Below are 136,960 nucleotides of genomic sequence, written 5' to 3' on the forward strand. Positions count from 1 at the left end.
GTGGTTCCTTCATTCTCTGATCTGTGCCGGTGGGTCTGTCTTCCTCCAACAGTCCAGAGCAGGGTTCTCTCCATTTTTCTAGGTGTGTTATGTTACTCCAGGCACATCTGCTCAGGCCATTCTACCCAGCCACTTTGCCCTCCTTTGAAATCCTCACCACATACACTCCAGCAGCATCTGCAGCTGCGAACATCTGGATGGGGCTTTCCAATGAGCCTGTTCTGAAGTCATGGCATTGCTCTGCTTTCTGAGGAATCCCTGCTGCTTCTGCAGGACCCCTGGGCACAGCTGGCACAGGAGGGGAAAGCTGGATGGGCAGCTCTGATCCTTCCAGAAGAAGACCTGGGGGGGGTCTGGCCTTTACCTTACACCATTTAATACTGGAAGGAATTCCTGGCAGGTGGAGAAGATACCTTGTGCCTGAGGAGCACTTCCTGCTCCCAGGAAAAGCTGAGTTTATATTTTTGGTGTGTTGGGGGGCACAAGGGGTGTGATTTAATGGGCTCAGGCTGAATCCTGGGAAGTTGTACAGAATCAGGATAATGAAATGCCAGCTATTCCTCTGTCTGGCTGCATCCCACCTCTGAATACTTTAAAGGCTTTGACCCAGCTGTTAACTCAGAAGTGGACACTGATCCATGTGGCTCATCCATCCCCTCCTGCCTAGCTGGGTGCCCAGCAGGGTCTGTGCTGAGGGCACTGTGTGGCTGCTGATGGCTGCTTGTGACTGTCCCTGAGCAAGTTTCTGGTGCCATCCATCCCTCTCCAAAGGCTGGTTACCAGCAGAGCTGAAAAGCCTCACCTGAAGCATCACCCCCAGGAGATGCTGAGCTTCAGCCAGGCTACTTCCTGTGGGACAGGAGACAGCAGAGAGCCATACCCCACCCCATGGGATGCTGCTGATTCTCAGCCAACTTTCTGCATCAGACAGTGGCCAAGGCAGAACTGGGGCCATTTCTCCTGCATTAATTTGGGGACTGTGTGATTTGGTTTTTGCCTGATTTCCTCAGGGATGTCCCAAGTGTGGGATGGTCCCAGGATAAAGTGCGTTCTGTGCCATCCTAGGGCTGAACGGGTTAATTTTTGTGCTTCCCTCCCCAGCTCGCTGCGGACTCTGGCTGGGACAGAACATCTGTCTGTTGCTATGGCTGCAGTACACTTGAAGGGGATGACTGGATAATTATTGCAAACATCCATCCTGCCTGGTGTGCTCCCGGACCCTCCCTACACTAGCCAGGGCGGCAGCCGCTGCACTGCCCAACTTCACTGGCAGGGACCCTACGGAGGAATGGTGAGTTGGCATCACCTTTTCATTTGCATAATTAATGTGGCCGAGGCTGCAGGGCTCCTGGGAAATCCGACGCAGAGCAGCAGAGATGAAATGGCACGGAGGGCTCAAGCCTTCTGGAGGCTCGTTAGAGCTCGGCTCGCTGCTGACGCCCCACTTTGGAGCTACCGGGGAGTCGTTCTTCCATCGCCGTTAATTCACCACCCACTTCTACCCGAACAGATTGCTCTGGGCTCATCCTACCGTGCCTCCTGCCTCCTCCAGGCACAGGATCCCACCTGGCTGCTGCTGAGCAGGACTCTGCCAACTCAGCACACACCAGGCTGCAGACCCTTGGGACTGTCACATCATCAGGGGCTCGGGAAGCAGCAAGGTCCTGGGTCACAGTGTGGACCCAAGGCTTCCCCTGAGTAGGCTGCTACTGCCTGTGTTCCCTGCCTGCACACCCTGCCTGTGTTCCCCTGCTTGTGCTCCCTGTCTGGGCTTCCTTCCTGCTCTCCCTGCCTGTGCTGTTGCTGCTTGCAGCTCAGTGATTTGCTGGGTTCAGCTGTGCCCACTGCTCACCCTGAAGCAGTCAGGCACTGTCCTGTGTGCCAGAGCTGGATCCCCACATCCAGCAGAGCCTGCTGCCAGTTGCTGCCTGCTGATCCAGGCAGGTTCCCTGGTCTCTGGTGGAGCCCATTTCCAGCCTGTACCTGGTGATCCACCTGGGATCCCTGGCCTCACCCTGCAGCTGCATGTGCTGGAACATGGTATGGCCTAACCCCACTTCTCCCAGTAGTAACTCCTTGCCCTGCTTCTAGGAGTCAGCCCGTCCCAAAACACCCCTGTCCCCTTTGTTCCAGGGGTTGCTGCTGTTCTTTTGCCTGCTGGCATTTAACCCTGCCCAAGATCTCATCCCGGGAGTGTTCAAAAATCCAGATCTTGTCCTTGTTTCATCAAGTCCCACCTCTGAATTAACAGAGCAAAAGATAATTCAGAAGTTCCCCTTTTGAGCAGACATTGCATTTCTGTTTGACTGGGAATTTCAATGCATCCATTGTATATTTTTTTTCTGTTTATCAACACGTGGTGGGTAGGATGCCCAAGTGGAGCTGGGACCAGGATGAGGGCAGACCTCCACAGCCACTGGTCAGGAAACAGCACCACAGCTGGGACCTTCTGCCATGTCTGCTTTTGCTCTGCAGGGATCCAGGTAGGCTGTGCAGGACAAGGCCATTCCCTGCTTTTCTCATTACCTATAACATTGCCAATAAATAATACTATTTTCACACAGTGTTTTGGATCTGCAGAACAGCTGTCAAGCACTCATTGGTGTAGAGCATTCCCAGAGGCTCCATAGGTAGGGTAGGGAAGAGGGAGCCAGGTCAGAGATAGGTAGGGATGGAATCAGGTCATGAGATGCTCCATCAGGGAATGCTGTCTCTTTAAAGTAGGAAGGAGGATGGCACAGAGATGGAGAGATCTGTGGGCTTCTCCTGGGTCCTGTCTGATCCTTATCATCCCCACATTTTTGTGTATGATTCAACAAAGTCCTTTGCTTGCACAAGTTACTTGATTCTCATCTTTGTGACTCAGGTGCAAATGATCTGCTCACATTTGCAGTGAGAGAGTTGAGCCCTGTGGCTACAAAGCCTCAAAAGCAAAAGAGATCCTCACTTTGATTCAACCTGGAGAACAGAGCAAGGTGCTTCCCTTTTGGAGGCCCTTGCAGAGAGAATGAGGTAAATGAAGGTGGCAGGTGGGTAGGTGCCACATCAGCACTATAATGTGGCTCCCAGGCACAGACAAGGCTGGCATCTGCTTGCCACACATGCAGAAGGTCTGTTAGAGTGTGAAGGGCTCCTGGAGTCCCCCTCTTCCCCTAGGAGCTCATCATATCCTGCCCCCAAGAAAGCGCTGGGATCTGCTGTCTTGAGTTAGGCCTTGGGCAGCCAGGGTAGGCTGGGCTCTCAGAGAGATGTGCTCTGCTCTACAGGGCAGGCTGCAGGAAATTGCAGGCACTCAGCACCTCTGAAAGCCCTGCCATAGGGTGCCCAAATCCCCTGGGAGGTACTCACTGCTGGGTGCCTGTGCTAGGAGGTAACTCGGCTGAGAACACACAGGGTATCCAGAAGCTGCAGGGCTGTGGGAGGATCCAGGCAGGAGGATTGCTGTGACAGACAGAAAGATGGTGCCACTTTCTTGCAGTGGGGTATCTGTGACAGCCTGGAGCAGGTGGGACGCTTCTCCTCCAGCCCCTAGGCTGCAGGGGCTTTAGGGAACAAGCTTCCTGTAGTGCCCACTCCTGTTTGTAAGAGGTAGTAGGGTACCCTGGTCCCGTGGCAGGATGCAGGGCATTATCTCCTGACAACAGCGTCAATCCAGCAGTGACACCTGTGTCTCTGGGCCAGCCCGTAGAGGACAAAGTGCTCTCAGGGACAGCTTTGGTTTCTATGCTCCCCCAGGACTGCAGGCAAAGCCATGGCTGAAATGCAGAGCTGTGCCTGGCAGCGGGGCAGTGGCTGCGGGGGGAGGAGGAGGAGTGGGCACACGGCTCCCCCAAGGACAGCCCTGGCTTGGAGCTGGCATGGGGACTGGTGTGGGGATGGAGGCTTGCCACCTCCCCTACCTCCTGGGCTTGGCCCCATTTCCAACGTGTCTTGGCACCATATGGCGCTTGCTTTATTTGTTCTGCTGCGACTTGGGAAGGAGGGCAGTGTTTCATTGTCTGGCAGAGGAGGTGGGACGCAGGCACAGGAATATGCCCGTGTCCCGTGGGATCACTGCCTGAGCCAGGCGCTCCACATCTCGTCCGAGCTGCAGGTCGGTGTCCTCATCCTTCGCAACAGAGGGGTTTCCCCGGAGAGTCTCTGCCGGAGATTCACCCACCCACGTGGCGTCGGAGCTGAAGCAGCACCTCGTGTGCGGGCGCGTCCCGGTGCGGAGCACGGCCGACCCGCCACGGGACGCTGCCTGTAGGAGGAGAACGTGGCAGCGCTGCTCCTGACTCACTGCACAGGCAGCAATCCTGCGACAGCGATGCCGGGCTTGCCCAGCACCAAAAAGTGACAGCATGCTCCACCCACCCCGGCTGCGGGAGCAGGAGCCTTCTCCGCATGCCCGCGGTCTGGAGGAGCCGCTATCCCGCGCACATCTCCCCGTCCTGCTCCGTGACACACCAAACCTCATCCCACTGCCTCGCCTGCAGCACCCGCGCTCCCCCCGCTCTGCCTTTCCCTTCCCTCCGTTGCCCAGGGCTCAGCTCGCCCCACCGAGCTCTGGGATGGGGAGGAAGGGGAGAAAGGCTGCTCGGAGGCTGAGGCCCAGCCCTCTCAGATTTGCATATTTTTTTACTGGCTCCCAAACAAGATATTTCTCCGGGGAAGTGAATGCATCGCCTGCAGTCCCCGAGGGTGCTGTGTGCTGGGACAGCAGCCGCTCTGCGAGGAGGGGCCGCGGTCCCGGCACCCACCGCGATTCTGCTCCACACGCCCGCACTTCTCTGCTGCAGCAGGAAAAACCTTTTCCTTGGTGGTTTCAAAATTCACGGGCTTTAATGCTGCTGCCCTGGGACTAGGTCCGATCCCTCTTGGCTTGCAGGAGTCCCGGAGGCGGCCGGGCTGCAGCCGCCTGCGCAAATCTGCTCATTTCTATTTTGTCACTAGAATTTCCAGCATGTCCCTCCTCTCGTGTATAATTTAGTCGCATGAAAAGGAACCGCGCGAGGAGGGGAAAAGGATGGGGAAACTTGCAAAGTCAGCCATGAAGAGGGAATCTGTGTCAGGAAGCATCACAAAGGGAGCCGGGGGATTGGCTCCGGTCGCTTCCAGCGGCTGTGTGTGTGCCAGCCCCTCAGGAATCGCCCGGCGGCTCCTTCCCTCCTTGCGTCCCTCTCGCCTTGCCTGCGCTGCGGCCGGGCTGGGACAGCCCATCGCCGTTGCCATGGCTGCGGTGTGCGGAGGGGGGGCTCGGCCGGCTGCCCCCGCCGGAGCATCCCGCGCCTTCCTCCCTCGTCCTCCCCGCCGGCCCCATCGGATACGCTCCGGCCCCGCTGCTGCCAAAGTCGCACCGTGGATTTGGCACCCGTGGGATTAGACAGGGCTGTGCCCGCGGGAGGAGGAGAAGTAGAAGAGAAGGAGGAGGAGGAGGGAGCAGGGCAGCTCCGGGCTGGGCGGCAGCCAGCCGCCCCGGGGAGGGCCGGGAGGGCGGCGGGCAGGTAGGGCGGGCAGTAGGGGGGGGGCCGCTCCCCAAGGGAACGGGGGGGCCCCGGCGGGGCGGCGCGGGGCACAGCTGATGCCGGCCGCAGCTGATCCCCGCCGCCCCCCGCCAGCTGCCGCAGCGTGGGCGCAGCCGCGGTCCCGCGTGTCCCCGGCGGCACCGCGCACCCCGGGCCGGCCGAGCGTGGAGCCCCCGCGGAGGGGAGCGGCCGGTCCCGGTGTCCCTGCGCTGTGCGGGACCGCCGGGGCGGCGGCGGGAGGAACCGCTCGGTCCTGCCCGCGGCCGGGGCCGAGGAGGAGGGAGTGGGGATTGCTCCGTCCCCGCAGCCCGGACCGCTCAGCAGGGAGCGGCTCCTGCCCGAGCAAGGGGGGGCCGCGGGCAGAGGGGAGGAGGGGGGCCCGCGCTGCGGGCAGCTGCCTCCAATCCCGCCAGCTGCGGCCCCGGGAATGGCCCCTGCCCTGCTGTGCCCTGCCCGAGCCCTGCTTGGGGCGGCGGCTGCAGCCCGGACACCGGCTTTGCTGCGTGTGACGCTCGGGGAGCGGCCGTGGGACCCAGGACAGCGGGGACAGCAGCACAGCGGGCCCGGGACCACGGGTGTCGGCTCACCCAGCCCTCCCCGGAGCCATCCCCCCCGGGCAGTGGTGTGCCCCAATGGGGCTGCACCGAACCGCGGTGTGCTCCCTGCGCACGCACTGGGGGATAAGCGAGCAGCGGTTCCGCCGGGGGCGGGGAGCTCCCGTTCACCCGGGGCGCGCTGGGTCGCTGTGCTGTGTGGGGTCGGGGCGCAGCTAGCTCCGGCAGTCCTGCAGTGCAGGAGAGGGTGTCATGGCCTCTGCGGTGCCACCAGGCTCTCGGTGCTCCCCGCTGTGCAGGCGGGATGCAGGCAGGGTGCCTCCGTGCTCCCGATTACCATCTTGTTTGGAGCCGAGGCAGAGGCTGTAATCTGATGCTCTCAAAGTTGGTGTTTACAAGGGACATGGCAGCCATCAGAGGCTCTTCTTGTTCTCCTGGTGAAAGCATATTCCTTTCTCTGCCGCGTGTGGCTGTTCTGTGTGCCAAGCACTGCCCAGGTCGCACTGAGCATCCTGCAGAAACACCTTAGAGGGTCAGAGTCACCAGAGCTTCTGTGCTGTCCGGCCGGTGGGGTCGGGGCCCCTACACTGGGGGCTTTGGAGGGACAGTGGGTTCGGACCCTCTGGTGCAGGCGGCCAGCCTGCTCTGGGGTGCCTGCAATGGCCGTGTGCCGTCAGGAGCCCACCTGCTGGACAGGGAGTGCTGGGAGGAGGGCGAGCTCGCTGCCCGCGGGACTCATCAGCTCCCTGTTGACAAATCCTTTCAGTCTCGAGCAAGCAGAGCGGGACAGAGCTCACCCCGAGGCTTCCCGCTGCCACTCCAGCCCTGCAACTACCGTGGACCTGGGAGTCCACAGGGCACCCATCTCACCCATGGGGGGTGGTCTGGCGAGACGCCCCCCACCTGAGCCCAGCACCCCTCCAAGCTGCCCCCGAGCACCCGCAGCCCCACCTGACACGGCTCATCTCCAGAGCCAGGAAACGCCGCTGGCATCTGTGCCCTCATCTTTTCAGTGGGGCTGCAAATCGCATCGGTCGCGGCACTCAGAGCCCGGTTCCAGTGCGGGTGCTCCAGCAGGGTCCGGGAGCTTTGGCACGGCTCCCACAGCACAGCGGGACACGGGACTGTGCCTGATGAACAGATGGCACCAGTGCAGCCACAGCCAGGTTTGGTGGCAGAGGAGAACCTGCTGCCCTGCCGCGGGAGCGGGGACCTGTGCCCTGGCCCTGGGGAGGGCCCCGGGGATGCTGTTTGCAGAGCGCTGGCTCCAAGGACAGGCTCTGCTCCAGGCGTGTCTGGGGGAGCCGTGCAGGATCAGCAGCAATAAAAGCTCCATGAGCCCTTTGTGCTGCACCGTGTCTGGGCAGCGCTGCCTGTCACAGGGCAGCAGAGTCGCTGTTTGGGGGTTTTGTATCCCTAGTCCATGGGGGTCCTGCTGGGAGGAGAGCATAGGTCAAAGCCAAACCAGCTGCGATGGAGGAAGTGCTGATGGGAGCTTGTGGGTCGGTGTGGGGACTGCGGGTACCTGGGCCAAGGCAGGAGGTTATAAGGCAGGTTGGAAACCAGGGCACGTCATGGCAGGGAACAGCCTTGGGAGGGGATGAGGCTGGAGCTGGAGCTGGAGCATACTGAGCTTGGAGGCCACAGTGAGCGAGCTGTGGTTATTCACGGCGCCATTATTACAGCCACCCATTTCCAACACTCTCGGCGAGGCGGGAGCACAATGTGCTCCAAGGAAATGTGATTGTGGGTCCTGCCCCTTGGCCCGGTGCTCGCTGCACTGTGCAGATGGAGCTGGCAGAGCCGCGGCTCCGCTGCCTGGAGGGAGAGCGAGATGGCGGAGGAGAGGCAGGACTCGTCCTCACGGGCACAGGCAGAGCTCTGCGGGAGGGGGACAGTGCTGGCGCCGCGGGGGACGGAGATAGCGACAGGGAGAGGGGAGGCCAGGCAGCCCCAGCACTCCCTAATGATCCCTGCCTCAGCCACGAGTGCTTACTCCTTCTTCCTGGAGTGGAAGGAGTGATAGGCCAGTCACCTGCATGGGCTGGATGTGTCACTTGCCAGCTGCTATGGTTGACAGTGCTGTGCTTGTATCTCTGTGTCCCACAACTGTCCAAGGCTGGCCTGACTTTCCCCTCCGATCTCCCTGCTCCTGGCTCAGAGATTGGTTTCTAGGCAGAGCCGTAAAAACCACATGCATACAAGTACTAAAAAAAGCATAATTTTATTCAATAACTGCATTGTGTGCTTAGAATTTTCTATATGTGAGATGGAGCAAGTAGGAAAACTGGTGGAAAGGTGAGTGCTCCCCCTCTCCTTTACCTGCTCTGATAGTGCTCTGTCGAACTGCTCCACGCCCGCAGCCCGGGGAGGGGGGCTCTGGCTCCCCCCCAAGCCCCACCCCATGCAGCCGGGCCACTGCCTAAGACCGGGTTTCTCTGCACCCGGGGGGGCTCCAGAGAGTCCAGCGTCCTGCTGCCTCCCTGGAACCTGGCCCTGCTGAGGGCACCTGCAGTGGAATAGGCACCCTCCGGCATCCCCCGGGGTGTGTGTGTGGGGTGGGGGGTGGGCTAACATCGATAAATGCATAAATACAGCTAAATCCTCAGTATTTCAGTTCCTCAGTGGAAGCTGAAAGTCCCAGCCTGCCTGGCTGGGAGCAGGCGCCGTGAGGTGCCCCCCAGAGAGGTGACGGGTCTCCTCGTTATTGTCATGATTATTTTTAATCTGCTCTTATCAAAGCCAGCCCGACTGAAGAACTGCCTGACCCAGCACAGCACAGAGCGTGTGGGGTGGGACGGGAGCTCACTCCAGTACCAGCTGCGGGTGACAGAAAGGAACGGGGACACTTGGGTTCAGTTTTATTGCTTTTGAATAAATCCGGGAGCTCCTGCCCCCAACCCGGAGCTGAGCCAGCTTCGGTGGCTTTGCCGGAGGCGGTGGGAGCCGGTGCTCGGGGCTGGGGCTGCTTCAGGGGGGTTGCGATGTGATGGTCCGGCCGGGCGGTAACGGGGGGTGACGCCGGGTTTGGGGTGGGCGAGGGTAAGTGTGACTCCGGGGCTCCTGGCTGGGAAAGCGCTTGTGGGAACTGCGGGGGAGATGGTGCTGCTGGCGGCAGGAGACGGGGGGGTCGAGGTCGGGGGGCTGCCTGCCGGGTGCGGGGAGGGAGGGTCCATGGGGCCAGGAGGCGGACTGGGGCTGAGGAAGGGATGAGGGAGAGGAATGCGTCGAGGAAAGGGGACGGGGGAGGGAGAGATGGATGCCCGGGGATTGAGGATGCAGGGAGATATCCTGGAGGAGGGCGGGCAGGATGCCCCGGGGAGAGAGGGCGGGGGACGGGAGCGGTGGATGCGGGAGAATGGAGGGCGCGGGGCGGGGTGTCCGAAGGGTGGGACTGGGTGGGTGCGGGGAGCGATGGGGGTGTCCGGAGGGTGGGACTGGGTGGGTGCGGGGAGCGATGGGGGTGTCCGGAGGGTGGGACTGGGTGGGTGAGGGGAGCGATGGGGGTGTCCGGAGGGTGGGACTGGGTGGGTGAGGGGAGCGATGGGGGTGTCCGGAGGGTGGGACTGGGTGGGTGCGGGGAGCGATGGGGGTGTCCGGAGGGTGGGACTGGGTGGGTGAGGGGAGGGGTGGGGTGTCCGGAGGGTGGGACTGGGTGGGTGCGGGGAGCGATGGGGGTGTCCGGAGGGTGGGACTGGGTGGGTGAGGGGAGGGGTGGGGTGTCCGGAGGGTGGGACTGGGTGGGTGCGGGGAGGGGTGGGGTGTCCGGAGGGTGGGACTGGGTGGGTGAGGGGAGCGATGGGGGTGTCCGGAGGGTGGGACTGGGTGGGTGCGGGGAGGGGTGGGGTGTCCGGAGGGTGGGACTGGGTGGGTGCGGAGAGCGGTGGGGGTGTCCGGAGGGTGGGACTGGGTGGGTGCGGGGAGGGGTGGGGTGTCCGGAGGGTGGGACTGGGTGGGTGCGGAGGGCGATGGGGGGAGCGCGGGCCCTGCGCGGTGCTCTGGCTCCCTCTGCTGCCCCGCACGGCGCAGCGCAGCGGGGGCGGGGCGGGGGGGGGGCACCGCCCGGCAGTGCCGTGAGTTTGTCGGGTCTCAGCAGAGGGGATGGAAACAGAGGGACCCTGCCTGGGGATCCCACCCCAATCCCCGCCCCGCAGGGGCTGCTGAGCCGGGCGAGCAGGGCTCCCCGAGTTGGTGGTCCCTGGGGAGCGCTGCCAGCACCCGCCCGTGTCCCAGGCAGCCCTGCGGATGAAAGGCGGTGGGGTGAGGGTGCAGGGACAGTCCCCAGCCCTGCGGGACGGCGGGTCGGGCCACCCGGGTGCTGGCGTGACGCCGAGTCCCAGCAAGGGAAGGGCGCTTGACCTTGCTTGCAGCCTTCACATTTTCTCGCAGGAATGTGAGCAGTGCCGTGTCTCTGTGGGCAGCAATGGCCTCGGCTACCAAGTGCCTCCTGCCTTCACCCTGCTCCTTATCCACACCCCAGCTGTCGACGTGAAACAAAGCTGAGGAATAGAGACAGGATGGGGACATGCACCGTCCTTTCTGCGCTGCTGCCATGGGCACCGGCTGCAAGGTGTAGCCTCAGGGCTCGGTGCTGCTGTCATGGATATGGGGCTGTTCCGAGAGCAGGGATGCTGCTGTGCCGGGGGTGGCATGGGGATGGCACGGGAATCCTCACCTGGTGTTTCACAGCCACTCATCACCACTGGGGCTTGTTAAGAGCTCGTTTCCAAGCAAATCTGTTCCCCAGTGCTGTGGGATGTGTCAGTGGCACAAGGGTTAACCCTGCTTTCCCTCTCTGTCGGTGCCTGGTCTGGGATAACCTCGTTAGCGGTGGCAGCGATGCCCCTGGGACAGAGCAGCCCTATAAACTGGAGCTGAGTGCTGGGAAATGGGCTGAGCTGCCTCAGCGGGGGGCTGCTGGGTGCTCCCCCCACCAAACGCCAGCCCATGGCTGCTCAGGGTGTCATGGAGAGGGGAAGCTGTATGAGGCTCTTGGGGACAGCATGGATTTGTCACTGCAGGGCCTGGCATGCTTTGTGAAGCTGTACCTGCAAGGGAGTAAATGCCATCAGCCCTGGATAGGACACCCCCAAGGCACTGGGTGCTGAGGGAGGCTGTCCAGGCCCTGATCCCACAGCTTGGGGGCTCCTCTCTGTCCCCCAGGAATCAGCTTTTCCTCCTCAGCCACGTGCAGTGTGGGATAACACAGGGACCTTTTCACCATGGCTGTGCCAACCACGCCACCCCAGCCCCACATGGGGCCTGGAGATGCCCAGCCACCCCCTCCCATTGGGCTGTTCCTTGGATGGGCTGGGGATCACCACCCCGCTTTCCAGGGCTGGCACTGGCATGGGTGCCTGGGCATTGTTTCTGCCTGTGCTGTTGTGCCACAGGCTGGTTTCTGGTGGCCACCTCCCCTTGCTGTGGGAGAAGATGGGTTCCGTATGCTGGAGCATTCATTCCCTCTGCTGATCGACAGCCTGCGGTCTGGCTGAGCAACCCCAATTGTTCCCAGTGTGCTTGGACAAAGAACTGCCTAGAGAGATGGCAAGGCTTAGGAGCAGACGACATGCTAGGAATATTTCCACTGCCTTGGACACCACCAGTCTCTTCCCCCACCTCCTACAAGAATGGGAGGCAGCAGCTCGGTTTTGCAGGCAGGGTGGGTTGCCTTCTCCCTGTTTTGAGCAGAGTGGGTGCAGAATCCTGTCCTAAGGCAGGATGAGGGCTTGTCCCTGGGAGTGCGTCCTCAGCTGCAGCATGGTGTTGTGCCAAGTGCCACCCTCGCCTATCTGCCCTGGTGAGGAGACAGCAAGTGCCAAGGGATCCCCAGGGAGCCCCTGTGGCTCCTGTCCCCAAGGATTCATGTGGTGCAGTGTGGTGGTGGTGCTGGCCTGCGGCCCTCCAGTGTGCTCAGGGCTGCTGTTTCCAGGCAGACAGAGCAATGTGGGGAGCTGCAGTTCACAGCTGGTGTTTTTGCTGGGTGCTCCATCACCCCAAAGCCTGGCAGAACTGGGGAGGAGGATGGCAAGGGGTGATGAAGGGCATGATTTTCCTCAGCACTGGGCTGATCTCCACTGTCTTGGAGTCCTCATCTGCCATTTCTGCTCCCTGGCTTGTCTCACCTGCCATGGCTCCCTCCCTGCTATTTGCCAACCCTAAGATTTGTCATTCTATTTTGCAGACAGGAAATTTTGGACAGGGATACAGACCAACCTGAAAGGCCTCGGCATGGAACAGCTCCTGGCAAGGTCTGTGGAAACCTGGATATCTGTCAGTTCCCACACGACCTGCTCAAGGTCAGGCAGAGCCAGCAGTGAAGAGCCCCAATTCCTTCTTTCCCTGGCTGCCCATGTGCTCACAGGCACGAGTGGAGTCCACATCTGTTCTGCTCCCTCTGAGCAGAGGCTTTTGTTCTCAGGGTTTGGAGGATTCCTTCACATATGAAGGGAGCAGCAGCACTGGCATTTCCAGCAGGGAGAAGATGCTTCATTTGAAAACATCCCAGTTCCCTGGGTCATTAGCATCTGACATGGCTGAGAATCACAACAGCATTGAATCCACGCTGGGAACTGACAGACCCCAGAGTGCAGCCCCTGTTTTCTGCTGCGCTGCTGGAACTGGCGGGGGCGAGCAGGAGCACGGGATCCCCGCTGCAGCCCGGCTGCTGGGGCCATTCTGCAATCTCCCCTGCACTCAGGAGACACTGCCTGGCAGCCCGGGGCAGCAGAGTGTCTGCAGTGCTGCGAGAGGAGCTGCACCGAGCAGAGAGAGCATCTGAGCACACAGGGAGGTGACCGCGTGTGGCTTCGGCATGGCCGAGCCGCGCTGCCCCGCTGCAGCCGGAGCGCCCACGTGTCCCCAGCACCAGGGACAGGCATGGGGGGCTGTGGCACGGCTGCCCGGAGGAAATGGGCCGGGAAAGGCCCTGGGGAGGCAAACGGCTGCGGGAGTACGGTTAGCTGCACCCCAGGCTGCTGAGAGGCCCCTGTTTCCCCCTTGCCCGCTGTCCCGCCGAGATTAGCGCTCGGCTGGCTGGGCTTGACGGGCAGGCGGAAGGGGCCGCGCACACGAGCACGGCGGGGCCGCCCGGAAACACGGGCAGAACGGGCACCGGGCTGCCCCAAAACACGGGGCAAAACGGGCACCGGCCTGTCCTGAAACACGGGCAGAATGGGCACCGGGCTGCCCCAAAACATGGGCAGAATGGACACTGGGCTGCCCCAAAACACGGGGCAAAACGAGCACCGGGCCACCCCTTCCCTCCCTGTGGTTGTGCCAGCTGTGCCCACCACCTGTCAGGTCCTGGCGCAGAGCTTTGGCCACTTGGCCATCACCCCTGTGCTGTGCAGGAGGGCCACGGCTGCCACGCTGTCTGCCGGAGCCGCCCTTCCTCCTGGCCAGCCCCATCGGCAGGGTGACCCCATTCCCCCACATTTGGGGTCCCGGACTGGCTCCCCCTGCACCCCTTCCCCACGGCGCTGCCAGCCGTGCCCAAGAGCGGGGGTGGCAGCAGCGGGGTCACATCGCAGCGCAAACGCCGCCGAGCAGAGCTGCCCGTGGGGAGCGTGGAGCAGCACGGAGGTGACCCCTGCACTCGGGGTCAGCGAGCTCGGCGTGAGTCAGCCCCGAGCGGCTTAATCCCAACCGGGCAGGCGGAGGAGAGCGGGGGGACGGCGGATTCCTGACCCACTACGGAGCCTGGCACCTCCTCCGCAGCGCCCTGGGCACCTCCCGGCGTAACCAGATAGGGCCGAGTGGTGCCGCCCTGGCACCGGGAGGGTGACGAGAAATAATGGGAACAGGCGGCAGAACACGGAAAGCAAAAATAAATCGCTTTTGTCTTGAGAAAGCTGCAGCCATTTGGACTGCTTCTTCCTCCCTGAAATAGCTTTTACTGCCACCCAGAAGGAGGCAGAATATTCTGTAGAGCATTATTTCAGAGGTTTTTGGTGTTTTTTTCATTTTTACAGTAAACGTAACAATCGTGACATAGAATATTCTGTTGAACATTATTTCAGAGGTTTTTGGTGTTTTTTTCATTTTTACAGTAATCGTGTGACAAAGCTTGAAATGCTTGCGACTGACCTGATATGTGGGAAAATAAATAAATATGTTCCTGGGTTTGCCAGCAGGATTCCCCAGTTCCCAAATATATGGCTCAGCCTGTGCCCGTTGTCATTCCCAATCCCTCCTTCAGCACCACAGGAAATGCAGTGCAGGGACATTCAGTGCTGGGTTTGCTGCAGCTGGAAATTCATGGTTGAAGCTGAGAGTTGCAGGGAGCTTTGTGATGCTTTTCTCACAGAAATGATCTGTTTGGGACGGGTTTAACTGGAAGCAGCTGCTGCTGCAGGGAGCCACACAGCAGACTGGCAGGATACCATGGGACAGTGAATCCTTCAGGTGGAGGCTGGAAACGGAGTATCTTACTGGAATATTGGCTGGTAATGCTCTATATTCCCTTCAGTGGAACTGCTGAGTGTGCCAGGGACACAGAGATGCCTTGGGACATGTAAGAGGAGCTTCCTTCATCCCTGTGCTGTGGGAGAGGCTTCAGCCAGCTCAGGCTGCTGAACACTCAGCAGTCTGGACATGAGAGGAACCTCAGTGACTGTAACATTGCCCACTGCCCCAGGTGGGCTGGAGCACCCCTCTGCTTCCTGATGAAGAGCTCATCCTTGCCCTCAGACAACTGAAGAGTTGAGCTAATGGCACTTCATGGGGTTTGGACATATGTCCACTGGGAAACGGGCTGGGTCTGACTGTGCCATGTCACGCAGGCTGCAGATTAAAGAGCAGCACATCCAAATGAGATTTATCTCATCACCCCCCGAGATGTCTCCCCTCCGTGCACAGAGGCAGCTGTTTGGTTGTTTAAGATTTAAAATCACCTACCACTGAGATACTGTTCCATAATGAGGCACAATTGGGAAGAAGCTAATCAACATGTTTCTTTATAAAAGAGAAGGGAGAGGCTCAAAGGGAGCACTAAGTGATTCCCCACATTAGATGCTGTCCTTGCTTTTCTTGTCCTCTCTGCTAATTCTTCCATGTTTCAAAATGATTACTTGCTCCTGTTTCTCTTTTTGTCACAAAACCAGATTCTGATACAAATAGAGCAGGACGGGAATGGGTTTATTTCTTTGCTATTTTAGTAAAGGTATCCACATTACTTCTGACCACAGTTTCTCTTAATAGCATAGTAAAAAAAATTTAAAAAAAGATGAGTGGACTTGTATGTGCTTTGAAAAAGCTGAAACTTAGCCCAAGTTTCAGGTTCTAAAGGACTGATGGGTCCTGCTGGGCCATGACACCACTGCTCATCACACAGCTTGTCTTCTATTATCAGGGTGTGAAGAGTCAGCTGGGAAAGAGCAGATCTGCAGACCCATGAGGAGGAATTAAACATCCCGGACAGATGTCGGCTCAGGTCTGTGAGGTTTCAGCTGAAGCTTTCCAGGCTGGTTTTGACCCGTTCCATTTCATGCAGAAAACTGTAGAACTGGGGCAAAGTTAACTCTGCAGAAAAAAAAAAAAAAGAAAAAAAAAAAAAAAAGAGAGGCATCAATTCTTAGATTTCAGGTTACATTTCCAACATTGACAAAGCTGTTCTGGTGCTATCATGGAGCAGCTCATGTTCACCTAAGCTGGGCAGGATTAGCCAACCAGCAGCTGGTTCCTTATGCTAGCCAGGCTGCCAGGGAGGCCAGGCTGGGATCCTCCCCCAGAATGGGATCTCCCAACAGCACCCCATGCTTGGGAATCATTTATTTTCCTTGTCTACTCTGCTGCTCTGACTGCTCTGCACCGCTCTGTGACAGACCTGTGTTTACTGAAGCACAGCTCTGAAGGTGCCCAGAAGTCTGTGTTCCTAAACAGTTTTGGAGTGCCTGTGGTAGGGAAAGACTGGGGCAGGAGCAGCCACAGCGATGGACAGGCTGAGGCAGGAGTAACACAGTGATGCTCTTGCAGTGACCCCACCCTGGTTCTGCCCCCAGACTCCACCAGTAACCCCCCAAACCCCAAACTGCAGCTTTCCCGTGGTTCCCTCTTGTCCAGAACTGTTAACTCACCAACATACACGTTTTCCAATTGGCTCCCTTTCTTAATCACCAGCTTCAGCTTGGGGAGAGGAAAAGCAAAAGTATTTTAGTTCAGAGACCTGTACCTGAGCACTAGGAGAGGACAGCAGAGCAGGAGTCTGCTGTGAATTTGACTGCTGCACAGCACACACATCTTCCACAGGCTTTCCAAGAAGTGTCACTGTAGGAACAGATACCCTGGACACTGGGAAGATCTCTTAAAGTCCTTGATCCCACTCCCCCTCCCTCCCTCCCAAAGATGGTTGACCTTTGCTAAACTGAGCTTTTTGAACAGCTTTTCAGAACAGGCCACGTTCCTGTGACACCTCATGTCTTCAGAGGAGAAACAAACAGCAGTGTGTCTGCTCTCTGCTGGCAGAAGCACTTGGAGATGAAGATGCAGTCCCAGAGCCCATTCCTGTGAGACCCAGCTTCCCTCTCCTTCCCCTCACAGCCAGTGCTTCCCACATGCCTGGCTGGAGCTTGTTCCTCAGCTGCCCTACAAGCTGAACTCTGTGATGTGGGAGATTTACCTGTAAGAAGATACTTCCCACTTTTTCCAGCTCACTGCTCCCAGCAGTCACTGTGAGTGAGAAAGAAGAGAAAGCAGATAATCTGTTAGTTAATGATGAAATAAAACATTATTTAGCCAGGAGCTGCTGCTGGGTTTCCCAACCCCTCCAGTTTATGTTGCAGCTCTATTACCTCCAAACTTCCACTCCATATCTATTAGCTGGTTAATCATCAGTGTCTGTCCCACAGCCAGGCGTGTTAGGGTGGGGGAATTCACCTTCCACTAAAAGAGCAAAAGACACACCAGCAATCAATTCAGAGAGGCCTCTGTTTGTACCTGAAACTTCAACAAGAGTCAGAATGAAGGCAGAGGATGGGAGAAGTAGAGAGTAAAGAGAGAACCAATGTGGTTGGGAGGTCTTTCAGAAGTGTTTGAGTCCTGCTAGGATTTCCATCTGCCCTGTCACTTCTGTAAATGAAACTCACTGGTTTTGTTTTAGCACTGGTTCAGTGTAACAATATCTGTGCAAAAAGCCATGTGTTCATGTAACTGCATGACCTCAGGGCTCAAAGCATGGGAGGCACAAAAACATCACATGAAAGCCACACAGCAGTGCAGGAACTGTGACACTAATGGGGGAGAGGTCCTGGCAAACCAGAGGTATCATCAGACAAACTGCTCCTTATTAGTTCTCTGAGGATCTTCAGTTCAAAATCCCAAGCTGGTTTTGAAGAAAATACCCAAAGTGCCAATGTGTCTCAGGAGCACAGTGGGGTTTTATGAGTTCCCACTCACAGAACTGACATTTTGTTAGCTTAGAAACAAGCAAAAATACATGAATACCTGTTCTGCAAAATAACTGGCTTTCTCTTCACTGAGGCCTGTGGGGGGAAACCATATGAGATTACTATATGTGATAAATATTAATTATCTTTTATTTAGTGGAAATCACGTGACCTACCTAGAGCAATAAAATCTGCTCTGACTTGTTCAGAAGACAAATTCCTCTTCAGGGCACCTGAATAAATACCACAAAGAAGAAAAAAAAAAAAAAAACACTTTTTAATGAGTCAAACCAATTTTTTACTGAGTCAAATAGAAGCAGGGACAGGACCTGACGACGGAAAGCCTCTTGTTTCTGAGGTGCTGTGTTTTGAAGCAAACCACAGCTCCTCGGAGATCGGAAACCCAGTATCTCTGCAGATGCCCGGTGCTTTAAAAGTCCGGGCTCTGGGAGTGCCTGGGAGAGGGCGAGATCCCATTGCAGGTATCCATGGGAACAGAGGCAGCGGTTATGTTTTGAAGCTGCTGCTTTCCCTCCTGTAGCCGCTTTGCTTGTTAAAGGAGAACTGTTAAGGCTGGCGGGCTCCTAATTTGATCTACCTGCTGTGTTTGGGATGATGGGTGTGAACGTGTACATATAACACTTTCCCCTGCTGCGCCTTCCCCCTTTGTTCTGGGGCCCAGGCAGCACACGGACCTCTACAAGGATTCTGCTCTCTGAAGCCAAAAGCAGGAATCTCATAAATTCAAGGAGACTGCCAGCCCCACGTGGCTTTCTGGCTGTGCAGCACAAAGTTATCTGCTGTGATGTGCTCTGATATCACCCGTGGCATCACAAAGCTGAGGAAAAGTTACAACGGGATTGAAGCCAGGGCTCACAGACAGAACGACAAGATGAGGGCACCAAGCCTTGAATCAGGATGGCAAAAAATGCAAATTCCGCATTAAATCCCCATAAGATGGTTGCAGGAAAGAAAATTGTTGTTACTTCTGGATAGGAAAAGTGGCTTGAAGCAGTAGAACAAGTTTAATACAAATTCAGAAAACAGTTGTGCTCAGCATCAGGGCTGTGAAGGAAGGTATAGGGAACTCAGGGCTGAAAGGTAATAGCAAGGGACTATTAATAACAGGAAGGATCAATGGGATGAATGTGCCGTGGAGTGTTTGATGCATTATCGTGTCAAACGGCAGCCACAACATCACAGTAATCCTATAAAGTGCTGGAGTCCAGGGTATTCCAGTGGAATCCCCCCAAACCTCTTCGTCACTGTTTATGAAGGAGAAAGAGCTGGACACGCTGTGTTCCTCTAGAACAGGACTGCAAGGTCAGCTGTCTCCTTCCCTTGGCCCAGAACTGCACCACTCCCCAGCCTCCTCCAAAGGCGTGTGCACTGTCTTATTTATCTCCAACAGCGCTTGTCCTTGCAGGAATTACAGCACTGGGTCACTTGGGTGGAAGCTCCTGCAGAGACTTGGTGCCAACATGAGGCTGCCCTGGTCTGGCAAAAGGGATTTACAGGAACTGCTTAAACCAAGCACTGTCATTTAATGCACAGATATTTAAGGGAGTTTACTTAAGCCCACAAAATGTGCATGCAGGCAGGGTATAAAGAACACAAAGAGTCACCAAACGGGGAACTTTTGATTCTTAAGTGCTAAGCACTGTATTAGCTACCATTAACACTTATTGTGCAAACCAAGCCCTGCAGGAATGGCTGGGACAGTTTGGCCTCAGGGCAGCATATGCAAATACATCACTTACCATTGGGTACCAGAAGAATACTTTTGACAATGTTTTTCAGGGGGCCCAAGCTGATTTTATTCATGGTGGCAAAGTCTGAGAGCTGAGTCAGAAATCTTTCTACCTGCTCAAGAGAAAGAGCAGTGACCAAATCTTTTCTCTGTTTCTGACCAGAGCTGCACTCACAGATCTCTCCAGTTCTGCCTTACCTCCTTGGGCTCTGTCAGAAAGCGGAAAAGCACTTCAGTCAGCGCTGAGAATTGCTGTGAAGAAACAGAGAAGTGTTAGATGCACCAGCATCAGCACCTCCCCACCCCACCAGCACCACGATCAGGTGGTGATGTACCTCCCTGACCCAGCTCCACACGTGTCCAGCACACTGGTCCCAAGGCAAGGACCCTGTCCTTGCCATTATGTGATGCCTGTGGATGGAATTTGCTCAGGATACTTTTTCAGAGCCTCTCAAGGGGTCTGTGCAGCTGGTAGCTGGCACTGCACAGGGTTTTTGTGACTTGAGGCTAATCGGGAGCTGCTGTTCTATCTTGTGCAATCCAAAAATCTGCGAGTGGGAAAAGTTGTGAACATACAGTCTCATGTTTCACAAACCCCATGGGGTAACCAGACTAACTCGGGAAAAGAAGAGAACTGGTTAAGGGTCTAGCTGCTGCTTTCAGCCTTCTGGGTGTGCAGCTGGCAGGCAGAGATGGAGCCTGCCCGAGTGGCAGAGCATGACCAGCACCCTCCTCTGCTGGCATCAGAGCCAGAAGTGCTGGCTGTGACCTTCTGAGTATGGCCAAAAGTGTTATTGGCTGCTTTGTGGCTGCAGATCCTGCCCTGCCCTTGGACTCAGCCATATAACAGAGATGGCACCGGGATGCTACCAGGCTGATTTCCTCAGTCCTGGCAAGCTGGGCTGGAAAAGCCTCAGCGTTTCCACTAACTTCAGCCCAGGCTGCACACCCGGTGTGCCAGTGACCTGAAGGGAGGTGGTACCAATGGTACCAATGACCAGAATCATTTAGGTTGAGGCAGGAAGCACATGGTGGGAATCTGGGGTGGGAATCACAACCTGAATACTGTGTGGTCCCATCACAAACCCCAGTGCTTGACAGGACCCCCACTGCCCCCCAGGCACGACCTGTCCATCAGGAATTCCACCAGTGTCCCTGCCATGGCAGGCAGCTGGGCCTAGACGCTGTTCTAGGTCCCTTCCAGCCGAAACCATTCTGGGATTCCCTGGTTCTACAAACATCCTTCAAACTGCTTCGGGCTGCACCGCCGGGCACGGGGCCACGCTGCCCGCCCTGCCTCGGGCACCGGGCCCTGCAGAGACCCGGGCACGTAGGCCTGCACACCCGGCGGCACCAGCACACCCTGATGCGATGCTCCGGGGCCGCGCTCCCGGTACCAGCCCGCCCCTCCCGGCAGCGCTGTCCCGGTTCCGTGTCCGGGGCTGTCCCCGACCCCGGCCCCAGCCCCGCCCGTGCCCGTGCCCGTGCCGGTCCCGGCGCACCTGGGCGCTGAGCTGGTTGAGGTTGTGCATGTCGGCGCTCACCGCCTCCGGCACCGGCTCGTGGGTGAAGTTGAGCAGCCCCATGGCGGCGGCGGCTCCGCCCGGTCCCAGCCCCGGTTCCAGCCCGGCCCCGCCGCCTCAGCCTGAGCATTGGCAGCCGCACTTTCCGCACCGCCGCGCTGCCGGGCCGCTGAGGGCACCGGGAGCTCCCGTCCTTGGCTCCCGCAGCCCGAGCGGAGCCGGGGACGGTGGAGCCGCGGGCTGGAGAGCTGCACACTGAAAGACTTTTTTTGTTGTACAAAAACCTAAAAAAAACAAAAACAAAAACAAAAACAAAAACAAAAACAAAAACAAAAAAAAAAAAAAAAAAAAAAAAAAAAACAACAAAAAAAACAAAACCCAAACATTATTTATACGGTAAATAATTTTTTTTTGTTTGTTTGATTGGGTTTATTTATTTATTTATTATTTTATTTTTTTGTTTTTTCCTCCCCCGAAATTTCCGCTTGGGAACGGGCACTTCGGTGTGCATTCCCCTCTTCGACTGCCGCTCCCAGCGCTGCTCGCTGCCCAGCTCGGGGTGATGAATGGCCCAGGGACGAGCAGCCCACATCCCAGCACTGGGCTCCGTGGAATGGACAGATGTTGGGCAAGGAAGCAGCAGCCCTGGGATGAACCAGCCCATGGGCAGAAAGTGCCCAGATGTCCATGGGTCAGGGCTCGATAGGAAGATTTCAGCTCGATTCTCGACACAATCCATATACAGGAGGTCTCCTTGCCTCAAAGATATATTGTAGGAAGGCAGAGGAATTGTCTTCTCACCCTGTTACAGTCTCGTTTCTGTTTGGTCTTGGAGGAAGGCCTTGGTCCAAGAATATTGAAACTTGATTTATTCTCGCAGAGAACAATGAAACTGTTCCCATCTTGAAAGACTCCCTTGCCTTAAATTGCTATTTCACAGCTTCCCTTGAGCAGCAGCAGGAACTCTCCGGGATTCCACTATCAGTGCGAACGTGTCTTATCCATTTTATCAGGGAAGGTGTTCTCTGTCTGTCGGGCCTGAGGACAGTGTGTAAAAGTCTTTGTGGAAGGTAAAACCTCGACAGCCCTCAGGTCTTCTGGTTTATTACTGACACTTGCAGTTCCCAATGCGAATATAGGAAATTTTATATTGCTTTCATTGTGAGTCTATCCCAGCAGTGGTTTATAAACAAGGAGATAAGCAGCTAAGTACCACTAATGATGGGGAGTTAAGAGATATTTAACTGGTCGTCTGGCTGGAAATAGCTTTCCACTTCCTTTTCTTCCCCCTTTATCTCCCAGACCAGCTGGAAAGTTTCTGTTTCACAGATCCAAGGTGAGACTGTGCATCTCCTCGATTTTTGAGGCGAAAAAATTGCGTGTGGAGGTGCTTGCAGGAATTGGTCCTAAATATTTAGGACACTTTTAAACAAGGTAGGGATTTTTCATATTGGGACAATGTATCCGTTTCTGTGGTGAACCGCCCAAGCCAGCATGTTTAAACCATGGAAAATCCTTGCGTCTCAAAATGAGTTAATCTGAACTAAAACTCCTCCAGGGAATGGGATGCAGGGGGTAGCACTGGACACCAGTATGTGTGAACACAGAATTCCTCTCTGGCTTTAAAATGCTGCATACAGCCCTATGAACTTTTTCCCAAGTGTAAATCAGTATTTGCAGTTAATTATCGCACATTTTCACAGCCACCACATTTCCCCCTGTACTCTGGGTCCGAAAACGTGAAACTAGGCAAGAGTGGGATCTTTCCTTCCCCTTGACTTCCCAAGGTGATGCTTTAGGAGCTAATTCAGGGCGGTCTGGGTGCCCGCGTGTGCGAGCACGCCGGAGGCACGGCAGGACGGTGACGCCAACGCTGCTGAGCAATTTCTCAGGCAGCGAACCAAATTCTTGAGGAAAGTTGAGTGACAGGAGCCAAGAAGAAGAGTCTCGGCTGAGGTACGTGATCACAACATCCTGTTCAAACAATCACCAGGAAATTCGGTGGTCCTTCCTCCTGGGATATGAGTTTAGGGCGATGGCGAGTGCCATGCGCCCAGCTATGGCACGGGCGGCTCTGCGCTGCCTCAGCTTACTCGGTTCTCAAATCAAGAAGGATTTACTCGAATAAAAGAGCAGGTTGCAGTGTGATGACCGTAGTTATGGGGGTGTCTGGCGGGTGATGGTTCTCTTCGTCCTGGGCAGAGCCCCAGGGCTGCCGTAGGGGTGCAGGCAGCCATCAACCCATGGGTGCTCCTGCCAGGCCATTCTCATGCAGAACGCGCCGCTGATGGACTCATCAGAGCAGAGGACAGGCCAAGGGCAGCAGTTTGGAGTTGCAGGTATGTGCCCTTGTTCTCCATAAATACCAAAGTAAAAGCAGAGGCAAAAAAGCAATGGGGACACACAGGCGCACAGTAAGAGTCTGAAAACGGTGCTCTCCAAACTGAGTAGAGGATCCAAGTGCCCCACTTGAGATGTATTTTTCAGCTTCATTTCACATGTCAAACTTGAAAAGCTTCCTCAGCACTTGGGGAGTGCTACCCGGGGAAGGGTCCTTATTATGTATTCCCAAGAGATCAAATCCTGGGATGTCCCCATCCTGTTCTCTGATGCCATTATCTATGCCAAGCTCTCCCAGCCCTTTGCAGTTGCTCCCAGGTCAGCCTTGCAGCTGAAGTGAGGAACATTGCCTGCATTTGACAGCCTGAGAAAGGCCTGGAAAAGGCAAGAACGTGTGAAGAAGCCAGGGGGGTTTTCACCCAGCTGGTAAGAGCCCACCTGCTCTCTGTGTGTTCTGCCCAGCTGCAGTGTCTGCCTTGGGCTGGAAGCACGAAGGGAACATTTCTGGACATAGTCTGAGGGATGCTGTGTCTCTGCTGTGACCATCTGAGAGGTGCTGTGACTCCTCCTGGCTGCCCAGCTGAAACTTCTGAGGAGTTAGTTCTGTCTGCCTGGATAAATGAGACCTTTGAGACCAGGATTTCAGTTTCTACTATAGTTTATGCTCCTTCCTCTCCGCATCACACTCCTCAGCCTTTGGTCCCAGGAAGACACTGCTGCAGGAGCAACTGGCTGCCAGCCTTTTGTGTAAAGGTGGAGCAGGGCTGGGAGCTCCACTGCTGGGCTCTGGCATACTCCTGCCTGGCAGCCACAGTCAAAACCCTCCCTCTCTTCACCAGCTCCTCCGTTTCTAAGCAGGAACCATAATCCCTGATCCAGGCAGGCAGCAGCAGCTCTGGACTGCATGGAGGGAGGGGGCTCTGCTGGCAGCCACCCCCTGGGAGCAGCGTTCCTCTCGATTAAAGTATATGTGCTTAGGAGGGTGATTTAGGGAGGCCTCGTCACTTCAGATTAGGCTGTAGCAGGCATATCCTGTTTTCTAGGAAAAAGAGGATTTTGTGGCCAGCTTTGTTAGAGAGGCATTGAAGGTTTTTCTTTGTGTGCCTTGGCGTTTGAAGTTTGCAGGCGGGTAGCTGCAGACTTTCTAGATGTTCTGGTTACACGGATGACACTTATTTTTAACCTTATTTTTATTAGAGGTTTGTATCATGTGGGCCTGGCCAGCCCACAGGAAGGGCTAGAAACTTCTTGTAGGAGGGATAACATTTCCTATCTCTGTGTAAACAGCAATTCCCCCCAGATGGGAAAAGCTAGCTGTAAGGCAGGCTGGGGCTGTATTCCCACATGTGGCAGCAGGATGAGGCTCTCCCACAACGGGAACAGACCTTGCTTCCAGCAGCCAGAGCCCTGCTGAGTGGCACAGCTCTCCCCAGACTCAGCAGAGGTGCCAGGAACAGGAGATCTGCTCTGGGGAGCCATGATGAGGAGCGGCTGGTTGCTGGGAGCTGTGATGGAGCAGCACTGGTGGAGCTGGTGGAAAGGCAGGCAGCCAGCACAGAGCTGGGGTGAGGGCTCAGACCATGAAGACACTTATGGAAGAGGAGGACACATTCTGCAGGACGTGCTCTGATGGGGTCGTGCAGTGAAGAACACTGTGCACTGCCGATGTTACTGTGGGCTGGGAAAGAGCCACTGAGTTGTGTGTGCACCGACATGGGAACCCCGAAACCTGAACGCAGCAGGAGCATCGCTGCCGACTTCAGTGGAAAGAGAAGTTCTTCCTGCTCTCAGGCCCAGCTTGCAACTGTCCAAGCTGATTTAATGGGGCTGGTGTTCCTCCCTGCCTCCAAGAGGACTAAACAAGTGTTACTGGGATGTGGGAATCTGGGACCCCCAAGATCCAGAGGTGACAAGGTTACCCTGCTGACAGCTGTAGGTAATGACACATTTTTGCTCAATTGCTTTATTTGTGGAGGATCTTCAGGAACTCTGCTGTGATACATGGAGTAAGTTCCAATTCGAACCCTTGGGTGCAAAGCAAAAGATGGGAGGTGCTGGCAGCCAGAGCAGAGCTCTGGGCAGGGAGTGGCATTGGTTTGCCAGGGTGACAAAGGAGAATTTTAGGAAGAAATTCGAAGTGGGAGAAATGAATGGATGGAGAGGAGCTGGGCCTGGTGCCATACCCCCAGGTGCACTTCAGAAAGGGCGCTGGCTGAGCAGCCTTTAGTGAAGAGAAAGATTCAAGGTTGGGAGTGAGGGGTTATGTGTGGAAGAGCTGGCATGGTTGCTGGGAAGCATGTGAAAAATGAGGAGTCACTTCCAATGTGAATGAAATGCCAGTCCTGACTGTGTGATGGTGACAGGGAATGGCTCCTTCAGCTGCTCGGTCACTGGCTCCATGAATTTGAGATGCCAGCCAGCCAAAGGACCACAGCCAGATGGGGAACGCTTCTTGCTGGAATGACTTTTTGCGGAAGCTGGGCAGCCCAGCCTTGCTGCCAATGGGAGTTCCTCCATCGTGGGCAGGGATGTGTCTCTGGCATGGTGTGCAGAGGACATGCTGCTTACGCCCAGGGATGGGGAGGGACCTCCAGTTTTCCCTCCCTGCTCACACGAGCCCTGGCCATGCTGCCTGCTCCTTGCAGCTGCCCCAGCTCTGGAGTGGAGGAGCTTTGCCCACACAGTCTTGTCCCACCACTGGTCTATGCTGGAAAGCCACAGGGCTGGTGGGAAGCAGTGAGGGAGCTGCTTTGGTACTCTCCTGACTGGGGCTGCTGATGCCAGGCCTGGCTCAACAGGAGTTGCTGAGGGCTTGGTGCAGGTACCTGGATTGTGTGACAGAAGCCTGGATATAAAATCCTCTGAAGAGGTACCTTGTGTGCCTTTAAATGACATACAAATTCTCTTGATTGTTAAGAAATAAACTCTCAGCATCTCTCTGTGGTGTGTGTAGCAGAGACAGGAAAAGGATCAGGCTTTGGCTCATCGTCTGCCAGACCTGCTTTGTCTAGTACCAGACCTTTCCCACAAGCAGTTTGCAGAGCCTTGCTCTCCTGAATTAAATGATAACTGAGGGGCAGAGAGGGAAAGAGGGCGTTTCGGCTGGCGGGAGATTGATGGCAGGTCAGCAAGGCCAACAGCAGCAGGAAGGTTTCTGTAGAAAGGGAGAGGAACCCGTGGATGCTGGAAAGGCTGATTCCACCCTCATAGTGCTCTGGAAACTCTCATGAGCACAGCTCTCAAAAGCATTTCCCTTTCCTAAATCTGGAAAAACAAATGGGAGCAAAATTTGTTTGTTTGTTTTAATCTACTCGCCTGAGCTGCGAATTTGCTTTAGGTTTATGTGATACATGTTTGTTTGAATGGTGATGTTTAGTATCCCTAAGGGCTTATTCAAAGTGGATTTCTCAGCTCCTCTTGTTCACTTTCAGAGCATTTTTTACATTTGCTGCCAAATTTTTCATGCTTATGTTCTGCAGGGATAGAGGTGTGGTTTGGGGGAACCTGCCGTTCAGGCCTGGGGCTGGTCCTGCAGATTTCAGACACTTTAGCTAACTGAGATTTCCTCCTGACCTTGAAAGCTTATTTCTATCACACGAGGATAATCATATTCCTGTTCTTACTGTTATGCACTTTTCTGCTGCATCTAGAAGGAATAACAGGCGAGCAGGGAAGATTATACCCCACGTGGACTCTGGATGCTTTGTCTGGGGCAGGAGAGGCGCGAGTTGTGTCCCTGTCCCCAGCGCAGCCCTGCGAGTGTCTTGCCTCTGGACGGGAAAGGGAAAGAACAAACAAGAACCGAGTGTAAAACTTGTGAGGCTTTGTCTGCTGTGCGGAGTTGTGCTGTATGGGGCTGTGTGGGGCACGGTGCTGCTGAAAACTGGTCGGCAGAGTGGTAGCTCGGTGGGTGAGGGCTCTGCCCGGCCCCGGGATGCCAAGGGAGCCTCCTCTGCCTCGGGGACTGGGCTGTGTGGGGCTCCGAGGGCAGAGCCCCGAAAAATGATGAACCCTGGGTGATGCCGGGCAGTGGAGGCGATACCAGGACGCCGGAGGGTACCAGGGGTGGGGAGCCCTGGGAAGGTGTGAGAGCCCCGGGAGAGGGATGCTGAGCCCCGCGGAGGTGATGCAGAGTACCGGGGAAAATGTGCAGGGAGCCGAGGCAAGGGCGATATAGGGCGCTAGCCGGTGGTCCCAAGTGATGTGGGGCAGTGGATGGAACACACTGGGGCACCGGGGAGGTGTGGAGTCGCGGTGGGAGAGGATGTGGCGCCCCGGGGGATGCGGACCCTGGGGGAATGCGGGACCCCGAGGACTGCACCCCCGATGGGCTTGGGGGGCCCGGCGGGTGAGGTGGCCTTGCGGGCCCCGCGCTCCCCTCCCCCGCCATGGGGCGGCGAAGGAGGAGGAGGAGGAGGAGGAGGAGGGGCTGCCCAGCACGGGCAGGGTTAAAGCGCCATGTAACCGGAGCGCGGGGCTGTCGGGGGCCGGCCGGGGCGCGGGCAGCGGCGAGCGGCGGCGCGGCCCCGCTGGACGGCGCGTCCCGCCGCGGCGCAGGTGAGCGCTGGATCGGGGGCACCGGAGGGTCCGAGCCGGAGCCGTGGCACATCCTCGTGGGCGCCTTTGTTGTCCGCGGAGGTGGCGGGGGACAATGAGGCGGGAGGGGAAGGCGGCATCGGGCGCACCGGAGCGCGGCGGCGGGAGCGCCCCGGCCGGTCTGGCGGCCCCGGTGCCCGGTAACCGGGGACTCGCGGCTGCGCCCCGGGGGCTCGGGCAGGGGCCGGAGGGTGGTGGGCCCCGCCGCCACTTGTTGCCGGCACTCGGCTTTGGGGCGTGTTGGGGGGATCGCTGCTCCCACAGCCTCGGGCATGGTCCCCATAGTCCCCCTGGTCCCGCCCACCCCTCCGGCCCCGTTGCAAGTTTCGGAATTTGCCGCGGAGGCGCTGCGAGCCCCGGGGGCGCGTCCCGGGGCTGTCACAGCGGGGTCGGTGCGGGACCCCCGCGCCCCGAGGGGCCGGGCGGGGCTGGGCCGGACACTTCGGCGAAAGGGTCCCCTCGCTGATACGGGCCGGGGGTGCTTCGGGGGCCGGGGTCTCCCTGCCCGGCTCGGTCGTCCCGGGCAGCGCCGCCTCCAGGCCGGGGGCACCGTGAGGAGCTGCCGGGCTACCGGGACACGGTGGCGCTACTGCCCCGGGCCGAACACCTTTGTTTTCGGTTCTCCATTGGGGATCTGACAGGGCATCTTCTCTCTCTGTCGGCAGGAAAAGAGATTCCCAGCGGCTCCTCGGGTGCGAAGCCTCCCCAGGGCCGATCCGGAGGGACGGGGTGGCCGGAGCAGGTATCGACTGTGCTGGCATCCGCCTTCTGCCGAGCCCGCCAGGAGCCTCCGGGGAGGGGAGATATTCGAACAAGGAGGAATCAACTCTTCGGAGTGGCCCCGGAGTGGGGGACTTGGAAAGCCGGGAGAGGGGAGCGGCGGGGAGACCCCTGGGCGAGTGGTGTTCCTGGGGCGAGAGGTGGCCCCTCACCGACCTCCGTCGGAACGGGAGAGGGCGAGGAGGGGGTGCCCTGAGCAGTACTAGTACTCTCCTTTCCTGCCTCAGTTTCCAGTTTCCTAACTTTTAATCAATTGAGGAGTAACGCCGGGTATCCCAGTCCCACCTCTAGGGCAGCACGGGGCTGGACGGGCAACCATGGGGAAAGCGAGTTGTCATTGTCATCTTTACGTGCTCTTGTTCAAGGGGAAAATGAAGCGGTGAAGACTCCGGGCAGAAGACTTCACTGCTGAGCGGGACTCACGTGTGTGCAGAGCCCCCAGAGCCCCCAAAGCGTCCAGTCCTGCCCACAGCCCCCAGCTCCTGCCCACCGGCAGCCCCTGCCCCACGCCGGAGGGCTCGGCCCGGCCGGATCCCACCGGGATGAACATGGTAAAGAGCCCGGGGCAGCTGCAGCAGCGGCTGGCGGGGATGGTGGCTGTCCGGGAGAAGTCTCCAGCCTGGTCTGCCCTGGGAGAGGAGGGGCCGGTTTGTGTTTTGTTTCTTTTCTTTAACCCAGCTTTGCTGAGAGGCAGCGGGGAGAGCTGGGGTGGGCGCCGAGGGCTGCGGGGGGAGCGCAGCGGGGCAGGAGGAAACCGGGGGAAATGGAGGGAAGTGCCGGAGCGGGAGAGCAGAGAGGCCAGGCACAGGAAGCGGGCAGGGGGAGCCTGCCCTTCGCCCCCTGCCCTTCCCAACGAGCACATCTGCGAAATTGGCGCCTTTCTTACGGAACTGCCAACCCAGCAACTCCTTTCTTCCCAGGATTAGAGGGAAACGTTCAGTTTGGGGAGACTTAAAGGCCATTATTGTGCACCACAACCCAGAGCCAGCCCGGCCATTAGGGTCCTTTATTTCTTTTTGTTATTGAAACAGGGCTTGGGCGATGGCTCCATCCCAGCCGTGGGTAAAGCTTCCCTCCAGCCTTTTGATATGCATGCCCCTGTCTGGAGGCAAAGTCCGAAACCTCCCCACCTCCTGGGGACACGCACCTGATAACAGGGCGGCCTGTTTTCCCAGCAAGGAAAACTGAAACCAGCCTGGGCCAGGCTGGAGGAGCAGCCCCGGGAGCAGGGGCAGGGGTCCCGTCCAGGTGAGCCCTGCCCACCCTGCCCTCTCTGCCAGGTGAGCCCAGACATCCTGCCCACTGCCTGCTCTGCCCGTTCCAGGGTGGCCAGCAGTGGTGGCCTGGCAGGGACCAGAATTCTCTCTAAGCAGTTAATACTGTGGCATGGTCTTTAACCAGTTTGGCAAATCTTAAAGAAACTGGTATTGCAAAATGAGGGCGGGCTGTGGAGTCAGCGGGTTCATTGTCTTCTCGGTGGGATTTGGCTGCAGGGCACGTCCTGGTCACCAGGCAGTGCCGGGGCTGCTGCTGGTGCCGGGCTCTTGGAGAGCTTTCGGCAATGGAGTTGGAATTCTGCATTATTTGCCTCCTCATGGATCCTCTGGAGGGCGTGGCTGTGGAGCACCCAGTGTGTTTGTAGGGCAATTGCTGGGCGATGCAAACCCTGCAGGGTTGGTCTCCTGTGAGCCAGCACATGTGAGGGCAGTGCTCTGTTTCTTATTACCAATGCCCTGAGTGCACATGTTGGTGTGTTTCTGCGAGGGGAGGTGAGGACAAAGAACCAAGCCTTCCTCCCGAGCAGGAGGGGGTGAGCTCACAAGGACGAGGCTCCTGCAGGGGACCCTGGGTGGTGGTGGGCAGCAGGATGGGCTCGTGTGGCTTCAGCACTTGGTGCAAACAACAGGAGAAGGGATGGGAATTCAGTCTTGCTGCATAGGTGTAGGATTTTGGGAGAGGGACTTTTAATGAGCAGTTTGTTCCATGGTGTGCTGCTCCCGTTCCTGTCAGAGGATGGTGATGGGATGTCCTCGAGTGATCCTGGGCAGTGCAGCTGGAGAAGGGCACACAGACCAAGGAGGGAGCTGATGTGCCTGCTCTCATGGCAGGGCCTGTGACCTGATCCTTCCAAAGAGATAACCCTTTTTTTCCACTTTATAACTGGAATAAAGGCCATCTGGGAGTTTCCTAAGCATGTGGCAAAGCTGAGCGTGGGGCATCAGGTGTTCAGTCCTGGCTGTGTTCCTGGGGAGACCTGGCCAGTGTGTGTCACCTTAGCCCTTCACCTCCCCAGTGCCAGGCTGACAGGACACCATTGCCTGGTGTACTGGACATGGAGCAGTCCCATGCTTCCTAAGGAAAAGCCATTTTGAAGTGCAAGTTTGAACTTCCTGGACTCAGGTTCCTGACAAAGGAATGAATGTAGAGGTCATCTGAGTGTCTCAGTGGAATTTTGTGGGTGTTTGGGAAGGCTGGGAGATATCCTTGCCTGCTTCTGTCTTCCTTGAATCTTACCTGCCTCATGCAGCTCCATCTCCTTATACCTTCTGGTTCAGATCATCCTCTTGCTGGAAGAGCAGGATGTCTTTAATGCCTCCCTGTAGGGATTCCCAAGAGAGATTCACTTTTTTTGGTGAGATTTGCTGGTTTTGGTGGCAGCATTGCTGCCAGTCATGGCTGCTGCTGCTCTGCAGCATGGTGGGCTAGGGAAGGGGAGCAGACCTGGGGGAGCTGACCCTGACCTGGCTGTGCTGGTCCGTGGGATTGCTGCATCCTGGAGCATCTGGGGCTGTGTGGGACCATCCGCCTGGGCCGGGGGCAGGCAGCGAGTCTGGGCAGCTCCCAGGAATTGTTTGCTGGGTCTGGGAGCAGATGTGCTGCAGCAGAGGGATTTCTGCACACACAGCTGTGGGGGGTTAGGCCGTGTGTGGTGCCGTTCCTCTCCTCCCTTTGTCCAGGGGGAAGGCAGTGTGTGCACAGGGGTCTCTGCCTGTGGAGGTGGGTGCTGGACACCTGTTTTCCTTTGTGTTTGAGTGTTACCAGGTTTTTAACTCTGCCTTCTGCGTCCAAAACATCAAACCCACACTGTTCTTTGTTTGTCAGAGGTGCTGACAGATGATTTCAAAGCAGAAATCTCAATTGTTAGGGCAGTGGTTGGAGGCGATGCAGAGCGAGAGTGACGCAGAAGGGGCGGTGGGCTGGAGCTGGGGTCTCTCTGGGGCTGAGGAGGGTCTGGCTTTGGCTTCCTAACAGGGCTAGAGGTGGGCAGAGCCCTGCGAGCTCCTCAGCTCTGGAGTTACGTCTGCTGCTGAAATGACTGTGCTGCTGCTGAAGGGGCAAGTTGCAGCACAGACCCAGAACCCGGCAATGAGGCAGCACAGCTCATGGCGTCCAGGTGCCTCTGGGAGAGCTGGGAGCTTGCACTTCGGAAATAGGAGCCAGGGAGGGCACCCAAGGGAAGGCAGCGAGCAAGGAGAGCCTCACTCTGCAGGGGGACACAGGAACACAGCCCCCTTCTCTGCCCCTTCACCCTAGGGCGGGGGAGCTGAGGCCAAGAGCGGGGGCAGGAGGAGTTTTTTCCCTCCGAGAGAGTTGAATGCAGGCTGCAGGACTTTGCCCCCATGGCGGGCTGCCTGCCTGTCCTGCTGCTGCAGGAACAGCCCACCCACCTCTGGGTGTGCTGGGATACAGGGAGGCTGGTGCCCCAAGGGTGGGCTGTCCCCAGGGATGGGCTGTCCCCAGGGGTGGCTGTCCCCTGGTTTCTGCAGGGTGGCCAGGAAGTGGAGCTCCCCTCTGGACAGGGTCTGTCAGTGTGAGCAGCTCCGAGCCAGCATACAGATGTTGGGGGAAAACATGGAGTTCCCTAAAGATAAGTGGGTTGCATCTGGGACCTCTTTTAGATGGAGCTGATTGATCTTTAGGGCCATCACGTTTGTGTGGTTATCTGCAAGTGCCCTTGATTTCCCAGGACCTTTAAGTGCATCTCCAGTCAGACTGCTCTGCTAAGGGCATGAAGTTAAAGCTGGCTCAAGGATCTCTGTCTGTTTTGCCCTCCCTGAGGCTTCCTTGCACAGCTGAATTTCCTCTCCATTCTGGCTTCTACAGGCAGCTGTGAAAAAGGAGAAGAGGCACGGGCAGGATGAGGACAGTAGGGCAAAGCTGATCCTCATCAACGGGGACGATGCACCCAGCGTTATACTGGAGGCCAATGGGAAGCCCAGCACTCGAGGTGAGGGTCACCATGCTGAGCCCAGAGTGCTCCCAGGATGTGCAAGGATGCACAGGGCTGGGGATCTCACAGTCTCTGTCCCAAGGCTTTGCTGGGGGATGAAGTGCTGTGGCTGTGGCCAGAGTCTCTCCATGACCTCACTGGATTTCTGTGGTCCAGTAGCACATCCAGGCCATGGTGTGGCTTTGGAAATGGGTACCACACTGGGATCTGTTTAACCCCATGGAGTTGAGGAAAGCAGGGGAGCCCCTCCAGCCTGAGGGGTGCCACTGACCTGAGGGGCTGCATTGCTGCTCCTGAGATTCTCCAAATCCCAAATCCCATCTCTTGGGTTCATAAGGTCTTGCTTTAAATGAGCTGGTGACAAGCCCTGAAGAGGAGGCTGTGGCTCCTTGTGCCTTTGAGCTTTCAGGAACAAAGGAGTAGATTAGAATGTCCCCATGTTTGCTGCTAATCCCTCCCAGTTTTAGGGACAAGTGAGTGATCTGGGGCTGTGGTGACACAGTGGGGAGCCCTGGGGACACCACTTGTCTCTGCTCTTAGCCATGTTTCTCTGAGATGAGGTTTTGGTGTCTCCAAATCCTGACGTGCTGTGGGAGCAGTGAGAGGCTTAAGCATGCAGGGACATGGCCAGGTGGGCTTGCAGAGCCTGAGGCTGCTCTGTCTCATCTCTGCACAGATTCCAGGGGCCTGGGGCTGCTGCCCCTGAAGAAGGAGAACAGCAATGGCGACCTCTCCAAGGAGGACCTGGCCTGGCCGCTCGATCTGGCACAGAGGGTAAGTGAACACCCAGGGTGCTTTTTGGGAGCTGTCTGTGGGGGCATCTGCTTCCAGGATCCTCATCTCTTTCCCTCTGGGCTTCTCTTGTGCTCAGTGCTAGAGGAACAGATCAGATGGATGGAGTATTCACCAGTATAATACTTTAATTTTTAAATTCCTGCTTGTCATGATACGACAGCAGTAGGAGGGGGTGGTGTGGGATGCAGTAATGCCCATTATGTGTTGCAGCAGCCTAATAATTATGATGTTGATATTTTCTTTAAAGTCTTGGCTGTATTGATACAATGGAGCATCTCGTGCCTCCCTCTGTTGGGGTGAGCTGCTTTTAGCTGCTGTGGGGCTGGACCCCAGTTTCACCCGCCCTTTTTTGTTGACTAGGTTGACAAACCTCTAGGGTCTGGAAGCATTTTTGCCTTTTGGCTTTATTGTTTTCAGTTAGAATTAAAAGCCAAGGTTGGAGATCTGCCTGAGATGAGGCAGCTTCCAAAAGAAAGAGCCATAAATCCAGTGGGTGAAAATTCAACTTTCCCACTATGTTTAGTTTGAGGGCTCTTCACTGCAAAATCTCATTTAGTTCTGAACCTCTGTTATGCTGGGTGCAGGAAACAAATCTCGGCTGGCTGTAACTGTGATCACCAGGGAAAGCTGCCCTGGGTGCTGCTGCAGGGCTGGCTGTGGTAAAGAGCACCCCTTGGGGGAGTGTGAGATCATCCAGGGTGTGTGAGTGGGTGCTCTGCTGTGGTCTGTGGTTCTCCTGGCATCCCAGTCCTCCCAGCTGTGACTCCTGTTCTCTCTGGGTGCAGTGGACTGCAGCAATGGGGCTTCTGAGCCTTGCAGAGCTGCTGTGGAGCAGAATATTGCCCAAAGGGGCTCAGCACAAGGTGCCTCCAGCACCCATCTGCCACCTCTCACCTTCCCCAGGGCACTGTGTGTGGTGGCAGCCCTATGAGGCACAGACTGTCCGTGTCCCCACGTGAGGAGGGCACGCATGCCATGCCACCCCTCTGTTCTGGTGGCAGGCACAGCCCTGGGGCAGTGCTGGGTGGGAGAGCAGCCTCAGGCAGAAGCCCACCCTCTGCCTCATGTTCCAGGCAGGGCGTACCCGGCACAGGATGCGGATCAAGGAACCACCACGCAGTGTGGAGACTCTCAGGGACCTGCCAACTCCCGTGCGGGTGAGGGTCTGGCAGGGCCAGGGCTCCCCTGGGGCTCCCCTGGGGCTCCAGAGGCCTGCACTGCTGCTGTGCCCTGGTCAGGTGTCTTCAGAGATGGGGCAGCCTCCCCGTGCCTCAGTTTCCCCTGTGAAGGGCGTGTGTTTGTGCTGTATTTTGCCCCTGCTATGAACCAGGTGCATTGAGCCACCCTGGGGTGGATTTGGGACAGGAAAATGGGAGGGAGCAGTGGTGCACCACTTGCTCTGGGTCTGGCAGGTAGAAACAGAGCAGTTCTCCTGCAGATGCCCCCATTAAGGGCTCTCCTCTCTATTCATGGCTGCAGTGGTGCCCTTGCTCCTTGGCTCCCCCTCTCCCATCCCGACTGCAGGGCTGGGGATGGCATGGGGCTGGGTGTGATGTGGGGAATGGGGGGAGATGTGGGGCAGGTCTCTGCTCCCCCTGTCCCTCTCCCTGCTGCACTCACCCTCCCATCTCTGCCTTGCAGAGCTCCAGGCGTCGCTCCGCCGTGTCCACACCCGTGACCATCGACCTGACGGAGGAGGACTCGCAGGACTCATCCCGCAGCAGCAGCACACTGTCCGGCAGCAGCTCCCAGGAGGGGCAGAACGGCTCTGCTGAGCTGGGGACAGAGGAGGCAGAGAGCAGAGACATGGGCACAGTGCTGGAGTACCAGGTATGGAGGGGCTGAGCTCTGCTCCTGCACCCAGGATGGTGAGGGGCAAGGATGAACCTCTGTGACTTGTCCCAAAACAAACTGGAAACCTCAGTGCTGTTTTTCCTGCTCGCCTTCCCTGCATGCCTCGGGTATGATGGTGCCGGGCTGTCTCCATCTATCAAGCTTGGATGCTTTGGGGACCAGCCCTGCCAAGCTGCCACTGGAGCCACGCATGGCCCCCCGAGACACGCATGCGTGTGCAGTGCGCTATGCCCTGCTGAGACAGGCAGTTGCATGTGCAGAAAACATTTCTGTCGGGGATGCTGGAGAGAACCGAAGCTGCTGGGGCTGCAGAGCTGGATTCAGCGCCTGCGGGCCCCAGGGCAGGGCCCCAGACTTGCAGGAATTGGGCAATTGTATCTTGCTGCATAATTAAGTACCTAATTGCAGAACAAAGCTGGGAAGGAGGGCTCAGCAGGCACAGAGGTGACTTTGCTATGTGTGAGGTGCCTTGCTGTGCACAGCACCCAGCATGGCCTGTGATGTGTCACACCAAAATTCTTGGCTCTTCTTTTTCCTCTCTGTTTTCGCTCTGCCACGTTTCGTTTCCTGCTCTCCCCAGTAGGAACAAGAGGAGGGTGGGTTGGGTGTGTATTCTCTCCCTGGGGTGCAGCCGCACGACACAGACTGATCTGTGAGCCCTGTGAAGGGGCTGCCCTGTGCCAAGGAGGAGCCTCATCTGCTGAGGGCACCCAGGGAACAACCTCGGCGTGTGCAAAGCCGTGTTTGCAGAGACCCTGGCAGGGCAGGCAGGAGTGGACATGCACGGGGCCCGGTGCCAGGTGGGCTGTGCAGGACGGAGCACGCACCACGCCGTGTGCCAGGCACGGGCTTGGCATGGGGCTGGCACACACAGGCCTCCCCACCAAGTTGCAGCACGGATCAGGGCTGGCATCCAGTGCTGCTGGAGGGGAATGGCTTGGCCCTGTGCTTGAGGGAGGGGCTGCAGTTTTTGTAGATCACTGCACAGAGGCTTCACACGTGTGACGCACGTGGTGACACATGCGGTGACATACCAGGACTGTCCCCATGCTGTGGGGCTCTCCGGTGCGACTGCTCTGACAAAATGGGCAGTTTGTACTTTTGGCTGATCTGTTGTGTTGTGCTTTCAGGATGGGAAGGAATTCGGAATTGGGGAGCTCGTCTGGGGAAAGATCAAAGGTTTTTCCTGGTGGCCTGCAATTGTGGTGTCCCACAGAGCCACGGCCAAGCGCCAGGCGGTCTCGGGCATGCGGTGGGTGCAGTGGTTTGGAGACGGGAAGTTCTCTGAGGTAAGCCCAAAACACCCTTCTCTGCACATTTCTGCCCCACTCCTGAGGCTAGCTGTGGGGTGTATGTGCTCCTGCAGCCCCCCATGCCTCCCCTCCCAGTGTTAAGCACAGCCAGACCCTGGCTCTGGTGTCTGTAACTAGTGACTGGCAGGTTGGTGACAGCATCCAGACATGAGGACATCTGCCTGGCCACTTCACAGGGTTTTGTCCATGCTCTAGAGCTTCCCCTGTCACTCCCTCAGACCCCATTACCCTCACAGAATCAGAGTGTACTGAATGGGAAGGGACCCACAAGGATCTTAGAGTCACATACCCTAAAATCCCACTGTGTGCTCAAGGGTGTCATCCAAACACTCCTTGAGCTCTGTCATGCTCCTGCCATGACCACTTCCCTGGAGAGTGTGTTGTAGTGCCCAACCATGAACCTTTTCCTGATATCCAAGGAGGATATCCAGCCCCTCCCACGCTGCAGGCAGGAGGGAGGCAGAGGCAGTGCTGTGCTGGTGTCACGCCAGCAGTGCCGGCAGAGGGTGCAACCCACCCGTCCTTGTCACGCTGCTGCTCTTGGCAAAGCTGCCACAGTGCTGGAGCTGGGGGCTGCACAGTGCTGGGGGTTATGGCCAAGCAGGGCATTCCCCTCTCACAGGTGAGGTCTTGGTGTCTCTCCCAGGTTTCTGCAGACAAACTGGTGGGACTGATGGCCTTTAGGCAGCATTTCAATTCCTCCACGTTCAACAAGCTGGTGTCCTACCGCCGTGCCATTTACCACGCTCTGGAGGTAACCATCAGGGGTGGGTGGGTGAGGAGATGCCAGCTGAGCCAGCTGGACTGGGGGCCAGTGGGATGGGATGGGATGGGATGTGGTAAAACTCTGCTTTCATTGCTGAGATTATTTCCAAGTGCAGTTGTGGGGCCAGACTCTGCTTATCCTGAGGGTTTAGGGGTAGCTGCTGCTCCAGGGTCTCACTACTCCAGAACCCCAGGCCAGGCTCCCTGTGAGGGCTTTGGACATGGAAGCATCATGGCAGTGCCAGGCTGGGCAGAGGTGTCCTGGGTCAGTGCTGGATGCCCTTTGAAGTCAGGGCTGGTGCTGAGCACCCGTGAATCCAGTCCCTATCCAAGGGATGCATCACATGTCAGCCTACAGGGCTGCAGACCACAGGCACCTCTTTGCCTTTTCTTCCTGCCACTTGCCAGGGTGCAGAATCTGGGCAAGAGCTGTGGCTGGGCTGTCCCTGCTTCTGGCTCTGTTGGGGCTGGTGGAGGACAGATGGGCTCATTGCAGGGGTGGAGGCAAGGGCACACCCAGAGTGGGAATCCGTCAGCTGCCACTGTCCCGGGACCACCAAGCCCTGTGTGTGTGTGTGTCTGTGTGTGCTGGGTGGGGGCGGGGCCTGGGGCTGTGGCCCTGGCAGGCTGTGGCTGCTCCCCTGGCAGAGACCACCCTCTCACCTTGTCCCCTGCTGTCCATCCTCATCAGGTTGCCCGGAGCCGGTCAGGGAAGACATTTACAACTGGCCCCAGGGAGTCACTGGAGGAGCAGCTGAAGCCCATGATTGACTGGGCAATCACTGGCTTCAAACCCCTGGGGCTCAAGGGACTGCGGCCACCCAAAGGCTCAGGTGAGGTGGTGGCATCAGCTGGCTGGGGACTGGTGGGGGGCTGGCATGGGCAGTGGCCACTGGGGGCTGGCCTGGGCTGAGCCTGTGCTGTGCACCCTGTGCTGTGGCCATGCCAGTCCAGTTCCAAGGTAATGCTGGGGCTTCTCACTGGGATCCCTCAGTGGATTGCAAAAAGTTCTGGAGCAAAGCACCCTCCAAAGCCTCACGGCAATCTGACCTGGCCAAGCTTTGTGCCCTGTGTGGGGACCTGGGTGGCCAGGAAGGGTCCTGCTGTGGCTGGGGTGAGACCTGGCAGGGCTTGGCAGGAGGTGCCCTGGGACGGTCCTGAGGCTGGAGGCTTATCATTATGGATGTTCCTTTTCCTTGCAGAGAATGGGGTGCTGAGGAATGGGACAGAGGAGGTGGTGTCCCTTGAACAGTGTCCCCCCACCAAGAGGCTGAAAACCTACCCCTGCAACAACAGCAAGGAGCAGCGTGTGGAAGAGGACCAGACCCGAGGTAAGCAACAGAGAGAGCTGGGGACTGGCTTGGCCTGGGCTGTGCACCCTGAGAGCACTGGGAAACCATTCTGGCAAGAGGCTTGTCTCTTCCCAGGGACCATGAGCCTGGTTCCTGAAGGCAAAAGCTTTTGTGGTCTAGTGGTGTTCACTTGTGCCTTGACACCAGCAAATCCAGCTGCAAGTCATGGGCTGGGCCCCACTAGTGGCTCAGCTTGGAACGTGACCATGTGCTGCTACAGTGAGCTCTAATGACTCCATCAGTGAAAGGACATGGGTTTTGCACCAAAATCTCTCAGCAAAGCTGGAGCAGTTCTAATGCAAGAAGTAAGGCACCTGTAAGCAGAGTGCATTTAGAGCTTGTTACATAAGGAGTGATAATGTCTTTTTTTTCTTTTTAATTTTATAAAGAGCAAATGGTTTCCGAAGTTACGAACAACAGCGGGAAGCTGGAAGGTAAATGCTGGCCCTGTCTCTTCTTGGAAGAGGTGTGGGGTGCTGGGAGTGCTCAGCAAGGGTCGTGGGTCCCTTTTCAACTGCACCATATAGGAGGGGGACAATGCTGTGAGTGGAGGGTGCTGAGGGGGACAGGGTGCTGAGCAGATCCTCCATGGGGAGCAACAGCTGCAGCCAGATGTGGTTCCAAGGGCAGGCCCCATTTGGATGCAGTTCTGAGGGCAGGCTTTGTCCAGAGGCTCTAGCCTCTGCAGGCTGTGGTGGGGTGTAAGGGGTGCCCTGGGTGCTCCCTACCCTGGGTGAGCACAGCTCAATCTGTCCCACAGACAGCTGCTTGTCCTGCGGGAGGAGGAACCCAGCCACCTTCCACCCACTGTTCAAGGGGGGCCTCTGCCAGACCTGCAGGGTAAGTGCTGCTGTGCTGGGGCTGAGCAGGAGCCTGGGGCCAGAGGATGGGGCTGGAGTCCAGCCAGTGCTGCTGGGACAGGGGTTGGCTGTGCCAGGTCCTGGCCATGCTGTGTCCCCATGAGGCTGTCTCTAAGCATGTTCTCACCACCTGAAACACCAAAGATGTGCATCTCTGAGCTCTCAGTGTGTACTGGAAATGGTGCAGATCTGTGTTCTCCACTCTCTGAGCATGGCTCCTGATCCTCTGTCCTTCTCTGCTCCTTGCTATCCTTTTGCTAGGATAGATTCCTGGAGTACTTCTACATGTATGATGAAGACGGGTACCAGTCCTACTGCACCGTCTGCTGTGCAGGCAAGGAGCTGCTGCTCTGCAGCAACACCAGCTGCTGCAGGTGAGCCCCAAGTCTCTGCTCCTGGGGCTGAGGGCCTGGCATCATCCCAGGGAGCTGCAGGAAGCAGGGTCCTCCATGAGCTTGGACATGGGCTGTACTTCTCCCCAGCAGCATATCTCAACACAGCCTACCTGCCCTTACTGAGCCACGTATCACCCAAATAAGCCCTGTGGAGGTTGGCAGGAGACTTACCCATGCCTTGGTCACCAGGTGTTAGCGGCCCTAAAAACCAGGGTAGTGCCTGGAAAAATACCCTGTAAAATGGTGGAGGCTCCAGTGCATGGCAGGAAAGACTCTAGGAGAAGCTGGGGTGACCCAAAGGAGTTGCTGGGGTGACAAGCACAGCTGTTGTGGTTTGGACAGGTGCTTCTGTGTGGAGTGTCTGGACGTGCTGGTGGGGCGAGGGACGTCGTCCAGAGTGAAGGAGCAGGAGCCCTGGAACTGCTACATGTGCCAGCCCCAGCAGAACCGCGGCGTGCTGCAGCGCCGCCAGGACTGGAACACTCGCCTGCAGGACTTCTTCACCAGTGACAAGGGACAGGAATATGTAAGGGCTGGGGTCAGGGAGCCTGATGTGCTGGGATGTGGGGAAGAGGGTCACTGAGGGCAGGGTGAGCAACATGGACTTCCCCTTCCCTCTGCCTTGGTCTTGTTCATCCACCCTTTCCAAGAGTGCCAGGCTCTTGGTCCTGCTGATGCTTTCCTGAAGGAGGAGGTGCTGCATTCAGAGCCTTATGGGACAAAGCAGCACTGCCAGGGCTGGGGCTTCACGGCTGTCTCCATTGCAGGCTGCACCCAAAATCTACCCAACAGTTCCTCCAGCGAAGAGGAGACCAATTCGAGTGCTCTCATTGTTCGATGGGGTGGCAACAGGTGAGGCAGTAGGGAAGCACTGCTGGGCAGCTCTTAACACTGAGCATTTGGGATGAATCATTCCGTGGGCTCAAACCTGTCTCTAAAAGCTTAGTGGGGAGGAGGGGATGAAAGCAGGGAGATGCCCTCAGGAGAGGGATGAGGGCAGGGTGTCCCTTTCCTGCTGGATAGGGCTTGTGGAGGAAGGGAGGGCATGGAAGGGGAAGGGATGGGGGAGAGGGCTTGTGTGGGTACCTCACAGAGGTGTTTCTGCCGTGCCAAGTGTGATCTGGGGTGGCTGGTTCCCTTGAGAAGCCAGACCTTTGGGGACACTGGTAACCTGTACTCTGAAGTGCATAGGGCAGCTGATTGGGCTCAGTTCACTCAGCTCTGGCATTCTGCTTTCTGGGAGCAAACCTGCCTGGGAGGAGTGGTTCAAATAAAAATTTACTCACCCTGAAGTGCTGTTTGACTGCACCCACCTAGGACATCCAGGAGCGGCCACATCGAGTGGTGCTGACGAAGGAGACTCTGAGGCTAAAGAGAGCAGGACTGCGACCTCAGTCCTCTGTCCGTTGGCAGGGTACACAGTGCTGAAGGACTTGGGCATCCAAGTGGAGAAGTACATTGCCTCAGAGATCTGTGAGAACCCCATGGCCAAGAGCACCGTGCGGCCCGAGGGCAACATCACCTTTGTGCATGATGTCAGGAACATAACCAAGAGACATGTGAGCTCTGCTTCTGTGGGAGCCTGAGGGACATGGCTCCACGGGGGCATGGTTCTCACCCCACCATCTCCTGCCCCATCGGGGAGGAGAGACCTGTTTCTGTGGCATCTCCTAATGGTCTGGATTCTGTTCTCTAGATTGAGGAGTGGGGTCCTTTTGACCTGGTGATCGGTGGAAGCCCCTGTGACGACGTCTCCCTTGTCAATCCGACCAGGAAGGCGCTCTTTGGTAAGGCTGCTTTGCCTCTGCTGGGCTGTGTACCTTGGGATGTGGCCACGGAGCCACCTTACAGCCTGGGGAAGTGTTTCAGCCCTGAGCTGTCTTGGTGATGGGCTGTCTCCATACCCAACTTGGTGGGGAGGGCAGCCAGGCCCCCCAGCCCCACACCCCGTGCCCCAGCTGGTCCCAACTTGCTGCTCGGCTTTTTCCTCGCAGAAGGAACCGGGAGGCTGTTCTTCGAGTTCTACCACCTGCTCAACTACGCTCGTCCCAAGGCGGGCGAGGAGCGGCCCTTCTTCTGGATGTTTGAGAATGTGGTGGCCATGAGGCTCAATGACAAGAGGGACATTTCCAGGTTTCTGGAGGTAGGGATTGCTGACAGCTGTGGGAAAGGCATTGGAGCAGGTGACATTTGCTGGGCTGTGCAGGGTGTGCCGGGTGTGAGGGTCTGGCTATGGTTTCCTGTGGCCCTCATGCTGGAAAACCCTCTGCCTGGTGCACATGCCAAGGAATCAAGTTTAGTCTTGGCTCTGGATCCTCCCCTCTGGCTTCCATCAGTCAAACCCAAGCACTAGTCCTCTGGGGGAGGGGTTTTGCCAGGCTTGCAGAAAGCATCTGTTCCCAGCAATGCCTGTTATTTCTAGGGAGAGGGAGGGTCAATGACTGGGAAGGAGTTTTAACTCTGTGGTAGCCAGGATGGATTATAGGTCAGCAAGGACTACTGCTATAAAATCACCATTGAAGGCTGACAATCCTGATCCTGGTCCATGGGAATCAGCACTGAGCACCCTGTGATAGTCAACAGCTGCTGGCCATGGCCATGACCTGGTTGCTCAGGCTGTTCTCTGGTATGAATCACAGTTTCTGAGAGCTACATCATTTTGAGGATTTGCTGACAACAAAATTTTAAATCCCTGCAGTGCAGTGGGAAGGGCTGTCCACGCAGGAGAGAATCAAGCCAACATTTCCTCTAATTTTTATTTCCCCTCATTCTGGCCCTCAGTGTAACCCAGTTATGATTGATGCGATCAAGATATCAGCTGCCCACCGAGCTCGTTACTTCTGGGGCAACCTCCCTGGGATGGACAGGTAATCAATCAGTCTGCTGTCCTCTTGGATCTCTCATGGTAGTTTTGGTTTGTTTTGTAGTGCCTGTTTGTGTGGATTTTTTGTCTCCCTGGCTCTAAGCCCAGCTCCTGGGAGCTCCTGCACGGGGCAGCTTCCCTGCAGTGATGTGCACATGATAATTAATGCACTTACTAATAAGCAGTGATGAGGCTGCGGGGGAGAAGTGTAGCAGCATCCCCTGCCCTGGCCCTGAAAGTTTAGGAGGGAGAAGTGATGGAGCTTGCTCAGGATGCTGTGTGGTGGGTCTGGCTGGGGGTGCACATGGACTGGCTTTGGGGTAAGCCCAGGCTGGTGTGGGGGTGCTGTATGGCAGCCCTGTGCCCTGCTCAGTGCCATGGTTGTGGGTTTATGTAGGGGTTGTGGCTGTGGTGGGTGGTGTGGGGGAGCTCACTCTACAGCCAGGAGCCTTTGTGGCAAGGCATGAGTGCACTCTGCTTCACACTTCACACCCTGTAGCACTCTGAATTCATGGCAAAACACAACAGAAGGACAAGGAGTAGATAAATCCAATTACAAGCAATCCTGCTCACCAAGTAGGTGTGACAAAACCTGAAGTTTTTGCACCAGGGTGCTTCTGGCCAGTAAACACAGGACTGGGGTTAAACAGTTTTGCTTGCACATATTTAAATTTCCAGTATTTGTTGGAGCTAACACTGCTAAATGCTAAATGCTAAAGGCATTTGAAAGTAAAATAACAATTCCAAGCCTTTGTCATGTGAAATGGCTCTTGGACTTTCATCTGATTGTAAGGGAAGTGCCCAGCCCATGACTCAGAGTTACCCAGAGCTACTCAGTCCTCTCTCCATTCAGTAGCCCCGGGGCAATGCTTGCAGATGTGCTGCTGAGCAGAGGCAGGCAGGATGCCCATGCACAGGAGCCTTGCCAGGAAATCCTACTAGGTGGAGGGCACTGGGGATAATGGAAAGCCACAGCCTGGCCCCATCCAGAATTGCTGGATGGTGACACTGCTCAGGTTGTGTGTCACCACACTGGAAAGCTGAATCCCCTCCCCATAGGAGGCTCCTGATGCTCATTGTCTTTGGGTGGCCTGGGAGTGGTGCTGCCAGGGAAAGGGATGCCAGCTCCTGCTCCGCCTCACCTACCCTCTCCTGCCTCTGCTCTGCAGGATCTTTGGCTTCCCCCTCCCCTACACAGAAGTCTCCAACATCAGCCGTGGCACTCGCCAGAAGCTGCTGGGGGGATCGTGGAACGTCCCTGTGATCCGGCACCTCTTCTCCCCACTCAAGGATTACTTTGCCTGTGAATAGCAAACTGCAGGTTCCCTCGTCTCTCTGGTAAAGATGCACAGCACCGCTGCTGTGGCGGGAGAGGGACGGGCACGGCCCCCGGGCTGCCACGGCCCCGTCCCTCGCCAGCCACGCGCTGCAGGACGGCAGCCTGGCCCCGCCGGGGAGCCGGGCAATGTCTAACCAAAGAACCTGGCAGGGTCACTCTGTACAGGGACTAACAGTGCTACGTAGGAAATGATGGACCAAGCTTTAATTACCCAGCACACAGAGTTCTCTGCATCACTGATGACATGGGGAGTCTCATCCTCCAGAGCATTAACTGTTCCGGTTTAGCCTGGAGCTGGGAAGTCACCACTTGCTGAGCAGCAGTGTGCGGGCAGCGGCCGGGGAGCTGCAGGCAAACCTGAACTACAGTGAATTGGTGCTTTTCCTAAACAAACAAAACCTCTTGAAGTAACTGCCAAAAACCCCCAAACCTTAGCAGCAGGTGTAAGGGACCCTGCTCAGGTTACACACTGAACACAGGATCATACAGAAACCAAATCTTTTTTGGTTTTATTTTTTTCCATAAAATTTAATTTTGTTGTTTTTATGTCTATTGCTGCTTTAAGGCATTACATAAGAATGTGGAGATTTCTAGACCTGAATGTAGCTGAAACTGAACTGTGAGGTGATAGAATTACTTTTCTAGCTAGAACTAAAGAAATGTTGTTTTATATGTTTGGTTGTAGTTTACAAACATTCACTACTTCCTTTTTAAAGCATCTAAAACCTTTCCTTACATTTTAAAATCCTGCTGAATGGTTTGAAAGCTTACATAGTAACTGGAGCAGGGAGGATTTGGGCTCCAGGGTCCGTAAAGGAAAATGTTCTTGGAGCATCCATTTCCCAAATGAATGTCAGCAGGAAGGACAGTGTAATGGTCAATGGCACCCTCAAATCTCAGCACCTCAAATGTCATGTAGGATGTCATGAACCCAAGCAGTGGTGGCAGGGCATTCCTTCCAGGGAAAATCCCACCCAACCTTCGTGGAGTGCAGGGAGCAGGAGTTGTACCCCCAAACTGGGAGCTCCTGTGGCCACCACTGTGCTCACTTTTGATTGTCTTCCTCTACTCCCCAGCTTTGCCAGAGTTATTATTCTGCTTTCCCTGAAGTCCTGGGCATGCTGAGCCTGTGGCCACCGGGAAGGTGCAGGTGCCTGTGTCCATTTCCACCAGGTTTTCCATACCCACTGGGCACTCTTCCAGCAGGCATCTCTGGGGATTCTGAATTCCAATGCACATTTCAATGCACTGAAACGATTTCCCCCTTGGTCCCCCTGTTCTCCCCTACCTCTGTTCACCTGTCACCTGGCTGTGGAAGAGCCCTTGAGTGCCTTCTCAAAATTATTCAGGTTCAAATCATGGGCCAACCCTCCACCCAATCAATGCCAGGCTGCCTTGCTCTCTTGCAAGGTGCTGTACAGCATCACTGGGAAGAGCTTCTCTCCCAGCTCCTTCTACCTCTCTGGTGGCACCCCTGTCCTCATGGTGGAGGACAGCAGCCTCCCATTTCCACCCTTGTGTGCAGTTTTCCATCCCAGCTCTGAGGACCATCTTCTCTTGGTCTCCTATTCAAGGCTGTGCTTGGGAATGGGCAGCAAGGGAAGCCCAGGTAAAGCTTTTTTTCCCCCTGTTTTAACCTGGATATTACTCTTAGAGAGAACTCCTTGGGGGTTCATTCTTAGTGACTTGTTCAAGCCATGCTCCTTAGTTAAGAAATCTCTGAGGAAAGCCAAGCAGGTTGGTTCATGTCACTGCTGGCACCTTCAATGCTTGACAAGTGCTTGGGGACATGTAGTAGCCTCTTGTCACCAGCCCCTGGACTGGGAAGATGGCAGGGTGGGTTCTGTGCATGCTGGAGGTGTTTGGGAAGCCTTGGCATTGCCAGCACTGCACCAGCTGCTTTTGGACTCCTCACCAATCTGTGATCCTTATGTCCAGCTGGATGTCAGCCACAACACTAATTCCTCATCCCAGGTCCTTGCAGTCCCCATTGCAGCCCAGCGTGGAGCCTGAGGGCAAACAACCATCCAGTGCAGGGGCTCAGGGTGACAGCCATCCTCTGGTCTGATGGGCTTGATTTTTCCAGACTGTGCCTTCCACTCCATGGCATCCCTGATCTTACATACTCCACATCTCACATCCTTTCCTATCTGATCAAAAGGAAAACAAATAGATGAGGGGAAAAAAAAAGGACTTGGGGAAAGTAAACAAAGATAAAAGAGGAATGAAAATTGTCTTGGCATTAAGCTCACTTGATGAGAATTGTAGTAGACAAGTCTTCCTTGAAATGTTTTTCCCTGTAAGAGCTGCCTTTTATTATGAGCTTATAAAATGTTGTTAAGGGAGGGGGATCTCAGAAATTCCTTTTTAATACTTTTTAAAGGTTTCTAACTCCCTGGTGCTATTTTTTTAGGTTAAGGATTTTTAATGTTGAAAGTGTTGCGGGTTTTTATACAATCTTTTAAAATGAGAGAAATGTATAGTTTTTAACACGTTTCACATTTTTTGTATCTAAAGTGTGCAAACTCACAACTCTGCCTTGTCCACATGATTTCACTGGTGTCCATGTGGGAAAAAAAAGTCGATGGTTTACCATTTATCATGTCTGATTAAAAAATTGAGTATTTCTGTATGGCTGGACAATCTTATTGGGTAAATAAAGGGGGTTCACAGTGGGAGGTGGATACAGCCAGGAAGCCGAGCTGCCCCCTCCTGCTGCCGCTGAGGTGACATCAGTTGACATCAAGGTAGCCGGTGCTGGTGGGCTGGGAGAGCTGGAGCAGTGCCAGATTGCGCCGAGGGTCGGAACCAGGGGATCAGGGCCGGGCTGTGCCGGGGTCAGGCCCCGGTTGTTCCGGGGATCGGGGCCGGGCTGTGCCGGGGTCAGGCCCCAGTTGTTCCGGGGATCAGGGCCGGGCTGTTCCGGGGATCGGGGCCGGGCTGTGCCGGGGTCAGGCCCCAGTTGTTCCGGGGATCAGGGCCGGGCTGTGCCGGGAGATCGGGGCCGGGCTGTGCCGGGGTCAGGCCCCGGTTGTTCCGGGGATCAGGACCGGGCCGTGTCGCTGCTGGAGCGGCCGCGTCGCACCCTCAGGCCTGAGACCCGCTCCTCGAGCACGCGGGACCCCGCTGTGGGCGGGGCAGCGGCTCGGCCAATGGCAGACGAGTCCTCGGGAGGGGCGGGCGTGGTATCTCCATAGCAACGCAGCAGCTCGCCCCGCCCCCTGACAACGGCCCCCCGCCCCATGCCGGCGCGCGGCGCTCCCCGCGCGGGCCGTGACGTGCACGTGACGCAGGCGCGCAGCGAGCGCGTGACGCGGTCCCGGTCAGGGCGGGCGGGGCCGGTTTGAACGCGGGGCCGACGGGGCGAGCGCGGCGCAGGTACCGGGCCGGGGTCGCGGCGGGGCCGCCGGGCGGCAGCGGGGAGGGCCCCGGGCTCGGGGAGCGGCCGGGCGGGGCGCCGCCGCCGTGAGGGCACCGGCGCGAGGCCTGCAGGGCAGGGCCGCGCCCCTCGGCAGGCGGAGGTGCGGCGGGGACCGGGGGTGGCGGGGCGGAGGGGCCGGCGGGGGGTGGTGAGGAGCGAGAGCGGGGGGAGCGCGGGGCGCGCCCCGCCCGCAGCGCGGGTGGCCCTGCCCGGCGGCGGTGCGCTGGCCGCTCCGCTTTGTGCCGGCGGGGCTGGGCGGGGAGCGGCTGCTCGGTATTGATCCCCGGGGAGATACCGTGGCCGGGCAGGAAGTGCTTCAGCCGTGCCCGGTGGCGCGGGGGAGAGGGATGAGTAACTTGCCGCAGCCGTGATTCCTTTCAGCGGTTCCCACGTGAGCGGCTCGGTGCTGATTTTTCGTCAGAAATCCCGGAGCCGAGCCCTTTGCAGAGGTGGTGCGGGAGGGTCCTCCCAGCTGTTGGCAGCCCGCAGTTGCGTCGCGATTCCCTCGCTGATGGGTCGGGAAGGCTCCAAAGGAAGCGGCTCCCCCGCAGCCCGGCGTCTGTGGCATTCACACCTCGTTCTGTCTTTCAGAAAATGGCAGTGAATGTGTATTCTACTTCAGTGACCAGCGATAACTTGAGCCGACATGACATGCTGGCGTGGATCAATGAGTCTCTGCAGCTGACGCTGACCAAGATTGAACAGCTGTGCTCAGGTAAGGGGGTTTACCTTGAGGGCATTTACACTTGGGATGTGCGCCCTGGTTCTGTAGAGGTGCAGCTGCACCCTCTGTGCTGCCCTGCTGTAGCTGTGCTCTTTGCTTAGTTCCTGTTGTGAACAGATTCGTGTTTAGTGTTATGATCCAGTTATGGTCAGAGTGTTATTAAAGTGGTTGTTAATAATGTCAGTGTAATGAAAAGGGACGTTCTCATGACTCACTACAGCATAGATGCTATAAGGAATGGCTGTTAATGTGAAAAGACTCTGAGGAATAGGGTCTTTTCCCATGAGGAATTAAGCCTTTAGTCTGCATGGACAGAGTAAGTCTTACAATTGTAACTGCCAAAACCAATTGTGATTTGTTCTGGAGCAGTACTGGAGTGTGAGGAAGACAGAGCAGTGACTCTGGGGTCATCTGCAGGACTTTACAACTCCTCGTGGTCCTGGAGCACATCCAGTTTGTGTCAATCCGGCTTACCTGGGCTTGAACCAACTTCAGCACAGCTCAACCTCGTGTAGTAGGCAAAAAGGGGAAGTGTCTGTGGAACAGAAATGGAGTCAAGTGTCATCATAGAGAGGAGTGTGTGGGAGGAGGAGGAGGCTTGTAAGAACGAATAAAAGGTAATAGTTTGTTGAATAAGAGCTGAAAAAAACCCAAGGCTAAGAATGCAGCCCGAGTACAAGATAATTTGGATAACTACCACAGGCATTCGGTGAAAAGTGGAAGTCTGGCTTATACAGTGATTTTAAAATAAGACGTTGCTCATGGAAGGAGAGATGTGGAAACTGGAGGTGGAATAAAAGGAGGAATTAATTAAAAGTGAGTTTTTGGACTGTCAATACAGGGTGTGGCTGAGTTCATGGAAGAAACAATCCCAAAGATTACAGAGAAGCAAGGGACTCAACAGGCATTTGACAGGTATTTGTAGTGGCTTTTGTTTAGTGAGATGATGTAAGAACTGTGAGGGTGAGGGAACTAAACGTCTAGGACCACAGGAGGAAGGGAAGTGATAAGCACTGTCTGCTTTCAGATAGGCAGGTTAAACCCTGTTGTGTGCAGGGTTGATTTGCATGGGATTGGTTCGAGTCTTGAATGCTGTGAGAGCTCTGTGTTGAAGTGAGGATAATTAGTACTGGCTCTGCAGAATTCCAGCTCACCTGTTTTTGGGGAAAGACTGAGAGCTGTTGATGTGGTGTGTCCTGAGTAACAGTTCCTTTTCTGTGTCTGCAAAAATGCTTCGTGCCTTGGCAGGAATGAAGTGGCTTTTGCTGTTATAGTCCTGTGGAAGCTGGAGTTCCCAAGCTTGCTTTGCTGTCTTTGGCAAGGGGAGCAGTGACAGCAGCAGTTTGAGGTTGCATAAATGCACAAAAACTGCCCTTTGACTTAGGCTGTGATCCCTCTGTTTTTATCACACTTATCACTCTGACTGCCAATAGTGAGCAAACCCCTGGTTTCTGGCAACTTCTCTGTGTTTGAGTTGGGATTGGAGTTCTGCAGCAAGTGAACTGAGACACAGTGGAGGGCAAACAGCAAGAGCTGGTTTGTTGCTTTTAGTTTGCACCAGTGGATGACATCAGTATTCTGGTGGCAGGTGAAAGTGGGAGTGCCTGTGAAGTATCTTGGTAAGAGAGTGAACAGTTATAGGATGTGGTAGAGATGAATAGAGTAGTTCAATTAGGTCAATGCCCTTCTGTATTCCTTCTTGGCCTTCAATAGCTCTCAAGAGCTTGTTGTGTAGCTGTTGGATGGTTTAGGTTAGGATTCCCATTACTCCTTAATTCATTCATGTTGGTCTGGGAATGATGCTTTGACTTGTTGTACTTGTGCTTTTAATGGTTGTGTATCATCACTGCAGAGTGAGGATCTAGTTTAAAACCGCTTTTTTTTTTTTAGTATGTTTGCATATATGCTACAGATAATGGAGGTGGTTGTCCACTCTTTGTGGCTGAACTGAATCTCTCTTTTACTACAGCAAGTGCTGAATTGGAGGATATGAAGGTTTTAAATTAATAGGAAGAAGCACTTATTTTGGTTCTTTGATTAAGGCCTGCTTTAAATATAATTCAGCTAATTAGCCTCTTACCTTGAAGAGCACCTTGAAGAGCACCTTGAATTGTGTATAGACTCTCTTTGTAGGAGGTAAATGTATTACGATTCAAATAATGGTTAAATACAGTTTTTAGAATAATGCTTTTTCTGATTTAGTTCTATTAGTGTTGTTAAGACAAGGTTACATGCCTGCTAGACACATGTAACATCTCAGATCTTTACTGATATCCATGAAGAGAGGAAAGTCAAGTTATTCATTAGATTTTTTTTTTTCTCTTGGAGTTATGGAGGCAGGTTTGTTCTTACTCATAACAGTTCAAGTCATGAGCCCAACAGGTTGGTTCTCCAGGTCCTTTAAGCTTATTTATGTCCATGCTGCACTAAAAAGGAGACTCAAGGTTCCTGTTTTCTTGCCTTTGTTGCCTTTAAAGGGCTTGTGTGACTGAGGAGTGAGTCAGGTCAGTTTGCTGACCTGACTGGAAAGAAACTCACCAAGGTTAGAGAGCTGAGCTGACTTAATTCATCCCAGGATTTTGTGTTCTTTTCCTCTTGGCAGGTGCTGCATACTGTCAGTTCATGGACATGCTCTTCCCAGGTTCTGTAGCACTCAAGAAAGTGAAATTTCAAGCAAAATTGGAACATGAGTACATTCAAAACTTCAAAGTTCTACAAGCAGGTTTTAAACGAATGGGTGTTGACAAAGTAAGCTGGGCTATAACTGACTCCTTGCTTTTAAGGTTAATGTAGATGAATGAACTTTCAGATTTAAAACTGAATAAATCTGGGAACAGAGTTTGATTTTGGTTTGTAAATCTCAGAATTTTGGTTTGCCTTGGGGTCCTCACTTTAATTATGATACAATTTACTTTACTTCAGCCAAGGTCAGGTTTCCAGTTCTTAATGATGAGAAGAATGTTACTGTTTTAATTCTGTGCAACTTCTGTGGCACAAAATAATACTGAAATTTCTATGAGATAAGGTTTGCTTGAGCTTCCTCTTTGGACCATCTTTGTAGGAGGTATGTTTCCATAACCTACTGCTATGATAGTCCTAAGGATTCCAAATTCCTCTTTACAAGGGTATAGAATTACCTAATTGCTAAGGTTGGAGAATCTTTCTTAGGCCATCAAATCCAACTGTTCCCCCAGCATTGCTAAGCCCATCACTAAACTGTGTTCCCAAGTGCCACATCTACATGGCTTTTAAATGCCTCCAGATATTAAAATCTCTGATATTTAGCTAGTGAAAAGGAAATTGTGAAAAAGCTTATTCAAATGGAATGACAGTTCTGGCCTCCAAATGCCTTATAAAAAAAATTTCCCCACAAACAAAACTTCACTGTTTGCTGCATCTTTAGTTATACACCTCATCCCAGAGAAGCTGAAGTCTGCTATAACAGTGATGTTTAGCTCCTGGAGCAGTTCTGGAGTTGGTCATCAGTTCAGATTCATCAGAGCCAGCTTTATGTGGACAGGAAGAAGTTTTGTCTGTAAACTTGGTCTAGCAGAAACTTTGCTGCAGAATTATTTAAAATTATTTCGACCCTCAAAGCCAAAGCATGATTGGTTTTTCATTCCAATAGTTACAAAAATTCTGTTATTTGACATAGTTGTGGTCAAGGGGGATTTTCCCTAGACTGGACAAGAATTAAATTTGCATATCTTTTGAGTGCATTAACTTTGACACTTTTTATATAAAAACACAGAGAGGTTCTTTACCCTTAATATGAGTCTACTTTTTTTTCTTTTTTCCCCCCTCTTCAGATAATTCCTGTGGACAAACTAGTGAAAGGAAAATTTCAGGACAACTTTGAATTTGTTCAGTGGTTCAAAAAATTTTTTGATGCAAACTATGACGGGAAGGAATATGATCCTGTTGCTGCTCGACAAGGCCAAGACACAATAGCACCAAACCTTGTTACTCCAGTTGTGAACAAAACCAGGAAATCTCTCGGTACTGGCAGTGCAGGTAGAGAAAATAGTTAAAAGATGATCTAGATCATGAAAAACTCTGGGGAAATGAAGATTGGGTTGCTTTTTAAAATCAGTGTATGGGATTCTAGTATTTTGCATCTTGTTTCAGACATGCCAGGCTCAAAGACTGAGGCTGCTGTAGTACCCAGGTGTCTGGAGGCTACAGAAAGAACAGTCTTCTATAAAAGAGAAAATGGCAAGGATTGGTGCCAAGTGTGCCAAAAAGAAAGGACATGTTATGTGGAGTTAAGGAAGGAACATATCTTCAAACTCTTTCGTGCCTAAGCATGTTTGGAGGGGGGATAGTACCCATTATAGGAGGGAGAATTTGAATTAATTGGTGAATTGATCTTGCAGCCCCGCAGAGGCCCATTGTTGCACAGAGGACCCCAGCAGGTCCCAAAGCTGGGCCTGGGATGGGCAAAAAGGGTGGAGGAGACGATGAATCGGCGGGATTGATCGAGCAGGTGTGTACAGGACAGCCCTGTGACTGACCTCTGCTTGATAGAGTTATGTGCAGGTTTGTTTTTCTAATACCACAATGCCTGGGTTAGGCAGATGGAAGAAAATTATCTGAATCAGCTCATTTAAAATCACTTAATTGGAACCCTTTGTTACATAGGTCTTGCTCTCCTGATGGAAGCAAAACCCCTCCCTGTAGCACACGAGTGCCCAGACATTTCAGCCCAGTGGGCTGTGTCACACATAGCAGGGTTTGTAAGTATTCCCACAGCTGTGTTGCAGCTCTCCCAGCATTCCAACGGAGCTATGAGCAGCTGCTCCTTCGCTGAAATCCGGAGTGCAACACAACTGAACCTGCTGTCAGCAGGAGAGTTGTGAAAGAATGTGTGAGCAGAGAGAACTGCAGGCAGTCAGTGCTTTACCTATTTCATGGAATCAGCCTTTAGTCTTTACAAGTGGATTTGTGTGTGTTGGACTGGATGTTTGTTATGGCAGTGATATTACAATTTGAGAAATGGCCCTTTTTCTCCTCTCACAGTCTTCCCTCCCCCATATCTTCGTTACTGCTTAAGTGCTTTGCATATCAACACCCTTCTAGAACTTTTGGGATGCCCCTTTTGCATAGATCCTACTGAATTCTATCTCTGGTGGATATAATTATTATTGATGCCTCTTGGCAGATCAACGCATTGAAAATGACTGTTGAAGATCTGGAGAAGGAGAGAGACTTCTACTTTGGCAAATTGAGGAACATTGAATTGATCTGCCAGGAGAACGAAGGGGAGAATGATCCAGTGTTGCAGAGGATTGTGGAAATTCTTTATGCCACAGATGTAAGTAATCTGTTATAGACTGGGTTGCACAGTTCTTCCTGCGCTTGTAATTGGAAGCTGGTTTGCTTTCCAGTACTCCCTCTAGTTCTACCTTTTTTTTTTTTTTTTTTTTTTTTTTTTACCTGTGAGGTTTATGGCCTAGTTTTTTTGTGTAATAAAGGATCAGGTAACTTAATTGTAGTCAGACAGCAAACAAGACCTTTCATGAGTAGTATATAACAGATCAAAGATGAGGAAAATATTTCTGGTAATACATCTTGACACTAAACAGTGACTTAAGGGTGTCTTACCTGAAGTAAGAGGAAAAAAAAGTACCTAGAGAGTAGCCAGGAACTGGTTTGACATCACATTTTTATTAAAGCACTTGTTTTCTTTCCCTTCAGGAAGGCTTTGTGATACCTGACGAAGGAGCACCACAGGAGGAACAAGAAGAGTATTAACAGACCACATACTGTACCAGCAGAGCAGCAACATCAGAATTCTTTGCCCCAGATCATGTGCTTAACTGTAAAATACTCCACTTTATTCTTAGAGGACTCACTGGTTTCTTTTCATAAGCAAAAAGTACCTCTTCTTAAAGTGCACTTTGCGGAAGTTTCACTTTTACAGTGGGTTTGAGTTAGGAGCTCTTTCTCACGCTGTAGCAGAGCAGTATTCACATCGAGGTGGTATATTTAGGGAGCAAGAGGCTGAATATTTGGAACTCGTTGCAGAATGGTTTGCTGGTAAAACACTGGTTTGTGGGAAGACTCTTTTTGTATCTAAGGCGGTGTGCAGTAGAGAAATTAAAAGACTGACTCACTGAAAGATTGAGTTAATGTGAAATTGCAGAACAGAAATTATAATAAATGCCTTAAGAGTATTTAAAATATGCTTCCATATGCCAAATTGAAGTAATGTGATGGGAGATTTTATGTGCTTCATATTGGGGTAGACGTTTGTTTAACTCCATTCACTGCTGTCCGAGAGCCCTTGTGTGGCAGTCTCACTGTGTCAGCAAGTGCTCAAAAGGGGCTATTAAAACAAAACTCCATTCCTATGTAAAGCTGCTTACTAAGTGATTAGTTCTCGATGAAATGGGCCTTAACGTTGCCTGTCACAAGATTAGAGGGAGTATGAACAGCTGAGACACATAAATTACCTTGAAGAGTGCTGAAGCCTTTTTCTGTGGCATTGTGGCTTTGCCAAAACGTACTGTGTTTTCTGTAAGAAAAGCAAAACAAAGCAAAGGGCACACAGTCTTACTGCCTAAAATGTACTTCAGAAGTAATTTTTCTTCCTGGCTCATGTTTTTATTTGTTCTGTTTATTTTCATTTCTGTTGGAATCCCTTCTGTTCTCTCACTTCTCCCTCTCCCATCCCAAGGAATGGTGAACACGCCCAATAGTTGTAACAGGACTTCTTGCACTGTGCAACTGGCTTTGAATGAAAGTGAATTGAGCACATGAGGATGATATTTTTCTGTCTGCTTTCTATTTTTTTTTTTTCCCCTTTGAACCAGGGCATATTAGTAATAACACTTGCCAGTTCAGTAGTCTTCTGGGGTAAAAACTAAAAGATGCTGGCTAACAGAGCTAATGTTATTGCAGAAAATACAGTACTGAGACTAACTTAAATATTAATATTTAAAATACTTTCCTTAACTGTCCTTTTTTGCTATCATGCCCCTCATTACTGTTGTGTTTGGCAAGATCCTGCAAGACTTCTGACCCCCCTTCACTACTGAAATTGATCAGTCCTGTTGTGCTTGTATTCATTTGTTTCTGGTGGTAGCTTGTCCTAAAATGTGTGTAGGAGAGCATTTTATGGTAATTGTGTAGTGCATGAATCTTTGTGAAGTTCAGAGAAAAACCCAAATTCAGTGAATGCCAAAAATGCAAGTTTCTAGCCATTGTTTAAAATTGCAGTGGTGCTATTTCTCTTGTGGCCTTTTAGACTTTTGTTGCCCTAAAACTCCATTTTACTGAGAAACCATATTTGACTTGGATTTTTCTTGACAGGGTTTTTCTATTTTAAGCAGTTTCTAAATAAAGTTCTGTATTTCAAGAGTGTCATGTCTGCTGGAGTCTCTCATGCTTTCAGATGTGATTAGGCAGAGCTGAAGCCCATGGTAGTTTCTTGGTGGAGCTTGTAGGACCTGGAATTTCAGCTTCCATTCCCCAGCCCATGGTATTGCTAACCTCAGTAGCAGTAGTCTTGGAACTTTGTTTGGAGTGAGCTGGCATAAATGATTGTTTTATTTTTTTGGTGGTTTTTTTCCTTTCTGTATTTTTCCCTCCCACAAGTTGATGGGATGTGAGTGTGGTGTTGACTTCCTCCTCCTCCCCTTGGTGTGGGAGTAGGGATACGTTACAGGAATGCTGTCACCTGACTTTGCGTGTATTTAAGGTGTTTTGAAACTGCTAAAATACTGGTTATGAGTTACAGACAAACAAAGATGTTAATTGTTTCTGTCACCAGGCTCTGTGAGCAGACTGACTGTAAACTTGAGTTGATTTGTTTGACTTGAATTGTGTTTCTTAGATGAGCTTAAATGTTCCTGTCACAGCTGTGTGCACAGACCAGCATCTGCAGAGAAGTGCTCATGGGATGTATCTGACCTTGGAATGGGAAGTGATCCCTGCAGGGGTGCTGCTGTGCTGGGGAGCACCCTCCCTGCCCCTGAGGGCTCTGTGGGTGCCTTACTGTGGAGAACAGGCACTGCCTGCTGCTGTGGCACAGCTGGGGCTGGACTGCAGCAGTGTGGGTGTAGACCTGGGGTTTGATGCACATAAAATCTTCTTTCCCATTACTTCCTTGCTTTGAAGTCGGAAGCATATTTTTTTTTCGACTCTAAATATTCCATTATTCCAGCAACTCAAGGGAAAAGGTGGCAGCAGGATGTGGCTGAAGGTGAAGATGACTTTTGGGAGGTCAGAAGTTGTGCACTGGGACCTGGTTGTTTCGAGTCTCTTTCCAAGTCTCTTTCCAAGACAATTGCATGTATGGAACTGGGAAGGAACAGGTCATCAGATGGGTTGGTTTTGGTCAAGGCAAGTAAATGGCCTTTCCTGCCAAGAGAAGGCTGAGTCAGAATTTCTGCTGGAGTGCCTTGGGAGGCCAATGGATGTGTGGACATACTGGATGTGCATTGTAAAGCTGAATTGCAGTGGCAATCTGGTCAGCCACATACTGCTCAAGACTTCCAGTTGCTTACATCATTTCTTTGCTACCAAGATGAGTCATAAATAGAATGGGGACAAACTCAGGTAGCCAACTTATGGCTCCATTATAACATCTTGGCATAATCTGATTTTTTAATGTCCTTTTTGGGAAACAAATTATATTAGGCTCAACTCAAACCCATAGACTTAACATAGCTACTCTGTTACCCTGGTACAGTATATGCTGTTAAATGCTTACCTGCTGGAATGATTCCCATAGCATCCAACCTTTCCTAGTATCTTAGTTCTATCAGTTCTTTGAAAAACAAACAGAATGGAAGAAGCAAAAGCTCATGTCTCCTTTCTGTACCAACATGTCTTACTTGCAGGTGGACTCGTGGATGTTTTTTTTTAACTTTTATTATTAATTTTTTTAAAAATTTCTGGTTTGCAATGACAATTCTTACTGTAACTGGTAAAAAGCCTTCAAATAAAGGCAAGAAACTTTCTTGTTGTCATACCATATCACAGTTTAATGTGGCTGCTTGAGCACTCAGTCATCTTGTAAGCTGTCTGGTGGAATGTCCTTTCACAGGGTGAGGAGTGGGAGTTGAGGGCATTCTGTCAAGGATAAGGCTGGAATCTTCTGCTCACAAGGGAAAGGTGTGTTTTGCAAGGTGGGGTGTAAAAAGGGCTGTGCTACAGGTTTCAGGCCAGTCTGATGGTGCATACCCTCTGCAAGAAAAAGGGGATAATAACATGGGCTGTTATTGCAGGTTACTGGCAGAGGAGAGGGAATTTCTGTCAGGACAGCTGAGCAATTACTGATCTTTAATGTGGAGAAAATGAGGTGAGATGGAGCCGTTGCCGATTGATAATAACCACTTCTGGTTAATTGCAGTGTGAAATGGCAGCGGGTGGAGGGAGTGCAGCACTGCTCTGGTGATGCTCTGAACACAGGGAGCAAATCCAAAGTGATCTGCAGGAAGGAGACCTGGGCAACCTTGTGAGTGAGATCACTGGGGGTGAGATGTGTCTGTGTTCCTCAGAACCACCACAGAACAGAGCAGAAATTCACTTTGGAGACTCAATGGGCCTGGAGTCAGTGGGAGGAGGGATGTTCAATTTGTGACCAGAGAACGTGGTGGGTGCGTATGGGAGTAGAAATTCGAGAAGATTGCAGTGATAATGGAAGAGAATAAATGCATAAGAACAAAATTGTGCCAGGGAGTGGTACAGGGAAAACTGCCAAGGTGTCTGGTGTGGGAAGACAGCCCTAGGGAAAGGAAGATTGCAGTGTTCTGTGGCTAGAGAGGAGGGATGGGTGCACAAGCACTGGGCAGGACAGAGGGGTCCTGCTGGCTGCAGGAAGGAAGCTGGGTTTGATACTGGCGAAGTCCAGCCAAAGAAAAGCAAAACAAATGGGGTTTCTTTTTTGAGTAACACCTGTTAAGCTGAAGAATCAGGCCCTCTAGAATAAAAGGGTCTTTTTGAGGCCATGCAGATGGAAACTGTCAATAAGACAATATTTCTTCCACTTAATCTTTTCCTTTTTCTTTGAAAAGGAACAAAGTTAAACTAAACTGAAACTTCTAAGACCAAAAAGGAAGTATTCAGAAGGCAGCCCCAGCTTTGAGGAGCCAAAGGCCACTCTATAAAAATGATTCTTCTCTTTTTCAACACAGCTGGCTGGCTTTGTGAACTGCGGCCTTTAAATAATATATATTTAACTTTGATATATATTATTATAGGTATAAATATTTCTTTAAACAATACATAAATATTGAAACAGTTTGACAACATACAATAATATGACATATATATTTCTATTTTTTATATATATTTCTATATATTTCTATATTTCTATTATTTATATATAAATATATATAGATGCATTTATATATAAAAATTATTTTGTCTGACCTGTCAGCGCTGTAGGACACAGGAACTGGTGTAATTTTTGTTTTCAAGTCCAGATGTTTTGCAGACATTTTCCTCTTAAAAATATTTCATGAAATGGTTGCCTGTCAATCTTCTCTGACTCTGATTTTGTCCCCAGGGTATGCATAAGGATGAATGGACATTCAGGAGGCATTAAATCTCAGGGGACAGCATGGATATAAGTCTTAACATGTCCAAAGCTCTGCAGGTTGATATTTATGGAGTGATGAGCAGATGAGATTAAAATGAGGGATGGTGGAAGTGGGTCCGTTTCCAAGACCTGAATATAAACCTGTGTTTAATCTTGGTTTTTCTTTAAAGGAAGGACTTTCTGGGAGGGAAAGAGCAGGAGAGGTTTTTGTGGCAGGATGAGGGGAAGCCCCACAGCAGACGTGGGAGGTGGGGCAGCCACCCTGGAGCCTCTCCCTGTGAGCTGGGGATGCACAGGGAGGTGGGAACAGATGGAATGTGCTGCTGCAAGGGTGAGAGGCACCACAGCAAGTGACAACCACCTGCCTCTGACACAGGGCTGCAACGTGGGACACAAAGAGCTGGGAGTGACTGGTTTCCCTATTTTAGGTAAGGCTGATCTCTGTGAAGCATCTTCACGCTGGCAGGAGCTGTGAGGGGTTACCTGGGGTGGTAAAACTTTGCAAGCAGAGGCCTTTCCTCAGAGAGTGTCAGAAAGAGTGACCTTGTAAAAGGTTTGGGTTGGAAAAACCCTCCAGGATTGAGTCGCATTGTTCCCCTGGCGCTGCCAAGCCACCACTAAACCCTGTCCCCAAGTGCTACATCCACACAGCTTTTAAGATTCTCCAAGGATGGGGACTCCACCACTGCCCTGGGCCACCTGTGTCAGTGCCTGGCCACCCTGTCAGGGAAGAAATTTCCCCTAATAGCCAACCTAAACCTCCCCTGGCACAATTAGAAGCCATTTCTAGCACATTTACTGTACTATCCCTGTTCCTCCCTTTCTGCAGGATAGTGATGAGATTCCCTGTGCTGTCAAACTCCATGTGATCCATTCAGGAATTGGACTGTTTTTTAGCCAAGGAAACTCTCAGACAGAGGTCAATGACTGCCTTTCACAGATACCTCTCATGCTCAACAAGAGGAAGATACTATTTCTGATCACTTACAGCAAACAACAAACTGCCTGGGAAACATCTCTGGAAATACTTGAGGAAATGAATTTCCTCTCCTTCTAATTTATGATATGCTTCTTATGAAAAATGTTCCTTTGCTTCCTCCTTCAAACATTCAATATTTAAAAGTAACAGCATTCAGGCTCGAGGCTTCCAGTAGTAAGGCAAGATAAGAGCTGCAAGCTGTGATTCCCTTTTGACCAATTTAGGAAATTTTGATTAGTGAGTTGGTAATTACAATGCAAGTTGAATGATTCAGAGTTACATAGTGATTTGTTCTATGTGCAAAATCACTGCAGATATGTGTGCAAACTGGAAAGCAGCATGTCCAAATAGTCAATTTAAAAATAACTGTTTGCTATACCTGTCTAGCCAAGAACTGCACAATTCAGGCTTCTAATAAATGGTTTGGAAACTCTGGAAGTGCTGCAGGGTTCTTTTGGGGTTCACTTTTGATACATCTATTACAGCCTGCCATGTTTATGATCTTTTTTTCTCAGTTATGAATTACCTGGTTAAGTCTAGGTCTGAATTTACAGTGGTTGTTTTCACAGGTTTGAATAGGTTCTGCAGGCAATGAAAGAAATTATCTATAACATTAACAATAGAGACATCGATGACAGTTTCTGAAGGCTGACATTGACTCTGATGCTTCACAGCCTGGCTAATGACACTGTTCACTGGGATGAAAGATGAAGCTGGAGGAATAGCAGTTGCAAAAGTAATTTTCTGATGTACTTAAAAAAAAAAAAGAAAAAAGTAAGAAAGGGAGCACCATTTGTTACCAGTGGTGGGCAGTGTTTATTTTCATGGCCATGTTCCACAGTTCCTCCTGCCAGCACCACAGAACCCGAGTAATTAAATCTGTTCCCTTTGGTGCTGTGATGTCACTGGACTATGTGCAACCCAAATTCAGAAGTAGGGAACCCATGCTGGCAAGCCATTCTGACTCTAGGGTGTTTCTGAGGCCCAGCCCTGCATCCAGAGCTGCTGGGATTTGTCTTCCACTCTAACTGGTTCTCTTGTACTGCAAGGAAATGTGTCTGCTCCATAAGCATTCACTTCTCCATCAAATAGAAAACATGAGCATCCTCCCTGATGGGATTGGCTTAATAAACCAGTTCCTCATTTAAGAATGTCTCTTATAAAGTAATAGATTTGGTGATAAATGACTCTTCAAATGGATTCTCTTTTGGGTTTAACCAGTCTGGTTAGGCTATTGTATATGAGACCATGAATGTGGAAGATTGTGCCTGTTACAAAGGCAAATCAGTATATAAGTTATGACAGCTATTCTCCTTCATGGCATCTGGATTTAGAGGTAAAATGGCCTATTCAGGAAGATTGAAAGAACTGAGGTTAATCCAACCTGGAGAGAGACTGCACTTGGCCTGGAGGAGGAGACTAAAACTGTAGGAGCCTCTTGCAAAAACAGTGTGTGTCCATGGTGAAATGAACTCATGGAATTAAATTCCACATTGAACACTTCTTTTCCCTTTCTAATAAAATAAAGGTAGGGCAGGACTAGAGCATGAATTTCTAAGGAAAAGCGCAAAAGTTTGATAGATGTTTAGCAGAAGGATAAAGATTCCAACTCTGCCATAAGTAGGTATTGGATTGCATCCCCCCTCTGCTGCAAGGTCCTTCTATTTCCAGTCTTGATTCTGTGCTTAAAAACCAAACATTTCTGATTCTTTAGGAATTACAAAGGTTTTCAGTGAGGTGAAATATGATATATCCCCTCTCCTACTTCATTCTACTCCCAGCTTTTTCCTTGGCCTTGTACCTCTCTCCATCCTTAGTGGAACTCTTTGAGGAGATTTCAGGGTTTGCATACCTGGATGCTGAGATAGCAGGGACAGGGCAGTGTCACAAGGTGGGAGTGTGCATGGATTGATGGTTGGATATGTCTGAGAGAAATATTTTTCATTTGTATTGCTGCCTTTTAGAAACTGAGATGGAGAACAAGCAATTTATCATTAATTTTAAACAGGATCATCTCATCCTCACTTAGGTTCCTGCTGGCTGAGTGAAGTGTTCTAGGCTGAGCACAAGGTGACAAGGGTGCAGTTGGACCCTTGATTCCTCTTTCCTTTTTGGCATCGGTGAACTTCAAGCTAACATTGTTCGTGGAGTTTTTACTGAACTTTTAGTTTGTCTCTAAAGGTTACTGTGGCTGAAAAACATTTGACTTGCAGCTCTTTTGGGACAGAGCTCATCCAAGAGCAGAGGCACGAGGAAACCTGTTTGTCACTTGAGGTGACAGTGAAGTCTAGAGAGGCAGATGGTGGCAGCCTTTGCCTGAATTCTGAAAACAACCTGTTTCTTCTCTGCAGCCTGGGGACATTAATCAGAGGCTATTAATCAATCATCAAAAAAGGTGGGTCTGAGCAATGTCAGTTTGCTGGGTGGAGCTATTGCCCAGAGAGGCTGTGGCTGCCCCATTTCTGGAAGTGCTCAAGCCAGGTTGGATGGGTTTGGGATAGTGGAAGGTGTCCCTGGCCATGGCAGGGGTGTTGAAACTGGGTGAGGTTTAAGGTTCCTTCCAACCCAAACCAGGCAGTGGTTCTGTGATATTTACAAAAATCCCTGCCTGTTCTGGGGCCATGCAGTGTCCTTCTCTTGGAAGTCAAAGGAATGTTGCCTTTGTCAGTTGGTTTGTGATTTATGGATGTCACCAGCACATCCAGGGCCCTGCATGCTGCAGAAATGGCTGTGGGTGCCTGAGGTTAAAAGTGTGCGAAGCCACCATGGTGTTACTGCTGTGCCACAGGATCTCCCTCTGCAGACCTGGCACCAAATTCTCTGCTATCTGTGACAACAAATGTGTCAGGATCTCCTCCCTTGTGGGAGGGACAGCTGTGCCATGGCCTTGGATTATGGGTGGGATGCTGCTCCAAAGGGGTAAATGCCTCCTTTACACCAGCACCTTGGGGGTCTGTGCCTCCCTTCTGGGGGTGCCCTGAGCATTCCCTGGTGTAAAGCAATGCTGGCAGCTCCTGGATACTCTGCTAATTTCTTACTCATGGAGTATTTCAGGTCACCACTCATTTCTCATCTGTGCATTACAGGTTATAAGTTTATTTATTTTTTTTTACTATTTTCTGCAAAATGATATGTGGAAACAATTAAATATATCTAAAATATATTTATTTTATGCAGAAATTATGTTTATCAACTATTTATAACTTTCTTCCAGGCTTACAGCTATGCTGGCCAGGACACAATTTTTCACAGTTTCTCTCCAAGAGCTCTGGATTTTGAAGGCCTCATGTAAGACAGTGTGGCAAACTGTTATTGTGGCTGTGTCTCAAATGGGCTGTGAATCGGGTCTACAAAATTGTCCTTGGATATGTTTATTGATCAAAAGATACTGGCATAATATAAATATGGATAGCAGTGGACCAGTGGCACTCCTACTGTTCTCCTTGCCCTATAGCTTCCCATCTCAAAATGGGAATTGCACTTTGCTTCTGCACCTTCTGTGTCCCTGGGAGATGGTGGCTGCACCCCAGGCCAGCTTTCTGGAGAGCAGGACCTTGGTCATGATCCTTCTGTAGCTCTGGGCTCTGCCCAGTCCTAGTCCTGGCCCTGCCCCTGCCCCTGGAGGCTGTGGATCCTTCACACCTCTGCTCTCTGGGGTGTAGTGGGCAATCCTGGGGGAATGTTGCTGCTCTCATGGCTTTTCTCCAGTGCCAGGGGTGCACCTTCAGCTTCTGTCTGTCCCTCTGTGTGCACAGAAATTCTGTAGCTCCTCTGTTCCTTTTTGGATTTTTATTGTTTTTCCTTTCTGCACCTTCAGTGGTCAGTCCCCTCCATTCCCTCCTTTTTGCTGCTTTCCCCCAGACTCACCCTGTACTGTTCATGTCCCACTGGGCTCTCCAAAGGAAGCAGAAGCAATAGACTAAACCAAATGGCCTCCCCTGCCATATCCTCCCCCAAAAGCAAGGCATTCACAGGCTCTGAGGCTCCAACCACAACCTCATTCTGTGAGATCCTTCCTCTTTTGCAGGCGTTCCTTGGGAACTGGCCCTGCCAGATAAAGCTCATTCCTGCAGTTCAGCCTCCTCTCCTGCTCAGCCACTGATAAGATCCGTGGTGCTTCCTTTCCTCCCATTAAAATCACACAGGCAGGCTCCTGCAGGACAGGTCTGTGCCTCAGATCTGGGATTTCTCCACTGCACAAAGGAATCAAGGTCCATGCTGCTGGGATTTTAACATTAACTTCCTTCCAAGTCCAACATTCTTGTACCAAACTTTCCCAACATTTAAACTTCCCTTTTCCTTTTCTTCCCACTTCTTCATTTTTTTTTTTTAAATTCTCACTCCTTGATTGTGTCTTTCTTTATTTGCATCTCATTCCTGTTTCTTACTTTTTTTCTCATTATCTCTGCATTCTCCCACCCCCTTTCTGTGCTGTTTTCAGCCATCCACCAGCTCCCAAATGCTTATGAGATACAGCGAGGAGCCAGCCCCATGGATGCTGTTTAAGATGCTGGAAAGAGCCCAAACAGGGCTCTGTATCTGGGCTGCCATGAAGCTGGGAGGTATCTGACCTTTTTTTGTATCTACAGCTGTACTGTTTGTGCTGTTTTCCTTGCTGTTTCCTCCCTGTTTTGTTTCCCTCTTTGTGCTGTGCTCAGCAACACAGGCTGAACAATGTGTGCCTGGGAGTTGGGGTGTCTGCAACAAGGGGTTCCCCTGTCCAAACAATTTTGCAATAAAAAGATATGAATGTTAAATCATTTATTCCAAGTGTCCAAAATTCTGATTCCTGGCACCTGGGCTCCTAAATGGCTGGGTTTGATGCTGGTGGATAAGGTAATGTTGAGTCTTCTGAGGCTGTCATGATTTATCTATCTGTAAATTTTGTGTTAATCTTACTACAAATGTCCTTCTTGTGCATCTTCTCTGGCATCTGTATAGATGGACTCCAGGGAAATAATGTGGGCATGTGGAGGCTGCTTTGCATGTGGGCTTGTTGCCTTTCTCTCTGAAAAAGTAATTTTTCTGTGCTGCCAAACTTGTGTTTTTTAAACCCCCTGGTGGGCCCTTGGTGGGCATGACTGAGCTCGATGTTGGTGTAACACTGCCACTGTCTAAACTTGGCTTCTTTTACTCTGCTAAATGAATGTCATGATTTTTGGCTGTAGCAGAAGAGGATTTCCACCAGGTGGTAATGTTGGGCTTTAGTTTGTGTTCTGACCAGCCCAGAGTTTGTGTAAGGCTTTCAGTGAAGGAGCTGGGAAATGGGATTATATGGTGGGATTAACCTGGGTCATCTCTGCAGAATTTTTTGGGTTTGTTTTGTTGTTTGCACATAAGCTTTGCATGTGGGGGAATTTCAGCCCATGAGCAGCTTGAAAATTCTTGACTACTCACAAATATTTAGAATTTGGCTGTTTAAATTGTTTCTTTGGGTCCCTGTTGCTGCTGTTAATGTGTAATAGATCCTTTTAAACCACAGGTCCTTTTGGATTTTTTAGGTACCAAGCAAAGCTGGGAGGGTCCTGCAGGGTCAGAGCTGCTCCTCAGCCACCTCCACTTTGTGCTCCATGGAAAGGGAACGGAGGAAAGGTGAAAAGAGTTTCCTTTTAGAAATGCCTTTTCTGTTTGCAAAGCAGTTTTCTCTAGTACAGGGAGGTAGTAATTCCAGGTATCTTGGTTACATGGCTAAGGTGTGAGCTTCTTGGCTGGGCCCCTTTTCAAAGCCAATTTGATCTTGGTTTTTAATCAGTTGTCCCTGTTCCTCCTTCTCCACCTGTGCTTACAGCATTCACTTCATTTTTCACTGATATTCTTAGCAGAAACTGTTTCTTCCATTAGAGTACCAGGTGCTGCTGATCTCAAGAGCACTGCTGGGTGTCTGAACATCCTGCTCAGGGGGTTGTCCAGGACTGTAAACCAGAGAAATCCCCCATCCCTCCAGGCAGAACAGCCTGTTTTCTCCTGGTCATTCCCATTCCCTGCAGGTCACAGTGAGCAGCTGCTCCAGGAGGCTGGCAGGTCTCTGCAAGCACCATCACTTACTCTGACAGGCTGTTATTTTTCTATTAGGACTCTCTGATTTTAGGTTGTAAATCACTGACTTGCCAGAGCCCAGGCCTGGCTGCTGTCCTATCCAAGGGATTGTATAAAGAGCAGCTGCATTTGACTCCTGCTTCCCAGTTTTTCCTGCTTGCAGGAAGAGCTCATGGTGCATCCTTCTCTCTTTCCAAATCTTGTTTCTCTTCTGTCTTTTCTATATGGATTATGGGATCATGCATGTTTATCTTTCCTTCTCCCTGCAGTTTTTAACAGCTCCCAACATTTCCCTGCCTCCCACTGCAAAAGGAGATTTCCTCTTGCTCCCATATTCCTCAGAAGAGAGTCCCAGCTCTGTGCCAGGTTTATCTGGTTTTCCTTCTGGAAGCAGAGTGAAGGATTTGCACAGCACTTGTGTAGCACTGGCTTTGCATGGAAGGATGGCCAGGCATGGCCCTTGCTCTTCTGAAATCTTGTTTAACCTGGATGTGGATCTAATTGATTGAGCTTCACCATCTAAATCTGTTTAGGTCAGGAATTTGTCCGTGACCACTGCAGAGATTTCAAAGTGTGGATATTTTTATAAATTTCTCTGCTCTGTTCCTTTCTTTACCTTGCCTTTTTAAAATCTAACCTCTCCTCTTTAGTATTCTCTGATTTTTCTATAACTTTCCCCTTTGTGCCCTCTTTATTTGCCCTGGAATTCCTCTCCTCCGTGCAGCCTGTCCCACTCAGGCTTGGCTGAGGATCTGCTCTGTGCCTCATGCCCTGCTGTCATTGTAATGCAGAGCTGGATTTTTTCTCTGCTCATAGGCCATCAGTGATTGCTTTACAGAAAGGCATCCTCTGTTTTGATGGTTCCCCAGAGATGAATTTATTGGCAAGACACCATAAAAGTTCTTTTTTTCTCCATTCGGCAGCTGAAACTGAACATGCTCATAGTGCCTATTATTTCTGGCACTTGGTGTTTTATTAGTAATATTGAGATTTGTGTCTTAATCAGTCAGTTAATGCTGGTCAGCATTCATGGCTGTACTGCTCTAGTAGGAGGGCAGAATTGTGATAAGACTGAAGGGAATTTCTGCAATGTCTGCTGACTGAGCCCATATTCTGTCAGGCTTCTCTTGTAACCTTAAAAATAATTAAGCAACCTTCATGCAATTAGTTTTTCTGCCTCCTGATTCCTTGTCTTTTTGGCCTCACGATGTTTGTTGCATGTTAATGTGGTTTTTCCTGGACTGTACTTGATGGATCACTTTTGTCTGCAAATAATTCCTGGCAGGAATATGTTGGATCATTGTTGTGTTGTTGATGCTGGTTCTAGTACAGTGAGCACCTTCATGTGCTCCACTGGTGGGAGAGGGACGTGGGTGAGAGGAGAAATCCTCAGTGTGCCTGCAAGGAGATAATGATTTAGGCTCTGCATGACCAGGATTTCAGTGTGTGGTGGGCTTTGAGGATCTTCTCCTCCTCACAGGCACTACAGACAGCTTTGGGGCATTGTTTCCCTTCTCCTTTAAAATTGTTACAGAGCTTTCAATCCCAGCAAGCTGCATTTATGTGTCTCCTAATCCAGTTATCATGCCCCTGCACCTGTCTGATGGCAATCACAGCCTGTCTCCAGCAAGAGCCAGAAATGGGTTTGTTCTTTTTGCACATCTGTGGATTTGTCTAATGAACAGTTCTGGAGTTGTACCTTATAAAGGGTTGGAATGTAGCTGTTGGGATCTGGATGTGCTCCCTCCTCCTGGGGGTGACTCACCTGAGCCCCAGCCACAAGATCTGTCAGGGATCCAAGGCATCCTCTGTCAGCCCTGGATGACAAGGTGCAGGTTTTCCAGCACTGGAAGCAGGAGCTGATCTCCTGATGGGATCAGGTCTGTGGTGACATCTCTCCAGCCCTGATGGCACAGGTACCTGCTCCTCCCTCCCTGGGCTGTGGCATCACCAGCTCTGGTGGAAGCTTTGGTTGATTCAGACACTCCAGTTACACATTGTCCAGCCCATCAAATTGCACTTAAGAGATTCGAGGAATGTTAAATTTGTTTTTCATCAGTGCTGATTAACACATGGAGATAATCTTTGCTATGTTGTGCTTTATCACTGTTTTGCAGTCCAGGCTGTCTCTGACCTTCTCTGCACTGGGACCACAGAGAATGTTTGTAGAGCTATTACAGAATCACAGAATCTTTGGACCCACAAGGATCATCAAGCCCAGCTCTTAAGTGAATTGCCTGTATGGGGGATTATGGTTTTGGAGAAGTGCCCACTAGAAATGAGTTGAGGAGTGATAGGAAGGTATCCAAATAAAAGCAGCATGAATGTTAAAAGTGTTCCAGCAGCAAAGAACAAGCAGAATTAAATGGACTGTGTTTCTAAGAAATACTTTGACTTCTAGAAGACTGAAACATGAGCTAAATCTACTCACTTGCACATTGAAACGTAAACAGCTTGGTGTGGAACAGATATGCCACATCAATGGAACAAATTTAGATTTAAGCTCTGATCATGACTCAGTGCTCTGATGTACATGTTCAGAATCTCTTCCAGCTCCCAGCACCTGAGTGGGGCTGTTATTTGCAAATCCATCATGCTGTTTGTCATACATTTCCCCAAACAGTTGATTTTGAGAGAAGTAGAGGGGAATTAGTATTCTTGGTATTTTAATGAATATTGCTTGGATGTGGAGCTTATCCTGTGCTGAGCTGATGACTCTGTTCTGTTCCCTATGGAGACATGAGAAGCTGACTCCAATGGAAATTCCTACACATGTCCCTAAACAAGGGGTTCAATTTTTCTGAGTGATTTTAGTAGTGGATTCTATTTCACTTAGTGCTCTTGGAGCCAATGGGTGGTATTAAATGCAGCATGCTGAAAAAAAGGTTAAAAAAAAAAAACAATAGAGGCTTTCATGATGAAAACTTATTTCCAGTGCTCAGACAGTTACTGAGAATCCAGAGGAATCCATGAGAAGTGTTCAAAAGAAACAGAAAGTTTTTGTGTGAGCTGCAAGTGTTCTGGGATGAACATGTGCTGGGTGGGCTCTCACAGCCAGACTCCCATTTCCTGTTTTCCTTCCACAAGGCTTGGCTTTTCTTGCCATGAAAAGCCCAAAGGAGGACACTGCCCAGACCAAAAAGCATTGCCCAGTGTGGTTCTGGGCTTTGGGTAAGAGCTGGAGCCAATACAGGCTCAATCCAAACCCTGCTCACTGTCCCAGCATTATTACTGCTTCTCCATGAATCCTGCTCCAAAGCCACAAACCCTTTCAGATGTGAGGAAGCATCAGCTCCTGGTGTCCTTGCTTCTCTCTCTGCCTCTTCTTGGACAGCAGTATAACTTTCTAATTCTGGTTATTTTATATCCCAGTAAAGTTGCTGCAGAATCCGTCTTTGCATGACATTCTCTTATGCTTAATCTTGAAAAGAAGCAATGCCCCTCAAGAAGTGCTGTCAGACTTCAAACATGTTGAATGTACTTCAGATAAAAGCAGGACTGTGATGGTCCATGGGGTGTGATTTGAAGTGTAGGAGCTTTAGGATTGTGATGATGCTTCTGACATTTGCAGACAACCCCACCAGCAGAAGGTGAAAATGTCAAGAGCTGATTCTCTCAAGACCCAGAGAGCTGCTGCTAAAATTTTAAGTTGTAACAGAAACAAAATGAGCAAAACTGGCAGAAAAGTCTGAGGAGTGAAGTAGCAGCTGTACAAAAGGTGAGAAGTGTTGGTCCTGTGCTTCAGCCCACCCACTGGGCACAGAGGAAGGAGAGCAGACAGTACATGAGTCACTGCATCCTCCATTCCAGGTGATTTTACAAAAGACATGTGAGCAAAATTCTGGCATGGCCGTCCTCATCGTCAGCACTGAGGAAGGCTGTGGTCCTGCTCCCTCAGTGGAGGAGGAAGGAGATCTAATATTTTTGGTCTAATATTTGTGAACTACAATCACTTGATATTGCTGTCCACTGCTGGAGTGATCAAAGTCCTCTTTTTGCTTTTAAATTTTTTTTTTCTCCCCACAGATCACTTTCATGCTGTTTCTTAAAGCTGACTGTCAAGAACCCCCATAAATCATTGAGCTTGTCCTTAGAGAAAATCTTAATGAATTAATTTTATTTTATCTGTTCAGCAAGTTGCCAGTGGTTGGATTTCATCCTTTCAGAGCTTCTGAGATCCTGGAGGGTCACTTGAAGAATATATCTCACATTTTGTATATAAAAAGTCTCAGGCTTATCATTACTTCAGCAGCAGCTGTGATGTCAGGGGGTGGAAGCTGCCGGGAAGAGAGGCAGGTGCAACCCCATGGAATACTCACCTGTTAATAGGAGCTGGTCTTTTGTGGAGTGGGACATTGGTTCTGTGGCAGAATTATCTCACCTGAGCAGATATTTACCTTCCAGTGTCTTCTTAACTGCTATGACCAGGTTTATCATCAACTTGTGATTTGTTTGTACTCTGTATATTCTTATTTGAAAGTGTGGGAGGATGCCTGGCTCCTACCAAATGGTTGGTCTTGGGTCAGTTGTGGGAATTCAGGAGCAGGACTGGAGCCCAGCTGGGGTGCCAGCAGTTCCAGGAGTTCTGCAGACACTGAAAGAGCTGAAGTGAGGCAGGGGCAGAGCAGCCCATGGCCCTTAAGGGTCCCTGACAGACCTTACAGTAGGTTTAAAAAAAAAAAAAAGGAAATACATAAATATTTATTTCTGCTTATTTTTAATTGCCGTGTCCCCAAAGAGTTAGTTATTTTGGCCTTTAGCTTTTCATCTCCTAAGATGCTCCAAGATCTGTGCTCATGAGCAAACAAATCCAGGTTCATCCTCAGTTTAGAGGCAGACTCACTTTGGAGTTACAGCAAATAAATTAACTTTAGCATGGCCAAAATGCAATTAAAATCAGTGTGAAAATGTGGCAATTCTTGTCACTCACACTATAATTTTTGACCAGGAATACTTACAGCCAGTCTTCAGGTTTACAACAATTGCAGCTGTTGGTGAATGTACCCTGACCTGGCTGCTGAGCCCAGGGTGCAGGTGGAGCAGGGAATTTCTGGAGCCCCCAGCACCAGCAGAACATTTTCAGAAGTAGCTCCTGCAGGATGCCAGCACCACTGGGCAGGAGCCACTGCAGCCTTGCCCACTCCTGGCAGGGTTTTCGGGTGCCTGGTGGGGGTGCTCCATCCTCCTAGAGAAAGTAGAGACATTTCTCAAAATAGGTGATTTAAAAACAAAAGTCATGAGAACTGGCTGAGCAGGTTGCTCAGAGCTGATGAGCTGTGCAGACATGACACTGCCTCTTGTCTGAGAAGGAATTCTGCTGAGGGCAGGTGCAGGATTGCTGAGGGCAGAGACCTGAGAGTAAGAAAAGGACTCATGAGCTTTGTTATTTTTATCAGTAGCCAAAACATCTCCTCTGGAGTCCTCTCTGGCTTTGTGCTCTTTTTCATTTTGGTTCTGTGGCACTGTGGGTGTTGAGGGTGGTGATGGTGCCACAGCTCCATCTCATGGCTCTGGAGCAGGATCTGAGGGGTGAGACCCACAGGTGAAACTCAGTGGGGAACAGACCTGGCCAGAGCATTTGTACAGGGGAGCAGCTGGTGTAAAGTGCAAGTAAACCATTTGTACAGGCTCATCATCCTCCCTCTGAGCACTTGATCCTCAGAATGCTGGCAGTTTGTTATTTTCATGGCCTGAAATCCTGAGCAGCCACTCTGGTTAGAGGAAGGTGGAATGCTGGGTGCTGTTCTGCTGATGCCTGTGGGATGCTGAGGCTTTGGGACCTGCAGCAGGAGATGCTGGGAGGGCTGGTGGCCCTTCTGTGCCATCACCCTAATTGCCAAGGATGTGGTCGTGTTCCCAGGCATTATTTGGTAATTATACTTAGTAGACCTTAGGGGACAATTAGGAAAGCTTAAACATGTGTCAGCTTCCACTTTATCATTTCTGTGCAATCCAGCAAGGCTTGGATTGCAGCTTGAAAAGGGGCAGCATGGGGGAAGGGGGAGCAGCTCTCTCAGCAAGGCACAGAGGAGCAGATTTTGGGGGCAGGGGATCACCCTGGGAGCCTGAGTTGTCTGCATGGTTGTAAGGAAATAAAGGGATGCCTGTAAATTATTTAAACAAAAAATTAATGTTGCTTTTTCTAATCTAAGCCTGAACTTTACTTGAGTTGAACACAAAGGTAAACACCAGTGGTGGAACAATACTGTGTACTGTGTCTTGGTTTTTCATTAATTCATGTTTATTGGCTCATTCTAGTGGGAGAGGGCAGGACTTTGGCTTGGTGGTGCAGCTGGGGAGGTCTGCAGGTGACCTTGGCCTTTGCCTGGAGGAAGAGAGGCCCAAGAGGTGCCTCTGGGAAGGAGCATTAGTTCATGGGACTTGCATTCTACTTTTCCTAACATTTTAGGGCATTTTTCTGATTTATGTTGCTCAGCTTTTGTACTGAGGGGCTGTTTGTATCCAGACCTGCTCAGTGCTGCTCATCTTCCCAGCACTAAGCACATTTTTCTCCTCCTCAGAGGTAAGAATAAAGCAACAGGGTGAGGTCTGTAATATCCTATAATGATAACTATATTATTATGAACATTTTGTACATAATGACCTTTCCTTCATGGTTTGGGGAGTAGAGAATCATAACAGTACATGATGTAACACCTGCACAGGGGAGCAGGATGGGCTGGGTTTTACAAGGCACACCCGGTGTCAGTTGGGTGACTGCTCTGTGAGCAGCTCCTGCCAGAGCTGGATTTTGGAGTAGGTGTCTCAGGGAATGACATCTGGCTTTGTCCTCCATAAGGGAGTGTTCCTTGTACAGACTGGAGTGTGTTAAGCAAAAATAGAGACTCATGTTGCTTAAACACATACTTAAATAGCAACTCAGAGCAGCCTTGTAACTGAGTTCAGACCCTGCAATGACAAATAGTGGGTGGGTTATTCCAGCTGTGGCACAGGACCTTAGGGAACACACCCTGGCAGTGCTGGGATCTCCCTGGGCTCAGCAGCAGGCTCTGGGCAAGGATTTGGAGCAGATTTTGGCTGTGACCTTGGCCCTGGAACAGAGCCTGGGGTGCTCTGTGTGCTCCCTGCCCGGGGAGAGGAGCAGGGTCCATCTGCTTGCTGAGGCTGCCTTCTCCTGAGCAGCACTTCAAAACATTAAATTGGGTTCCAGTCGTCTCCTGATGATTTCTCTAATTGCTCTTGTCTGCTAATGGTTTGTTTTGCTCCACAGAAGTTTTGCTTTGTCTGCAGCAGTGCTGATGCAAGTGTGGCAGCACATCCTGTTTAAATTACAAACCAAGGCCCAGCTCGTTTCTGGTGACATTCCCTGGAGCCACGAGGAGGAGAAGAGGGGTTTTTCTCACTCAGCTCCATGATGCAGCCATGTGTGCTCCTTTCACAGAGCCTCCCCTGGAACAGGGCAGGAGCCTGGTTTGTGTCCCTGGCTGAGAGAATGTCACCTGCCCAGGGCTGTGCCAGGAGGGTCCCTGTGTGTGCCACACCCTGAACCCTCCTGAGCAGCCTGTGTTTGAGCAGCCTGTCTGTGTTTAAACACTGTGTTTCCCCCTGTGCCCCAGCTCTGCAGCAGGAGGAGATCTCCACTCTGCACTGCTGATGAATCACAGCCTCTCTGAAATGTGTGACAGCACAGGTGACACCTGCCACCTCGAAAAGGAAAACAATCAGGCCTGGGTTTCTCCCTGACTTAAGCCTAAATCTCTCACCCTGAAATTCAATAACATCCTCATGTCTCCAGCTGCTTCTCCACTGGACACAGGAGCTGCTCTACCATAGAAATTGTAAATGATGCTTCTTTTCAGGTGTCCTTGTGGTGCTGTTGGGGGGATGCCCTGGTGCTTTCCTGGTCTGTCAGGGTGTTTGTTTGGGCTGCAATGCTGTGGGCACCCCTTTTGCAATGTGCCTGTTCCAGCTGCACTCACACCTGTCCCCAGCTTTAGGACAGAGCCATGGTGGAGTGTTCACTAATTGTTTAGGCAAGTTACTGTGTGTGAAAATGCTGCCCTAAAGTGAAAAACTTATGGAAAAGGAGGAAGGAGGGAACTGACTAAATTCTTTATATATCCATACGTGTGTGTGTGTGTGTGTATATATATATATATATATATATACACACACACATATGTATATGCATAAAGTATCTTCAGAAGTGGCTGTCACCATCCAGATATGTGAACAGCTAATTGTGGCAGTACTGAAGCTTAGGCATGTAAAGGTTAGCTTTCATCCTAGACTGCCTCCTTATTTTCTCTTGAATCAGTTGGCTGATATTTCTAATTTGATTTTGTCTGTAAATTGCTGAATGCCTGTTTTCTAAATATAACTTTGAGATGAGCTATAAAACGTCTGTGTCTCATGGTACATGCAATCTTTAAAAGTTGGTTGGAGGAGCTATGTTGATTGAGAGCCAAGCCTGCTTTTTTAAACTGGACTGAGAGGTTTTTTAAAACAAGTATCTCTTATATATCAAGTAAACTTGTTTTGACACCTAATTAAGTTAATTTAGGTGGTTTAGTGTAGTTCAGCAGCAGCTCAAAATCATGGTCTTTCACCTGGGCTGATATATTGATTCTTCTGGTGTTCCCTCCATAAATCTCCTGTTTCTCTGCAGCTGTAATTGCATTTCAGAAAGGGGAAAGCATGTGTGTGCCCAAGCCACCCATAATTACTGCTCTGAAATGCCTGGGGAGGTAAGGGGGAGCTCAGTGAGGCTGAAGTTTCTTAACAGTTTCCTGACATTTTCTGTGTGCAGCTGTGTGAGTGCTGCTCCGAGGCTGGGGCAGGGGGACAGAGCTGTGACAATGCCAGAGCTGCTTTCACACCAGCTCCTGCTAACGTGGCAATGATGTGCAAAGCCTTTCTCCAGCAACTCTCCTTCCTGCTGGATGGCACGGGGGAGGATTGCAGCCATGTGTTCTTGTGACTGGCCTAGAAGGTCATCTTTTGTTTTTCAGATCAACCTCCTTCGATATCCCTTGGGAGCTTTTGTTCTGGAAATCAATTGCAAGTCCACAGGGATATTTTCTTCCCTGATTGCTCCTTATACAAAATTGAAATTATATAAGCCAAGAGTTTTTTTTGTGTTTTTGTTTTTTTTTTTTTTTTTTTTTTTTTTTTTTTGTTTTCTTTTTTTGAATTCCCCTTTTGGAGCAGTCCAAGTGCCTGCTCTTTGCTGGGTCAATTGCATATTGTATTTGTGTTGATTCCTGAGAGGCAAGCTGGGCATTAGGAACCTTAAATATACAAACCATCAGTTTGGCTCTTAGGCTGTGCTGTTCATGTGCCAAACATGTCCATTGTATATGTATGAAAATGTAGTTGCCTGGGGGAGTGAGCAGTAAAATTCCAAAGCTCTGATGTGTGTTTTTGCCTACACCTGACCCGGGTCTGTTTATCTCCAGGTGATGCACCAAATCATCTGTGTCTCCACATTGAAATAAGATAATTTTACTAAGACTTGACTAAAGGCAGTCTGCTGTCACTGGCGTAACAGTTCTATGTTGTAAGTGCACATCTGTTTTAGCAAATGCAAAAGAGTTTTGTTAAATATCTTCAGTGAGCCTTTCTGGCTCTTCCCTTCACCCTGTGCACTTGTTCTCATGAAATCTTAATGTGGGACTGGGGAGGGCAAATGAGGGAAGTCTTTGTGTTTGTTAATTCACAGAATCCCAAAGGTGGAAAGATCCCAGCACTCAGGATCTAAGGGTGTTTGCTGCCTCCATGGCACAGGTAATCCTGGAATAGAGGGTGAATCTCCTCTCATCCTCTACCCCAGAGGAAATGGTGTTCTGGGAAAGCTCATTTCCTACAGAGTTTAAATCGAGTGATGGGTGATGGTGCTCCAGGATTTAAGTGCTCTCCACCTCTGGAGTGCCAGGCAAGTCCAGCTGATGTGCTTCCAGCATCTGCGTGCCTGGGCAGTGCAGCACCAGCCAGACTTGGGAGTCCTTACTTGCCTTGAAAAGCTTCTTAAATTGTGTGAGGTTAAGACAATGGGAAATGGATTTTTCCTGCCCACCTAAGCAAGCCTTTAGTGATTAATGCTGTAAAATAAATACAACAGAAACAAATTCAGTTTTATAATGCACTGTGGATTTCATGTCTGTGAAAAATGTGTTTCATACAAGAAATTTTTCCTGCTCCCAGTACTGTTTCAAAAAACACCTTATCTTCAGAAAAACCCCTTGTCACCACAGCTGCATTTGGATGCTAATGGGATACATGGCTTCATAATTCTTTGTCTCCTTTCTCACGTTTGTGCAAAGCTAAACTCCATTGCAGCGCAGAAATGTTCTGCTGGAGAAAAGCTGAGCAGAGGACAGGCTCTGCTCTCTGCTTGTAAAATGAGTTTTCTCATCTGCTTTTTTCAGAGAAATGCATTATGTGCCATAACTACAGCCAGAGAAAGGGAATCCTGAGCTGGAGTGTGCGTAGCCACAACCTGCAAGAAGCAGCTCAGTGTCATTTGCTGTGGGCACAGCAGGATGGAGGGGCTCTCCCACCAGGAGCCATCAGTGACCCCAGTGCTCCTTAGGGGACAAATGTCCAGCTCAGCCAGGTGGGTCCCTGCCCTGCTCAGTCCTGGGGGCTTGGCCCAGCCTTCCAGGGGTTTATCCCTAATCCTCTGGGCTGGATATTAGCCAGGGCTTTGTGTGAGAGGTTTCAGAGGCTCTGTTCCAAGCACACTCCTACTTGGAAATAATGGCACGCTGTGAGCTGGGATATTCTTCCTGCTTATGGAGCGATCCAGGAGCAGCAGGCATGGATTATATGACTTGAATGCTGCACTATTTATGATATGTGTTCAGCCACCTGAATCACGTTGGCAGTGTTCAAGCTTTGCCTGGATAATTGATTCAAATGTAAATTGAATGAATAAATCCTGTACAGCTAAAATATGCCCTCTCTTTATCTTGATTCTTTTTTCTTCTTTGTGCTGAATGGCATAGAAAATAGGGAGTTAGAATCTCATAAATAGATATTTGACTTCCTTTGTTGGAGGCAGGTAGAGTGAGGTTTGTATGGTCTGTTTGGAAATGCTTTACAGTTCTGTTTATTGAATTACGAACCTGTTTATAACTTGGCTTCTGTATTTCTGGTCAATAATCTGCTTGTGGCAATGTTTGTGCTGCTCTTCAATGGCAAGACCAGGTGTTTATTTATTTCAGTAAGTGCACATTAGTCAAGGGCAAAGTATCAGAGAAATTCTTTTTGTTGTTGTTTTTATAGTCTTCAAGTGAAATATTGTGGGGAATGTGTGCCCAGCTGGCATCAAAGGCTGCTTTGGTTTGGGAATCTGCTGACAGGGACTTGAACTGGCATCAGGACAAGCCTTTGTGAGATGTTTGTGAAGGTTTTAAGCTGTTTTCCCTTAAGGCTTCCCTGTTTCATCAGACAGGGCTGATGTGCTGACTAACACCAACAGAGCTCTGGAGCTTTCCCCCAGCCTGGGTATGTTTAATCAGCAATTCCACAGATGGGAACTCCTGGGATTGGTGTCTTCCCAGTATGGTCTGGAGGCCTTTCACTCCCTTATCCCCAGAGACTGCTGCTCCTGCTTCTGGAGCAAACATTCGGCCAGTGTGTGGAATGAAGTGCTTGGCATTCCTCAGGCTATAAATATTGGGGCATTTTTCCTCTCTCAGGCAGGAATCCCAGTGGTGCCCACACCAGGCACTTGCTGCCTGGTCAGGACTTTGCTCTGCCCTCATCAGCTTTCCCTTTGCTCTGGCATTAAAAGAATTAAAACACCCCAAACAGATCATCTCTGTCCCTTGGGACTGTCACTCCTCACTGGAGCTCTGCTGGCCCTTCAGAGGCCCCAGCACTGTGGAGCACATGTTAAAACACCCACCTGCCTCCCCCCACTGTGCTGGTGCTGGAGTCCCTGGGAGCCAGAGCCCACTGGAGTGGGATATTCCTGAAATGGGATATCCATGAAATGTGTTGCTGCTCCTGCAATGCTTCCTCATGTCCTTAGTGTCTGTGTGAATGTCCAGACCTGCTCTGCATCTCATCAACTTCTTGGCTTAGGAGATGTCCTCTGGCAGAATATCCCAGGTTTTAATCACTGATGTGAATGTCCCTTTCCTCCTGCCAGCTTTCCAGAAGCCCCAAATCCCACTTCAGCTGTGTCTGCCACTGTCCTGCTTGCTGGAGGGCTGGTGCCTCTGTGATTGTTTTATTTTGCTTCTCTTCCTGCTCAGCTCACTGTGGTGCTGGGTGCAGGGACCCACTGAGCCCTGGGGTGTCTGCAGTGCTGGATGTGCTGCCTGTATCATTCCCAAAAACATTCCAAGTTCCATCTTTTCCCCATCCCAGTCTCCTGGCAGCACCCAGAACAGCCAAAGCTCCCCTGATTGTGCTGGACTCTGCTTCTGCAGCTGTACAGAAAGAGTTTTGTCTGTGCCCTGTATCTTCTGCCAGCTGTTAAGCATAGTATTTATAGATTTTTTTAAAAATACAACTTCTTGTTTGTGCATTTTGTTTATATGGAGAAAATTGCAAATGAAAGAGTTCGTGTCCAAACTTGCCACTATCCAGAACTTGAACAACCCTCTCCTACTTCTGCTGGGCTGTTAGGAATGGGAGATTTCATGGCTGGCTTCAGAGACCAGCTTTGGCTATTTAGAAAACATCCATTCAATAAATCATAAGGGGAGCAGCTGCCGTTCTCTGCTGAGCCAAGGCACATCAGATAAAATATTGCTCATTTATTTGGTTTGGTAGAAATAAAGTTGCTGTAGTGGAACATCATTACAGACTGTTCTTAATTCACCTCAGGGCTATTTCTAATAGCAGAACACAACTCTCCTGTGACAGCCTGAGTGAATGAGATGGGTGTTTTGATGTCAAGCTGAATGTAAGAAAGGTTTTAGGAATCAAAGCTTTGAGAGAGAAATAACTACTGTTTGTGCTGTGATACTGGAAGAGGTCCCTGTTTTATTATTAGCACTATAGCTATTGAAAGCCCTGACACTTGTTCCTGGGGGATTTGAAGCAATTCAAGCCGTGAAATACTGTTTCAGCTCAGCCTTTTACAAGTCACTGCATGTCGGTGGAGCCGAAGGTGGCTTTGATCGCTGGTGGAGGCACCCAGGGCTGTCGTTAACTTAATAATATTAGTTTGATTTTCTCAGCTGTGTGGCAGCTGGGAGCTCTGCAGCCACCCAGCCATGGTGCACAGCAGATATCTGCTGCTGGCCAAGCAGGAGGGCTGGGGAGAGGCTGTCCAAGCCTCTGAATTCACATCAGTGCTTTGCACAAAGGCAATCAGTGTCATGATCAGTAATGGGGCCATGACATCTGTAGGAATGGTTCCTACTGGTCTGAAAAGATGCTGGAGACTGTTACTTTGAAAATAGAAGAAAAAAATACGTTTCAAGATGTCTTATTTCCTCCTTGCATCAGAGCTTGGTGAAAACAAGTGAGAATCTTGTGGCTCTGAAATTGCCACTGTATTACAGTGGGACAAACAGCCACTGCCATGATGTTTGCTGTACTATGTCCTTAATGCCCACTCACCTGGGTGAAGCAACAGGTATTTCACCTTTGTTTGGTGTGGAATGCTGCAGAGGGGAGCCTTGGATCCTGCTCTGCCACAGGGTGTTGCTTTGCCCTTGCTTTTCTTATTTATTCTCTAAAAAAATAGTGGCAACTGGTGGAAAATGTGTATTTGCTCCAGCTCCCAGAAAAACAGCTTGTGTTTCTGAGAGTGTTCCAGCTCACAGTGCAGGAGCAGGGCTGGATTTCTGTGTGCAAGCTGTCTTTGGCTGCCAAACCCGTGCCCTTCACTGGGATGGAGGTGCAGTGCTGCCCTCCCTGTCACTGTCACTTGGTCAAGGCAGTACATGGGGAATTCAGTGTGAGTGACAGGATGATGCTCGTGAGGAATTCAGTGTGAGTGACAGGATGCTCGTGGTTCCTGGGAAAAAATGGACAACAGGAGGGAAGGATTTGCCGGGTGCTGGTGTTACCAGTGCCACATCCAGCACATTTCATGTGCAGCAATGCTCCTGCTGCCCATGGCCATGTTGAACAAATCCTCTGACAGCCCAGCTAGCCCCTGCTTACAAAAACTCCTGCTGGAAGAGAAAAACCAACTGCATCCTGAAACAGCAAAGCTGAAGGAGCAGAGCTCTCCTGCTGACCTTGATTCTGTGTGTGAGGCCTGAAAAGTGTCATAATTCAATAAGAATATTTATCCTGATCTGCACAGCACAAGCTCAAAGATTCTCAACTCCTCATTTCCAGCGGACTAATTTCACATGGCCAATAGGGGAGTCAGGTTTTTTATTCAGACTCTCTGCTCCAAGTAAACCTCCAGAGTGCTCATCTCCTGTACATAAAAGTTGCTCAAAATAGTGGTGATAGAGCTGTTTAGTTCAGCTGCATTTCCATGCTATTGGTGGCTTTGTTAACAGCCGGCCCCTGCAGATGCTGTCCCTTTGATGCCGGGTGCTGTATGGCACATTAAAAATCCTTAACTTGGTTCTAAAGCCTCACTAAAAACCCCACTGGGACTTTGATGTTGAGAAGATTCCACTCAAAGCTCCCAAACCCTGTGAAGCTCCCCAGCCTTATCTCGGAGGCAGGACGGCGAGCGGCTGCCTCGGGCGAGAAAATATCAGTGGCAGCAAAAACGTGTAGTGATTATTTACTGCCTGAGCGTCTGCAGTCAGGAGAGGCTGCTGGAAATTACCCGATCCTGGTGATGCTGTGAAAAACCCTGTTCTTCATTTTGAAGGCAGTTTGGAGGACTGCACGCTGTGGTTCAGGGTTTGGGTATCAGGGTGATCCAGCTGAAACACCTTGGTGGAGCACATGGTGACTTCACACACAAATCCCAGTGGTAAGCATCTGTACCCCTAAATGTTTACAAAGGGTGTTTCTCGCTCAGTGGGGGGATGCTAAAAGCAATTGTGGAAGCTTATTTAGGTTTTAATTAGTGTTGCAGTGAGTTTTGAACCATCCTTGCTGCTCTGCAGGTGAGGAACACACGGTTCTTTCCCACAGAAAGTGGGGTGGCTGTGACCTTTGGCATGAATGTGCCAATGAGTGTGTCCTTTTGTGCATGTGAGGAGCTCTGCTGTGGAGCTTCTTAATGGATGGTGTAAACATATCAATCTGTACTATCAAAATTCTGCTTTTACTGTGTGAGTAAAATCAGCCTTGAGCCACATTGCTTTTGTAACTTAGACTCATAGAATGGTTTGAGTTGAAAGGGACCTTCCAAAGTCATCTAATCCAACCCCCCTGCCATGGGCAGGGACATCTCCAGCTGTTCCAGCATAGTGCAGGTTGCTCCAACCTGACCTTGAGCACTTCCAGGGATGAGGCAGCCACAGCTTCTCTAGACAATCTGTGTCGGTGTCTTACCAACCTCATTGTAAAAATCTTCATCCTTATCTCTAGTCTAACTCTTCCCTCTTTTAGGTAACAGGCCCTGCTGAAATGTCAGTTCCCATCACTCCGAGTGTGTCTGTGATGCTGTAGTGTGAGGTACCTGGCCCTGGCATGTGCCCCAAGCCCCTGGGCTGTGTCTGTGCTCGGGGCTTGCCATGTGTCAGGTCGTTGTCAAATAGCTCTTCTTAGTGAAAGGGGAGTTAAATGGTCTCTCTCTATTTTGTCTTTATTGCATCTGATGCACAGGAATCGATCTGCCTGCACCGGGAGTCACTTTAAGGAGCTTTATCCCCTTCATGAAACTTTTTCTGTGGAACCTTCCCAACCATGGCATTTTCCGTTCCAGCTCCAAGACCCCAGCACTTCATTAACGCCGTCCTGCTGCCCTGCTCCCTTCCCTTCCCTTCCCTTCCCTTCCCTTCCCTTCCCTTCCCTTCCCTTCCCTTCCCTTCCCTTCCCTTCCCTTCCCTTCCCTTCCCTTCCCTTCCCTTCCCTTCCCTTCCCTTCCCTTCCCTTCCCTTCCCTTCCCTTCCCTTCCCTTCCCTTCCCTTCCCTTCCCTTCCCTTCCCTTCCCTTCCCTTCCCTTCCCTTCCCTTCCCTTCCCTTCCCTTCCCTTCCCTTCCCTTCCCTTCCCTTCCCTTCCCCTGCGGGGCCGCTCCTCGCCAGCAGGGGGCGCTCCAGCCCAGGGGAGCGGTGCTGAGCTCCAGGGCCGCGGGTTCGAGTCCCGCGGGTTCCAGCCCCGCGCTGCGTGTCTGGGTCGCTCTCCCTGCCCCCAGAGTTCGCTCCGCGGCCGCTCCCTGGTGCTTCTCTGCCCTTCGTGCTTGTATTTCAGTAGCAGAACCCTCCAGGCCTGTCTCCAGTTTAGCTCTGCGCGGCTGCTCCTCCCACCCGTCTCTGCTTCCCCTCTCCCGGAGCCGAGGTCCTCGCCCACCTTTTCTTTGGAATGGCTCTTCGGAGTGGAAGCGTGGGGACCCAGGGAGGATGTGTAACATATGTGGCATCTCCTCGGTGCGTGGGACACGGGATGGGTGCTCACAAGCACCAGCACCAGTTGAACTGGATGCTGAGCTCTGCGGGTCAGAGGCAGGACACCATCCACCTGTTTGGTGTGACCCTGTTCTTTGCCCTCCAGCCTGCTTGGATTTTAATGTCTCTTCGTCCTTTAATGCCTTTTTGTCTCCTCCTTTCAGAACCACATCTATTGTTTTGATGTTTCTGCCCCGAGACTGGATTGACACACCATCACCAAACTGATGGAAAGGAAATGGCACCCGGGTGAGTTAGACCTCATCCCTGCTCGTCAGGCTAATTAACTCATCAGCAAGGTTTGTTTAACATGAATTCACTCTCTGGTTTCAGCTGAAATTTCTTCAGAGCAGTCGGTGTCTTCCTGGATATAAGCATTTATTTCCATAATGCTGACTCCAAACCCTGCCAGCCTGCAGGGCTGTAATTTATCCCCTGAGGAGCATCTGGACAAAGCAGGGCACTAATTCTGCCACCTGTGCTGATGATGCATCCGAAGAGACCGTGTCAAGTCTCTATTAAAAGCTGTGAATAAGACAGAAAGCCTGAAATCTTTACCTCTAGAAGATGTATGAATGTAATATAAAGCTGCTGCTAATTCTTCCCAGGGATTAATGGAGACTATCAAGGACAATTTCACTCAATACTGCCTTTCTTTTTGTAAAGTAAAGCTTCCCCAAACCACAGGCAAGGCAGAAACATGACTTTGAGTCTGTGTCGCTATCCTTCAGTCAAATAGAATTAGCTGTCTTTATTTAAAAAGTCTCTGCTGGCACCACAGTGCCAACACTTTCTGAGACAACAAAATGGACAGAAATCCATTTCCCAGCCTGAGAGGAAGGCAAAAAATAAATTGGAAGAATGAAGAGTGAGGAGGAATTGAGGCGTTCACAGCACTCGCAGTGCGAGTGATTGGAAGTGATGGGAAGAAAGCAGGAGAGGGATTCATTTGCTTAAAACATAGAACTGGAATTGACTTTGAGGTGCACATTGCATCACTGAGGAACCCAGGCTACCGTGGCTCTGCTGAGGGTGTGCTGGGCAGCAGCAGGAAGGGAGGGATGGAGAGATGCTGGTGTAGGTCAGATACTGCAGAAACCAGGGATGGCTCTGGCCGTGCACCCCAAACCAGGGCAGGCAGCAGGTGTGTGCCCTATGGTCCATCACTGGAAGCTCCTGGCAGTCCTTCAGGAAGGTCACAACCTCTTCTGCTCACAGTGTGACTTGTGTGGGGCCAGCTGAGAAAGGATGCCCCAGGGAAATCTGGAATGGGGCAAACCCGAAAGTCCAGATGTGAAATATGCACCCAGAAAGGTGCTCAGGGCAGCACTTCGGCTGCACTTCGGTCTTTGCAGTGACAGGTGCTGGTAAAGTATTGCCCAACTTGGTGAAGCCAGTGCCTGCTCAAAGCAGCAGGGAAGTGATTTACAAGGCTGCCCAGGCTTCCCTGGGTGTCCCTGTGAGCCCTCCAGCCTGTGCTGCTGTCAGTGCTGTGCTGGGGAGCTCTGAGCAAGGTCTGAACACACTTCTGCAGAAGTGCCTCCATTTCTGCACTGCAGAGTGTCCAGCAAGCAATGCTTTTCTGTGCATTTCTTTTCCATCTCACTGTGCTGCATCTGCCTAATGAAGTTTGCTCCTTTTTGGGAGCTGATAACATTATGCTCCTCCTGCTTCCGTTCGCCTTTCAGAAGAAGAAAATTTCCTGTCTATAAAATTCCTGGAGACATCGATTTGTGCTTATCTCATGGCAGTGATTTTACTCAGCTTTGCTGTTTATGCTCAGCATTGCAGATGCTTCCAGAAATCAATGCTGCTGCTCTGCCTCCTCCTGACAGGCACTCCTGGGAGCTGTGCCTGTGCCTCTGTGTCCTTCTCCCTATTTTCCCTGCCTGGGCTCTCTGAGTGGCCCTTGCCTGAGGTTATGTTGGTGCTTCCCAGGTTCCCCGTGTAGGAAAGTGCATGGCTGGGTGATCAGACACGGGTACAGCTGGAAAGGAGGGCTCTGACGTCTGCCCATGCACACCCTGCCATGGGCTGGGGTTTGTGTGCCAAGCAGCAGCCCTGGGTCAGTGTGAGCCTGGCCAGGCTGGCTGGGCTACACCAGTGATGGGTATTAATTAAACTGCTCTGCCCTCCTGAGCTGCTGACAATGGAGCTACTAAACCAGCTCTAAATCTGGCCCTGGGGATTGTGGGTTTCTATCAATCCTGTGCTCAAGTCCCAAAACTTGAGGAGGGTTTGAGTCCTTCAGTTCTTGCTAAAACCTTTCAGGTCTTTTCTAGGAGACTCTAGTTTATGTTCTGGCAAATCCTCTTGCTAGAAATTAGTTTTGGAGCCTGGCTCTGGGAGGATTAATCCATCCCAAACCAACCAGAACACAGGTGACTCTGTAGAGACAGGTGTCGTGTTTCTGGTGCTGAATCCAGCGTGTTACACTGCATTGGGGAGCTCAGAGACAGCTCCTTCCTTCCACTTCCCTGAGCAATTTCATTAACAGGAGAGGGAAAAAGTCTCCCCTGAGCAAGCCAGCTCACAGTGAGGCAGAAGAAGGAGGGCAGGGAGTGACACTTTTCTGTGTGCCTGTTTTCAAGCCCCTGGACTGAGCTGCCCCTGGCTGAGGTGCCCGACCCCCTCCCAGGGCAGATCTGGTGTGTTGCCATATTCCCCAGTAAAATACCAGGTGGGGAAAAGAATTCATCACCTGAACTTCAGCATTTCAGAGACCAGGCTGGGAGTTCACAGCCCAGTTGCAGTCAGCACTTAAAAACTTAATTTGTTCCCCCCTGCCCTTTCCCAGTTTCTGTTCCAGTACTGCAGTTAGCTGTGTAATTTTCCTCCCCAAGTGCTTCCTCCTTCCCCTTGAGCTGCCAGCTTCTTGTTGGCATCAGGGAGTTACTTGCATGGATGTCTGAGCTGAGCAGTCCATTAAAGTTCACAGAATCTGTTTGGAAGCAGCCACGGACTCCTAGGAGGTGTTCCTGAGAGGGAAAGGGCTGAACATCTGTACTAAGCAGCTCCATCACAGGCTGCAAGTCCTGCCACCAGATCTAGGCTTTTCACCTCGAGAGAGGATTCAGTTTATTTATACTCTTAATAATGTGTTACTGTTTGCCCATTAAAGAATTTTAACAGTCTGAGGTTATTCCTTTTAGTTTTTAATTTTAATTTTTTTGTTCGTCACATAACAATGAAGAAAAGTTGTGCTCCTGTAACCTGCAAACCTCTGGAATATCTCAAAACCACTGTCTGTCATTAAAATGTAGTGCAAAAATTCTGACTTTATCTTCACCATTGCTCAGCATTTTAATTTGACCTGCATGGTGCAATTCTCCTAAGTTTTCCCTAGGCTTCCACGGTTCTGAATATTAGAGAAAAAATCAGTTAATGTAATAATATTTAATAAATTATTATATTTAATTACTTTAATATTACTCCTCTAAAGATCCTGTTGATGCTAAACCTGCCTTCTTGCAGAACCCTGAGCTTGGGGCAGCGCAGGATGCCAGAGGCTGCTCTGGAGCTTTTCTCCTCTGTGGTTGTTTTCTTTCCTTGAGCCCTTCTGCTTTCCAGCAGTTGTGTTGAGACAATCTCTTCTACAATTTCTTGTAATGCTTTATTTTAATATATCTCCCCTTGTCACTGCAGGACTGAATGCAGCCTCCTGGTAAGTGATATCTAAATCACTGCTGCAAGGAGAGGATGAAATATGGGCACAGGAGAGGGGAGACAAGGGATGTGACTGAGGAGGAGAAGTCACAGAGCAAGAAGAAATATGGACAGGGTGTGTGAAATGGGCCACGTTCCTCACAGCTGCTGTCACTGCCGTGGTTCAGGTGTGGCTCAGGTGTGTGTGATGGACACAGATCTGTGTCCCTTGCCATGGGACAGTGAGAGGATCCGCTGGGAGCGCGTGGCTGTGCACGTACACAGCGACCCAGGTGCGCACTGCACACGCAGGGGCACTCCGAAACCTGCTGGAAATCCACATTTGCTCATGCTCAGCAGCTGGCTTTTGCCAGCAGTGGCATTCCTGCAGCCTGTACGTGGCTGGAGCAGTCTCATGAGCACTCCACTGTGGTGTGTTCATGGTGACTGCTCAGCCTGGTGCGTTTGGATCTTTGAAAGGGGATAAAAAAGAAGCAGCGAGGATAGATTGCCCTTTAAGATCATTTGGTTCAACCCCAGACTGTCACCAGCACATCAAATGCAGTCCTGGTCGAGTGTTAAATAAAACAAGTTTCTGTGACGAGCATAAGTTTGCTCCATTGAGCCTGAGCCCAGCCCTTGCTGAGGGACTCAGTGTGAGCACTTTGCTGCTGCAGGAGCACACCTTGTGCAGTACTGAAGAGCATCCTGAGTATATTTTTCTGCCTTCTGTATTCCCAGGGGACAGCTAGCCCTAAACTCACTGTGGTGGTAGCAGCTTTCTCCTAACTTTGAGTGTATCAGCTTGTGTTTGTTCCTGTGCCAGCCTTGTCCCTGAGCCCAGGCAGCTCTCCTCCCTCTCTCCTCTCCCATGTTTGTGGAGAATGATTCTATCTCTGCTGCTCCATGTTCCATGAAGCTGAGCACACCCCTCTCTGGCTCCCCAGCTCTCTAAGCAGCCCTTTGCTGCCCAGTTTCCCCCAGTCCATCCCAGTTGAACACGGGTGACCAGATCCAAACAAAGTGCCCAGATAAGATCTTCCTGGGGCCCTGCACAATGGAAACTTCTGCAAAGCCCAGCCAAGGCATTTGCTGAGGGATGAGAGTCTTGTTCCTGCAGGATGAGACTTTCCTTTGAAATCCACGTTGCTGCCGCCAGTGTTCAGCTGCCATAAGTGTTATTTATTCAAAACTCTGTTTATTGTTGGCTTTGTGTGTTTCAATGCAACTTCATTTTTTACAGTGGATTCGTTACACTTTACAGATCCATCTGAAATCAATCTGAATGCCAACCTTTATCAGATCTCTGCAACTCTCCACATTGCTTTTAGTCAAGAATATCTTTTTCCAAGACTCCACTTGAAACGGGAATGAGTCTTTTAATCTCACACCTCCCCAGGGACTGGCAAAGGTAGATAGTTTCCTACTCAAGTCCCCTTGAACCCATGTTCCTGTGCTCTGTGTGCTGCCTCCCTGCACAGGCAGCCCCATCAGCCTTCTGTGAGGTTCAGCAGCTTCAGTAACTCCCACAATTTCCTAAAAAAGTTGTTTTACTCAAAGCATAGGGATCCCATTGGATCCACCATCATGGGGCATCCTTTTTAAGACAGATTGGGGGTGGGGGGAAAAGCAGGATCTGAGTGATCGTGGCCACAAGGGGAATGGCAGGCACTCAAGGCAGCAGTGACGTGTCCTGGTATCAATCAAGAGAGGTGGCAGCTGGCAAGGAGCAGGAGCAAAGGGATGGCTGCTCCTGGGCCAGGGAGGCTGAGTGGAAAAGGTGTGTCTGCCTGGCTGCAGCTTTTATATAAGGGCCACTTCTTTCATCTCAGCTGTGGGGAAAATAGGGGCATCGTAGTCTCGAGTAGCCCAGGGGAGCCTGAGTGGAGCCCAGAGCCCGTCCCAGCTGGCTGCAGCTGAGTCAGGTAACATCCTCTGTGCCCTGCTTGTGTGGTGGAAGGGTGGCAGGATCAGGGTCCTCACTCTGGAAGTGCTTGACTGCTTTGGTTGGAGAGTGTGCTGGGTGCCAAGCTCCTGATCTCCTCCTTATGTCTGCTATGTCATAATTAACTTTATGCTAGTAATTATTTAGTTGTAACTTCTAGCTAGCTTATTTTTATCACTTGTGCTTTAGTTTATTGCTTTTGAAAGGTAGAAGCAATGCAGATAATCCTCAGATGCTTCCCTTGGCAAAGCCCCTCACCAAAACACCTGCAACTGCACATTGCAGGGATACAGAAATAACTTAAACATCAAGTTTGGCTTCTTTTGTGTGAACATTTTGGGCCAGTCACAAGGGATGAGGAAAGAGCCTTCTTTATTGACCTGTCCATATGTGTGGACATGAAGAAGGTTCTGTTGTTCTGAGCTTGAGCAGAGCCTCCTTTTATCCAGATAAAGAATAAAGGAGGGATTCCTTTCTTCACTTCTTTCCTTGTAAAGTGACTGGGGTCACTTCTGAAAGTCTTTTTCCTCACTGCCCCTCTGATGTCTCCTTTGCCAGCAGGGGAATCCTCTGGAGATGATGGTTTTGAAGCTTTTTGGAATCATCTTTTTCTGTGGCCTCCTGTCGCCCTCGCAGGAAGTCTTGTCTGGTCTGTCCTGTGCCATCAGCCCACAGGCAATGCAGAATGGTAACTACAGAAAGTTATGGGTTGTGATTGCTTTGAGAGCTCTGTGGGACTGTGATGGGCAGTAAAATTTCCTTTATTTCATAATTCATCAGGGCTGCAGACTTTGCTCAGGGCCCCTGAGAGCCATCACCAGATTCATGGGTCAGGGAATTCTCTGCTCCAGAACTGGGGCATGTTTCAGCTCCAAGCAGCCATACAGAATTTCAGGGCTAGATCTGGGTTATTTCCTCTTCTTGTCTCAGTTTCTCATTTCCATATTGGAGCAGCTGATATTTGACAAACAGCTGCTGTGAAGTAGCAGACATCATAATATTTGCAATGTTCAGGCTTGTTTCAAGTTGCGTCTACTAAAAAAAATCCAAAAGCAAAAATAAACAGGCAAAAATCAACAAATAAAAACCCCTTGGCAAAGGGGAAATGAGTTGTGAGTGGAAGCCCAGCCTATGAGTGGGGTCACTGGTGCTCCTGGCAGTGCACAGCCAAACTGTGACATTTGAATTGGAGTCTGGGATGCTTTCCTCTGCTGCCCCTCCTGTTTACTTCACCAAGGCCATCTTTGGTTTATGGCACCAAAGTTGTAAAACACCATCCCTGTGTTATGTGAGTGCATGGAGACAGCTGATGTCTCCTGAGGAATTCTGGGGAGTGGAGGGGCTTTGCTGTGCCAGGATGGGTCTGCCTGAGTGGGGAGAGGTCCCTGCTGCCTATGCTGGTCCTCATGCACAGATGTTTTCCAGTTCTCTCAGATGCCATAATTCACAATGGGCTCATCCACCAGCACCTGCAGGGTCTCGTGGTTCCCAACATCATGGGTGAAGGGAGTCAGCTGAACTCTCCCACCAGCATCACGGAGTAAGTGCTTTGCTGTGAGTGCACCTTCAGCATCAGCTCTGAAAAGATGAGCTGAGCTGTCCTTGGCATGGTTGGCCAGGGCTGTTACCCTTGTTTTATCATGATACTGGAATTCTGACCTGGATAATGTCTGTGTGGTCGCAGTGTGGGTGGCAAGGGACACTGCAGGTTATGGGTGCAGGCACAGAATGACAGCTCTGGGGGTGCTGTTAATACATGACAGCACTGAGAGAGGGAAAAAGGACCACAGAGAGAAAAAGCAGATGGCTCTCCAAAGCCAGCTTCTACTTCAGTCTGGTTCTAGGCTGCCTTCAAGTAGTCAGTTGTCTTTATCCTCGTGCCTCCAGCTGGAGGTGGCTGGGGTGCTGTGGGTTCCTCCCTGGGTACAGCTGCTGGGCTGCTGGAAGGTGCTTTTGCTTTGTGCCAGCCTTTGCTGTTGTTCACAGCCTGCACCTCATCAAGGTCCGGGTGCCCAGGCTGTCGGTGATGCTGCTGCCAGGGATCGGGGTCCAGCTGACCATCGGGGCAAAGCTGCAGCTCAGGGGCAACTGGTGAGTGGGGGACCCAGCATGGATGTTGAGGGAAACCCCTACCCTGACATATCTTGCATCTCTTAAGGATTTTGAGGTGTTTCTTACCTATAATAAAGTCACAGAGCAAAACAGACACCAAAAGATGACCTGTGGCATTGGTAATAGTCTGCAGGAGATGGAGGAGAAGTCTGTTTCTCATGGCTTTGCTGAGTTTCTGTATGTAGAGGCTGAGAGATGGAATAATCCCATTTGCTTTTTTGCAGCTTGGTTGGCCTGCTCTCAGAACTCATTGATATCTTAGTGGAGGTGAACATCACTGCAAACATTAAATGCACAAATTTTGAATCTGGCACGTTCCAGGTTGTCACTGAAGACTGCCTCTGCCTTCTTGGGGCCATAAAGATCAAGGTCCTTTCTGGGTAAGTGCCTGTTCTGTGCAATCCTCTCCCCTTTATCCAACAGTATGGACACTGTGCCAGGACACAGACGGTGCTCAGCTGATACAGAGCCAGGCCTCAGGGATGGAATTTCTTTCCTACTGCCAATGCCAGTTGCTTCAGTGAAATGAGGGTTAATTTGCTCTGTTTGCCTGTGGAAATTTTAAGAACTGAAGCATGAAGTTTGGTACCTTTCCCAACACAATTTCTCTAGACTTACCTAGAGAATTGATATCCGAAGGGTAGGAGTAATAGGGCTGGGAGAATTCCAGGAAAACAGGACCATTACTTTCCCTGGTTTTGTACTCTGCCTTTGGCTGCTGTCCCAGGAGAATGCCCAGCATGTGGAGTTTCCCTCTGACTGCTGTGGTTGTATGCAATTCCATGCAAATGTCCCATCTCTTGCTCAGTCTGATTAAATTCTTGACAGCAAGGATTTGCTGACTTCATATATTGATGAACGCAGCAGTAAATTGATCATGGGAAATGTTTTCTTCTATTGCTTTTGAATTACTCACTTTTCAGGTTCATCGAAATTCTCCTAATTAATTTTTACATTATGCATTATATTTCAATCAGTGCAGCAGCTGCTTTGAAAAATGCTGTGTGAGTGAACAGAGGAACACGACTCATCTGCTCTGGGGGTTGTTTTAATTTTTAGCAGGATTAAAGTGATGGTTTGCAGGAGGTGAACTTCTGGGTGGGGGCAAGGGGAGTGTAGATATGCACAAATATCTTCATGGCAGCTCCTCAGATGCATTTGTAGGCAGAATTTGGGCATAAATAACAGGTGCTTTATGAATTCCTGTTGTCTGTGTCTTGCCAACTCAACAGTCCAGAAATATATTGATTATCAGACCAAACTGCCTCTGTGCTGCTGCAAGTATCGCACATCCTGAGTGAGCTGTTCAGCAGCAGTGTGGAAATGTCACACAGCAGATTTCTCCTCTTGTTATTCCAGATGCAAATTGTTTGTTCCCAGTAACTAACATGAAGATATTTCCTAACAGCTCCCTCTTCCCTTAACTGCAGCACTGATTTAAATACCAGAGGGAGATACCAAACACAAGGTCAGGCTGTGAGAGGCTCACTCTTTTCATGCAGTGAAAGCTCCCTGAGAGCTGAAGGAAAAACTTCTTCTCAGAAAGGGTTGTCAAGCATTGGAACAGGCTGCCCAGGGAAGTGGACACCACCCCTGGAAGAGCTAAAAAAAATGTGGCTATAGCACTTGAGGACATGGTTTAGTGGTGGTGCAGAGCTGATGAGTAGACTTGATAATTTTAGATGTCTTTTCCAACCTTAATGATTCTCAGCAATGAGTCAAATCCTCCCCTCAGTGGGGTAAGTGACTCTTTTGCATCTCCAGCCCCTGCTCTGGTCTCCAGCCACTGGCCCTGAAGGGATGACTGACAGTGTAAGAGAATGTAAAATGAAGGCTGGAGATCTTTTTGTCTCCTGTCCTGGAGCTTTGTTTGTGCTGATTTGGAGTTCTTTTCCTTTCTTTTCCAGCTTGCTCACCCTGTCTGTGAATGAGCTGGTGCTTCGCCAGCTGACAGCGACTCTGCCAGCTTTGGTATGGCTGAAGATTGTCCTTTCACAGCTGAAACACAGAAATATTGGGAAAAACTGGTTGTAAGGCCACAGCAAGATCCAGTGTCTCTCTGTGCTGCTCTCCCACATCCCTGGCATGGGCCATGGGGCTGGGGTATCCACAGGGCAGCTGCCCTCAGATGTGCCCCAGATCAAAACATTCCCCTTGAGTGTGGTCCCACAGCTCCAGGGATGCTCCACTGCCCCAAGTCTTTCTCAGCATCCCAGCTGTGTCTATTGCCATGCAAGTTTTTCCCTGGAGGGGAAAGGAGGGAGGGTTTGGAAAGGAGGGAGGGCAGGCTGTGGGTGATGGTGAGGGGGGTTGAGCAGTCACATTCCTGCTTTGTGCTGCAGCTCTGTCCTGTGGTTGATATTGTGATGAACCTTGTGAACATCCATCTCCTGAGCACTCTCAATGGTGGGTTATTTGTGGGGGGTGAGGCACTGCTTCCCTGTGTTTCCCACAGTGGGAACAAGACCCATTTCCCATGTCAAGTTCCTCAGTGCATCAACAGAAGTCCAGCACCTCTGCAGGGCTGTTGTTGAGCCTGGAATTCACACCCCAGCATTCCAATGAACTGCTCTCACCTTGGCACTCCTTATTCCACTTTTATGCATCATCTTCAGATTTTTCTTATCGCCTATGATGCTCTTTTTATGCTATATCCTAAAGGCAGACCCAACCAAGCTGAATTTGGGGGTGTTCTGGCCTTTTGGAGTAGCAGCAAGCACCCCTCAGCCCTGAATGCTTGGACCTGTTTGTGGGGGGGGGCCTTTGGGGTCAGGGGAATTTGTGCTGCTGCTGATTTCCTGGAGCTGTAAAGATCCTTTTCCTGTGTGCAGCGGTGATCCCGGTGGGCACTGCAGGAACCATCCACTACCAGCTGGCCAGCATCCCCTACACCTCTGGCAAGTTCCTTGGGCTGGATTTAGATGTAAGTTAATGCTGGGAGCGTGGCTGTGCATTGCCTGTCAGTGTGCTTACCTCATCCCACGGGAGCTATAGAATCCCACGAGGAGCTGGGCTAATGACTTGTCCTGGAAAAGCAGCTCCTGAGTGCTTAGATCTTTATCCAAATCACCATTAAGCACTGTGTGTGCTTTTCTTTTTCTGCTCTGTATGCCAACTTACCCTGAGTCTGCCCAGGGCTGTGTGTGTTGGATGTGGCTGCTGGGATGAGCAGTTCTCCTTCTCATGGGATGAGCAGTTTTGTCTCTCTTGCCCTGGTGTTGGTGCTTTTTGCCTTTGCTGTTCAGTCTCTGTGATGGGTGAATGCTAAACCAGGTTAACCGATGTATTTTTTACTTCTGTCTCACTGTGGAGGGAAAAAAAGCAGCAAAAAGCAAACAGGAGAGCTTTAAAAAAAGCAAGCAGCTGGAGAGAAGCAAGTGGGACATGAGCAGTAAAGAGGGGCAGGGGCTGATAGCAAACACTGCAGCCTGTGAAACACAGGCTGCTGCACTGGCTTTGGTGCAACGACTTCATTGGGAGGAGCCTTTGCCCCCCAAGCCTCCCAGATGGGCAGAATCATCTTCTTAGCAAAAGGCTGGTGTCAGTGTGGGTCTCTTGGAGCTGGAGGGAGGTGTGGGAGCACCAGGTGCAGCACACCACCCCTCAGTGCTTGGAGCGAGACCTGAAGGATGAAGTGAAGCAGTGATTTGTGATTTGGAAAAAGTGTGTAATTAGCTAATAGCACCTCAGCTTTATCAGCTCCTGCCACCTATGAAACAGAGAGAACTGCTCTGGGTCCAGTGCTTTCCTGAAGCCCTGAGGTGCAGCTGGCACTGCTCCACACTTCTGTGAGGATCTGAACGAGCCTCAAGGCTCTGAGCACTGATGTCTGTGTGCCTCTCTTTGCAGGGTGTGGTGAAGCAGGTGGGAGGCAGCACCATCCCCCACGACTCATCCCCCTCTGCTTTGCCTCCTCTGATGGACAGGCTCCTGCTCTTGGTGATGCGCCAGAGCTTCCTCAACGCAGTCCTGTCCCTCTTGCTCCAGCTGCCACCACAGACCTTCCCCTGCACGCCAGATGTTGTGAGTACAGCAGGGCCTGTATTTCATGCTGGAAAGAGTGACAAGGGACAGGCATCAGGCTGGCCTCAGCTCTGCCCAGGGAGGGCTGTTTGTGCCTGTCCCTGGGTGTGTGTGCTGTGTGTCTGCTCCCTGCTCTCCCAGCACTGCCTCCCTTGCCCTTTTCAGAGCTGTAATAGCACCCACACGGCCCAGCTGTGCTCCTCTCTGTAAGGACACTCTGGGGACACCAGCTGAGACCAGTTGTGTACTGGTTGTGCCACGGACTCCTGCAGGCTGTGACCCGTTCCAAGGAGTCTGCAAAGCGCCACTGAGAAAAGACATTGCATGTCTGCAGTGCCATTCCTGGGGTGTTTGCATTTCCTGTACCTCTGATCTCTACTTCCAGTGGGAAATGTGAGGGGTCCACACACTGGAAGGTGCTGAAAGCTTCTGGAGGACATCACCTTCCATGGCTGGGTGCTATGACCTTAACAAATACCAGGAGTCACCCAGAGAGCTGGAGAGCAGAGAGGGTGGGGGGCTGAGGGTGCTGTGTAAGGGGGTGGCCCTGGCAGGGTGGGTGTTGTTGAAATCAGCTCAGCAGGGCTGCTGGTGCTTCTGTTCCCGCAGTTCTCCGGTGCCAGCCGCCTGCGCGAAGCCGTGGGGACCATCGCTCCTGCCGGGGTGAGGAACCTCTTCTGGCACGAGGGTTTGTGTGCACCTCTCCAGGACACACCTGCATGTGCCACCATGCCCCTGCCAAAGGTCCCCAGTGTTGTGGGCCCCTCCTCTTGCACCAGCATGGCCTGAGCCTGTCCTGCTGCCTGAGCAGCTGATGGGAGTGGGGAAGGCTCTGGGGGTTTGCACAGCCAGTGCAGACAGTGTGCCATTGTCTGTTCCAGCCTCCTCCTGCTCCCTGGCCACGGGAAAGCCTTCTCTCAGCTTGTAGCCAGTGACATAGAAAGCTGATAAATATCTCCTGTTTTCTTGTCTGGCATATCCCATTTCTTGGGTACCCTCTGACACCCACAGACCTCTGTGTCACCTTTCCTTCCTCAGCCCCTTGTGGCCTGAGCATGGAGAGCTGATCTGTGATGCCAGACCTATTTGCTCTGTAAATTTGGCTTGTCCAGGGTGTGTGTGACCTTGGGGAGGCCTGTGGAGCTATAGGAATGTGAGAGTCTGCTCTAGAAATGCCAGTCCCCTGCCTGGCTGCTGTGTGGGGTGCCAGCAGCCACCTCCATACATCCCCAATTCCCACAGTGCTCCACCTGCCATGGGACCAGTCCTCTGCGCATCAAACTGGTGTTGAGAGGGAACCCACTCATCCTCCTGGAAGAAAACAAAGCCAGTGTCAAGCTTTCAGTCCTGATTCAGCTATTCAGCAACCACTTGGATGGATCCATCCTCAACTTCCTGCTGCTGAAGGCTGTAAGTGTGGATGGAGTTGCCTCCAGGGGTGCAGCCTGCAGCCAGCTGGGTGAGTGGTTGGGATGGGGATGTTTCCCTGTGCTGATCCTCTCCCTCTCTGCTTGCAGGACCTTGCTCTAAACGTCCGTGTGTCAATTGTTGGGGGCAGGCTGGTGCTGCAGCTGGCCTTGGGCAGGTGAGCTGTCCCCTTCTGCGGGTGGGGACATTCTCTGTGCTGCAGTGCTGGCTCTGGGGATCCTCACTTGAAATGTTTTCCGTGTCTGTAAACCAGACATTTCATCTCCTGAATATGAGAATTTCATACCTGACTGATGGCATAAGGCAGATGGGGTAGTTCAGGAAGGATTGCAGCAGCTGGAAAGTTTTAAGAGGCTGGAGGAAAAGTATGTCAGTTTTATAACAAGGAGGAATGAGGTAACCTGAATAATTGTAAGACTGTCAGCTTGACTTTGATCCTGGGCAGTGGTTCGAAATGCCTGATATTGGACATGAATGATAAAGCAGTAAAGGAAAGTGCTGTCATTAATGCCAGTCAAGGTATGATTAAAGACTGGAGAGCATTCCTTATAGCAGGAGGTTTGAGGATTTGGGGCCATTTAGCTTGTCAAAGAGCTGGATTTAGAAGCAAAATTGGCATAGCTTGTATGCAGTGATATAGGGAATAGAAATGCTTCAAAAGGTTTTTAATTCAATAGACAAGGGTATAACAAGATTCAATAGAAGTAGAAAAGAGAAATTGAAAGTGGAAATAAAGCATCCATTTTAGGTATGGATAGTCGTGTGATTGCAGTGATAGATGAGGAACTGTAGCAAATTCACCAGGTCCTTAAATGCAGACTGTGTGCTTTTACCTGGACTCACAGAGTGGTTTGGGTTGGAGGGGATCTAAAAGATCATCCAGTTCCAACTCCCCTGCCACGGGGCTCCAGAAGCTGTGCTCTCAGCTGGTCAGGAGCTGCCTCCTTCCTGGAAGTGAATAATCTGGGCAGGGAGAGGGAAGGTGCAGCCAGGAGCTGTGTGTGCCCTGCTGCAGTGCTGCATCATTGACAAGCAAATTAAAATTAGGTTAAGCTTTTATTTTCCCATTTTCTTTTCTCTCTTGCAAGTGTGCCAGTCCCTGTTTTTTGTGTTATAGAGCAGGTGTCCCTTTGAGGGTCTCTGCCCATGGACTGAGTGTCCTTGTAGGTGGCTGTGAGTTCTGGCCAGTGCCTTGTGTCTGACCTGCTGTTTGCTCTCCTTTCCCTGCAGCACTTCCCTCTCCTTGGAGTCTTCTGATGTTGGCATCAGTAATGTAAGTCTCTAACACTAGTCTGGGCTTTACTGGGCAGGGAGAGCAGCCAAGTGTGATGCCCTGTGGCTCTTGGGGAGGGAGAGAGCCAGGCAGTGGCTGTGGGATGCTGTGATGGATTATCCCTGCTGAGAGTCAGAGCTGTTAGCTGCTCTGAGGTGTAGGTTGTAGTAACTCCTCTGTTGCTGGGGTTTCTTTTTCTCTTCTGCCTTTTCTAATAAAGAAAATATAAAGCTGAAATCTGTTTATTCACCTCTGCTTGTGCAAAGCTCACATCAAGCTGCAGCAGGAGCATCATGAGGGAGAAGTTTTTCTAAAGGCAGGTCTGAATACAAATTGAAGAAGAAAAGTAGATTCACTTTAAAGACAAGAGGGACTGTTCTTTTGTTGTGTCAGTGGGCAGTGGTTGGCAGTCCCAAGGGTCCTGCTTGCTGCTGGCATGGGCCAGGCAGTGCTGCTCACATGGTTTTCCTTTCTCTGATTCAGATCTCCCCCCTGAAGCCCCACTGCAGCAGTTTGCTTATGGAAACATTCGTGCCTGTGGTCAATGGTAAGGTGACTTGGATGGCTGTAATGTTGGGAGCACTTTGAGTTCTGGGCAAGGAGGGAAGAGGGGGTTGTGTGTATGTGTGTGTGTGTTGTGTGAGTGTGTGTTTGCAAGATGTGCTAGGAGTGCTGGAGCCAAAACCCTGAAATCCCCATTTTGAGGATGTAGTTAAAAGTCCAACCTTATATTTGCACGACCCCAGCATCAGTTCTGGCAGCAGCCAGTGATGGAGAGCCTAAGGCAAGCCAAGCACACAGTGATGGCCCTGAGAAGCTGCTCCCTGTGCCCTACCTGGATCAGCTGTGTGGGTGGGAGCTGGCTCAGCACGTGAGGGCCTGTCTGTCCCCTGCAGGTGTCCTGGGCATGGGGATCCCTCTACCAAACGTGCTGCACATCCCCTTAGTGAAAGTGGACTTCCAGATAAAAGCGGTGAGTGCTGGCATGGCCTGTCCCCTCCTGCAAGGCACCAGGGCTGTTTACAGGACTCTGCCAGTGGTGGCTGTGTGTGCAAGAACTGTAGATTTTAATCCCTGAAAGACTGAAAAGGCTGCTCTGTCTGCCCCCCCTCAGGTCAGGAATGCTACCTGGGGATGTGATCATGAGCAGTGCTCAGGCACTGGGGCAGGTCCCAGTTCCCTGTCCAGGCCCTCTTTTCTTTCAGAACTCAGTGGGAGCAGCTCTGCTGTGGATCCAGGCATTCAGGCAAATCCTCTCCAGTTGCACCATTCAAAGACTCTTGAATTGCCCCAAGTTCCAGCCCAGTTCACTCTGGAGGTGTCCTGGAGGAGCCAGGATATTCCCCAACACATCCCAAAGGCTTCTGTCCCCTCCTTATTGCAAACTAGACATGAGTACTTTTGCAGGAGGGCTCTGTCTCTGCTGTGTGTTGTGAACCAACATCCTTTGATGATAGATAACGTGTTTGTGTTTCTCCCTGCTCTCCTTCAGGGCCTGATAGTGTTTCTGGTGTGAGCTGTGGAGCATGGAGAGAACTGTGAGGGCAGAGAGGGGAAGAGAGCAGCAAGGATGGAATGCCAGGACCAGCATTATCTGCTTTTCTTTGCCAAACCTGATTCTATATTCTTGATAATATTTAAGACCCTTTAAGGTGAATTGGCTCATGTGAGTGCAGTTTGACACTTGCGTAAGCCAAACCTGACTGGCAGCTCTGTGTACAAATATTTATTTAGAGAAGTTGGTGTGATTTTGGGGTCACAGTCACAGCAGTTGAATGTGGTGCTGCAGTGGAATTGGGAAATTTGCTCTGAGGTAAAACTTTTCCTGATAGAATGAAAAAGTGAATTTGTTGCATGTGGAAGTGAATCTCCCCATCCTTGTCCAGGAGGGTGTGAAGTGCTGAGTGGGATCTCAGAATACATTTGACATGTAACTCTTTTAATAAATGTTCCTACTTTTTTAGTGCTTGGAATGAGGTTCTGGTTTCTGATGTTTCTTGGGGTGAGCTTCTGTCCTGCCTCCACCCTGAGATCTGGCTCCTCTGTGACATTTTGAGTTTGGATTTGAAAAGTCTTCCCATTTGAATTTCCTGAGGAAAAAAATTGAACTTTCAGTGGCTCCTCCTGGCCTGATAACCTGCTGACCAAATGCTAAGCCACAAGCAGAAATCAAAATTAAATCGAATTTCCAAAGGTCATGAAGCATTTCCTGATAGAATCTGGAGGGAAAACTTTCTTCCCAGAGGACTGAGAGGTCTGATAGCCCTGGAGAGCACCTGTCTGCCTGCCAGAACCACCTCTGCTCAGGCTGATGTCACAGCCTGTTGGTCTCTGCATGTCACAGTGACAAGAATACCAGCATTTTGGATTTTAAAAAGCCCAAACTATTCTGGGTTATAAAAAAAACAATCCCAAACCCAAAAAAATCTCAGGTTTTAAATGGTCTCTCCAACACCAGTTTTTCCCAGCACTGGATGTTGTTATGAGTGTGTTAGAGGTTGTGGCAGTCTGGCACTGACCGGGGAGGGATGGGGCAATATTCCACTCTGCATTTCTGCCTGAAGGTAGGAATAGCTCAGTGTCTTTGGGGCCCAAACCTGTGGCTGAGCTGTGGGATGATGCAGAGGAATCACTGAACAGCAGCAGGGAAGGTGCTGGACCCACGGGGGTCCCTCTTTGTGTGAACTGGCCATTGCTCTCCTGAGCTGTGCCAAACACAAACTGGTGCCACACACTGTCACCACATGGGCTGGCCTGCCTTATGTCCAGCAGAAAGGCTTTGGGGGGTTGCAGTCCATGCTGACATTGGAGATGGGTGTCCTGTGAGTACAAACAGCTCCTTAGTTGTGCAGGCTGATGCTGCCCGTGGGGCTGTGCTCCCAGAGACTGCTCAGCTGCTGGTGGCACAAGCCTTGTGCTGTCCCTGGGCAGGAGTGGTGCTGCTGTGTGCTGACAGGGTGCTGCACTAAAGCAGCTCCATCTCCAGCGAACCCCGTGGAGAGAGGTGCCAACAAGAGAGGATGCTGTGGAGCTCTGGAGCCTGCTCAGGAGCCAGGAGCAGGGAGCTCAGATCCCATTGCACGTGTTCTCTGACCCAGCACACCCTCAGAGCTGGCAGAGCAGGGTTTGGGGCTCTATGTGACCCTGGTACCTGCAGCATGGGATGGGACAACTCCTCAGCAACCTGTGCTGCCATCTGCCTTGTGCCACCTCGGGGCTCCTGCACTGCTGGGATTTGGTGTCACCATCCATCCTTTTTGCCCACAGGTTGGCAGAACAGGCTGTGTTGATGCAAGGTTTTGTTCTGCCTCCTGAGCAAACACCTTCTGGACAGTAAGTAAAGTTTAGGCCTCTTTTCATTCCCGTTTGGCCATCACTTCTGTGTGTATTCTGCCCTGCTGGGAGGCATTCATTTCTCTGGCACATTGTAGAGGGCTCTGTGATCTGGCACTGCCCCAGGCCTCTGCTTGTTTAGAGAAAGAAAACAGTGTGGCAAGAACATGTGATGAGAGCCTGCCCCTGCATGGAGCACTGGCTCAGAGGGCCCAGGGTCACAGAAGGGTAGAGAAGTTATCTTGTGCTCCTGGAAAAGGCTTTTCCTCTTGGGGTCTGGCCTCCATCATGCTGCTCATCACATGGGACAGAGGGGGAAGCAGCAGAGAAACCTTTTCCAAAGGAAAGGCCAGCATCTTCTCAGTGTTACTTGTCACTTCTGCAGCTTGTACATCTTATACTCTGAATTTCTAGTGGCTTCAGGAATATACCTAGACCAGGAAATTGCAATCCAGAACCCTTAGGAGCTGGTATAATCCTTTTGGGAACGTTTCTTTAGCACTGGAACCTTGACAGGCTGGAAAATCGTTTGCTGGGTGAGCAGCAGGAGGATTTGCAAAGGACTGGCTGTGCTGTTGGTGGTTTGTGGGTTTGTTGGAGCTCTCTGGCTCTTGCTCCAGCAAAAGCTTCATCCCTCTGCTGTTTTGTGGGGGTGGAGAAGGGGATTGTTCCCCTGCTCCAGCCTTTGAACCACCTGGCTGGTGCATGCTGCTCCACGTGACAGTAGTGAGGGAAGCTGGGGGTCACCAGGCAGCTCTTCTTGCAGGACTGCCCAGGAAAGTGATGGATTTTGTGTTTGCCAAAGGGGCTAATGCAAACAATTTTTTCAGCATTCCTTTTTCCTGGCTGTGCTGGAGATCTCAGTAAATGGGGTGACTGGAGGGAGAAGCAGGAGACCCTCATTCTCCAGCATGAGCCAGCTCTGCTCTAAGGCTGTGGCTATTCCCAGCTGGGGCTGGCAGTTGTGGATGCAGCTCCTGAGGCTCCAGCCCTGCACTGGAGAGGCAGAGTCATGAGGTGAAGCTTGGAGCCAGAATATTCCCTGCCAAAGAAATGCATCTTTTTACTACTGTAGCTTATTCCTTTTGGGAAACTGGTTTAACATATATTAGTCAAAGAATAATGGTTGCAGCTCTACCAGGAAGCTTTTATTTGGAGCTGTTCCTGCTATGGCCAACCTCAGGCATTAACATCATTAGTCAGGTCCCCACTCTGGGCATATAAACATTCAGGGTTCTTTACTCCTTGCAGTAAATCAACCTGGCTTGTTTTGTTTGCTTTCCCATCCCTGAGCCTTTGAAATACAAGGTTGTGTTGAAGTGTTTTTCAGCAACTTCAGAGAGTAGAAATGATGGGTATAGTTGTAGCAAGTGAAAGCAGATGTAGATGTAATTAAGGTTTCATGGCTGGTGTGTTACATGAAGGACCACTGTGGGACAGCTGAGGTGGGAGCTGCACGGTCAGGGATGAGGATGCTCCTCCTGGGCATCAGCACAGGTTCACCCAGTCAGTGACTGAGTGACTAGGGCAGCTTTTGAAGCTCTGTAATCACCCACCCTCCCCTTTTGGATGCCTGTGTCTGTTCTGGGTGTTTTTCCCCCCTTTATGTTCCTGAACAGCTGGGAGATGTGTTTGGTCAGTAAGAAAGAGCATCCCAACACTAATGTCCATGGCTCTGGTGCAGTCTGACGCCTGCAGTCACCTCTCATTCAGCATTTTCTCCGTGATGAGCTTCCTCAGAAGCAAAGTGTTGAAAATATAGCTGCCTTCAGGTCTAAAATTAGAAACCATTCTGCAGACTGATTTCCTCCCCCTCCTCTTCTTTCTGACCCAGGAAACTCACCAGCTGTAATGTTCCCATAGTAACACAGACATGGAGGAAAAGCAGATGAAAGATCTCTCGGTGTAGGGGCTATGTTGTTCTGCAGCTGAGAGACACAAGTCTGTTTTGCATCCTCATAAATGTGTGGAATTAATTAAATATAGGGTCTGGACACGATGGGCAAAATTTATCTGTTTATAGGTGCAAATTCTTGAGGGAATTAAAATGTCAATAGTCACACCAGCAAATGCAGAATTAAAGAGAAATGTTTAATTAAAGCATGGAACATTGTCACAATCCATTCTCTGTGCAAGAAAACTACCGGAGCAGGGCTGGAAGAGAAAGGTGTTAGTACACCACCATTATTATCCAGAATATAAAACCTTGATGTTTTGATGAGTTGAGAAAGAAAATTTTCAACATTTTAAGCACTGGCATGATGTGAGAGTCAGCTGAATGATTCTTCACTCTTTTACTCCATACACTGGACTTCACTTCCAGGTGCTTGTCTGTCCAGTCCTTGCCTCTAGCTGGAGGTTGCAGGGGATCAGGACATAATCCTGAGCAAGGAAGGAAGGAAGGAAGACTGAGATGGTGCCTGTGTGGCTCCATCAGCCCACACAGGGCTTCACCATCACCACCCACAGCCCCAACCACTGCCTGTGTCCATGAGACTAAAGATGGGCTCAGCCTATTTAAGGCAATGGAACTTGGTCCTGCAAGTTACCAGGGCTGAACGATCAGGCTCTGATTTATTCTGGAGCTGGGAGGTTAGCATTGCTCCCAGTCTTCCTTTAAATCAAGCACAGCAGGGAGCAATTTAAATGTCTTATTTCTTACCTTGTGAATTGTGATGTTGACATTGGTGTAAGTGAAGCTGGCGATGTGGGGCAGGAAAACACCTTGTCTCAGGACCCCTTAGAGAAAAAAAGAGGGAAAGTTGCCAGCTGAGTGCTGCCTGGGTCCATGTGGAGCATCCTGCATGGCAGCACCCGCAGAGCTCCCATCTCCTCACCATTTATCTGGGCTGGCACCTCCTCACGGATCGTGGACAGGAACAGCTCCTCCAGCAAGGCAGCCTGTGGGGAAAGTCAGGGTCAGCTCATGGTGTGGGGCTGGAGCAGGAGGAGAGGAGCAGAGACCTGTCAGAGGGTCCTGATGCTCACTGCACTTCCCATCCCACAAGGACTCAGCTGTTCCTCCTACCAGGTACAGCAAGCTCCCAAAGTCACTATTTCCATATTTCCCTGCTGGCACCTGCTGGCCAGGATGGCTGGGGCAGCTGAGGGGGAGCAGGGTCTCTCTCCTAGAGGGTGGTACCAGAAGTGGCCACAGCTGGAGGTACCTACCAGTATAGGACCCACATCAGAGGTGGCCAGGCTTAGCTCGATGTCCCTGGAAAACAAAGAGCAGCAGAGGAGCTGCTGGTGCTGAGCTGTGCTGAGCAGTTCCCGTTTCCCCATGTGGGCTCAGGGCCTTTGTGGGAGTGTGGAAGCTGCAGTTCCTACTTTTCTCCCTAGCCATGTTCCTGGAATTCCACTGTCTCCCTGGGGAAGAAGACACATCTGCAATGCCCAGACTCTAAAAGCTAAAACCCTCCCCAGACCACTTCGCCTCTCCTTTCCCCACTGTGGCTGGGACGTGTCCCCTTGGACTCCTGCAGAGCAGATGGGGTCATTACTCGATGGCAGCCACAGAGATGATCATCCTCGTGCCAGCAACGCTGAAGTGGAGCCTGGCAGTCACATCCTGCAGGGGAACAGAAGGCAGGATCAGCGAGGAAACAGTCCCACTTGGGCTGGGTGGGGTGTGATGCACCCACCCATGAGCTCCCTGCATCCTGCATGATGCAAACACTGATGGAGACCAGGAGTGCTGTGGTGGAAAGGCTGAATCAGCCCCTGCAGTGGCTGCACTGGGGCCAGAGCAAAGGGGCAGCAGGACACATACACAGCACACACTTCCCAAGCTCAGCGTGCTTCCACACTCACCACGTTCACACTCAGGAAGCTCTGGAAAAGGGATGATCCTGCTCCAATCTGGGCAGTCAGGAAAAGCTGCACGATGGCTTTGTCTTCCTCCAGCACCACATGAGGAGCGCTGCGGGTCACAGCCTGGAGCACCACCGGCAGGTCCTCTTGGAAGAGGGAGCCCATCTGCCGAGGGAGCAGGGATGTTTTTGGGCATGGCAGCCGTCCCTGTGCCCCCAGGGTGGGGGGTGGCAGCTGGGGGACACTGCCTGAGCTGGGGTTGTGCCTCTTGGCGTTCAGTGATAGCAACACACCTGAGTGATCCTCTCAGCCAGGGTGGCAGTGGTCAGAGAGCTCTGGAACACAAAGCACAGCTTGTGAGCAGACTCGTGTTTGCCTGGGGTTGCTGCTCCAGGGCTCGTGTCCAGCATGACCATGCAGCCCCACTGATGAGCACCATCCCAGCCCTGGGTACCTGCAGGAGCCCTCCTCACACCAGCCCATGCCTGGAGCAGCATGCAGGTTACTCCTCATGGCAAACTCTCCATGCTCCATTACACCAGGAATATTTTTAGGAGGTTGGGGTGAGTGGCTGTGACTCCTGCAGGTGCCTGGACACTCTCATTTCTATCGGGCTTTTGGTTCTTCCAAAACATTCCCGGGGCAGGGCTGTCCCTCCAAGTGTGTATCTCCCACTCCTTCCTTCCTCCCTTGTTCCACTCACCAGCAGACTCACGTTGAGAGCTCCAGACTCTTCCAAGGCAGAGAACAAGCTGGTGTAGAAGTGCTCAGAGAATGCCAGGATGAGGTGGGAAGGGCTGGAGCTCGCTGGCTCGGGCATGCTGAAAGGCACAGGGCTGACTGGCAGGGGGATCACTGTCCCTGCCACTTGGAAAGTTGTCTGCAGGGATACAGAAAAGACACAAAAAGAAAATTAATTTAAAGTGTCTCAGAGCTGTAGCACTCGGTGGAAACAGCTCTTCCAAGGACTGGAGCTGGGCTGTATAAGCAGGAAATGAGGACTTACTTGCAAAGAGATGATGATTCCCTGCTCAGAGTACATTGGGGCAGCCAGGGGCAGGTACTGGACTTGGCAGCTTGGTGTGATGGGGAATGGAGCTGCAAATGGAGCACAGGGATGCTCAGGAAGAGGAGAGGAGTGACAGGCTCTGAGAAGTGTCTGGTTTTCCAGAGCAAAAAACACAGGGAAAGAGCTGGGCAGAGAGAGCAGATTCCCAGGGAGATGATGGCAGCAGAGCCTCTACTGCTGCAGGGTAGGAATTTCTCCCACCTCATAATCTGCTCCAAAATGCTCCTTGAAACCCTCAGTCCACAGTGGGACTGAAAGGCAGCTGCCCACCTGCCAGAGACATCAGCCGTTCATTTGGGAAAAGCAGCAATTTGGAGACTTCCAGGCAAATCTATGGAATAAAGAACAAAAAGAGAGGTGACAGATGAACATGGGGCTCTGCTGGCATTGGGTGCCCCCAGAAAGCCTCTGGGGTGGGTGTTGGCTCTGGCTGGTAGCAGGAGCCAGGGGATGATGGCAGTGCCCAGTGAGCACGGAGCTGTGGGGGAAATCTGGAAAAGCACCAGGTAGACATAAGGTGCTCTAATTCTTACAGACCTGTATAATGCTGTCTTATGCCTTTACAAACTTTATCTTACTTTTTCAACATTGATCTGCTTGTCGATATCCGATCCTGACGACTTGCTGTGTAAAAACAACAGAACAGGAGTTAGGAGAAAAACAGATCAGCCAAAGGTGGGTTAGTGTCTTTTATCTGACACAAAAAGCATCCAGAGACAGAATTACCATTGTTTTCTATCATTTATTAAGCTGTGATTACCATTCTGAATCCTAAACCACTGGAGAGTTGACACTGGACTTGCATTAAAAGCATTACAGTTGCACAGCTTTAAAAGTATCCCTCCCTTATGACAGACTGAAATTCTCCTAAAATAGGGAAACCACCCCAAAAGTAGAACAAAGTTCATCCCATGAAGATAAATTTTTAGTGTTGGCCTTTGTTAGCTTTGAGGGCAGTGAGCAAGTCTCAATCCAATCACCTTCCTGCCTAGAAATACTTGTCCCTCAGTTTCTCCTTTCACCCATTACCCAAATCCCACAGGGAGGAAAACTGTGGGGCTGACCTGTCTGTCTCCTCGGTGCTCTGCACCTCCTCCAGGGTGGGTTTGCAGTCAGAGGTCACCAGCTCCAGGTTCCCTTCGGGGTTCATGTCCACGTGGAGGTCTGCCAGGATGGACAGCCTCATCTCCTTTGTGGCTGAGCTGTGCCCGGGAGGAGAGGAGGAGGCTGGAGCTGGGGGATGCTCCTGGCCACACTCCCCCCAGGCCACCCTTGCTCCTGCAGGTGCCTTGTCACTTCAGCCAGGAGCTGGGGCTGGTTCCAGCCCGGCAGCCCCGGCACTCACAGGGCAGATGTGACACCAAGGTTTGCCTCGATGCTCAGCCGCATCCCGGTGTCAGGGATCAGGGTCAGGGAAAACTTGTCAACTTTGACTGAGGTAATCTGGTTCCTGCTGGAGCAGAAGGGAAGGTGTTGGGAGACCACCACAGACCCTGAGAAACCCCAAAATTCATGAGATCTGCACAGATAAATCCATGCCCTGTGAGCAGAACGAGTTTGGCTACAGCTGGACACCAGCAGAGGAGCCAGAAACTCATTTCTGAACCTCATCTGCAGGAGAGTTTTTGTTCTCTCTGGCAAAATTCCATTTGTGACAATATTCAAACACCTGTGTGAAGCAGGGGTATGGCAGCAAAGCCTGGGCAAGAGAGGGCAACTCACCTGCTCGGGGAGGTGGGAGATGGGTCTGGCGCTGGCGAGGCCATGAGGTCCCTCCTGAGGACTGACTCTGCATGTGGCTTTGAAACTTCAGCAACTGGGAAACAGGGCAGATGTTTTATGAGAGCCTCTGGAGCTTGTGTCCTGAAACTCATTTTCATCCCTTATTGCTAGCAACGGGCAGGGGTGAGGAGATTCTGGCAGAATCAGAGCAGAAGATGTCACTGCCTCCTCCCCCTGCTGCTGGCAGGGGAGATGTGGGTCTGCACTTACGGTATCTCAGTCCAGAGGGGGTGAGGATGCCACCACAGTCAGGAGACCTGGTGCTGTGAGCTGGGACCAGGAGGCTCAGGAGGATGCTCAGGGTGCAGAGCATCTCCATGCCAGCACCTGGAGGAGGAGGAGAAAGAAGAGGAAGAGGAGGAGGGGAGGAAGAGGGCACTCACAGCAGCCTGGTCAGAACAACGTGGCCCTTGCCTGGCCACTGATGCACAGAGCCACAGATCTGCTCCTTGATTGGGGTTGTGGTGTGGAGCTTGTCAGCTTTGCTGCAATAACAACCCCACAGCTCTTGTGTGGTGTCTTAAAAGCACTGGCAGAAGGCTCAGCCTTGAAGAGCCTCTGCAATCTTGTGAGCTAGAACAGTGCCTGCAGCGATATCTCACTTACTGAGGAGCACAGAATGGCCACAACTGGAATGAAAACAGCAAATAAACAGATGCTAAAATTAATAGAGGAAGGAATGGAAGTTATAGAGGAGTTAAAAGGTCAAATGAAAAGGTGAAAGTTTTATCTGTCTCTGAAAAACATTTGGGAATCGTTTATAATGTCTGTGAAGCTCATACAATGTTACGAAAACAAGTAATTCAGAAAGTTTAACCTGCAGAAAAAATACATATTTATCTTAGTCTTTGCAGAAAACATCACTTCTGCTGAGTGCTGACCCGTATGGAGACACACAAAAGTAGAAGCAATGCCTGTATCAAGTTATTCAGTTTGCAAAAGCATCTTTACCTCTCCTGGCTGGTCTTCCCATTCTTCTGACTCAGCCTGTGTCTTGCTGTGGCCACACTAAGAAATACTGCTAGTTTTATATACCCTCCCAGCCAAGGCTGGTGGGGCAGGAATTGCAAAGGGGGCTGGGAACCAGGACACTGGGGGGACACTTTGGTTTCTGTACCATTTTTATTGTTTCCCCATAGAATTGATTACTTTGGCCATTGACCTGACGAGGTGAAGGATTGAACAGCAGGTGCTGGGGCAGCTTGTCTTCCCTGTGGTGTTCCAGAGGAGCACAAAGAAAGGCCTCTGGGTGGAGGGTGCCAAGAAATCAAACATTGTAAGAAAGCAAACGTGGATTTCTTTGCTCTGCAGCCACCCTTTCTTCTGAACACCACAGGGACAGCACCTCTGTGTCCACCTCTGCTGTGGACACCCTGAGAGCTCAGGTTGCTCAGCCTGGAAAAGAAAAGGCTCCAGGGAAAGCTTGAGCCCCTTCCAGTGCCTAAAGGGGCTCCAAGAGATCTGCAGAGGGACTTGTGACTAGGTCATGGAATGACAGGACAAGTGGCAATGGCTTTAAACTGACAGAGTGTAGGGCTGTTAGAGATTAGGAAGAAATTCTTCCCTGTTTGGGTGGTGAAGCTCTGGCACAGATTGCCCAGAGAAGCTGTGGCTGCTCCATCCATGGAATTGTTCAAGGCCAGGCTGGATGGAACTTGGAAAAGTCCAGAGGAAGGTATCCCTGCCCATGGCAGGGGTTTGGAAACTGGATGAGCTTTAAGGTCCCTCGCAACCCAGACTATTCCAGGATTCTGTGAGAGGCTGCTGTGGTTTGTGTCACTCTCCTGCTGGGCAGCTCAGGCCAGAAGGGATGAGATTAGGACATGACCTGAAGGAGATCCTGGCAATTTATTTAGGACATTCTCTGGTTCCATCAGAGCTGGGTAAGTCTTTTCAAGGTAACGAGAGTTCAGTGAGTTTTAGACCAGGCAGAAGATCTGAAATGGCCCATGTGCAATAATCCCTTCCTCTCTTAAACCCATTCCCTATCAAAAGCCACTGGCAAAATTTATTACAATTGGCTGAAAATATAGTCAGTGGTATCCACTCTCCTTGATAATATCTCTACAAACAGTGAAACCCTTCATGGGAGGGAATAGGAGCTCCTCTCATTCCTGTGCTTGGTGTCCATCATGTTTTTCTGGTTTCCTTCAGGCCTGGAGGACAGAGCACGGACCACCTGCAAACACCACATACACAAACCCTGCATGGCAACACCAGCTCCCCTTTGTGTTCTGACCTCCCTCCATCCCTCCCCAGTCTTGACCTCAGCATGACCAGTCTCCCAGAGAGGGCTGAGGTGCCCATTTTGGTCTGACTGCCTTGGCAGTGGGGTGAGGTGCTCAGAGCTTGTTGAAACACCTGCAGCCTGGGCAGCAGCCTTTGTTCTTTGTCATGGGTGACATGAGGATCTGGGGCTGGTTCCAGGTGCATCCTGACACGTTCAAAGCCCTTGGCTCTCCCCAGCACTGTGTTACTTTCCTGCTCAGCATGACAGGGAAATGCCAAGAATAGCAGTATTCCAGCCACGCTGTGCATTTCCATCCAAGGCATCCTGGAAGTGGTGTCAGGAGGAAATATGAAGATGGAGCAGCCTGCCAAGGGAGAGCAGGATTTACACTTCCACACTGGTGAAGGGAGCCCACTGAGAGGCAAGAAATGTGCTCAGAAAAGCAAATCCACTGAGAAGGTTGTAACCTTCAGACCAGTCCCCTGTTGCTATGGGAGATGTTTTGTGGGATCTGACTTTGGTAGGGACATGGACACAGCCTGGGAAGGTCTCTGAGAGATAAGTCTTTGCCATGTTTTAGAGCAGCATTCAGGAATTTGCCCTTGTGACTCCTTTTTCCAGTGCAGGTGACATTGCCAGCTCTCCCTGAGGTTGGGGATCTTCTGGGGAGCATTATTATCTCTTCCAGCAGTGCAAGGGTTGGGGATAATCTGCCACCACGGTGCTTGGAGGTGGATTTTCTCCTCCTGAAGAGCTGTTCTGGACCTGATGATGTCTGTGGAGGCTTAATTAGATGTCAACTCACAGCATAATGACTGATCAAGTTACTAGCACAAAAGTGTCTGTCTGGCATGATGTGCTCCTCGTCGGGAGTTATCCATAAATCTTACACTCCTGTTAGATAAGATGTAAATCTCCTTGTCTGGGTTTAGCAGCAGGGCCACCGAGCACAGCTCTGGGAGGGAGGTAATGACAGATTAAACCTCATGACAAGTTTTATACAGAAATGAACAGAGGAAATAAATTACTTTGTGCTGCATTACCTCACCAGGCTGAGCTCCCAGAGGTGGGTGGGGTACCCAGGAGGGAATGGAGGAGGACACAGTGGTGGCCACAGGTCAAAGGGGCAGCCAAAGGGACAGCAGCAGCCTGGAGCAGGTTCTGTGCAGCCTGCTTGCAGTCTGGTGGATCTCCCATGTGGAATTAGGACAGGGTTTGGACTGAGGAACCCATTCTCTGTGTGGGTGAAGGTTCTTCTCATCCTCACTCTAACCCTGCCTGAAATCAGATTGAATATTAATGAGGTTATCACAATTTTTACTGGGTTATCCCCCAGCTGAGCCCATGTCCTCCCCCAGTGTTTGCACAACCCCATGGACCTTTGGGGAGCTGCTCCTCCAAGAGCTACAATTACATGTGTGTCTCCAAGAGCAGAATTTACCATTGCCCATCTCAGGTTTCTTCTTGCTCCCACTTCTGTCTGTACCACTTAATTAAGCAGATGAGGTTTTTCCTTCAGACTTGGTGCACAAGTCTCTGCTGGCTGGGAGCTCTCATTTGGGACCCGAGACTGAGAGCTTACCCAGCCTTTTAGATTTATCAGTGAAATTATTTGTGTTGGCAGATGTTGGAAACCCTTAGGGATCAGCTCACACAGAAATATCACCCAGCCCTTCAATTCTTTTGCTTCTCCTCTTTCTCAGTCAGGTTTTACAGACTGACTGCTCCTTACCTCTCTGCAGAAGATCAGCAGGGGTCCTGGGTGTGTTGGGATGGGATATGTTAATAGAGATGTTTTATATGATAAATATGATAATTTATATGTTTTATATGAGGGGTAGAGCTGCACCCCCTCACCCTCCAGCACAGACTCCTCCCTGGGCGGTTTGTGCTGAACTCCTCATATTCTGCAAATTCTCCAGCAGTCTCAGCTGCTCTAAATAGGAGTGATGTTCTGCAGAAAATGGCAGGAAAAAAAAATCCCAACACCAAGCCATGAAAAGCATCTCAGGGTGAGTGATGAGCCGCAGGCTGGCACTGCCAGCCCAGAACCGGGGACAAGGAATAAAAGTGGGAGGTTGGGAAGTGTCAGCCCGGAGGCAGCCACGAATCACTCCCCACTAACAAGTGGGATATTAAAGCTGGTGATTTTCTGCATGGTTGTGTCTACAAACACATGAAGGAACTGTAACTTAAAGGCAGCAAAGCACATCAGCTCCTGCCTCAGCACCATATGCAGTGTGGGGGGCTGCCCAGCTTTTGTGATGATGCCCCAATGCAACCCCTGAATTTCTGGGGGATCAGAGTCAGCCCTCCAACCCCCAGATCCTTGCTGGATGGGGCATGGAGATGTTTTGGATGCCAAACCAATTTTTCCTGATTTTTTTCAAAATTAGACTGTGTTATTTTTCATTTGGAAAAAACATGTTTCTAAATTTAAAAGTAGATTTAAGTGGAAAGTTGGAACAATAAGGGGAAGAAAAAGGCAATGAGAATACCAGCAAGAGAGGACTTTGCTGTGAGCATCAAATCCCAGGCATCAGGCTCTGACTGTTCCCCATTACCCAGCTCATTTCCTATGTCTTTTGTTCAGGCTAAAGGTGAAAATTTTCTGTTTCCTGGTGATTTTTCTGGTGTTCTCCCCTGGCTCAGGGCTCTTCATGGCTTAGTCCAAATGAGAATCATTGTGAAAAGGTTAATGGGAGCCAGTGCCCATGGGGAGCATGGCTGGGGAATCTGGGGGCTTGTTCATCCCTGGGGTTTATCCTGTGCTGACCCAGCTTTGCTCTGAGCAGCTTTACAGAAGGAAACGTGGAAATCACTCTGGTTGCAAACCTGATGGTCAGAGGGTGGCTGGGGCAGAACACCACAGGCACCCCAGGAGCTCCCATATCACCTTTGTCAGTGTTAGAACCAAAGCCCAGCAGGTAAGTCCCAAAGCACACATTGCTGGTTTGCCAGGACTGACAATTCCTCAGGGGCAGGAAACAGCACTGTCAGATGTTTCAGTCTTCAGGTCTGTATTTCTACACAAATACTCTTTGCAGTCCTTTTTTCCCACTAAACAAAGGTTTTATGGACAAATTCAGACACTCTAGTTGTGCTATTCCATGCAATGTGCATATTTGTCTGCTTTGTACACCCAGACTGTCAGAGCTTCTTTTAGGGATGAAAACCTTCAGCTTCATTTAAAACCAGAAGATGGCATTCTTGAGAAAAGATTTGCAAAGAGAGAAAACATGTTTTATTAGACATGAGGCAAATTTTGCCCGAATCTGTATCAGATCAATTTCTGTCGTGAGTGACTTTCCCACCTTTTGATCTTCAATAAATAATTATTGCTGGGTGCATGAGGGCTCTGAGGGTGACGTGTTCTCCCTGCCCAGCGTGCAGCCCAAGTCATGAGCAAGGTCCTTCACAGCACCCTTCAGAAAGTGCTGCCAGCTCTGCTAAGCCCCATCCTCCTCCCATCCTTGTTTCCCAGAGATCATTTCCTCCTCCCTCTCCTCCCTCTCCTCCTCCACCTCCTCCGCCTCCTCCTTCTTCTCAGTGCACTCTACCAGATTTCACAGTTTTGCCACACAAAGGAGCTTTCAGACTGGTGAAAAGCAGCATTTCCAGCCATTCCTGGTTTTATGCAGCAAGTGCACTGGTGCTGCTGGAAGCCTCCATGTCCCAGCCTGGCAGGTAGGGATGTGATGCTCGGACAGAGCTGCCCTTGGGGTTGAGCACCTGGTTCCCAAAGGCTTGTCAAAGGGCAGACTTGCAGCCCCCCAACATGTCATAAAGTCATAAAATGATACTAAATGGTATAATTTTAGTCAGATATCTGTGGGGATCTGGCCCTGCTCTCCACTCAGCTTAAGGCAGGTTTAATCCAGAATAACCCAGTTCAGGCAGGGACAGAGAAAACTGAGGCAAGCCCTGGTTTGTGGAGGCTCCTGAATTTTGTGAGTGGGATCTGCACTGGTCTGGCAGCTTCAAAGCTCTGCTCCCACCAGAAGTGTACCCTGAAAATGAAAATTTTATTTCAAGGAATAATATTTCAAGGAATAACAAATGATAAATCAGCCTCCTAAACTGTTTTCCCACAAATGCTCAGACGTGATCCCTGCTCCCAATGTACAATGTGCATTTGTGGGAGTGTTTTGGCCACCAGTAACTCTCCTGGTGGCACCTGTGGGGTGGGAACCTGGCACATTCCTCCTGTCCCCAGGACTGTCAGGGGCTCTGACACTGTCCAGCCATTCCATTGCAGTGCAGTGGAGGAGGGAAGTGTTGGGCAGTGCCTCCAGTCAGGCTTTGTCTGCCCAGTCCCTCAGAGGCAGGAGGGATCTGCCTGCATGGACAGAGCCAAAGGATGCAGAAAGCTTCTCTGAAGCCTCTTGGAATATTGTTCCTGCCCTCAGAATCAAATCCCCTTGCTATCACTGTTCTTTGCCTCTCTGAAATCTCCAAAAATCAATACATCTCCCTTAACCATGGCTAAAACCATCTGAAATGGCAGTGAAATTCCCCACCTTGCAGCATCCATTTATCTACTTAACTCATGTGGGAAATATGCCAAAAGCAGAGACTAAACTAAAACACACAAACCCAAGGATTCCCACCCTGCTGATTTTCCCTCTGAGTGTTCCCAAAATCCTTTGGTAGGCAGGGAAATGCAGGAGATGCTGGCAGTGCCCACCACAGCTGAGGTGTCTCTGACAGTGTCTCCTCGTTTCAGGGTGCTGTGTGCAGGGATCCAGTCTGACCTGCTGGGTCAGTGGAGGAAGGTAGGGATGCTGCTGTGGTGGCTTTGCCATCCCCTGGGCAACTCCAGGGCTTTGTGCCATTAGTCCATCACACACAAACGCAGAATCAACTGTAAAATCCCACCCAGGTGCTTTTTCCTGTTAAATCTACAGGACATGCTGGTGCTGGACATGCCTGTCTCTGACACCTGAGGGATGGGGACCCGTGGCTGCAGTCCCCAATCCCCACTGTGGCAGGACTCAGGAATGGGTGGGGGAGTGAGCAGCAGGGTGCTGGGCTTCCTGGCATGACCCCATGGGGAGACTGTCCTGCTGTGCACTGTCCAAGCCAGCTGGGCATGGCTGGGCAGAGGCTGAGTGTCCTGAAAGAGCTGATCCCTAAATAAATCACATTCTCATTGCCTGGATGCATCATCCACACCTCCCACAAGACAGGGGTGCAAGAAAGTGACCCTTGCTCCCAGGGTGCACGGGCTGTGAGGAATGGGGAGTGTGCCCAGGGATTAGGACCCCAAAAGGAATTAGGTTTGGGCTGGTGTTGGTATTTAACAGCTGCTTCACTGATATTGATCCTGAGTGTGTAACTCACTGACTCCTGGATAATTTCTTGTCATTAGCAAGTCAATAAACAGCTTTGATCCTGAATTCATTGAGCTGACATGATTTGAACATCTTTTCCTGGTGACAGGAAGTTGGCACTGAATTGAAGATATCTTTGGAAAGACTGCTGTGTTTTTAGGAAATCACTCCCAGGAAAACCTGCTGGGGAGGCAGGCTCTGAGAACCCTGTCCTCCACAGGGATTTGTTCTGCATCCTGTGTAAGCAATCATTCTCCTTGGGAGTTCTCAGCAGTGAGGAAGGAGCTGTAAAACCAGCTCCTCATGAAAACTGGGGTTTGTGATGCCTCTCTTCATGTCACTGCAAGCATGGCCAGATTTCCCTTGCTGTTCCTGTATTTGTTAACAAACAAATTAAATGGTTTGAGTCTAAATCCCTTGAGCAGAGTAAAAAAAAAAAAAAATTAAAAAAAAAAAAAAAAAATCCAAATATCTGTCTGCAGCTTCCCCAGACAATTCCAGGCTGGGATTCTCAGGGAGCATCTAGTTAATTTTTCATGCAGCAGCTCTGCTGCCAAGCCACTCTGTCATGTCACTGGCACTGGTGACCTGGGGTGGATGTGCAGCCTTGTCCAGTGCTGTTCCCTGGAGCCCTACATGGACCCAGAAGCCCTGATCCCTCAGCAGCAGGGATGTACCAGTCTCTCAGTGGTCCCAGAGGGATGGCAGGGCAAACCTTGGCTTCCTCAGGCAGACAGATCATGTCTGCATGATGCCATCAATGGGAGAGCAGAGCAGATCCACCTCACTTTCCAACCACAGCTAGGACATTTGCCCCAGCCTGCTCTGACTGGATCCTGCTAATGTCAAGGTCTCAGACTCTTTTTGGGAATATGTGCCCCTTTCTCTTTGTCTGCCAGCTTCACTTCAGGTGATCCAAGCACAGAGAACTGAGGCAAACATGTCTGTTCAAATCAGCCCTATTCTTCTCCCTTTGGACAAATCTGTTGTGGTTTCCTCCATGTTTCTGTCCTCACTCAGCAATTTGGCTTTGTGTTCTTGGGGCTTTGAAAGTCACTTTAGCAAGACCTGGACATCACCATGTCATTGTCTTTACGGGAATCTGCTTCGGTTTTTCCAAAATATCCAATGGTCAGAGACCTCTGCATTCAGCAGCTGCTGGGGAGAGGCCAAGTTACTGTCATGCCTGAAGGGTCACTGCACAGGAGCTATTCCCAGAGCTGCCACCCTGCCCTTCCCTGTGCACTGACCAGTATCGGGGCTGTCTCCATGGTAATTCGGGTTTTGGACAGTGGCTCCTGGAGTATGAAGCGATTCAGGCTGAATGATAACTTAATACCATCTTGTTAACACCCTCATCCATCTTATCAAAGGTCATGATCTCACCATTACAGCCAGACTTTGTGCTCCAGAGCTCCTGGCTGATCAGGTTGCAAGGAGAGTGACAACTCCTTTAGTGCTTTGACATCTTTGCCACCCCTTCCTTGGCCTTTAACTAAGGTATTTTTTCAAAGCTGGAAATAATGTGTGTCCAAAGCTGGCTAATCTGCTGGAAATATTTATTTCTAAGTTTACAGAAAGTATTAACACCGAGCAAGCAATTTTTCTGGATTATTTTTCAGCAGAGCTGGGAAGCAGCCATTGCCATCCACTCCTGTTGTCAATGAGGACATCAGGGAGTGAGGAGTTTACCCCAGTCCCCTCAGCTGGTGCATTCTCCCTTCACAGACAGCTTTTGCTGTGCTTGTCAGGATGTGCCCCATCCATGGGGACCACATTTGGTCTGGGGCCCAGTGAAGGAAGGTTTCTTTTCATTTTTCATTTCCCAAAGAGCTGCTGCAGTGTCTCTGTGTCTCCCAAGCAGCAATCAGGGCAGAGGTCTGGAGAGAGCTGCAGGGAGGAGGCAGAAGTGTGTCTCCTGGGCAGCTGCAGCACATCTGTTGCATGGGGTGGTATGACAGGAAGGTGTGCCCACAATGGGGTCAACAATCCATCCAGAACTTCAAAAAGACCACAAACCAACAAGCTCTGGCCTGGGAGCTTCCAGATCAATGGCATCAGCCTCTCAACAGTGTCTTTCTTTTAAAGAACATCCCACCTGCAGCCCTCTGGAGCACTCTGAGCAGAGGTGATGGATTTGGAAGCAATTCCATGCTGGTTGGACAAGGGCAGCCTTTCCCAGTTAGGTGGGGTCTCTCCAAAGAGTCTGAACTCAGGGCACTTGTGAGGCCATCTGATCAGGCTGTAGGCAAGTTGGATGGGAATGCTGGGCTTGTCCTGGTGGCCTGCACAGGGAACACCAGGCTCTGTTACTATCTCCACAGTCTGTCTTTACACTGGAAAAGGTGCTGCCTGGTCCTTCATTTATCACAACATGTGGCACATCCCCACACTAGGGTTTGCTGCTCAGTACTGCAGCCCTGAGACTGCAGAAGTACGAGCAGCCAGGGGTGGCCAGTGTTTCAATGTATTTATTCGTCAGAATACCAACTTTATTTAGAAAAAAAAAATTAAAAAGGAAGGTATTTTATCAGGGCATGACATCTCACATCCTGACAGGCTGAAAGGATGATGTACCAAACCAGGCACCCAGAGCTGGCTGAGTCTGTGCCTACAGGTCGTTGCTCAATGTTTTACCTAACTCCTAATATCTCCAAGGAAATATTTGCAGTGGAAGTCACCAGAAACAAGACCTTGTTTGTTTTGCTCCCCACCAATTATTTTGGATGTCCCAAATGACATCACTTGCCTTTTTCCTGCTCTGAAGCTCTATATATGATGATCCTGGATCCCAGTGATCTCCAAAAGACAAGGACGTTGACTGGAGAGAGAGCTTGGTCAGGTAAGAGCAAACTTATTCCTCAAAAAGTGTTCTCCTTGCTTCTGCCTCTGAAAACCCTCAGTGCTCCTTTGGGAGTGTTGGCCTTTTAAAAAAAATTATTATTCTTGCCTGCTGCCTGCCTGAATTATGCTCTGAGAAGTAAATGGTGCCTTTCAGTGCAAGTTTCTCCAGAAGAGATGTGAATGTTCATTGGATTTGAGTCCTTGCAGAAGAAAGGATATTTCAGGGTTTTCATAAACAATTATCACTTAAATTATCTTTGGCATAACTCGATTATCTGCCATAGATTTCTAGCTAAGGTGAATTAGACCTCTCACACTTGTTTTGATCCCTTTGTGATGAGTTATTTACATTTAAATAGATTTGGAGCAATGAAGTTCATTTTGGTTCTTTAAAAGAGAAAAAGAAGATACTTCAAGTTGTAGGTCCCACAGAAATATTTCAAAGACACTGAAATGTTAAAGTTTACTTTCTGTTTCTTACAATTCTATCAGGTGTTTCCATGCAGAGGGAAGCATCATATTCTGATATTTGTGCAGAAATCATGACATTCACCCTGGAGATTTTCTCCTTGCTAGATTCGCTGGTGCATTTGTACTCCGTAGATTTTGTTGCTTTTCTTCTAGAGTCAATTGTTGTCAGAAATGTCTCGTTTCCCCATTCTGTGGCATGCAGGATTGGTTTCTTGGGGAAATCCCCATTCAGAATGGATGTGCCCCAGATCACGCAGCTCAGTCACGCCATTGCTCACCAGCACTGGGGGGTCACAGCAGGAACATCCCACATCCCAACATCCCAACACCCTTTCTTTGCCTTGGCTGCTCTGGCCATCACTCCATCAGTCTTTGGAGTTACTGGTGTTGACATTCTGGTTCCTCCTGCAGGAAAGTGCCACCAGGAGGGTTACTGTCCATCATCACCAGTGTGATGGGAAGGCAGGACAGGTGCCAGCAGCCTCCTCCCTGATTTTGTGCTCCCTGACAGGCATTCCTTCCTTCTCCTTCCTCCCTCCTTTCTCCTCCATCCATGGGCTGGTGCCCACTCTCCCAGCACTGCACTCATGGCAATCACTTCCCACAGTTATCAGGACCAAAGATGTCAGTGTTGTGGACTGTTGTCCTCCTCAACAGCCTGCTGATCCCTTCACAAGGACTCGGACTCTTGCCCATGGCTGCCAGAGCAGATATGAATGGTAAGTATATGTAATAGACAGGATCTATCCTTTTGAGGCCAGTTCTTCTCTTTTTGTCTCTTGACCATGCTCAGAAAATCAGAAGCTGGTGCAGATCAGCCCAGCAGTAGTGGCAATGTGGGTAATTTACATTTATAAAGCGCTTTGGAGATGGCACTTCAGTTATTTTACTGGTGGCTGATGCCACCACCTCTTTTGTATGAAGAGGGACAAGGGAGGGGAGGGAAAAGCCAGACTGGCACACCTTGTAAACTGAGTCCATGCAGCTCACAGTGACCTCTGATCCTGTTCTTCAGGTTTTAGAGACACTCCAGGCAAAGGTGCTCCCCAGAGACCTCCAAGTGGTCTCCTTGGTGGCAATCTGCTCGGCGGAGTCGTTGGGGGTCTTCTGGGCAAAGACAGTCCTGTTGGCAATCTCCTTGGCAAAGATGGTCCTGTTGGCAATCTCCTTGGCAAAGATGGTCCTGTAAACAGTCTCCTCGGAAAAGGTGGAGCTGTTAGCGGTCTTCTGGGTGGAGATGGCCTCCTTGGTGGCCTCCTTGGACCAGATGGTGCTGTTGGAGGTCTCCTGGGTGGAGATGGCCTCCTTGGTGGCCTCCTTGGACCAGATGGTGCTGTTGGAGGTCTCCTGGGTGGAGATGGTCTCCTAGGTGGTCTCCTTGGCCAAGACAGTGTAGTTGGTGGTCTCCTTGACCAAGATGGCATCCTCAGTGGTCTCCTTGGCAAAGGTGGCGTTGTGGATGGTCTCCTTGGCAAAGATGGCCTTGTTGACACTCTCCTTGACACCGTCCTTGAGCTTCTCATTGGCAAAAACGGTCTCCTTGGCAGGAATGGTCTTGTTGGCAGCCTCCTGGGTAGAAATGGTGAAGAGCTCATGGGGTGAGTGCGAGTGGGAGATGGGGTCCCTGAGCAGCCCCATGTGTCTGAGCCATGCTGGGGAAAGGAGGTTCTGTTCTGGAACCTGCACACACAGGTCCCCTCCCTCCCCTCCTGAGGTGGGTTCATAAATGGGGATTCATCTGCTGGGAGTTTCTGCCTGTGCCTTGCATGTGCCACAAGCTGCTCCTGGCTGCTGGGGGTGCCTGATGACCCAGGGGAAAGAGGAGCCCAAGAGCAGAGCTAGAGTGCTGGGGGCTGGGGGGACAGGGATGTACAAATGTGCTGTTCACTGCCTTTTCCTTGTTTCAACCATCCAGACTGAGAATTGTGAACAACACCCTCCCCAAAATCAGTCTGCGCTCCCTGCCAGGCTTTGGGCACCAGGTGGACTTCAACACACAGCTGCTGGTAGAGAGCAGGTAGGACATGTCCATCAGGGGCATGGCTTGGGGCCGGGGGTCACCATCTCTTTGGAAATAAGATGGTCAGCAAGTGTCCTGAGCTGCCTGCTGTGCTTCCCCTGGGCAGCATGCCAGGCCAGCCACTCTGCAAGCAGGTGGAGGTAGATGCAACCATGCTGGTCCAGGACATGTGGACAGCTCACCAGAACGCTCTGAACTGCAAGACTGTTGAGATTAACACCTATGTGAGGTATGAATCAGGTGTGAGGTAACACCTCTGTGAGTGGGGAGCCCATGGCCAGCCCATGGCTCTTGTGGCAGTGGGACACCTTGGTGATGCTGGTCATTGATGGCAGCACTTTTCTGCCTGGTGCCTCGAAGGTGATCCAGCTGTCGGGCTCAGAGGGGAACTGTTGATATTTTTTCTAAAATTTGGGCTAAGGAAAGGACATTTCTGGGTGGCAAACCTAGTGCTGGGCAGGATTGAGAGGGCTTGGGAATGGTAATATTTCAGCACTGAGTATGGACAATGCAAGCAAGGCCTCATATTTCTCTTGTGTAAAGTCTTCTTGCTTTCCAGCATTAATATTTGTCACTTGCTATTTCCAATTTTCCTGTTACCAGACCCAGAGTGCCAGTTCTGGAGGAGCCTTTGAAACACCTCCTTAGCAATGTCCTGCAGGATCTGGTGAGTCTGCAGAGCCACCTTCATGGGACCCCCCAGCACAGAGCTGGGTGGGCAGGCAGCAGGGGCAGGGCAGGCAGCATTGGCAGGGCAGGCAGGAGGCCAGGCTGCCCCATGGATGTGGATATTTGCACAGCTGTGAGCTCAGCAGGGCGGTCAGCCTGTCCTGCTGAAAGGCACCAGCAGCATCACCTGTGCCAGGCTCTGCTGGCAAACAGAGCCAGGTGCTGGTTTAGCAGCCACTAACCCAGGTGAGACCCACACTGGCTCAGAGGGACTGCTCACCCATGCGATGCTGAGCCCTGTATGATGGGATGTGCCCACAAGAACAGCCCAGCAGAGCCCACTGTCACTGGCTGTGTTGGTGCCATGGCACCCACTGGTGCAGTGGGTCCCAGGACCCTCTCACTCCCCTCTGCTTCCCCAGGGCTGCAACATCGTCAACGCCAAGATCAAGGTGTTGAGTTCCCTGCTCGGCTCCAGGAACCGTAAGTGTTGACACCTCCTGTTCCCCTCCTCCCTATGACATCCTGCCCTCAGCATTGCCTGGCTTTTCACATTAGCTAAATATAAATAAGTTATCAATTTTCTAAAACCACAACTCCCAGCTCAAACCCAACATTCAGTTTCCCTGCCCCAGCAGCAGCTGTCAGATCTTCCTGCAGAAAGCCACCGCAGGAATGGTTGCTTTTAGAAACAACATTTTTGCTGCAAACTGTTGTTTTCTAGTGGTTTTTTTCTAGTTGGGAATGCTGTGAGCAGAAGCTGCTGCTGGTTCCAGTAACTCTTGGGACCATGGGATTTGGGAGCATCCCCTGCCATAGCAGCTGAAGAGTTTCCTTCCCTGTGTTCACAGAGGTGCTCCCACTCGGGGCTCTGGGCGACCTGCCCTCCTTCTCCATCCTCAGTGCTGATGCCATCCAGATGGATCTAAATGTAAGTGCTGCTGTGTTCCCTGGTCTCAAAACCTCTGACTTTGAGGGATTCATGGTGGCTATCTGTCAAAGACTACTCAGGTTTCAGCTGGCTTGTGTTTACAGGAAGGTTCTGATGAGTCTGCTCCAGCCACATCCCTGCTATTGTCACTGCCGGGTCTCTACCTTATGTTGCCTGTTAGTCCTTGATGGTGGCATGAGCAAGAGTGCCTTGATGCTACTTAATTAAGCATAATTGTAGCACTCTCATAGTTTTTAATCAGAAAAGTTTAATTTCATACAGGAACAGCAATCACTGCTCAAAGGCATGTTCTGTTTATAAGTGGTTTGTCAAAGTTTGATAATTGACAGGAACCAGAATCATGCATAAAATATCAGTGTCTTTCCAATCAGGATATGTGGCAGTGTTTCAGTGGGGAAGGTGTAGCAGATGCAGACCTTGTCTGTGCTAGAGTAGCCTGGAGCAGCTTTGTCATCATTTGATGCTGACAAACCTGGTGTGAGGCTCTCCACGAGGTCCACAGACAGGCAGGGTGCCCAGTGCAATCCTCTGAGCCCCACCAACCTCCCTCCCTGCTCTGTCTCCTGTAGCTCCTCTCTGAGAATGCCAGGCCTGGCATGATGACCCCCATGCAGGGAATGCCACTCACTGCCAGCCTGCAGCTGGCCACTGGCCGCCCACCCCGGCTCAGCCTCTCCCAGGACACCCTCAGCGCCTTGCTGGAGCAGGTCCAGGGGCAGGGAGCCCTCAACCTCAGCATCACCAGCTTGATGGGTAGCAGTTCCCCTCTGCAAGGCCAGGTCAGTGTCCTGTCTACTCTTGGGTGACCCAAGGGCACCCACGTTTGCCTGCTGTTGTTTGTGGGGTCCAGCTGAGCCTGGTGTGGGCTTTGCACAACCCCTCCTGGGCATGATGTCACCAGTGCTGTTCCCACAGGTTCCCCAGAGCAGCTCACTGACCATGTCTGCCCTCTTCCCCTTCATCCCCCAGGTCAGTCACCTTCTCCATTGCATAGATTCCAGCCCCATCACTCATCCCACCCCTGCCTTGACCTCCTCTGCCCCTGCAGCTCACCCGGGTCCTCCCTGGCTCTCTGCCACTGGAGCTGCGTGTCCGAGTCAGCAACGAGCCAGTAGTGACTGTGAGGGATGGAAGAGCCACTGTCACCCTCAAAGCCACCATCGACGCTGCCAGTCCTGCCCTGCAGACCACCCAGGGGATCTTGTTCTCCCTCGGTGTGGTGAGTGAGCTCCTGGGGGATGAGATGCCTGTAACAGGGCAGTGGCTGAGGCTGGATGACAGCTGGCATCCCCTTGGCTTGCCCTACTCTTGGCCCTGAAGTATTTGTACTTTTGTATTTACTGCGTCATCACAACGGTGATGCCCAGTCCTTTAAACAAGCTCATAACCAAGCATGAAGCGTAAGTGAAATGTTTCTGGAATAATACAAAATAAAGACAGGAAGGCAAACCCTGGGGAGAGAGATACATGATGCCATCTGTCACAAAAATGTGGCTTCTCGGCACAGACAAGTGTTTTTTCTCAGAATGGGTAATTTACAAACATACTTTTCAGTCTTGGGAGCTGTGCAGGGGAATAACCTCATTTCTTTCATTGTTCCATTTCCAGGACATCGTTCTGAGCATCACCCCATCAGTCTCTGATGGCAAACTGCAAACCTCCCTGGCTCTTGACAGGTAGAGCCCAGCTTTGTGTGTGGGAGGCTCTGCCTGGGGACAAATGGGGCTGATGGGGGACAGGGATGTGAACATGGTAAAGATGTCAAGGGCTGCTGGAGCCTTCCTGTCCCCTCCCAGCCCCACCCTCAGATCAACTGCACGTTTGACATGATGAGAGAATTGTAAAAAAGTTATTCTAATTTTAAAATCTTGTATCTTTGTGGAGGTGAGAAAACTTCCAGACCAAGAAAAGGCCTGGAGGAGGCTGGAACACACCCCAACTCTTCCTTGTTTTTATCTTTTGTAGCATCAACCTGACACGTTTCCCCCCGAGTCTTGATGCTTCCACTGTAAGTGCTAGCACTGGATCGAGGTGCTGCAGTGAGTGATGCAATGGCCAGAGGCTCTGTGTGGGCAGGAAAACCAAAAGCTAATTCTTCTTCAGTTTTCACCCTTCTACTTCTCTTGGCAGAGGGAAATTGCCCTCTGCCCTGCAGATCCCCTGTGCCCTACAGCAGTGACGCTTGAGTGTCTTTCCTCACTTCTGGGCAGCACAGTGGGTGTACTGGAAATAGGGGAGGAATAATTAAAAAGAAATTACCCAAAGAGCACGTCTACCCTCAGTCCTGGAAGTGTTTCACTGAAGGAAACTTCCTAGCCCTTGTATTTCATAGCAAACTGAGTAGAACTCAACTAATAACCCTGACATGGCTCAATAACCATTGCTCTCTTCTGCTGCTGACACGTCCTCTTCCCTGCAGGTCTCCTCGCTTGCAGGATGGCTCAAGAAGGTCCTCACAGCTGTATATGTACCTTCTGTTAAAGGTATGGGCGGTCAGGGTGCCCTCTCATCTCAGACTCAGCTGGATTTGGGGCTCTCCCCCTCCCCTTGCTGCCTTCATTCCAGGTTTCACCCCTGTGATGAGATTCTCGCACCTGTTTTTGCAGATGCCTTCCGTGTGTCGGTCCCACTGCCCAACATCCTCAACATCAACCTCAGGAACGCTGAAGTTGACATCACTGATGTAAGGATTGAGTTTTCCCACTGTGCTGTGTCCTGGGGAGTTGGAATGTGCCCACCCACGTCTGGGACACACAGATCCCTCAGCCCTGCATCACCCTGGCCAGCCCCATTTCCCATGGGCAGCTCCCAGTTTCCTTCTGCTGGTGTGGACCCACAGGAAAACCTCACCTGGGATACAGAAAAAAAGCTGGTGAAAGTCTGAATGAGAAAACTGAGTAGTTTTTGTTCTGCTTCTTCTAGGTGGACGAGTTTTCCAGCCAGACCACTCTAGGAAATTCCTGCTCGAGAGGAATGTCGATGCTGTTCCCTTTCTGAGGCAGCACATGCACCCCAAGCCCTGCTCTGCTCCACTCTCTCCCTCTTCCCTTCTCTCAAGTGCTGCCCTGTGTTGTGGCTGTGCCCTGAGCAGGACAGGCATTAGCCTCTGGCCAGCATCAGGGTGGGAAAGCTGCTCAGCTGGTGGATGTTTGGGGGTTTCTGTGGCCACTTTTAACATCCATAGCCAGGAAGCAGAGCTCTTAGGCACAAAGGCTGCTCTCATGTTGCTCTTTAAATAAAATCTCTCACTGTCACAGTATTTTCCTCTCTGGATTTTATTTCTATGTGTTTTTGGCTCCCCCCACCTGTTTGCCTGCTCCATGCCCCTGTGCCACATGGCACACAGATGGGTGGGGAGGCTGTGCCTTCAGAAGACAAATTGGTACCTTAAGAGAGCATTTCTGAAGCTCAGCCTGTGGCACCAGGTGTGAACCAGCCTCTCAGAGGGGCACTGGGTTGGGTGCAGGTGGGTGCCCTGCTGCAGCCCACGTCTCATGCCCAGCTGGTGGGGGACAGAGAGGAGCTTGTGATGCAGTGCTGGCACAGCTCTTGCTGAGATCTCTCTCTCCTTTGCAGCCCTTTGGAGCAGCTCCCACATGGAGCCTGCTGCTGCTGGTTGTGCAAGGCTCTGTCCAGAGCCAGGCACAGATAATGTGACCACACACTCCACAGGGATTTATTTAGGTATGTATTATCCCCTTGTTGTGTAAGACACACCAGGTTGTCAAAAAAAGCACATTTGATTTCACAAAGGTATTAAGTGTTGAGGGCACCAGAACAAAAGTGTCCTTATGGCCAGGAGTGGCCGTGGGGGTGTCCCAGCACAGAGATTTTTTGGAGGAAACCTGTATGCTGGGAAGGAGCTGGCAGCTGCAGGATGGGTGGGACAAGCCTCAGAAATTTCTCAAGGTTCCTCAAGCACTAAAGGGGACAAAAATCTTCAGGCACTATTCCAATGCCTCCCCATGCACTTCTTGGAAACCTAAAAAATTCTTCCTGATACGGCAACCTGTGTGTGCCAGCCCGTGTGCAGGTGTCAGCAGGGATTTCTATGGAAGGAGCTGATTTCCCAGCATGGCTCTTTCAGGTCAGGGCAGCCTCACATGCTGCAGCCACACAATCTCAGGCACCTTTTCTTTCTCTTTTCCCTGGGCTCTTGGGTAACAGTGCTGCCCAATACTGGCTGTCCAGGAACCTGTGGCTCCATGCTTTTCACTGGTCCTTATTTATAGTGGAATATATTAAACTCACAAACGGTACTTTACACCCTCAATCCACTAGCCAGCTTTGAAAATTTACTCATCTTTCCACTTTTCCTGCAGCATCACCACTATAGAAGGATCTGCTGTCTGGGTTAAAGAAGAGGTACCCACAAACTAGAATAAGGTCTCACCTTAGGAGGAGCTGAACAAAGCCAGGATTGAAATTCAGGATAAGGCCAGGCAAAGAAAAAGAGTTCAGAAAGTGTTACAAGATATTGTGAGCGTGGGGGGGACAGAGCCTCTGTTTTACCCCCAAACCTTATGATATACTCTGGTGAGCCAAGAAAAAACATGGGAATAAATACAACAATAGTAGGAATGAAGGTGAGTAATTCTAGTTTATTGTGGGAGCCCAGAGTATTCCTCTGGCTTCCCTGGAAGGTTTAAGACACCCCAGGTGGGATCCCCAAAGACCCTCGAATGAGACCCAGGTGTCTCATAGGCTGGATTTAGCTCCTTGGAACAATTTACCAACATTGAGAGAAGAAATGCAAGCTGCAAAAATAAATAGAGTGTAAATTAGAATATAGAATATACTCTAATATATTCTATATATATCTCTATATATTCTATATATTCTAGAATATAGAATATAGAATAAGTAGATTTCTAGAATGTTTATATTAAGGGACACGTGGCCAAGATGGAGAATTTGGGGGTGTGGATACCTCTTTCTCCTTCTTCTCCGTGTCATCCATGCTGGGTGACAAGCTGGCACTTTCAGATTGGATGGAGACAAAGCTGGACAGTTTAACAAAGTTGTATTGTATTGGAAAATATTTGTAAATACCTAGTACGTAATTTAGACTATAAAAGGTAAGTCCTGCCTTTCTCAGGCAGACTCTGCCCTGGACATCTGGCGAGCAGACCACTGTTCGCTGGACAAAGCATTCCTGAGATAAGTAATAATAAACAACCATGAAAACCTCTAAGAACAGCCTCCTGCAGTCTCTCATCGGCAGGCATGGAAAGAACTGGGTTCCAGACCACCTGCATGTCCACCTAAGGTGATCTCAGGTCTAAGGAGACACCTCAGGCTGTGACAGTTTATATTTAGTGACTAGTCTGAAAAATCAGAAAAGAGGTTGTTATAGCAATATAAAAACCCTTTTCTGAAAGTCCATTCATTTAACGTGGAAGCTTAAGTAGGTTTTGTGTAGTGATATCCTTTTGAGGTTCTGGTTATTTTTATCATTATAAGGTTAAAATGGACCATTTTAGTAAGAAAGGCCAGTGTGAGTCACTGATATAATTTCAGCTTTAATTTGCTCAACTCGCCTCAGAGTGAGGTGGGCTTGGGTTGGGCTGTAAAGAGTAGAGTAAAGGAGTTTTGAGTGATGGTGAATCACCAGTGCCACTCTGGAAGATAGGAACCAATGGGAGTCTTTTGGGATTGACATCCTCATACAGCACCCATGATCAGCCAGGAAGGGGAGAGGAATTGCACATGGAAGGGGAAAAGCACAATACTTGTGAACAAATCTAAACTGAGTCTGGAGTAGATTTGCTCATGTAATTAAAATTTCAACGGGCCAGGCTCCTGAAAGGAGGAAGCTCTGTGTGGGATGTGGTGGCTGCCTGAAGTGCCGCAGGTTTGCAGGGCAGGAGAGGCTCCTGAGCCGGGCAGGGAAGGGCAGGGGAGGCAGAGCTGGAGCCTTTGCCCGCAGAGGGTGCACGAACTGCGTCCGGCTCCGCTCCGAAACCCGGCAGAAGGAAAAACAAGGCAAAAGAACCAGCCTCTGATAAAACTTAAGTAACTTAAACAGGAAAATAAATGAGAAAATTCGGTGTATTTTGCCATTCCTGTCTGAGTGGTCGGTGATTCCCCCATCCCCTGAGCAGGGCTGTGTGCGAGCGCAGGAGCCCAGCTGCGCTCAGGGCTGTCCCTTGCAGTGTCCCCTGCTGTCCCTGAAGGATGAGGACCGTGGAGCTGGCGCTCCCCAGGGTGTCCCTGCAGCTCCTGCCTTCCATGGGTGCTTACCTCAACCCTACACCCTCGATGGCAGGAGGTGGGTCGGGCTGGGGATGGTGCTGTGGCTGTTCGGTGGCGTTAAAATCAGACTCCTGAGAGGGTGTGTGAGTGAGTGAGTGAGTGAGTGAGTGAGTGAGTGAGTGAGCGAGCGAGTGAGTGATGGAGGTGTCCTCCCCTGCTGGCATGACCCACCTCGCCATCAAGTCCTGCCAGCCCCAACCCACACCCAGCGAATGGCAAATGTATGAAGGCATTCCCCTGTCACACCTCTACCCCCCACCATCCCTGCAGGTGACAGCCACCCCCCAGCCGTGTCACAGGGACAGTGGTGCTGGTCTCTGTGCACCCCTCACACAGCCACAGAGGGCAGTGTGCTGTCCCAGAGATCTCAGGGCACAATTCTGTCCCATGTGCCACCTTCACAGGTTATTTAATGGACATGGACCATGGGTCTTCTGAGACGTGAGCACGAAGTGTAGGAACCACTCAGCCTGAGATTTTCTCTGCTCATTTAAGGAGACTATACACTAGCAGATAAAAGGCAGCAATAAATTTCCCATCGGCTATTTTGGGATGCAAATTACAGTTATCTCATGCAAAATCCAAGCAGAAACGATTCACTCTGCTGCTGCAATTGCCTTGCTCCGGGAGGTCTGTGCTCCACACTATTCACAGAGAATTGTTTAACAAGACCCATTTGCTTTGCAGCAGGTTGTTTTCATGGTGCTCCTTTATTTTTCCACAGCCTGCTCCCAGTTGTGGATAATTTATTGGCAAGTGTCCTGAACAGACTTCTTCCTAATCTGCTAAGTCAGAAAAATAAAACATTCCAGTAAGGAGTAACGAGTCTGAAAAGATGTGGTGCAGCTCCCTGTGGCACTGCTGGTGCCTGGAGCCACTGTTCCAGGACTGCTGCATCCACCCAGTATCTTGGGATTAGTGGGAAACACATTCCGTCTCCATCAGCTTGGGAGAAACCTCTCCTTCCTTCACAATGTGAGGTCTGCCCAAATGCTGAGAGTTTCTAATGATGTCCTGGACTGTGCTATGGACTCATAGAATCTCTTCTCCTCCTGAAAGCCCCAGGGTCTTTCTAGCCATCCCCCACAAGCTCCTGGGTCTCCCCACTTCTCTGAGGAAGGTGCCCAGGGCCAGACCCAGAGCTGGTGGAGTCACCGGGGCTCCCATTCCAGGTGCCCAGTGCTCCTATGCCCAGGAAAAGCCTGACAGAGCCAAACAGGGCTGTGTGTCCTTCTCTGGCTCTGAATGTGTGTTTTCACCAACCTTCCCCAACTCTTGCAGCTCTGCTCAGTGCTGGACATTGCCCTGGGACTTGTCAGTGACCAGCTGGGACTCCTGAACTGTGAGCACACGGTGGGTCCCACACCTTGTCCTGCCTTGTGCTGTGTGTCACCCACTCCAGCTGGGAGACATTTCCCAGGAGGGACACACTTCCCTCCTCTGCTCCACCCTGGCCCCAGGTCTGCCAGGAGCAGGGGTCCCCAGGAGCTCCCTGCCCAAAGCTCACTTGAAAGCCAGGCTCTTCTGGATGAAAAGAAACTTCAGCTAGGGGAGAGGGACTTGCAGCTGAGTCCAACAAGGAACCACTGCCTCCCTTCCTCTCCCCCCAGCACTAGTGCCCCTGGATTTGCTGGGCAGCATCCAATTCACCATGTCCAGCCTTGCCCTAGTAACTGGCCAGTTCTTGAGGTGAACTCGAATGTGAGTCTTCTCCTTCCATCTGTGCACAGGGCTTGGGATATTTCCCTTAGGTTCATCAAGGTCTCCTTCAGCCATGTACAGCTGGGCGGGGGACTGTGGAAGCTGGCTGGCAGAGATCCTGCCTTGCTGTCACCTCTGTCATGGGAGAGAACAACAGGGTTTGGGTTTCACAGCCTTTGGAGAAGGAAGTGTCACAGGCCCTGACTTGGCCAGGCCGTGCGTGCAGCCATTTCAGAGCCAGGGAACGTGAAGCTGACCGTAAAGGCAAATATTGCAAACATTTTCACTTGTGCTTCCTTCCCCTGCAGACTGTCATTGGGCATGTGGCTGGAGACCTGGTGGACTATCCACTGGGCAAGCAGAGCCTGTCCCCAAACCCCCAGAGACCCCCATGCCACCCCTGCCACCCACAGTGGACGCCTGGTCACTGTTTGTGCTCCCACCAGCAGAAACTTTTAATTTCTGGGTGTTGGCATATTCTCAAGGCATACCCTGAGCCACATGAATTGCTGATGGAAATTGCAGTCCCCAAAGCACCAGATGGTGATCCACCCAGATGATGGTGATCCACGCTGGTGATGTCCCTCTGCCTTCTGAATAACACACGTACAAAGGAGCAACCATCCAGAAATTCCTTCAATAGTTCCCCCTCATCAAAGAGCAGTTTCCCCACAGATGGGACCTGCACCCAACTGGCCAGAGGCTGGAGGAGCCATCCCAGCCCTGACCTCTTTGTTTGACCACAGGACACCTTGAGGAGACAGGGGCTGCACATAGTGGGGATGGAGTTGGGGACTGAGACCTGGGGAGTTCAGCAGTGACCTCCCTTCCCAAGGCACTGTGCTGGGCTGGTTTGTGTCCCACAGATGTACTGGGAGAGGGGTTTCCCTCCCCAGGCTGATGAAAATTGACTTCACCTGCCCAAGGATCCCACTGAGTGTCTCTCTACACCCAATGCAGCACAACAGCAGTTGGTGGTGTCCCTGTAAATGTTGTATCCTGCCTGCATTCTTGAGCAGAAGGAAGTTGTTTTCCATGGAACATTGTGTTTTGGACTCTTTTGTGGGTGCTGGGAAGGGTGTGGGTGTACTTTGCATTCCTGTGCTCAGGTTCAATAAAGTCCAGCCCTCTCTGCAGCCACAGCAGGTGTTCAAGCCTGTGGGGATGGCCAGCTCTGGTGAAACCCCTCAGGACAGACCTCAGGTGGGAGGGCTGCAATCCCCTTTGTCCACCCCAGCTCAGGGGTTGCAGAGCTCTGCCAGCAAATGCTGTGTCAGACCCTAACATGCCAGAATCTTCAAGGCTTGGGCCCAAAGCTGTGAGGCATCTTGTTCATGCTGAGCACACATCACACCCTCACCTGCCCTGGGCTTTACTGGGGCTTTGTCCTGGGAGCACTTAGGGATCTGGGGAGGAAATCACCCAGTAATGCCCATGAGCTCTGCCTGAACCACATGAATCACTTCTGCTAATTTAAGGCTCTTAAGCCACCCATTGCTCCTGGATAATGTAATTGTCCCATTACTGCTGGGACAGCTGCAGCATCACTGCCTGTGAGACTGCCCTGCCCTGCTCCAGTCCTGAAACACACCTGGAACATCAGAATCAGATTTTTCTGTCATCTTTGATGCTCCTTTTCCTTTCCCCTCTATTTATTTCCCTGTTTTCTTTTATCTGTTGTCTCTCAAGCCCCCTTTAAACTGTGGAGATCTTTCTTGGATGCACAGCCAGCTCCTGCTTGCCTCTGGGGCACAGGCAGTTTTCTCAGAGCAGACAGTGTGCCACAAACCCACACTCTCATTAGTTTTGCAATTTGTGATGTTTCTGTATGTAATTAACTCGTTGGGAGGTAATTGCTCACCTCTCACTGCCCTTGGACTCATTCTGCTCCATATGATGGTGCAGAGCTGTACTGAACCAACCCTGGGACCCTGCCCAGAGCTGGTGGGCACCACCCCCAGGGTGAGGGGTGAGCTGCTGGGCTGGTTGGGCGCTGCTGGCCACAGCAACGTGTGGTGTTCAGGGTCAGGCTGGTGCAGGGGTCACACTTCACAGCCAGCAAAAGGGAACTCTCCCTGCTCCATCCTTTCCTTGGCTTTCCTCATTCCTGCAGCTTGGGTATATAAAAGCAGCTGCCAGCAGCCGTGACCACGGGCAGCTCCACCTCAGCATCAAAGGGTCCAGGTAAGTGGCACTGAAGGACCTTGGCCACTGTGCCAGCTCCATCAGGCGACCTACAGCACAGCATAACCCAGCTTGAAAAGCAGGAATTTTAATGATGCTTTCCTTTGATTTCTGTAGCAGCATTTAATCATTTATGAAAATTAATTTTTAAAGCTAGCAGAGCTCCCGCTTGTTAAATTCCACGTTTATTCCTGTTGTTGTTAAGTTTGTGATAATGACTAAGCTGGCAGAAAGGACTGGGAGTTTTTTCATGATCTTGGTGACCAGAATTCAGAGCAATTTTCAGCTCTCCAGACCTCATCTCAGCTGGTGTAAAATAAGTGTTTATCTGCAAAGCCAGACGTGCCTTTTGCATGTGCAAGATGCTCGGCTCAGTGAAATGTGTGTGACCGAGGAACAGCACCCTGGTAGATATTGTTGATAACTGCAGAGATAGGTGCCTGCATGGTCACGTATTCTCTCTAAGAGCTCTTCTAAGAGTCCTGACATCCATTTTGGTACCCTTTTGCAATGCTGCACACGTCTTTCAGAGCCCCTCCAACAAATCCCACTGATTTTATTTGACACAATTTTCAATAGAAGCTGCTCGAGCCTCTCTCCTTCTCCCCTGTTCAATAATCACAGCTACAGGAGCTGTGCATCATTACGTGCTGATCAAAGGGAAAATGTAAAAGACAGTCGAGTGAATTAAAGTCTAATTTAATTGTGCCAAGAACTGTCATAGAGGGATTTTTTTAAAGTATCTGGAAGACATAAAGAAGTTGTTCAGTCTGACCTAAAAATGTTATTTCTCAGTGCTGAAGCTCTGCAATCTGCACCCTGTACATTGTTTTTCTCAGAAGGGACAAGCTGAGGTGTCTGTCCAGGACATGGGCTGTCCAGGAAGGTGCTCCTAGAGCAGGGACCCCGGGCAGTGCTGCAGAGAGGCAATTTTCTCATTTCTTTGCAAACACCTTGCTGTGCATAAACAAACACTCCCCAGCCTGCGTTGTCACCCTGAGAAGCCCAGCTCAGGCAGGAACAGAAGGTCCTTGAAGGTACTTTCTTTTGGCTGGGGGCAGATCAAACACAGGGAAAACGGGCTCTTTTCACAGCTTGAGTGGAACAAGATGAGAAAAACAAACAACCTGCCCACGGGAATGTAAGTCTGATTCTGGCCGTGCTTTGAACTTCAATAACACAGGGTGCTCTTCACAGCGGGCAGAAGGACACTACTGTGACACTTGTCATTTTTTATTCAGCTGTGCCCCTGTGAGTGTTCCTCTTTCAGGGCCATCTCAGAGTGGTTGGAAACCATCCGTCTCTCTCAGTACAAGGTCCTCCTGCCTAATCTCCATCCCTCTTCCGCTCTTAAAATGGCATTTTTACTTCCCTGCAGTGTCAGGCACCCAGCTCTGCAGTGGGGGAGCCCAGGCAGGCATGGAGACATTGATGGCTCTGGAGCAGTGTGGTACTGGGCTTCAGCTGCTCCCTGATAACAAAGTGGAAAAAGGGGGCTGCAGGTCTGGGCTGGCCTCCTGGGATGGGGGAATGGTGTCTGGAGGCTGCATGTCCAGGAGGAATCTCCTCACCACCCCAGGGCAGTGCACATGAAGGATGGAGAGCTGGACCAGTGCCCAGGCTTTCAGCACCTGCGTGAAACTGATGCTTGGGGTGATGTGGGTCTTTCCACAGGTGCTGTGCCAAGACATGCCACCCTTCTGGTGTCTCATCTTTCTTGGGGGACTCCTGCCCCCTTCCCAGGGCCTCCTCAACCTGCTGAACCCAGCACAGCTCAGCAGTGGTGAGTTCAGATATTTTCTGTGTTTCCAGGGGAGAGTCACAGCACAGTCCTGTGCCATTTTGGGCTCATGGTATATCCCCCTGCTTATCAGGGAGCTGCCTCCTGCCTCAGCCAGCTCCATGGGAAACCCAACTTTGTTCAGGGATGCTCAGGGGTCCCAGTGAGACCTCACCAGCAGAGCACCCTAATGTGGCCAAACCAACATTTCCTGTCCATGAAATCCTCCCAGGAGTGGAAGTCCAATCTGTAACTGGGACTCTCTTAGTGCAGGCCTGCTTGGCTCTGGTCTCATCGGTGGAAAAAGTGGTTTGCCTGGCACAGGTGAAGGTGGGCTGCTTGGCACTGGCCTCCTGGGCAAAGGAAGTCCAAGTGGAGCAGAAAGTGGAGGTGCCCTTGGTGCAGGTAATGAACCCAGCAGAGCTGGGGTCCTCGGCACAGGGTGGGGTTGGGGGAGGAGGGTTTCTGGGTGCTGAAGGACAGGAGAGTAATGAAGTTCTGGCTGTTCCAGGAGGACAACCTGGCAGCAATGGGCTGCTTGGCACAGGCATCCTTGGTGGGGAAGGACTTGGAACTGGAATCCTTGGTGGGGAAGGACTTGGAACAGGAATCCTTGGTGGGAAAGGACTTGGAACTGGCCTCCTCGGTGGAGAAGGACTTGGAACAGGCCTCCTCGGTGGAGAAGGACTTGGAACAGGCCTCCTTGGTGGGGAAGGACTTGGCAGCAGTCTCCTCAGCAATGGTCTCCTCGGCAATGGCCTCCTTGGCAATAACAGCCTTCTTGGAGAGAAAGGTCTGCTCGGCACAGAGCTGCTGGGAAAAGGAGGCCTCCTTGGCAATGGAAGTCTGCTTGGACTGGATGGTCTTCTTGGTGAAGCAGGAGGACTCCTGGGTGGAGCAGGAGGGCTGCTGGGTGCAGGAGGGCTGCTGGGTAGAGGAGCCTCCCAGAAGATGACGCGCTACGCCTGGTGAGTCAGAAGCCCCACAGTGGGGCTCACTGCAGGGGGACCCACAACATCCAGGGGATCAGACCCTCCCCCTCACACAAACCACCAGTCCTGGGCTCGCAGCTCACATGAGAATCTGTGGCAGGGGAAATTCCAACCAGAAATGGGAAAAGTCGTACCCATGAGAGTGGTGTGACACTGCCATGGAAGTGGCTGAGATTCAGGAGGACATAGCCTAGAGAAACTTGACCAAGCTTTGAGATTGGCTGTTTGCAGAGTGGGAGTTGATCCTTCCCCACCTCCATTTTTACCTAGGAATATCCCCAGGTCAAACAATGAGCAGGAAGAGATGGGACTGTAGGATCTGCTGCTACTGATCCTGCCATCTCAGGGTGGGTTTGCTTGGTGTCAACCCCCAGGTTGAAGGTGCTGAACCTCGAGAACGCCCGAGTGTCATGGAAGGTCCTTCATGGGACTGAGCTGGTGCTGAACCTATACTCGAAGCTGGTGCTCCGCTTTCCAGGGTGAGTGAGGCTGGGGAGCAAGGCCACGGGGACCTGAGGGCACTGGGGAGGATGGGACACTCCTGAGTGCTGGACAAACATCCCCAACACTGAGCAAGATGGTGATGAGGAAAGCTGTGCTGCTGACTCTCTCTGGAACCATTTCCAGCTGTCCTCAATCCACAGCCACTCACCATCCATGGGAGGGTTCAAACAACATGTGGATATGGCTCTTGAGGACACGGTTTAGTGAATACAGGTTGATAATTGGACTTATGGATCTTAGAGGTCTTTTCCAACCTGAACATGGTTCTATGGGTCTGTGATCTGCTACAGACAAGGAGGCTGAGAGAACTCCCAAAACTGAAGCACTGTCCCAGCCAAGGCTGTGCTTGAGGCTCTGCCACAGGCATCGCTCTCCTGTGCTGCTTTGGCTTCCTGCATAGCCTTCCACATCACTTCCTTTTTTCCAGGATTTTTCAGTTTCTGAGTGGATCCTCAGTGGAAGCAAACATCACATCACATATTGCTGTGACCCAGGACACCCCTGGTGACCTCAAGCTGGTGCTTAAGGATTGCAACAACCTCCTTGGCGGCTTCAGCGTCAGCTTGCGGAAGGGGTGAGCGTGGGGCTCAGCCCCTGCAAGTCAGCAGTGGGGCAGAACTTCAGTCTCAAATCTGGGCACGAACTGACAGCATAACAAGCAGATTTTGGGATTCAGATAGCAAAGTCCTAAGCATCTGTAATTCCTGCTGAAGCCTGGGGGAGCTCTGGGCTTGCAGCATCTCTTAACATAAGAGAAGAGGAGGGGGCTCGTCTACAGAGGAGCTCAGTTTTGAGCCGAGAAGAGGAGCTTAGTTCTTTCTTGATGTCAAGTCCTGGGTTTTGACAACTTCCCTGGTAATTTTTGTCTGCCTTTTCCCTCCCCAGCCTCCTCACCAATCTGGTGAGCAGCTTGCTGAACAAGTCTCTGAAGTCCCTTGTTCCTGCGTTGGTGAGTACCTGAATATTCCTTGCTGTGAAGCTGTATTTCAGCTGCAGTCAGTGCTCCTGCCAGAACTGCCTGGTAGATTTACACATACACACATCACAGAACAGTTTGAACTGGAAAGGACCTCAAAGGTTAGTTCCAATCCCCCTGCCCTTGGCAGGAACAATATGTATTATATATATACACATACATACACAATATATATTTGTGCATGCACAGATACATGCCTGTAGCCTGTAGTGAGTTGCACAAAATTGCTTGATCTTCCTTCAGTTAGAATTTATTTGTTAAGAGTAATTTCAATTTCATCATGCGATGTTACAGGGTAATTTATACTCAGCTGCTCCCTGTGGGGATGAGCAGAAGCAACAGCCCCATTTAGAGCAAAGGGGCCTTTTGAAGGATCTCTTACCTTGTTCAGTAGAACCTGTGTCATTTTGAGAAGGGGGCTGAACAAATTATATAGCTGTTTTTCCATGTTAGAACTATATCCCAGGATGAAATCAGGATGTTTGTCCCATCCTGATTTAAATCTATGAAACTCAAGTGGTGCTGGGGAACGTGCTGCTGCACCCACAGTGCTCTCATTGAGACTGTGCCACTTGTTGCCATTGCAGCTCTGCCCGTTAGTGAACATCTGGGTCAGCATCATCAACATTAATCTGCAATTCCTCAACCGTAAGTCATTACATTTTCTTTCCAATATTAACTTTTAGAATGGCATTCAGGGTTTGTGTGTCTGGCCACCTCCATGGGCAGCAGGTGTCTTCAGGAGAGCTGGAGCTGTGGAAGCAGGTATCCTTGCATGGAGCAGGAGCAGCTTTTCTCTGCTGGCAAAGCTGCTGTGGGTGATACAGTCCTGGCTCACCACCACTGCCAGACACCACAGTCCCACTCTTCTTACAGGGGTTTTTCTAACCAGGGCTAGACCCAAGCTGCTGCTAAGAGCTGGCTGCGCCAGGATCCCCAGGTGCAGCCCCACAGAACCAGAGGGTTTCCCCTGCCCAGCTCTGTTCATGTCAAACCTCACACACAATTGCTGCTCCACTGAAAGCAGAACTGTCCCTCCCCATTTACCCCCAACCCTTCCCTTGTGATGGGATCTGCACCTGGGAGCTCCAGGGCAGCAGCTCTCATGAGAACCTTTGAACCCCAGGGAGTTTGAGATCTATAGGAATCTTGCTAGGATCTCCTTGCTGGGCAGGACAGTGCTCTCCCAGCCCCTGCCAGATGCTCTGGGTGGGCACAGGGCTCCAGCAGTGACCCACAGGCAGCTCTGCCCAGCCCTGGTGGCCTC

The 136,960-nt window shown here is 51.2% G+C and overlaps 7 protein-coding genes across 16 annotated transcripts in view; 5 read left to right on the top strand and 2 right to left on the bottom strand.

The window, feature by feature from the left end:
• Positions 1-15,178: 15,178 nt before the first annotated feature.
• COMMD7 (COMM domain containing 7) lies at positions 15,179-20,889 on the bottom strand. The gene is made up of 9 exons (XM_056507062.1): positions 20,698-20,889; positions 19,394-19,447; positions 19,206-19,308; positions 17,622-17,678; positions 17,504-17,541; positions 16,852-16,942; positions 16,680-16,729; positions 16,138-16,186; positions 15,179-15,583 (listed from the first exon to the last, which is right to left on the bottom strand). The coding sequence occupies exons 1-9, from the start codon at positions 20,779-20,781 to the stop codon at positions 15,507-15,509; spliced, it is 603 nt and encodes a 200-aa protein (XP_056363037.1). The 5' UTR covers positions 20,782-20,889; the 3' UTR covers positions 15,179-15,506.
• A 6,646-nt stretch (positions 20,890-27,535) lies between these two features.
• Positions 27,536-46,833, top strand: DNMT3B (DNA methyltransferase 3 beta). 5 transcript variants are annotated; one of them, XM_056507063.1, is made up of 21 exons: positions 27,536-27,615; positions 28,320-28,396; positions 28,800-29,081; positions 32,539-32,662; positions 33,342-33,439; positions 34,534-34,617; positions 35,102-35,290; positions 36,445-36,603; positions 37,274-37,381; positions 38,084-38,225; positions 38,595-38,723; positions 39,134-39,178; positions 39,505-39,584; positions 39,866-39,978; positions 40,342-40,525; positions 40,767-40,851; positions 41,317-41,558; positions 41,696-41,786; positions 41,994-42,142; positions 42,781-42,866; positions 44,032-46,833. In XM_056507063.1, exons 3-21 carry the CDS (start codon positions 28,977-28,979, stop codon positions 44,171-44,173), a joined length of 2,355 nt encoding a protein of 784 aa, XP_056363038.1. In that variant the 5' UTR covers positions 27,536-27,615; positions 28,320-28,396; positions 28,800-28,976; the 3' UTR covers positions 44,174-46,833. The 5 variants fall into 5 exon arrangements, with proteins under 5 accessions (XP_056363038.1, XP_056363042.1, XP_056363043.1 ...); XM_056507067.1 differs by having other exon boundaries at positions 41,413-41,558; XM_056507068.1 differs by having other exon boundaries at positions 28,800-28,985.
• Positions 46,834-47,429: 596 nt separating this feature from the next.
• MAPRE1 (microtubule associated protein RP/EB family member 1) lies at positions 47,430-55,711 on the top strand. 6 transcript variants are annotated; one of them, XM_056507069.1, is made up of 7 exons: positions 47,430-47,579; positions 48,214-48,337; positions 50,949-51,094; positions 52,156-52,360; positions 52,723-52,832; positions 53,508-53,660; positions 54,044-55,711. In XM_056507069.1, the coding sequence occupies exons 2-7, from the start codon at positions 48,217-48,219 to the stop codon at positions 54,098-54,100; spliced, it is 792 nt and encodes a 263-aa protein (XP_056363044.1). In that variant the 5' UTR covers positions 47,430-47,579; positions 48,214-48,216; the 3' UTR covers positions 54,101-55,711. The 6 variants fall into 6 exon arrangements, with proteins under 6 accessions (XP_056363044.1, XP_056363049.1, XP_056363045.1 ...); XM_056507074.1 differs by having other exon boundaries at positions 47,463-47,579; positions 52,156-52,345; XM_056507070.1 differs by lacking the exon at positions 47,430-47,579 and adding an exon at positions 47,654-47,722.
• Positions 55,712-88,525: 32,814 nt separating this feature from the next.
• On the top strand, positions 88,526-98,556 carry LOC130261153 (BPI fold-containing family B member 4-like). Its single transcript, XM_056507076.1, has 15 exons — positions 88,526-88,637; positions 89,375-89,489; positions 89,936-90,040; positions 90,286-90,441; positions 91,969-92,032; positions 92,404-92,467; positions 92,893-92,984; positions 93,911-94,084; positions 94,694-94,747; positions 95,327-95,494; positions 95,602-95,669; positions 96,743-96,785; positions 97,269-97,332; positions 97,682-97,758; positions 98,278-98,556. Exons 1-15 carry the CDS (start codon positions 88,526-88,528, stop codon positions 98,299-98,301), a joined length of 1,380 nt encoding a protein of 459 aa, XP_056363051.1. The 3' UTR covers positions 98,302-98,556.
• A 3,875-nt stretch (positions 98,557-102,431) lies between these two features.
• On the bottom strand, positions 102,432-107,101 carry BPIFB2 (BPI fold containing family B member 2). Its single transcript, XM_056507826.1, has 15 exons — positions 106,993-107,101; positions 106,723-106,816; positions 106,346-106,450; positions 106,065-106,202; positions 105,579-105,624; positions 105,271-105,331; positions 104,938-105,029; positions 104,635-104,811; positions 104,225-104,266; positions 103,932-104,096; positions 103,622-103,689; positions 103,290-103,335; positions 102,956-103,019; positions 102,781-102,857; positions 102,432-102,500 (listed from the first exon to the last, which is right to left on the bottom strand). The coding sequence occupies exons 1-15, from the start codon at positions 107,099-107,101 to the stop codon at positions 102,432-102,434; spliced, it is 1,353 nt and encodes a 450-aa protein (XP_056363801.1).
• An 11,172-nt stretch (positions 107,102-118,273) lies between these two features.
• Positions 118,274-124,559, top strand: LOC130261154 (BPI fold-containing family B member 3-like). Its single transcript, XM_056507077.1, has 15 exons — positions 118,274-118,379; positions 118,676-119,258; positions 119,576-119,677; positions 119,787-119,909; positions 120,284-120,347; positions 120,772-120,832; positions 121,201-121,280; positions 121,871-122,080; positions 122,217-122,270; positions 122,350-122,520; positions 122,910-122,977; positions 123,267-123,309; positions 123,721-123,784; positions 123,908-123,984; positions 124,224-124,559. The coding sequence occupies exons 1-15, from the start codon at positions 118,283-118,285 to the stop codon at positions 124,296-124,298; spliced, it is 1,872 nt and encodes a 623-aa protein (XP_056363052.1). The 5' UTR covers positions 118,274-118,282; the 3' UTR covers positions 124,299-124,559.
• A 6,854-nt stretch (positions 124,560-131,413) lies between these two features.
• Positions 131,414-136,960, top strand: part of LOC130261155 (BPI fold-containing family B member 4-like) — a 7,564-nt gene continuing 2,017 nt past the window's right edge. The window contains exons 1-8 of the mRNA XM_056507078.1: positions 131,414-131,441; positions 133,116-133,224; positions 133,495-133,626; positions 133,733-134,189; positions 134,588-134,692; positions 135,145-135,291; positions 135,603-135,666; positions 136,281-136,341. Coding sequence (XP_056363053.1) covers positions 133,131-133,224; positions 133,495-133,626; positions 133,733-134,189; positions 134,588-134,692; positions 135,145-135,291; positions 135,603-135,666; positions 136,281-136,341 — 1,060 coding nt within the window. The 5' untranslated portion in view covers positions 131,414-131,441; positions 133,116-133,130. The remainder of the gene's footprint in view (positions 131,442-133,115; positions 133,225-133,494; positions 133,627-133,732; positions 134,190-134,587; positions 134,693-135,144; positions 135,292-135,602; positions 135,667-136,280; positions 136,342-136,960) is intronic.

Source organism: Oenanthe melanoleuca, chromosome 20 (genome assembly GCF_029582105.1).
Source record: "Oenanthe melanoleuca isolate GR-GAL-2019-014 chromosome 20, OMel1.0, whole genome shotgun sequence".
NCBI lineage: Eukaryota > Metazoa > Chordata > Aves > Passeriformes > Muscicapidae > Oenanthe > Oenanthe melanoleuca.

Bases quoted from the DNA above. Each gene is read 5' to 3' on its own strand.
- COMMD7 (XM_056507062.1), bottom strand. From the start codon at position 20,781: ATGGGGCTGCTCAACTTCACCCACGAGCCGGTGCCGGAGGCGGTGAGC. The intron at 19,309-19,393 runs GTAAGGCAGAAC...TCTCTTGAGCAG, and splicing joins TTCTGACAGAGCCCAAGGAG to GTAGAAAGATTTCTGACTCA. The intron at 15,584-16,137 runs GTGAGTTAACAG...TTTTTTCTGCAG, and splicing joins ATTGGAAAACGTGTATGTTG to AGTTAACTTTGCCCCAGTTC.
- DNMT3B (XM_056507063.1), top strand. From the start codon at position 28,977: ATGAACATGGTAAAGAGCCCGGGGCAGCTGCAGCAGCGGCTGGCGGGG. The intron at 35,291-36,444 runs GTATGGAGGGGC...TTGTGCTTTCAG, and splicing joins GCACAGTGCTGGAGTACCAG to GATGGGAAGGAATTCGGAAT. The intron at 39,979-40,341 runs GTGAGCCCCAAG...TGGTTTGGACAG, and splicing joins AGCAACACCAGCTGCTGCAG to GTGCTTCTGTGTGGAGTGTC.
- LOC130261154 (XM_056507077.1), top strand. From the start codon at position 118,283: ATGTCAGTGTTGTGGACTGTTGTCCTCCTCAACAGCCTGCTGATCCCT. The intron at 119,910-120,283 runs GTATGAATCAGG...TCCTGTTACCAG, and splicing joins GAGATTAACACCTATGTGAG to ACCCAGAGTGCCAGTTCTGG. The intron at 122,081-122,216 runs GTCAGTGTCCTG...CTGTTCCCACAG, and splicing joins GTTCCCCTCTGCAAGGCCAG to GTTCCCCAGAGCAGCTCACT.
- LOC130261153 (XM_056507076.1), top strand. From the start codon at position 88,526: ATGATGGTTTTGAAGCTTTTTGGAATCATCTTTTTCTGTGGCCTCCTG. The intron at 94,085-94,693 runs GTGAGTACAGCA...CTGTTCCCGCAG, and splicing joins TCCCCTGCACGCCAGATGTT to TTCTCCGGTGCCAGCCGCCT. The intron at 97,759-98,277 runs GTGAGTGCTGGC...GCTCTCCTTCAG, and splicing joins TGGACTTCCAGATAAAAGCG to GGCCTGATAGTGTTTCTGGT.
- MAPRE1 (XM_056507069.1), top strand. From the start codon at position 48,217: ATGGCAGTGAATGTGTATTCTACTTCAGTGACCAGCGATAACTTGAGC. The intron at 52,361-52,722 runs GTAGAGAAAATA...TTGATCTTGCAG, and splicing joins TCTCGGTACTGGCAGTGCAG to CCCCGCAGAGGCCCATTGTT. The intron at 53,661-54,043 runs GTAAGTAATCTG...CTTTCCCTTCAG, and splicing joins AAATTCTTTATGCCACAGAT to GAAGGCTTTGTGATACCTGA.
- BPIFB2 (XM_056507826.1), bottom strand. From the start codon at position 107,101: ATGGAGATGCTCTGCACCCTGAGCATCCTCCTGAGCCTCCTGGTCCCA. The intron at 103,336-103,621 runs GTAATGACCCCA...TTTGTTTTCCAG, and splicing joins ATCTCTGTGGCTGCCATCGA to GGACATCGAGCTAAGCCTGG. The intron at 102,501-102,780 runs GTAAGAAATAAG...TTCCTTGCTCAG, and splicing joins TCAACATCACAATTCACAAG to GATTATGTCCTGATCCCCTG.